General features: G+C 44.7%; 2 protein-coding genes across 3 annotated transcripts in view; both read right to left on the bottom strand.

Moving 5' to 3' along the window:
* Window positions 1–43,327, bottom strand: part of MARF1 (meiosis regulator and mRNA stability factor 1) — a 46,387-nt gene extending 3,060 nt beyond the window's left edge. Inside the window, exons 1-26 of one of the 2 annotated variants that reach the window (XM_087729015.1) lie at window positions 43,255–43,327; window positions 38,613–38,810; window positions 35,608–36,300; window positions 33,000–33,174; window positions 31,956–32,182; window positions 31,385–31,502; window positions 30,376–30,548; window positions 27,390–27,824; window positions 25,579–25,745; window positions 25,336–25,494; window positions 23,553–23,742; window positions 22,323–22,501; window positions 20,969–21,049; window positions 19,289–19,525; window positions 18,282–18,401; window positions 17,682–17,857; window positions 15,677–15,897; window positions 13,693–13,835; window positions 11,299–11,432; window positions 7,916–8,118; window positions 6,665–6,892; window positions 5,249–5,479; window positions 4,818–5,027; window positions 2,179–2,239; window positions 1,910–2,044; window positions 770–940 (exon numbers count right to left, since the gene is read on the bottom strand). In XM_087729015.1, coding sequence (XP_087585141.1) covers window positions 770–940; window positions 1,910–2,044; window positions 2,179–2,239; window positions 4,818–5,027; window positions 5,249–5,479; window positions 6,665–6,892; window positions 7,916–8,118; window positions 11,299–11,432; window positions 13,693–13,835; window positions 15,677–15,897; window positions 17,682–17,857; window positions 18,282–18,401; window positions 19,289–19,525; window positions 20,969–21,049; window positions 22,323–22,501; window positions 23,553–23,742; window positions 25,336–25,494; window positions 25,579–25,745; window positions 27,390–27,824; window positions 30,376–30,548; window positions 31,385–31,502; window positions 31,956–32,182; window positions 33,000–33,174; window positions 35,608–36,300; window positions 38,613–38,756 — 5,011 coding nt within the window. In that variant the 5' untranslated portion in view covers window positions 38,757–38,810; window positions 43,255–43,327. The remainder of the gene's footprint in view (window positions 1–769; window positions 941–1,909; window positions 2,045–2,178; window positions 2,240–4,817; window positions 5,028–5,248; window positions 5,480–6,664; window positions 6,893–7,915; window positions 8,119–11,298; window positions 11,433–13,692; window positions 13,836–15,676; window positions 15,898–17,681; window positions 17,858–18,281; window positions 18,402–19,288; window positions 19,526–20,968; window positions 21,050–22,322; window positions 22,502–23,552; window positions 23,743–25,335; window positions 25,495–25,578; window positions 25,746–27,389; window positions 27,825–30,375; window positions 30,549–31,384; window positions 31,503–31,955; window positions 32,183–32,999; window positions 33,175–35,607; window positions 36,301–38,612; window positions 38,811–43,254) is intronic. The other variant, XM_087729016.1, reaches the window with a different exon arrangement.
* Window positions 43,328–44,827: 1,500 nt separating this feature from the next.
* APOLTP (apolipoprotein lipid transfer particle homolog) lies at window positions 44,828–141,772 on the bottom strand. The gene is made up of 58 exons (XM_087729249.1): window positions 141,750–141,772; window positions 140,732–140,900; window positions 137,226–137,363; window positions 136,851–137,040; window positions 135,760–135,896; window positions 132,084–132,187; window positions 130,695–130,860; window positions 129,329–129,511; window positions 128,343–128,495; window positions 126,013–126,157; window positions 124,241–124,399; window positions 122,825–122,943; window positions 119,972–120,217; window positions 117,859–118,014; window positions 116,861–117,045; window positions 114,806–114,988; window positions 113,705–113,790; window positions 112,659–112,831; window positions 112,193–112,352; window positions 111,166–111,245; window positions 110,270–110,450; window positions 109,922–110,077; window positions 107,285–107,418; window positions 106,029–106,187; window positions 104,409–104,589; window positions 102,490–102,701; window positions 99,886–100,074; window positions 98,258–98,397; window positions 97,065–97,227; window positions 96,893–96,979; window positions 95,360–95,494; window positions 94,434–94,538; window positions 92,500–92,717; window positions 89,374–89,567; window positions 87,664–87,966; window positions 86,255–86,421; window positions 85,298–85,642; window positions 83,216–83,566; window positions 81,926–82,057; window positions 80,917–81,066; window positions 78,995–79,135; window positions 76,809–76,922; window positions 74,921–75,049; window positions 72,459–72,617; window positions 70,934–71,089; window positions 67,509–67,677; window positions 66,610–66,788; window positions 62,696–62,788; window positions 61,947–62,151; window positions 60,757–60,944; window positions 59,453–59,550; window positions 56,910–57,094; window positions 54,760–54,962; window positions 50,710–50,896; window positions 49,921–50,030; window positions 48,056–48,181; window positions 46,703–46,844; window positions 44,828–45,534 (listed from the first exon to the last, which is right to left on the bottom strand). The coding sequence occupies exons 1-58, from the start codon at window positions 141,770–141,772 to the stop codon at window positions 45,521–45,523; spliced, it is 9,255 nt and encodes a 3,084-aa protein (XP_087585375.1). The 3' UTR covers window positions 44,828–45,520.
* Between the last annotated feature and the right edge of the window lie 1,272 nt (window positions 141,773–143,044).

Raw genomic sequence — 143,044 nt, 5'->3', positions numbered from 1 at the left:
ACTTGCTGTTTGCTCCACCAGGCAAATTGTTGGGAGGCAGATTTCTTCTTCTTCTGCTAATCAGGCTGTTTGCTGCATGAAGGCAAGTCAATAACTATAAATGCCTATAGAATGTTCAAATTATTAGACTTATTTTTTAAAGACTGCTTTATTATTATTCTAGACAACTTAACAAAATGAAGAAGCTTTTTAAAAATAAATGCTTGATCAGAAGAGGCCCAGTGCTACTGTATTTTCTTTTAAATAACAGAGAATAAGTATATTTCCAGAAAGCCACATTAATTTTAATCTGTACAAGTATAGTCTGAAAATGTAGCACCACAATATAGCAATAGCAATAGCAGTAGACTTATATACCGCTTCATAGGGCTTTCAGCCCTCTCTAAGCGGTTTACAGAGAGTCAGCATATTGCCCCCAACAACAATCCGGGTCCTCATTTTACCCACCTCGGAAGGATGGAAGGCTGAGTCAACCCTGAGCCGGTGGGATTTGAACCGCTGAACTGCTGATCTAGCAGTAGCCTGCAGTGCTGCATTTAACCACTGCGCCACCTTGGCTCAGTGTAGATCTTCTGTACTGTTTGCTGTTTGGTGCAAGGAGGCAAATTGCTGGGAGGCAGAGGCAGATTTTCCCCCCTTGTTTTCCTCCCCAAAAGCTAGGTGCATCTTATACTTCGGCGCGTATTATACGCCAAAAAATACGGTAATGGTCAGGATTTCCGCTACTATTGAGTGGAGCCAGATTTTCAAAGGCAACGTTAACCTTTACCGGAAGGGATCGGTGAATGCTCTTCGAAATGGATGAGATCGGTTGATTCAAGGACCACTGGATCTGGTCTCAGCTGCGGGGAGGGAAGGCAGGAAGGGACCGGTTCGCATAAAAGATCCACGGGTGATGCGTTGGTGAGGCACAGCAGCTCCTCCTCGGTTTGACTAGAGACTGCAGAGAGGGTAGAAAATGAAGGCAACTCCTTAAGAAACTCACAGTGGCCTCAAGACTCAAAGACATTAAAGCAAGCTTGCAAATCCATGCTTATTCCTTGAGTAGGGTCTAGAAGTGAAGACATTCTGCTAGTAAGCGGGAGAACTGAGTTCAAGTTCTAGTCCCACCTTAGCCATGACAGCCAACTGGGTGACATTAGGCCAGTCCGTCCCCTCTCTCTCAGCCCAACCCACCTCACAGGGTTGTTGTTGTGGGGAAAATAGGAGAAGGAAGACACATTGGATATGTTTGCTACCTTGAGTTATTTGCAAAAAAAAAAAGGACGGGTCACAAATAAATAAAAAGAATGGGCTGGAAGATACAGATGGAAAAGGACATGTGAAACAAGCCATCATTCTGTCCATGCTCCAGGGCTGATCTATTTTTTATTCTTAGACTAGCCGCTAACCCAGCATTGCCCGGGTATTTATTTATAGGGGGGTAGAGGGAATAATTGGACCAAACATAATTTCTAATGTTGGATTTTCCCCCTTACCAGAGGGAGCCCCCTGGTGGAGGACTGTGAAGCTGTTACCATGGCCACTCCACTGCGCTATACAGTAGAAGCCATTTTACAGCAGTACGGTAGAAGCCATTTTAAGGCACAACAGGCTGTATCTTAACAGAACACACACCCCGAGGGGTTTTAGGGGCGTCTTACCCCCAGAGTGTTTTTTTTTTCTAGAGGGTAACTCATCTGTGTACCAAGTTTGGATGAAATTGTTTGAGACGTTCCAGAGTTATGCTGGACCAAATGCACACAACACACACACACACGCACACGCACACACCGATAGATAGCTAATAAGTATTACCTAATAATATTATATAATTTTATTATCTATTATCTTTTGGCTTACTTATTCAAGGCCACAAGTTTCAGCAATGCTAAGTAGAAACTAACAGCCAGTAAAATCAATCAATTACCAATGTTGGGTGCTTCCAGAATTAAATCTAAGGATTTGTCCATCCTTGCTGCCTTTGTGGATTGTCTGTCACCATCGGCAAGTTCATTTTCGTCATTTTCGTCAGCCAGGGGAAGACTGGGAGAACTAAAACGAGCTAATAGAAAGGAGGAGGTTAGCAAGGGTTCCCTTTGACAGACAATCATAGAGGGAAAGATATTTGGGCTATATTCCCTCCCTCCCTCCGCTCCAAAATGGAGAAAAGTTAACCCCCAAACGGGAATGACTTACTTTTCATGTCGTTCTTCAGAACCACAATCCTCTTATGGCCGTGGCCTTTTATCCATACTACCTAATCAAAGGCAAGAAAGACCACAGGTGAGATGGAAGTTAAGATGAACCCAGGTAGGTTTCTTGCTGCCTTGAAAGTCTCCTTATAGTCAGCATTCTTGCAATCTTCCCTCTTTCGTTAAGTGCACTCAAACTTTTGACAGGACGAGTCCCATGAAAACGTTGGAAAATTTGGCCAAATCACGATTTTGTATAGTTATAGACAGCAGTTGCTGCTGTGCCCCATTTAATACAGGCAAGTCCTTGATAGCAACAGAAATTCTGGGCTCAATTGTGGTCGTAAGTGAAGGACTGCCTGTACAATGTCAATTTCAGGGGTTCCAAATAGCATCCAAAATTAAATCAGAGTCCAAGGCAAAGTATTGCTCAAAGTTCCAATTTATTAAGAGAGCCATGTTGGCACATCTGGGAAAACCCGAATCTGACGGCTTCCTGGTTTTCCCCACCCAGTTGAAAGTCTTGCCCCCACACTCACATGGTCCAATCTCCCACTGCCATGGTGGCAGCTTCCAGCCATCCAGTTCCAGTGAGGTGTAGAGGTGCAAAGACAAAGGATGACCTAGGCTTTCTAGAAAGAATGTTGTTATGGCTACCTAGCATCTAACTCCATACAATCCCCGCTCCCATTTTCCCACAATAGAAAATGCGTAGTAGATAGAAGTGTGGCAGGCCAAAGATCTCAAAAGGAACTTGGCTGCAGGCCTGACAGTCAGGCCTTTTCCATTGGGCCTTCAGGCCTGCCACATTTGCTACTGGGGGGAAATGGGAGGGGGGAATTATATAGTGTGGGTGATATATAGTCTAAATAACGTTGCTTTCTCAGAGAGTCAAGGACATCTTGCCCTGCAGCTACGATGGTGTGACTGGAAGGCATCTCCAGTTTCGGATGGTGCCTGATTGGGCCATGGATGCACATGTGGGTGCTGGGCAGGGAGTTGAACTTTCACTTGGGTGGGGAAAAGCTGGAAGCTTTCAGATTTGGGTTGTGTGTCAGATTTGTTCCAGATGTGCCAATAGGGACAGCTCTAATAAAATGGAACTTTGAGAAACTTCAAGCATCAGAGGCTTTTCCCCCCCATTGGGGATGTTACTTGAAACCCTGACATACAGATCTGCAAATACATGAATACATAAAGTTATTCTTTTCAGGAAAACACAGATTTGTCATTCCACAAAGGATTTTAAACAAAAATCCGCCCTTGAAGCAATACAGCTGCCAAACCCCATGAGTTGCATTACTGAGAGCTTTAATCACAGATTTCTGAAGGGCCAGCTGTCTTCACTTTATCTACACTGTTCCCCCCAAAATAAGACCGGGTCTTATATTAATTTTTGCTCCAAAAGATGCATTATGGCTTATTTTCCAGTTAGGTTAACTGGGGCTTATTTTGGGGGTAGGGCTAGGGCTTATATTATGATCATCCTGGAAAAAATAATCATGCTAGGACTTATTTTCCAGTTGGGTCTTATTTGGGGGGAAACAGGGTATGGATTTTATAAGTAAGCTAAAGATATAAAAGGAACATTTTCAGTGAGAATGCCAAGCTTTTGGTTAACAGCATGATGGGCCTGATTATGATATCATAGGAAAGTAACTTCTTGTTTAACTTCTTACCATTTTGTGCTTAAGGGACAATAGGGCAGCCAGAGTGCATGAGTCCATCTGGTTAGGAGGACTACAGAAAACTACAATTTGATTGTCAGAATATTCATGAACTGGAATAGGACATAGCAACAGGTCAGCCATTGGGGACTGGCTGGAATAGGACATGGTAACAAAGTCAGCCAATGGATAGGCATGGCAACTGGGTCAGCCAATGGGAAGTATTTGGTGACTGAGAGTCATGCCAGGTGGCTCGGAGCCTGGGCGTGGCTTACCTATGTAACTCTGAGTCTGTGCAAGAATCTAGTCTGCTCTCTGAATTGGAACTGGAAATCTCAATCTCTCCTCTCTACCACATTGGAAGAATGTGCTGTTGATATTGTACATGTCAGGCCTTCAATTATATCCCTTTTAGGATCTTTGGCCTGTCACACTTTTTCTTATTTCATTATGCTGTTTCATTAGTGTAGTAGTTGGGAGGGGGGAATAGAAAGGAGTAGGATTGTGGAATGTATTGTTGTCATTCTTTTCTAGAAGACCAAGGTCATCTTTTGTCTCCGCACCTTTGCACCTGACCGGAAGCAGCTGGGTGGAGATGCCAGCGTGGAAGAAGACGATTGAACCATGTGATGGATTTGTGGATGTGGGGACAAGATCATGAACTTTTAACTGGGTGGAATCCCATGAAGTTCTTTAGAATTGGGATTCCACAGATGTGCTAAGATGTCTGATTTATTAAATTGGAACTTTAAGGATCAATTTGCCTTGGACTCTGATTTAATTCTACATGATACTTGGAACGCTGACAGTACATTTTATTCATGTGTTATTATGTATATAAAGAAGTTAATGAATCCTGCTGAATCAGTTATCTGCGTGTGCTTTCTGGATGTGATTTCTGAAACAAACGCTAACACTGGACTGTTAAGAATCCCGCACATTTTAAGAGAAGAGAGAAAAACCAGGAGCTACCAACCGATGGAATGGCGCCTAGAAGTTCCTCAAGGTTATTGTAGCCATAGGTATTGGGATGAAGGGCTTCCCCTGTGTATTTGCTGTAGGCTGTTGGGAACTCATGGAGGAAGATCTGTTGGTAGTGGTAGGTATGGAGCAGGAGTCTCACTTTCTTGGCAAAAATATACAGGTCTGTAAGCTTCACATATTCTGCACCACCGTCAATAAAAACCTGGAGGGAAAAACAAACAAACAAAAAAGACTTCCATGTGACTAGTCCTCTTGCTTTCACAAAGGAAGAAATATTCTTGAGTATGAACTACAGATAGTCCCCGGCTTACGAAAGTTGATTTAGCAACTGTTTGGAGTTACAACGGCACTGGAAAAAGTCAAAGGGACCCTTCACTCTTCACGGCCTGTGTGTATTATAAAGAGCCCAGCCGTCTTACTCACCTCGATAAAATAAGGCACGCTCATCAGAAGCTCGATAAAGGTCATGAAGCCATATTCACATGGGTTAAGGACAGTCCCCTGGACAACCTCGTAACGCCTCTTCAACTCCTTAACGGAAACCATGGTGACTTCATCCAGGGTCATGAGAAGCACCAGAAGATGGGAAGTGAGAGTCCGGAGGGATTTTTTATTGATCAGCTGAAGCTGTTTCCCAGATTCTGTATCGGCCACCTGGAGGAGTTGAAAGAGGAGTCGCCAACATTCAGCCTTCCACCCTATTGACCCACCCAAGTCCCATAACTGCCGGAGCTACAGCAGGTGGGAATTCTGGGAGGAAGTCCCCATCGTTCAGAATTCTAGAAGGAAGACTTCATGAGGTAGTTTTGAGTTGCTCAGCTTGGCGTTTCTGTCACGAGAACCCGTGACTGGCAGAGACGTGGTAACAAGGTCAGCCAATGAATAGGCATAGCAACTAAGTAAGCCAATGAGGGCTGTTTAAAAACTGAATTTGGAGACAACCAGGAGCCTGGGCGTGGCTTAATCCAACTGTTCTGCACTAAAACCTGCAAGTCTGTGCAGAGAAACGAAGCTAATCTAGTCTGCCTGCAACTCTGAACTGAAACAAAACTGTTCTCTCCTCTGTCTGTGAACCTTGTGCTGTTGGTATTGTATATTTACCTCATGTATTATATTATATACTAGCTGAATGCCCATGTTCCGCCTACTATGTGATTGGACTTGATAAATCAACACCTAATAACTTGAAAATAAATATGATTGGCCTCTCCCCTTCCCTTCCCTGTCAGGCTTGCCCCACTGATCCTCTCTTTTCCCCTTCTCTCCCTCAGGCTTGCCACACAGACGCCTCTCCTATTTTATCCCCTTCTCACTCAGTCTAACTCCTTAGCATCAGAGTATTTTTCAGGTGGGGAGGGAGAGTAGAATGTCTAAACTCCTAGCCCGCAGGCCGGATGGGTAATGTGCTGGCCACGCCCACGCGGCAGTTGGAACAGAGTTCTTTTCAGGTGGGGAGGGGAAGTAGAACGCCTAACTCCTTAGCATCAGAGCATGGTAATAATACTATAAGAAATAGTAATGATTTGATGGTCATTTCAAAACATCCTTTCTTAGCAAGCACCTAGAAGGCAAGAGGAACATACGTGCCAAATTTCAAGTTTGTAGGCTTTATGATTCTGGAGATTTTGCGATGATGCATGAGTGATATTTCACATTTATATATAGAGATAAAGAGACATTAATGAATCCTGCTGAATCAAGTTACCCGTGTGTGCTTTCTGGTTTTGATTTCTGCAACAAACTCTGACAGTTTCCATGTGGTTTGGATTGCTCAACCCCTCCCTCCCAAGACCCCTCCCCATGAGGCTGTTTTTCCTCACGTGGCACCTGAAAACCTACTTTGATGACGTGGCAAAGTTTCTGCATCAGAGCTGGAACGGAGCCAACATCGTAGTCTTGGAGACGCAACGGGTAGCCGAACGTTTTGGCGTATTCCGCCAGGACGTCTGCCATCAGGAGGCATTTCTCCTTCTGGGAACGGAGCAGCTTAACAAACTGGGCAGCTAAAGCTTTGACTTGTTCTGTCTCGGTTAGCGTCAGGATTTTCTCCTCGCCGCATTCTAGGACCTGGAGACGAATGACGGCTTGGGTTAATTGGGAGAGGACTGGAGAAGGCAGTGCTAGAATATTGAGAGCAACTGCAGGATCCAAAGCTCAGTAGCTTTTTCTTTCAAAAGCCACAAAAGACAAAGATAGCAGGTAAATGTCTCTCTTGGGTTAAGCTGGATTTCCAGTGAGCTCAGGGTCATACAGATATCCATACAGAACAAGCAGATTATAAAGAGTAACCTAGAACGTTATCGTTATGTATCGTTGTTGAACATGTTGACTACCCGTTGTTCTGACCGTGGCTTCCCAAGAGCATGGAGAAAACTCTTTGTGCTGACAAAACCCTCTTTTATTAATTGACTGTGAATTCTGCTCATTCACATCCAGCAAAGTCTTTCAAGGGAGGATTTACAGTCACAGACCTTCTCTGGCTTGGAGAGCTGCCAGGCCGATCTCTGCAGAACTTGGCAAGGAGTCTCTGAGATCACAAACCAATTAAGCAAACTAATTGTCTCCTGCAAACTCCACTCCCCTTTCGCTCCTCTTTTCTGTCCTCTGTGAGGGGCCATTCATCGTCCACCTGTGGCCTTGCACCCAAGTCGACCCCTGTTGCTTAGCTTTTCCCTTCGTCTGGCAACTCTGCGCATGCGCACACTGGGAACGGGCTCCAGCTGTTCTTCTGCCTCACTGATGTCTGACTCTGAAGGCAGCTGATAACTGTCAGACAGCTCTAGCCCCCTCTCTGCCTCCGACACAGAGCCCTCATCAGAGCCTTCCCCAGACTCCAGGACTGGCCCATCTTCCTCCCCAACCTCCAAACTGTCCAAATGTGCTGCCAGGTCCTCTGGCCGCTGGTGGGCCACAACATCTCTGCATTAAATTATCTAAACACCTTATTATCAAACATTCCATGTGTATTTCAATAATGTGAAATGCGGTTCTTTTGTAACTATGTAAGGATTCTAGGCTGATTCCCCTTTTTTCACTTCAACCCCCCCCTCCCCCCAGGATTTGCCATCCCTTCCTCTTACAATTGCCTACCTGTAAGACATCAGGTATGGCTTCAAAAAGTTCAAGTAGTTTGGTAAATCCGTAATGTGCCAGTTTGCACTGGCGCCCAAAATGATGGTGGTAGGACGGGATGAATTTGTTGAAAGGCATACGGAAGTAGGGCTGGTGGCGTAGCAGATCGATCACTTCTTTGCAGAACTGCTTCGTCCTTTCAATCTCTTCCTTGGTACGTTCTGACGATGGAAAAAGGAGCACGTTTAGCAACGTTTCTTAAAGTGTGGTCTGAGAACCCCTGTCCTTCCCCACCAGGCTGCTCTCGGGGCCAGTGTTAGGATTCAACATTTTTTTTACTAACGGTTTGTTAGGCGTGGTTGGTGGGCGTGGTGTGGCTTGGTGGGCGTGGCAGGAGAAGGATACTGCAAAATCCCCATCCTCTCCCCACTCCAGGGGAAGGATACTGTAAAATCCCCATTCCCTCCTCATTCCAGGGGAAGATTACTGCAAAATCCCCATTCCCTCCACACTCCAGGAGAAGGATACTGCAAAATCCCCATTCCCTCCCCACTCCAGGGAAAGGATACTGCAAAATCCCCATCCTCTCCCCACTCCAGGGGAAGGATACTGCAAAATCCCCATTCCCTCCCCACTCCAGGGGAAGGATACTGCAAAATCCCCATTCCCTCCCCACTCTAGGGGAAGGATACTGCAAAATCCCCATTCCCTCCCCACTCCAGGGGAAGGCTACTGCAAAATCCCCATTTCCTCCTGATCAGCTGGGACTGAGAAGGCAGAGAATATATGGGGACGGGGCCAGTGAGAGGTCGTATTTACCAGTTCTCTGAACTACTTGAAATTTCCGCTACTGGTTCTCCAGAACTGGTCAGAACCTGCTGAATCCCACCTCTGCTCGGGGTCCCGCAAAAATCAAATTTATTTATTTGTATTCCACTTTCATTAAGTTTTATAAATAACTCAAGGTGGTGAACATATGGAATACTCCGTCCTCCCCCCCACCCCAACCACTATGAGGTGGGTTAGGGGGGAGAAAGTGACCCAGCTGGCTTTCATGGCTAAGGTGAAACTAGAACTCACAATCTCCTGCTGACTGGCCCAAGGTCCCCCAGCTGGCTTTCATGATTAGAACTCACAATTTCCTAGTGATTGGCTCAAAGTTACCCAGCCTATGCTGGGACTAGAACTCACAATCCCCTGGTGATTGGCCGAAAATCACCCAGATGGCTTTTTTTCATGACTAAAGTGGCATTAAAACCCACAATCTCCTAGTGATTGGCTCAGTCACCCAGCCTGCTTTCATGCTATGGTGGATCTAGAACTCACAATGTTTGGTAATTGTCCAAAGTCAACCAGCCAGCTTTCGTGCCTGAGACAGGACTAAAACCCACTGCCATCTTCTTTCTAAGCCAACGCCTTAAACCGCTACAACCAACTGGCTCTCGCAATCAAAGTTATTTGCCAGATATTGAAGGTATTTTCAGAGATTTAAAGCGATGTCACTCTTCTCAGCATTATCTTTAATTTGCTAGAATATATTTCCATGCAAAATATTGCATTTACATCCTCATCTAAGGGGTTTAATATTGCTATTTTTACACGACCCAATAAATAAATTATTCTGCAACGGCGAAATTTTTAATTTTTTTAATACGACAAACGTCAATAAATATAACCCGTACAAACAAAATTTGCTCTTCTGGAGTCCTCCATAATTTTTAAAACTGGAAAGGGGATCCCGAAAAAAATAATAATTAAGGAACACTGATATAGAGGGACTATTTGGGGAATGAAGTCAGGATAAAGCCAGCTGTTTGGTTCTCTTATCACCAAGCCAATTGAAATCTGATCTATAAAAAGCTCTGACATCTACAGCGGTTTTCTGAATTTCCAGGATTATATTTCTTCCTTCTGCCTCTTTTGTTACATTTCAGGGGTTCATTCATTTCCCAGGCTTGGGATCCTGCCTTTCCTTTAGGAATTTAAAGAGAGAATCTTAACGCTGGCATCTGTCCAAATTCATTCTTCTGCAAGCATGATTTTCATTGACTCTCTTTGGAAAGATTTATGGAGCTAAAAAAAAATGGGTTGTAGGAGAGAATGTGGAGGTCACATGATTTCCCACAACTGAACTTATTCTCTCTAGTCTATTCCGAAGTCCATTAGGATGGAAATAGCTTCATCGTCTGACTAGCTACAGTCCTAGTCGATCGAGACAATAAATAAACTTCACCAATCAATAAAGTCTGCCTAGCAAAATGAGCAATCTTTTTTCTCCTGGTAACTTGGCTGGGGATTTACACATTTGTCTCCTGGATCTTCAGCACTCTTGAGAAAATAGCCCCTTCTCTGACAATTCATCACAATACAGGCAAGCCCTCGATAATGGAGCCCCAAACTTTCTATGGCTATGAGGGACCGTTGTTAAGTGAGTTTTGCCCCACCGTATGACCTTTCTTGTCACGGTTGTTCAGTGAATCACTGCGGTTGTTAAATTAGTAACTGTTCTGACCAAGGCTTCCCAAGAGTGTGAAGCAAACTCAAAAATCCCTTTTATTAATTGGCTGTGAATTCTGCTCATTCACATCCTGCAAAGTCTTTCAAGGGAGGATTTATGGTCACAGACCTTCTCTGGCTTGGAGAGCTGCCAGGACGATCTCTGCAGATCTTGGCAAGGAGTCTTAGAGAATCACGAAACAATGAAGTGAACTAATTGTCTCCTGCAAACTCCACTCCCCTTTCGCTCCTCTTTTCTGTCCTCTGGGAGGGGCCATTCATCGTCCACCTGTGGCCTTGCTCCCAAGTCGACCCCTGTTCCTTAGCTCTTCCCTTCGTCTGGCCACTCTGCGCATGTGCACACTGGGAACAGGCTCCAGCTGTTCGTCTGCCTACCTGATGTCTGACTCCGAAGGCAGCTGATAACTGTTGGATGGCCCTGGCCCCTTCTTTGCCTCTGACACAGAGCCCTCATCGGTGCCTTCCCCAGACTCCAGGACTGGCCCATCTTCCTCCCCAACCTCCTCACTGTCTGAATCTGCTGCCAGCTCTGCTGGCGGCGGGCGGGCCACAACAGTAACACAGCTGTGAACTGAAATCTGGCTTCCCCACTGACTTTGTCAGAAGGTCGCAAAACGGAATCCTATGACCCTGCGACTGTCATAAATATGGGTCTGGTGCCAAGTGGTTGAATTTTGATCACGTGGACCATGGGGATGCCGCAACCATCATAAGTGTGAAAAAAGTTTGTTAAGTCATTTTCTTCACTGCTGTTGTAACATTGAACAGTGACTAAACTCAATGTTGGGTTGAGAAGTGCCCCTATCCACCTTATTTGATAAGCAAGGTTGAGCGAGGCAAGACACAAGGATTTTTACTGACGTTTTCAACCAACGGCAACGTACCTTTCTTGGGGATACAAATGACCATTTCATTATCTTGCTGAGACAAAGAAATCGTCGTGTCGGGAATTTCGGATATTAGATCCACCAATTCACACACTCCGTATTCTGTGACGTCCCAATCTTTCGAGAAACACCTACGAGATTAATAATTCAGAAAAAAAAAAACACTTGGAAAATAATAATACTGCAATTAAGATCAGACTTGTGTAACAGGGATGTCCAAACTTGGGAACTTAAAAGCCTTGTGGATTTCAAACTCCCAGAATTCCCCACCCAGCATGGCTGGCTGTGGAATTCTGGGAATTGACGCCCACAAGTCTTGTATTTCTCTTATTTTCTGTCTTGGCTTCTGTTTTCTAGCCCCTTGTACATTTTATTCCACGCTTTATAGAATACAAATATATGGAGATATAAATAATGAATACTATTATTGAGGTGGCAGGCTGAACCAAGGTAGGCCTCAAACCTGAACCAAACTAGAGTTTTATGATATTAAGCTTTAACTGTTCATATATAGAAATTGCAAAGGTTTGCTTTTAGGACATGGTGCGGTTAGACACGGGTTAGACGCACATGAAATCTGCTGAAGCAAAGTATCTATTTTAATCTATCTGCTGGCTTGACTGTAAATCTGTTTGGTAGACATATATTGTCAGTTCCTCAAAATATGAGCTAGCTGACCCATGTATACTTCCTGTAACTTCCTGTAACTCAAGGGCAAATCTTGAGGGGTGTATCCAAAACTAGCAGATGGCTTTATCTGAAATCAATAAACTATATAAAGGATTTCCTCCCTGTCACTCATTGTTCAGGCCATTTATTCTTTGCTATGAACCTGTGCAAATAAACTATTCCTTCCCTGAAGAGCTGGCTTGCGTGTCCTGTTTTTTCTACAACATTATAAGTGTTAATATTATGTTTGTTATATTATAGGACAAGGTTATAGTGAGAGGAAGACAATGCAGAAGGGAGAATTGTAAAAGCTAAGAAGGAAAGCCGATAGAGAAAGCTGTAAAATTTACTGTATATTGTTATGTATGTTCTGTGTTTTGTTTTGTCTTATTGTGTTTTTTTGTCTTTGCTGTGTCTTTCCTATTGTTTTTAAAGATCAAAACATTTAATAAAAACTATATATATATATAAAAAAAGAAGCCCACAGGTCTTAAAGTTGCCAAGTTTGGACATCCCTGCTGTAAAAAAAACAACAAGCAAGCTCAAAACCGAAGCTTTCTATATGCCCATGGTAAGCCTCTGCTGGAAACAAACAAAAGAATAAAAGCAAAACATTTTTTGAGGTTGAATACCCAAGTACTGAGAAAAATATTTTTTGAACTCTTAACGATCGCTTCTCAAGCTATGTATTTACTGGAGTGCTATAAAGTATTTCTGTAAATCAGAGGTAGTCAACCTTTTTATACCTACCACCCACTTTTGTATCTCTGTTGGTAGTAAAATTTTCTAACCGCCCATCGGTTCCATAGTAATGGTGATTTATAAAGCAGGGAAGTAACTTTATTTTATAAAATTTATAAAGCAGAGTTACAGCAAACCCCTACCGCCCACCATGAAAGCTGGAACGCCCACTAGTGGGCGGTAGGGACCAGGTTGACTACCACTGCTGTAAATCTTCACTTTAGGATACCTGCAGTTTAGTGCCCACAGGTTAAAGCAGTGATGGCTAAACTTTTACGTCACCGCCTGCCGGAAACGGTAGGCAAAACCGTCCTGCCTGGACCGCGCACAGCCTTGCTGGTCTGGCCAGGAGCACCAAAACCTGGAAGAGCAGCGTTCCAGTGCGCGCACCCAAACTTTTAGTTTCCGGAACAGGTGGATCGCCTAACAAGAAGCTGGCCGTTGTGGATGTGTGCGATGGAAACCCAGAGGTTTGGGTGCCAGTATACACATGTGCGCTGGAACACTGCTTTGTTGGGTTTTGGCACTCCGATGTGGAAGAGGAATCAGAGAAGCTGCAGGATGGCTCCGCATGCCTCTTCTGGCACGTGTGCACCACCAGGGGGTTAAAGATTCCAGAATGACGGCAGTTTGATGGAAATAATAATTAAAAAAACTCGAGATATATTTAGGAAGAGACCCTTAGTCCCCACCACACTCCCCAAAAATTAGCCCGTTTCAGGTGTTCCATCTTTAGCAGCGGCCAAATTTTTAAAACTGTCTCATTTCAAGTCCTTCTATTCTGCAAAGGATTTTACTGCTGAATTTTTAGATGATTTTAATTCAGAGAGAAGTCGGGATCTCTCTTTCCATGAAAAAAAAATATAAGGCTCATTTTAAACCCCAAGCTGCTCAATTAAAAATAACAACAACAAAGAAGATATTTTTACATTTGCAGTTGGAAATGCAAAAAAGATACTCGCCACAGCCACGCAAACTTACCAGTGATAAGCATGTAAGAATTCTTTGACTACAACTCGCTTACTGGCCTGGGACTTCAGAAGCTTTAGCAAGTCTTGAGTGAATCGCTTCACTTGAGCCCTGTGTGTTAAGGTCAACAAACGCTTGGTTCCTATCCCGAGAATCTGAGAAGGGAAAAAAAAAGTTTATAGGGAGATCTACAGCAAAACCTGGCAGATTCGGACAGTGAGGAGGTTGGGGAGGAACCTGGGCCAGTCGTGGAGTCTGGGGAAGGCTCTGATGAGGGCTCTGTATCAGAGGCAAAGAAGGGGCCAGGGCCAGGGCCATCCAACAGTTATCAGCTGCCTTCGGAGCCGGAGATCAGTGGGGCAGAAGAACAGCTGGAGCCTGTTCCCCGTGTCCGCATGCACAGAGTTGCCAGGAGAAGGGAACAGCTAAGGAACAAGGGCTGACTCGTAAGGCACACGTGGTCGGTGAATGGCCTCTCCCATAGGATTAAAGAGGAGTGAAAGGGGGGGGGGAGTTTGCAGGAGATAATTAGCTCAATTCATTAGGATGAAGATCTCTTCCTGACTTCTTGCCAAGTATTGTCTGCTACAGAGTGGTGTTTGGAAGATATCGGCCTGGCAGCTCTCCAAGCCTGATAAGGTCTGTGGCTGTAAATTCACCCTTGAAAGACTGTTTGCCCGGACTTTGCTGGATGTGAATGAGAGGAATTCATATTCGCTTAATAAAAAGGGGTTTTGTCGGGACCAAGGTGGCGCAGTGGTTAAATGCAGCACTGCAGGCTACTGCTAGATCAGCAGGTCAGCGGTTCAAATCTCACCGGCTCAGGGTTGACTCAGCCTTCCATCCTTCCGAGGTGGGTAAAATGAGGACCCAGATTGTTGGGGGCAATATGCTGACTCTCTGTAAACCGCTTAGAGAGGCCTGAAAGGCCTATGAAGCGGTATATAAGTCTACTGCTATTGCTATTGCTTCGTGATTTGGTGAAGCCTAGGTCAGAACAGATATCTCTCTTTATTAGTGTGAAGATTGGGACCAAAATCTGATTTCAAACTCCACAGATCTGGACAAGACGAAGTCAATAGGATGTCAACCCTGAAGTGAGCCCGGCCGAAGCCATCTTGGGAGGTTTCAGGGTTGCCACACAGCAGTGGGAGGGGGGGGGAATAGTTAGATGGGGTTTTGTAGCCAAAACAATAAAGCTTTCCTGTGGGAACCAAGGTCATTCTCACAGGTGGCTGACCAGAGGAGGAGCTGGTAACTTAGCAACCAGCCAGCATCTGGATTGGACAGCGTGACCAGTGACTTGAGGGGAAGGGCAAAACTTTTACTTTGAATTAGGTGAAAGCTGCGGGAAACTGCAGTCAGCTTTCACCAATCGGTGCCAAAATAATGTATCCAATAAACTGTTCTTTGAGGAACTCGAGGGCCTCTGAGTTTGTTTTCTATGGGTGCATTGCTTGGAACGCTGACAATAGAAACGATAAAAAAAGTAAAGGTACCCCAGCTCATGCGTGCTAGTCGTTCCCGACTCTAGGGGGCGGTGCTCATTTCCATTTCAAAGCCGAAGAGCCAGGGCTGTCCGAAGACGTCTCCGTGGTCATGTGGTCGGCATGACTCAACGCCGAAGGCGCACAGAACGCTGTTATAGGTGGTTCCTATTTTTCTACTTGCATTTTTTACCTGCTTTCGAACTGCTAGGTTGGCAGAAGCTGGGACACGTCATGGGAGCTCACTCCGTTACGCGGCGCTAGGGATTCGAACCGCTGAACTGCCGACCTTTCTCATCGACAAGCTCAGCATCTTAGCCCCTGAGCCACTGCATCCCATAGGATCTATACAGACTCCCCAATTTATGACAATTCGGAGCAGGATTTCTGATGCAAACCAAGATGGTAAGCGAATTATAAGCCACCTAGAGTCACTTTTTCATCTTCACATGATATCAGGTCTTGTGGAGGTCAACATCTCTGGCAAGGAGCAGAACATCTGAACTCACCTGCAGGACGTGAGGCACCGATTCCAGGAGCTCTATTAACTTGGAATACCCATAATCGGACACGCGGCATTGCTTGGCAAAATGGTGGTGGTACATCGGGATGAACTTGCTGACGGATACAATACAGGAGGGCTGGTTTTTAAGGAGGTCAATCACTTCTCTACTGAACTGGATGAGTTGTGGGTTGCCCACGGGACTCTTTGAACGCAACAGCCAAGGCTCTAGAAGAGAGGAAAAAATACCATGAGCGCATGAGAAGGAAGCAAACATTGTCAGGCCTGCAATTATATTCCTTTTAGAATTTTGGCCTGCCACACTTTCTCTTATTTCAATATGCTGTTTCATTAGTATAGTTAATGGGAGGGGGGGGAATAGACAGGAGTAGGATTGTGGAATGTATTGTTGTCACTCTTTATTAGAAGACCAAGGTCATCTTTTGTCTCCGCACTTTTACACCTGACCGGAAGCAGCTGGATGCCAGCATGGAAGAAAAAGATTGGACCATGTGATGGATTGTGGGTGTGGGGAAAGATCATGAACTTTTAACTGGGTGGGATTCTGATGTAGTTTCCAGAATTGGCATTCCACAACAATGTGCTAAGATGTCTGACTTATTAAATTGGAACTTTAAGGATCGTTTTGCCTTGGACTCTGATTTAATTCTACATGATACTTGGAACGCTGACACATATAACGAATGGTTACTGGAACTGGGTATGTCTAGTTTAATAAAAAGAAGGACTAGGGGAGATATGATAGCAACCTTCCAATATTTGAGGGGCTGCCACAAAGAAGAGGGAGTCAAATTATTCTCCAAGGAAACTGAGGATAGGACACGAAGCAATGGGTGGAAACTAATCAAGGAGAAAAGCAACCTAGAACTAAGAAGGAATTTCCTGACAGTGAGAACAATTAATCGGTGGAATAGAAGTTGCCTCCAGAAGTTGTGAATGCCCCAACACTGGAAGTCTTTAAGAAGATGTTGGATAGCCATTTGTCTGAAACGGTATAGGGCTTCCTGCCTAGGAAGGAGGTAGGACTAGAAGACCTCCAAGGTCCCTTCCAACTCTGTTATTCTATTCAATTATAGTCAAGGAGCAGACATTGGAGGAAGTACCCCCTTTGTAAGACTAACTGTAGGAGGAGAGGCAGGGCCTGCGGGAGGCATCAAGAGAGGAATCAGCCTGGAGTCCTTATGTTTCCATAAGTGGTGAAATCCAGCCCCTTTTGAATTGTGCTAACTTTTATCTAGTGCCAGTTTAGTGATGACCATTAGTTATGACTAGATTGTTGAGTGTGGCCATGAGCAACAAATCATCTTCCTTGAAACTTCAGATGTGGTCCTGATTTTTCGTGCCTTTTTAAGACACTAATTCTGTTTACTGGAAATGAGAAAAGGAAAAAGAATCATGGGAGGGGCCATTCCACATGGGCCAGGTGGCGCAGTGGTTAAATGCAGCACTGCAGGCTACTTCAGCTGACTGCAGTTCTGCAGTTCAGCTGTTCAAATCTCACCGGCTCAGGGTTAACTCAGCCTTCCATCCTTCCGAGGTGGGTAAAATGAGGACCCGGATTGTTGTTGGGGGCAATATGCTGACTCTGTAAACCGCTTAGAGAGGGCTGAAAGCCCTATGAAGCGGTATATAAGTCTAACTGCTATTGCTATTGCTATTGCTACTCCCAAGTCGGCCCTTGTTCCTTAGCTCCTGGTAGCTCTGTGCATGCGCACATCGGGATCAGCCTTACTGACCTCCCACTCCAAAGGCAGCTGATAACAGTCGGGCGGCTCTGGCCCCCTCTCTGCCTCCGACACAGAGCCCTCATCAGAGCCTTCCCCAGACTCAAGGACTGGCCCAGGTTCCTCCCCAACCTCCTCACTGTCTGACTCTGCCGCCACAACAGGTGGGTTGTCTCCCGCTTCACAGGCTGTCTTTGCAAATTCAGACCATGGGGAGCAACATGATGGTCAAGTTTTAGGCAGCGACCAAGGAGTAAAATAAAATACCTGTGGTAGGAGGTGGCGGCTTATTGTGTATCCATTTTACAACTTTGATGCCATTTTGTGCCGTAGCAATATTAATGCCGGGAACGCAGGAGATAAGATGCTCCAGAGGGACGCCTCCATGGCCTTCTTCAACCATTTCTAGACTGTTAAATTCCGAAGCATAACAGTCTTGGAAGCTATAAAGAGAGAGAGAGAAAAAAGTGAACCTTAAGAAAATTAGCTCAGAATGGAGAACCGAAATATTTGATTGTAAATGTGCTAACAGCAGCTAGAATTGTATTTGCTAAAAATTGGAGAAACGAGAAAATACCAATACAGGAGGAAGTTATTCATAAAATAATGGAATGTGCTGAAATGAGTAAATTGACATTTGAAATTACGAGAACAAGAAGAGAAACCATTTTATAGGATATGGGATTTATTTTATTCGTGGTTAGATAAAAAAAATACCGAAATGAAAAGTTCATTGCTAAGTGTCCTTTTTCTGACACAGAATCAGCTCTGTTATGGAAGAGAGAAAGTCAGGTATGAATGGGAACAATTTTTAATATGCATTTTGCTGAAGCTTTGCGTATTCGAGCAACGAGTTTTTTTTTTTACCTGAGTAGTGGTACTGTCCCCTCGTGGGTCTGCAACAAGCTATGGACTTGAGGAGCAAACGCCTTCAGCGAATGAATCACAAAGGGGATTTTGTAGGAGTCGGGATCAAAGTCGTGTTCGCTTAAAAAAACAACACCAACCAACAAGCAAGTTAAGTTTTATAGGAAGCTGAGCAAAGAAAATGTGCCTATATAACCAGTGGTACTCAGCCAGTTCTGGTGAACCGGTAGTGGAAATTTTGAGTACTTCGGAGAACCGGTAAATACCACCTCTGGCTGGCCCCGCCCCCATCTATTCTCTGCCTCCCGAGTCCCAGCTGATTGGGAGGGAATGGAGATTTTGCAGTATCCTTCCCCTGGAGTGGGGAGGGAATTGGGATTTTGCAGGATCCTTCCCCTCAAGTGGGGAGGGAATGGAGATTTTACAGTATCCGTCCCCTGGAGTGGGGAGGGACTGGGGATTTTGCAGTATCCTTCTTCTGAGTGGGGAGGGAATGGAGATTTTGCAGCATCCTTCCCCTGGAGTGGGAAGGGAATGGGGATTTTACAGTATCCTTCTTCTGAGTGGGGAGGGAATGGAGATTTTGCAGCATCCTTCCCCTGAAGTGGGGAGGGAATGGAGATTTTACAGTATCCGTCCCCTGGAGTGGGGAGGGAATGGAGATTTTGCAGTATCCTTCCCCTTGAGTGGGGAGGGAATGGGGATTTTGCAGTATCCGTCCCCTGGAGTGGGGAGGGACTGGGGATTTTGCAGTATCCTTCCCCCAAGAGTGAGGAGGGAATGGGGATTTTGCAGTATCCTTCCCCTGGAGTGGGGAGGGAATGGGTGTTTTGCAGTATCCTTCCCCTATCACGCCCACCAAGCCACGCCTCGGCTACAGAATTGGTAGTAAAAAAAGAAAAGAATCCCACCACTCTTTATAACTATCTCCAATATAGCCCACAGGTTAAACGTTTGAGTCTGAATAAAGACTCCAGATTGCAGAGAAGGGGGGGGGGGGAATTTACCTGAATTCTTTATTCGCGCAATGCCGTTTGCAGACAGGCTCATGATACTCCAGTTCTTCGAAGATGACAGGGCTGCAGTTAGCAGAGGAGCCGTCGTGAGACTGGGAAGATCCCAACGGGCTCTGCCTCGCTTGGCTGCTGGGTAAGAGGCACACCAGGCGACTGTTGCCTTGATCGCGGATCGCTACGATGTCCGTTAACTTGTGCAAGTCCGACGCATTCAGCTTGTGTCCGAACCTAGAAACCCAGAAACAGAAACTGCTTAGTGGAGTGGAAAAAAATAAATAAAGAGCCAAAGAAGGTATTTGTAGCTATTACAGAGATCGCAGAATACAGGTACCCCCATTTCCCCAAAAATAAGACCTTCCCGGATAATAAGCCCAATCGGGCTTTTGAGTGCATGCGCTAAAATAAGCCCTCCCCTAAAATATTTAATCACATGCGCTGCTGGTCCCTACCATTTCTTGGGGGGAAAGTGGGGGGGACATGCAGCAGGCGCCCACATGCACCTATCATCCATGCGGAACAGCCTCGCGGAAGCCGCTCTCCGCGCCCCTTCTTTTAGTGGCGGCCATAAAAAGAGCAGCAGGCGCAGTAACGCTAGGGCTGGCAAGAGTGTGCCAGAAACAGAGACAGAACCTCCGGCCCTCTCTGGGTCAGCTGATCCATGGGCTGAGGTTAAAGGGCCTCCTGCACCGCAAAAATATTAAGACCTCCCCGAAAAGAAGGCCAAGCGCTTATTTGGGGGGGGGGGGATCAAAAGAAAATAAGACCCTGCCTTATTTTCGGGGAAACAAGGTAGTCCTCGACTTATGGCTAACAATGGAGCCCAAACATTTCTGTTAATTGAGATATTTGTTAAGTGAGCTTCGCCCAAATTTATGACTTTTCTTGCCATCAGTTAAGTGAATCACTGCAGTTGAGAAGTTAGTAACTCGGTTCTTAAATGAATCTGGCTTCCCCTTGGGACTTTGCTTGTCAGGAGGTCACAGAAGGGAAATCATGTGACCCCAGGACACAGCAACCATCATAAGTATGAGTCAGCTGCCAAGCAACAGAATTCTGATCACATAAGCGTGAAAAACGGTCATAAGTCACTTTTTTTAGTGCTGTTTTAGCTTTGAACATCCACTAAACGGATTGTAGTTAAGTGTCCGCGTTCCAAATATCCAAAATTAAATCAGAGTCCAAGGCAGAACTTTCCTCAAACTTCCAATTTATTAAGAGAGACATGTTGGCACATCTGTGGAAAACCCGAATCTGAAAACTTCCTGGGATTCCCACCCAGTTGAAAGTTCATGATCTTGCCCCCCACACCCACAAGTCCATCCCATGGTCCAATCTTCCACTGCCACGCTGGCATTTCCACCCATCTAGTTCCGGTCAGGTGCAGAGGTGCGGAGACAAAGGAGGACCTTAAGCTTCTAGAAAGGAATGTTTTATTTTGATAACAACACATTCTACTCCTTACTATTCCCCCTCCCAATTACCCCACTAATGAAACAGCATAGTAAAATAAGAAAGAGTGTGGCAGGCCAAAGATCCTAAAAGGAATATGACTGCAGGCCTGACAGTAAATTGAGGACTATCTGCAGCAGGGATTAAATTCTGGATCAAAATGACTGCAGTTTTGAGTTTCTCGGACTCAGCAGAGCATTGGGTGCCAAGTTTCCCACTTACTTTTTCTCGTAAATCTCAGTGAATTTGGAAAGCGGGAGGCAGCAGGCTGGGGCATCCTGAAGAATAGATATTGCTTCTGAACTGTAAAAAAAGACAACAGCACATTAAGGAAGAGCATTGGACATCATGGCATTCTTTCTTTCTTTGCAGAACTGGGAGACTGTTCTTGAAAGCACCTAGGGCCTTGATGGCAAACCTATGGCATGCATGCCAGAGGTGGCACTCAGAACCCCCTCTCTGTGGGCACGGGCACCATCGCCAGCTGCTCTTCTGGTCTCTGGCAAGCCAGCTGTTCTTCGTGCATGCCGGTGGAGCCCAGGAAACATGAAGACCAGCTGGCCGGTACGGACTTCTTTGGGTTCCTGCCCCACGCAAAGACCAGCCGGTCATCGGGTTTCTGGGGTTGTGGCACGTGATCCAATTTGGGCACTCGGTGCCGAAAAGATTTGCCATCAGTGAACTAGGCTGGTAAGTACCGTATTTTTTGGAGTATAAGACGCACCAAGGTTTTGAAGAGGCAAATTAAAAAAAAAAGTAGGTAGGCAGCGGAATAGAGAGATAGAGAAATACAGTAGGTAGGTAGAGAGAGTGAGTGTGTAGATACTTTGCTATGCACAGCACTTAATCAATGTAATTCTCAACAATCAGTTAAAGAGCTTTCCAAAAGGGGGGGAAAAAGGTTTTGCACTCTGCAAACCTCCCCGAAATGGCCCATTTTTCGCAAAAGGGATGAATAGTCTTGGGAGGGGGAGGGGCTTGCAGAGTGCTCTGGGGGGGGGGGCAAAAAACGAGCAAAAAACAGCCCATTTTTTTCAAAATCGGTCCTGTTTTTTGTCAAAACAATTGCATGCATAGCCTTATGGAGGCTTATAGAGTGCTTCTGGGGGCTAGGGCAAAAAATGGGACTTTGTTTGCTCATTTCTGCCCTCCCCAGCCCCCAGGAGCTCTCTGAAAGCCTCCATAAAGGTATGCACGGCCATTCTGGTGAAGGGGCGGGGCTTCAGGGGGCACCCAGATTTTCAGCCCCTTTTTGGGGGGAAAAAGGTGCGTCTTATACTCTGAAAAAAACGGTACCTTGTTTTCCCCAAAATAAGACCCCCCCGGATAATAAGCCCAATTGGGCTTTTGAGCCCATGCGCTAAAACAAGCCATCCCTGGAAAATAAACCCTCCCCGAAAATATTGCCACACAGCAGCAGCCATGAGGTGACCCCGCTCGCCGCCTCCTGCACCTGCACTCAAAAATAATAAGACCTCCCCGAAAATAAGACCAAGCGCTTATTTCGGGGGTCAAAAGAAAATCAGACCCCATCGAATATATGCTACAGATCATATTATAGGTGTTGTCATTTTACCTAATCATTGCCAGGCATTTGCTGGCAGCTCCAGTGGCTAAAGAGACCTGGATCCGCTTGTTACCAATTTTGTATTTGTGCAAGCTGTTGACCGCAGTGATGGCCTCTTGGAGGTTCTCCATCAGAACCACAGCCTTCAACTGATAGTCGGTGTGAGGACTAAGTTCTACATTCTTTACCTGATTTAAAAAAAAAAAAAGAGGCAAAAATTGTATCAAAACGTTGACTCAAGGTTGGACTTCGGCTTCCATCCTTCCAAGGTGGGTAAAATTAGGATCCAAAATAATTGGGGGCCACTCTATAAACTGCTTAGAGAGGACTGTAAAAGCACTGTAAAGCAATGTATAAATCTGCTATTTTCATTGGTATTGCCTTCCTTCCTTCCTCCCTCCCTCCAGAAATTAGAATGCAGTACTGCAGGTTACCAGCAATTCGATCTTGACCAGACCCAGATTGTTGGAGACAATAAGATGATTCTGTAAACAGCTTAGAGGGCGGTAAAAGCAGTATATAAGTCTAAGTGCTATTCCAGTGACTCAGCCTTCCATCCTTCTGAGGTGGGTAAAATGAGGATCCAAAATACTTGGGGGCAATAGGCTGACTCTGTAAACTGCTTATAGAGGACTGCAAAAGCACTGTAAAGTGGTATATAAATCTGCTATTTCCATTGGTATTGCCTTCCTTCCTTCCTCCACCCCTCCACAGAGATTAGAATGCAGTACTGCAGGCTATCAACAATTCGATCCTAACCAGACCCAGATTGTTGGGGACAATAAGCTGACTCTGTAAACTGCTTAGAGAGGGTTGTAAAAGCACTACAAAGCAGTATATAAGTCTAAGTGCTATTCTATTGACTCAGCCTTCCATCCTTCCGAGGTGGGTAAAATGAGGACCCAAAATTGTTGGGGGCAAGAGAGGCTGACTCTGTAAACCCCTTAGAGAGGGCTATAAAGCACCATGAAGCGGTATATAAGTCTAAGTGCTATTGCTAGTGCTAGAAGAAAGCAAAATTGTAAGCTAGTACGATCTTCAAAATGGAATCGCAGCAATTTGTACTGACTTGCTTATGGAACTACTAAAAACAAGTCACGTTTGGGCTTACAATTCTAAAACGCTAAAGCAATTGAAACAATTTAAAAGGCATTTGGATAATTAAAAACAAAAACAAAAACACCCACATCGCAAGTTGAGTATAAACAGCAGCCTTGATGACGGACAGGGATTGTTTACCTTGCCGTGTTTAGTGAAGGTATCCTGTAAAGTTTGTACCAGCTCTTTTCGGGAAAGCCGGTAATCCAGATTGCTAATCTGAATGTCTGCTCCATTTGCAAATGGATCTGGGCAGTCTGTATGGCTGGAAGGATTTGTGACGTTCAAAGTGAGCGGAGAAGACCTGTTCGAGATGTTTGGAGACACGCTCCTGGAGGCCGAGGGAAGGGAAGGAAAGGAAGAGAATTGAATTGAATTGAATTTTATTATTTGTATGCCGCCCTTCTCCGGGAGGACTCAGGGCGGCGAACAATTCAAAAAGGGAAAAGGGGAACATAAAACGACATACAGATAATTAAAATAAGCAAGAGCCACACAACCATACAAGTCGAGAGGGGAGGGAACTCATCACCCCCAGGTCTGCCAGCAAAACCAGGTTTTGACGGCTTTTTGGAAGGCCTGGAGAGAGGTGAGGGTCCGAATCCCTGCGGGGAGTTCGTTCTAGAGGGCCGGACCTGCCACAGAGAAGGCCCTCCCCCGGGTAGTAGCCAGATGGCATTGGCTAGTAGATGGAACCCGGAGGAGGCCAGCCCTGTGAGATCTAATGGGTCTGTGGGAGGTAATTGGCAGCAGGCGGTCTCTCAAGAATCTAGAATCATTCATTTTAAATATATTTCATGTATGTTGGGAGTAAGCCGAGATAGCTAAATTGACTGCTTTGATCAAAGAACAGGAAATGGGAACGCTTTTATTTCTACTTGGAAACCGCTTCTGGACTTTGTGCTTGAGGTGGGGAAGGTGGGGAAACAAACTTCAATTTTGAGTTTTAGCGATTTGATCGAAATACTGTAGCTAGTTTAAACTACAATGTCAAAGTAAAAAGTTGAGATTTGATGTTATATGGCTTATTCTACTGCACCATATATGTATGTGTTGTGGCCCAGCAGGAGCCATTAAAGCTGCCACCAGACTCCGACAGTGAGGGGCCCTATGAGTCGGCTCTGGAGGATGTGGAGGACCCTGGACAGGGTTCCCACTCCGAGCAGGGCGCAGAGAGGCTGGTTGGCCACCAGGAGGCGCCTGAGCCTTGGACCAGTGGGGAGGATACAAGGGAGTGTGAGCCTGAGGTCAGCAGTGAGTTGTTCCTAGATGCCCGGCACCGAAGAGCTAATAGGCGTCAGGAACAGTTGCGCAGTTACAGGAGGTAATTGCACTCAGCTGGTGGTCATTAGGCTCCTCTCCAGACTATAAAAAGACTGCTTCTGCACATGCCCCTCTTGCAGAAGTCAACGCAGGAATCAATGTTGGAGAACATTATGGTGAGCTTGGCAGGCTGGATTGCTACCACGGCTTATCTGTGCTGGATTGCTGCCCAAGCTTGTCTGTGCCGGTTTGCTGCCAAGAACCTGTCTGTCTGTTAATTAAATGGCGTAACTTATCTTTGGCTCGGAGTGTGTTGGTGTGGGGTGAAGTGAGTCAGAACATGTATGTATGTGTGTGTATATGTGTGTGTGTGTGTATGTATGTGTGTGTATGTATATGTGTGTTTCATATTTTTCCCCACCTCAAGCACAAAGTCCAGAAGTGGTTTCCAAGTAGAAATAAAAGTGTTCCCATTTCCTGTTCTTTGATCGAAGCAGTCGATTTAGCTATCTCTGCTAACTCCCACCAACATTTTCTGGCAAACAGAGTTTTGTCCCAGTGCACACTTGACTGAAAGCCAAACGTGGCTTTTCCTCTCTTTAAAAAAGAAAAAAAAAGAAAAAAAAAAGAAAGTTTGGCCTCATGACGCAATGATGCTTACCTTGAGGACCAACAACTCTGAGAGATCAGAATGGGACTGTGCTGTCTGGAGGCCGTCAGCAGGCTGAAAGCTGAAGGGAAGCTGACTTGAAAGGCGCTATCCTTCTCCTTCTTTTCCACCGGGGAACTGTTCATGCTTCTGGCTGCCATCGTCTCTTTCCTGGGCAAAGAAGAAAGGCTTGATTAAGGTGTCAGACTGACAGAGCCTTCGATAGAAATCTGCCTTGTAGGTTTCTCAACGTACTTGTTTTTATTGTGAGCAGGTTCTCCCGCTCCAGCCTTCCTGGTGGCCTGGGTGGATACGGAGCTTGCGGTGGTAGAACTGCTGTGCGATGAAGAAACTCCCTCTTTTAGCTGGTCTTGGCGGTGTTCAGAGCTTCTTCCCGTTTTGGATTCAAGGCGGCACAGTTCCTTGGGAAGGAAGGAAAGAAAGAAAGAAAGGAACAAAGAAAGGAGAAAGAAGGAAAGAAAGAAAAAGAAAGAGATAGAAGGAAGGAAGGAAAGAGAGAAAGGAGAAGGAAGGAAAGAAAGGATGAAAGAAAGGAAGGAAAGAAAGAGAAAGAAGGAAAGAAAGAGAAAGAAAAGGAAGGAAGGAAAGAAAGGAAGAAAGGAGAAGGAAAGAAAGAAAGAAAAGGAAGGAAAAGAGAGAAAGGAGAAGGAAGGAAAGAAAGAAAAAGAATGAGAAAGGAAGGAAAGAAACAGAAAGAAAGAAAAGGAAGGAAGGAAGGAAAGAAAGGAAGAAAGGAGAAGGAAAGAAAGAAAGAAAAGGAAGGAAAGAAAGGATGAAAGAAAGAAGGAAAGAAAGAAAAAGAAAGAAAAAGAAAGAAGGAAAGAAAGAAACAGAAAGAAAGTAAAGGAAGGAAGGAAAGGAAAAGAGAAAAGAGAAGGAAGGAAGGAAAGAAAAGGAAGGAAAGAAAGGATGAAAGGAAGAAAAACAGAAAGAGAAAGAAAAAGAAGGAAGGAAAGAAAGAGAGAAAGGAGAAGAAAGGAAGGAAGGAAAGAAAGAAAAGGAAGAAAGAGAAAGAAAGGAAAGAAACAAAAGAAAGAAAGAAAGAAAGAAAGGGCTACAAGTAAACCTCAACTTACAAGTGTTCATTTAGCCACTGTTCAAAGCTGCAACAACTCTGAAAAAAGTGACACATGATCCTTTTTCACACTCATGACCTTTCCAGCATCTCCATGATCATGCAATCAAAATTCGGACCTGGCATGTATGTATGGCAGTTGAAATATCCCGGGGTTATGTCATCACCCCCTGCGATCTTCTGACAACCGAAGTCCAATGGGGAAGACCGATTCAATGAAAAACCCAACTTAACAACTGCAGTTATTCATTTAATGTCCAGGGCAAGAAAAGTTGCAAAAAAAAAAAAAAAAAGGCCACTTAACCACTGTCTCGCTTAGTCACGGAAATTTGGAAGTCAATTGTGGTCATTAAAAAAGATCCTCCTATCGGCCAGGGGATTCAAAAGGCACAAGGTGTGTCTAAGCCAGGGGTCCTCAAACTACAGCCCGCGGGCCGGATACAGCCCACTGAAGCCTTTAACCCAGCCTGCATGGGACCATGAGGCTGCCATGCCCACATCACCCCACCTATTCACCTTCTGGAAGCCAAAAATGGGATGCGCAGATGCCTTGGGAGTCCCCGGCCTCCTTCCCCCCCCCCCGCTCCAGAGAGAGGGGGGAGGAAGGAGGAAGACACACACACAAACACACAGAAGTCCTTAACACACACACATCCCAACGCAGCCAAATCCCCCACCACCAGGAGCATCACAAATTAAAGTTTAAATTGTGTTTATTGTTTAATGGACTAAATTGGCTACGCCCACCCAGTCACACGACCACCTAGCCATGCCCACCCAGCCGGTCTGCCCACCCCCCCACAACAGTCCAAGGGACTGTGAATCGGCCTCCTGTTTAAAAAAGTTTGAGGACTCCTGCTCTAAGGAAATGTTTTCCTCGTTTGTGTCCAAAGGATACCTTAAAAACAAGGACGGCATGCTTTAGATTCCCCCCCCCCAAAAAAGAGGCATAAACCGGGAAGCACCCTACCTGTAAGCTTTTAACAGCGGTGTTTTTGGGAATGGACCCGTGTCCTTGAGGGCCTTTTGAGGCCACAGCCTTGGTGGTGGACGATGAATCGTTGGCCATTCTGCTCATCAGACACAACTTCGCGTTTCGGTTGACTTTCTTGGGAGACTTGGCCTTGTCGGCCACGGAAGAGCCTGAGTTTTTGGCTTCTGCCAGCTCTCGGTTTTTGGGGGTGAAAGACACGGTTATCCTGTTGCCAAAGACGTCCTCGTTCTCCATCCGCTTCTGGGCTCGCTCGGCGCTGTCTTGGCTGAGGAAACGGAGGATCGCGCCGCTGCCAGAGATGGTCAGGACTTTCCCGCCGCAATTGTCCGACAGACGCCGAAGCCTCAGGCAGACGCTTTTGCTATCTCGGTTGGTGGGCAGGTTGTAAACATATAACAGAGTATGACACGCCTGTTTCAGAGAATAATAATAATAATAATAATAATAATAATAATAATAATAACAACAACAACGACGTGTGTGCTTCTCAAGAGGCCAGGGCAAAAGCAACATAACTAAATGCTTTGAACATATATATATATAGGCTATTTTATATATATATATATATATATATATATATATATATATATATATATATATATATATATATATATATATATATATATAGGCTATATATATATATAGGCTATATATAGGCTATATATATATATATATATATATATGTTATATTTGTGCTGATAAATAAATAAATAAATAAAGGGAGACTAGTATAGATCTATTTCAAGCTATTTAGCTCTCATCAGCTAGCCATACCCTTGCTGGGAATCGAACCTGTGCCACATATATGTGTGTGTGTGTGTGTTGCATTTGTGCTGATAAATAAATAAAGGGAGACTAGTATAGATCTATTTCAAGCTATTTAGCTCTCATCAGCTAGCCATACACTTACTGGGAATCTGCCTTAGAGGCAATACAGCACAGGCTCGATTCCCAGTAAGGGTATGGCTAGCTGATGAGAGCTAAATAGCTTGAAATAGATCTATACTAGTCTCCCTTTATTTATTTATCAGCACAAATATAACAAATATAACAAAAAGGCAACAGTAAAAAAATATTGGGTTCTGTCTGGATGGTCTCTTGTGACGAGCCGAAGGACAGAGAACGGAAGTAGTGATCTTCCTCCCATATTTGGGCATACCGGGGTTTGTAAAATCTATATATATGTTATTGACTTAACAACCATAGCAAGGAAAGTTGTAAAAAGGGGCAAAACTTGCTTAACACATGTTTTGCTAAGCAACAGAAAATTTGGGCCTCAAGTATGGTCATAAGTCACCTGTATACTGCACAAATCAAAAAGAGGGCTGTGAAAATATTTACATCACGTCCTGGAGATAAAATTGTTTCAACTTCTACCTTCTGTGAGAAAATAACCCCACCCCTCTTCCTATACCTCTTTGATTCTATACCTGGCCTATGCTCCAATTGAGATACCTTGTAAGACATTATACTTCAGTGCTTTAACACTTGCAAACTAACGAAATATTTGTAATCCGTATTGTGTAAAACCTGTGGTTGCAAATAATCATTTTGAGCATGAAATGTCTGGAACATTAAGAAATAAGGGACTGAAAGTTGCAGATGGTAGGTTTCAGATGAGCACATTGAAAATGTGCCAACTACAGGATGGCCCTGGGAAATGAGGAACTAAAAGTAACAAGTGTTTGAGAGCTTCCAATGTACACAGGTGTATGTGGGGACTGCCTGTCAGTAAGACAGAACAAGGAAATAAGTTGTGAAATGTGTGCAGAAATGTATAAAAAGGATGTCTTGGGAAGAGTTCAGGCCCACTGGCCATAGCTAATCCTTGCTGGATTCAGCTATGTCAGTGGAGCTTATGGCAATAAGTTGTTAATGTAAGTAATGCTATGTTCTAAATTGCTTATGAAACAATAAACCTCTGATCTTAAAGCAAGATTTATTGCTTGTGATTTCCCTGTGTTTTTTTTATCAGGATATTTTTACAACACCTCAAAATGATGCTATAGGGCACGGCACACCAGAACCAAGCACAAAGACAGTTTTTCCCCGAATGCCATCACTCTGCTAAAGAACTAATTCCCACAATGCTCCAAATTGGTCATGAAACAATAAACCTCTGACCTTAAAGTAAGATTTATTGCTTGTGGTTTCCCTGTGTTTTTTTATCAGGATATTTCTACGACACTTCAAAATGAATCTATAGGGCACTGCACACCAGAACTAGGCACAAAGACAGTTTTTCCCTGCATGCCATCACTCTGCTAAACAAATAATTCCCTCAACGCCCCAAATTGCTCATGAAACAATAAACCTCTGATCTTAAAGTAAGATTTATTGCTTGTGGTTTCCCTGTTTTTTTTTATCAGGATATTTCTACGACATCTCAAAATGATTCTATAGGGCACTGCACACCAGAACTAGGAACAAGGACAGTTTTTTTTCCAGAATGCCATCACTCTGCTAAAGAACTAATTCCCTCACCACTGTCAAATTATTTACTAAGATTGTATTACTATTCTTCTTCTTATCCTTCCTAGTACCTCTCTCTTTCCTATCTCTTCCCACTTATGACTATAACCATGTTGCTTATATCTTTACGATTTTTATTGTTTTATTTGTTTCCTAATATGATTTGATAGCTTATTAGTAATCTATGACTATCTCTAAGTGCTGTATCTTATGATTCTTGATGAATGTATTTTATTCTCCTTATGTACACCGAGAGCCTTTGCACCAGAGACAAATTCCTTGTGTGTCCAATCACTCTTGGCCAATAAAGAATTCCATATGCCGAGGATCGCCTGTACTTGTTTATTCGCCTTTCCAACTTTTATTTTCACATTAACAACTGCAACCAATAGGTGAAGCAGGAGGGATCCGTGCGACGGGATTTAGCGAGAATGACTGTTCCACCCCGCGCGACGATGTTTCAAAACCTCACCATTGATCAGCCACTTACTGTTTTCTTCAAGGGTAATCTTGGAGGCAAATCTGAAATAAATTCTTCAAATCGGATGAGCTCGTGGGCGTGGTGCAAGAGGGCTTCCGACGCTTGGTTTTTATGAACCAGGATGATGTGGAAACCATGGCGGTGTCTCAAGTCGCTGAGTTCCAGTGCAAAGTTGACATCGGCTGGAAAAAAAACAAGAGAGAGCGCCCGAAGCAAAGTCAGTGACTTTGGGAGGTTTGGAGGCAGAGCAGAGCGTGATTCATAAGCATCTGTGAGGGCAACTTTGGATCGCAAAAAAACCTGCGCTCAAACCAGGCGTGAAATGCTACCGTTTCAGGCAAATTGGTAGTCAGCTGGGTGACAATTTATATTCAATAAAAATCACGCGCCACAGCTGTTCCCCCCCCCCCGTTCTACTTACCAAAGTCACCCAGCCAGCTTTCCTGTGTAAAGCGGGACTAGAACTCCCAGTCTCCTAGCGATTGGCCCAAAGTCACCCGGCCAGCCATCCTGCTTAAGGTGGGACTATAGCTCCCAGTCTCCTAGCAATTGGCCCAAAGTCACCCGGCCAGCCTTCCTGCTTAAGGTGGGACTAGAACTCCCAGTCTCCTAGCAATTGGCCCAAAGTCACCCGGCCAGCCTTCCTGCTTAAGGTGGGACTAGAACTCCCAGTCTCCTAGCAATTAGCCCAAAGTCACCCAGCCAGCCTTCCTGCTTAAGGCGGGACTAGAACTCCCAGTCTCCTAGCAATTGGCCCAAAGTCACCCGGCCAGCCTTCCTGCTTAAGGCGGGACTAGAACTCCCAGTCTCTTGGTAATTGGTCCAAAATCACTCGGCCGGATTTCAATTCTAAGGCAGGACTATAACTCACTGTCTCCTAGTTTCTAGCCTGGAGTTTTAACCAATAAACCAAACTGGCTGTCTTAACTGTTTAATTGCAAAGCTTCTGCATTTAGGACTTCGAAGGCAACTGAGCAGATTACGGATTTTGAATCTGTGCACGGATCAAAATACATACTTGAGACAAGCACTACAGTGGCTGGTGCAGCATGGGTATCGGCAAATCTCCTAAGGCTTTGCCGGAGTTTGTCGTCGGCAGCATTCTTGGCTGTGGCATTGATGTGCGCAACAGTCACCTTAAAAAAGGGGGGGGGGGAAAGAAAGGAAAATTACATTTCAAGACTACCGTATTTTTCAGTGTATAAGATGCTACTTTCCCTTACTTGAAAATGAAGGGGCGTCTTATACACAGGAGGACAAGAGAAGGGAAGGGATGGCTCAATCCTGTCCTCCAGCTCTGCCAGATGAGCCTCTACCTTATATGCAGCTCAATCATTCCTCTCTATTGTATTTGTTTCCTGTATCACATTGCCACCCCAGGTTTCATCTCTATTGTTCCTGCGATGCACTTCCTGTTCTTGTGCTTCTCTCTAATAAGATGGCTTCGGCACAGTGATGGCTTGTAGCGTGCTTACTTACTCGAAACATGAGGGCGTCCTATACATGGGGGCGTTTTATAGAGGGAGAAATAATGGTAAACACAGCAGGTCCAGAGTCGATGGATTCCCCCGAATCTTTTGAGCGCTCACCTGGCAATTGTTCAGCTCTTCAATAACTTCCTTGTTCTCCTTGCTGATGTCACACACGCAAATGAACTCGGCCTCTCGGTGGCCTTTAAAAAACTTTTCGCGGATGCGCTGGACCACCGTCACGGCGGAACGACCGGACGGGACTGAACAATTCTCGATATCCCAGAAGACCCCAATGGGAGGCAAGTTTTCCAGTAACTGGTTCGAGATCGCAATTTCTGGAGAGCCTGTGTTGTTCAGGGGCAGAAAGATCCAACGGCATCAATAACTGCACTTCTCCGATTAACTTGGTTCCCCAATCTTGGCAACTTTAAGGTAGACTTTCTTGTTTTTTTCTTGGAAGACGTTTTCGCTTCTCATCCAAGAAGCTTCTTTAGCTCTTGACTGGATGGTGGGAAATGGAAGGATTTATATTCCTTGTAGGCAGAGCTGGTCGTTTGCATTCTTTTTAGAGAGTCGTTGAGGCCACTTGGAGGTTTGCCTGTGTCCTCAGTAGTGCAAATGGGTGTGAAGCCTTCTTGTGTTCAACAGTGAAGGACACAGGGCAGAAAGCATCCTGCAGAAAGCACAGCTCCGCAGTGCCAAGGAGGCTCCTCACCCATTTTCATCACTCAGGTGACCCTGTGGACGCAGACAAACCTGCAGGTGGCCTCAACGATCCTCTAAAAGGATGCAAATTACCAGCTGTCTGCAAGGAATATAAATCCTTCCATCACCCACCATCCAGTTAAGAGCCAAAGAAGCTTCTTGGATGAGAAGCGAATTGCCTTCAAAGAAAAAACAAGGAAGTCCAATGGCCTCTTGAAAAAAAAAAAAACACCTTTGGCACAACCATCGCCTCAATGACCAAGAATCTCCATGGACATTGAAGGTGGGTGGACTTCAAGTCCCAGAATTCCCCAAGCTGGCTGAGGAATTCCGGGATTTGAAAGTCCACCCGTCTTAAAAATTGCCCAGATTTGGGGGGGGGGGGGGGGAAATATGGATTAACTGGAAAGCTAAAGCTACGGTAACTTTAAACGGATGAAGCCAAAGGATATTTACCATGTTTGGGAGTCAGCTGGCCAAAGCTACTGGCCAAGAGAAGGCTCTTCTCTTTCCTTGTTCCTTTGGTTCCACAGCCGTTGCACATTGGGAGAGAGAGGGGCGCCACCTGGGCGTTGGGAGGAGGAATATCCGGCCACATTTTAGCGGCTTCTACTAAATTTTCTTGGGACGACTGCGGAGGAAAAACATAGTATTGCCTTAGCACACAGCATACTGCATAGAAACCAACCTCGACCAGCTGTTCTATTCACTTCAGCCCCCACAGTGGTAAATAAAGCTTCCTCATTGGCCTACTCATTTAAATAAAGCTTCCTCATTGGCCTACTCATTTAAATAAAGCTTCCTTATTGGCCTACTGGTGAATAGCTATTTCCTGGACAGGTAAAGGAACTCCTCGATTTACAAACATACCATTTAGTGACTGAAGTCACAACAACACTGGAAAAAAAGTGACCTATGACAGTTTTTCATACAATCGTTGCCGCATATCAGTGGTGGGTTACAGGAGGTACTCCCCGGTACAGGCGTACCGGAGCCTTCCTGGAGCATCGGGTACCGTTCCGGTATGGTGCTCTGGAGGGCCCACCCGCCCGCCTGCGGTCCTTACCGGTCTTTAATCCCTTTGGCGCTTCTGCGCATGCACATGCAGCACCTGCGCGACGTTCCGGCGAGCAGCTGGAACGTCACGGAGGCTTGCGGAGGCATCGCTGGATAGTAAGATGTGGAGGACAACGGGCCCCACCAGTGCCGCAAACCCATGATCACTGTCAACTCGCAAAGCAATCATGGTGTCAACTCATAAAGTTGCCATGGTTTAGATCTGACTGCAATGGAGTATTGCCAAATGGAACTCCAAATAAATGACTGGTTTTCTTTTGAAACTTGGCTCCAGGCTCATGAATCAATTAGGGTACCTTTTGGAAACCTGACAGTCAGATCTAAAACTTCATTTGAATAATGGCTGAACTTTACCCCTTTTCCTTCCCTCAAGTCTGCGTCATAAATCACATTCTCCAACGAGCTGCACACATCCCAAGCCTGCTGTAGTAATCTGACGTCTGACTCTAGCCGAAGGAATGAGTGAAATGCACTCTCCCCCCTCCCCCTTTCCTCACCATGGCAACTTTATGAGTTGACAAATGGTTGGCTCTCGGGTTGCCATGGGCAGGAACGGGGTAGAACTGATGGAGCAGTTTAGCAGCCACGTTCAGAAGCACAAACCACGCATACCTTTCTCAAAGAGGGATTTCAGAGTACTGGAGTTGGCCTGAAAGGCGTGGTTTTTACAGCCCGGGAAAGTGCCTCGTTGGACAATGTGATTAATAACACACTCTGGGAGGAGGAGGGGAAACAGGGTCACAGTTGAACCATAAATCACACGAGGCAGAGTTGACCTCAAACAGGAACAGTGCAGACATGTTGCACCTAATAAATAACTGGATTTCTTTTGAAATCTGGCTCGAGGCTCATGAGTTTCCAGTTAATTAGGGCATCTGTGGGAACCCTTACAGTCAGGTGATCAAAATTCAGATGCATGTATTTATGACAGTCACAGTGTCCTGGAATCACCTGGCCCCCCTTTTGCGACCTTCTAACAAGCAAATGTCAATGGGGAAGACAGATTCACTTCGCAACCATTAATGGTAACTTAACTTAATTACTAACTTAATGACTGCGTCAATCTGGTTAACTACTGTGGCAAAACTCATTTGGCAACTGCTTAGCAACAGAAAATTTGTGCTCCATTGTGGCTGTAAGTTGAGGACTCTATCCATGGCAACCATTTTGAAAAATCCAAACAGTATATCTGGATGTGCTCAAACTGGGTGGCCCTCACACTGAATGGGACAACTTGCTATGGGACAATTTAACAATTCTATTTGCCGTATTTTTCCGCTCCATAAGACAGACTTTTTTGTCTCCCAAAAATGGCTGGAAATGTCTGTGCATCTTATGGAGCGAATATTGCTGAAGCCCTGCCCACCCACCGGCTCCCACTCGTCGGCCTCTGCACACCCTGTTTTTGGCCTCTCCGTGCATCTCATTTTTGGCCTCTGCACCCCGTTTTTGGCCTCTCTGTGCACCCCATTTTTGGCCTCTGCACACCCTGTTTTCGGACTCTGCGTGTCCTGCTTTTGGCCTCCAAAAACGGAGCGCGTGGAGGCAGAAAACGGGAGTGTGGCTTATGGTCAGGTACATCTTATAGTACGAAAAATATGGTTTTCGGGCTCCACGTGTCCCATTTTTGGCCTTCACGTGTCCCGTTTTTGGCCTCCGAAACCAGGAGTGCGTCTTATGATCGGGTGTATCTTACAGTACGAAAAATACGGTAATTATTTAAAACAAATAAAAGTATTCTTTTAATTTTTCCCATTCCCATTTCCTTCCGTCCCTCCTTTTGCATCCTTTCTTTAAGGATACTATGCCACCATTTCCTTGATGTTAGTGTAAAAATCCCGCAGTGAGGGGTTCTGGGGCGAGTTGGTCGTGGTTGAATTGACACAGTCCCCCCCTTCCCCCACAAGGCCAAAGCTCCTGAAGGCCCGCACAGAAACCGGTAAACCTTCCCAATATTACAGCGTAGGGTTAAACAGGGAGTACGAACCTTGCTGAGACACTCCGTGCAGTGGTGAGAGCCCTTCAAGCAAAGGGGAGGTGAAACCTTGAGGTGCAGCGAGTTGGTGCAAACGCAAGGCATGCGCTCTGGCTGGGCCAGGTGCTCCTCCGAGAGTCCCGCCGCCCCACTGAATTCAGAACAGGAAAAATAGCCCGGAGTCGTGCAGCCCGGATGGGGGGGAAACGGATGCAGTTTGTGCAGGTTACCGTGACAGGCTTGGAAGTGGAGTTTCCCGCAGCAGGAAAAGTGAGGGCACGGAGGGACAGGGTTTTCCCGGCACGTGCCGGCCATGTTGCTTCTCGCCGGGCCGTTCTTGAGCGAAATAGAAGAGGACGGGCAAGCCAACTCTGACCCTATCTGCCAGGTGATCGTCCCAGTGCCGGGGGCGTTTAAAACCGTCCCGGGGTGAATCAAGCCGCCGCCGCCGCTGTTGCTGCCACCACCGCCACCACCGATGTTGCCGCCGCCGCCACCAAAGTGCAACTGAGGGACCCGAGGGGAGGGATCAGAGCCATGAGAACAGCAGCTTACTTTAGGGTTGGGCGAGAGTTGGATTTGCTTTGGCTGGAGAGAGTGGACGTCGGGGAGGGGCACGGCTGCAAAGGGCTGCAGAGGAGGGTGGTGAGCTGGGGGGGCTTCCTTCAACTCTACAGGAGCTTTCTTGCTCTCCATGGACTTGTTCTGAGGAGAGAGAGAGAGGGAGAGAAGAGGGAAAGAGAAGAGGGAGTGAGAGAGAGGGAGGGATGGAGAGAGAGGAAGAGAGGGATGGAGAGAGAGGAAGAGAGAGAGAAGAGGGATGGAGAGAGAGGAAGAGAGAGAGAAGAGGGAGGGAGAGAGAGGAAGAGAGGGATGGAGAGAGAGGAAGAGAGAGAGAAGAGGGATGGAGAGAGAGGAAGAGAGATGGAGAGAAAGAGAGAAGAGGGAGAAGAGGGAGGAAGAGAGAGAGAGGAAGAGAGATGGAGAGAGAGAAAAGGAGGAGAGAGATAAGAGGGAGGGAGAGAGAGGGAAGAGGTTTGAGGTTTATTGTATTTATAGGCCGCCCTTCTCCCAAGGACTCAGGGCGGCGTACAACATAAAAGAAAACACATATTACAAAAATTAAAAGGGACATTAAATAAAGTATCCAAACAAACCCCAATTGATATTTACAATAAAATTTTAAAAATTCAATTAAAATTAACAACCAAATCAATCCTATATTTTATTCTTTTCAGGCCAGGCCGGCTTGCTGGAAAAGCCAACTTTTTAGGGCGCGTCGGAAGGACCAGAGGTCGGGGATTATGCGAAGTTCCGGGGGCAGCTCATTCCAGAGGGAAGGTGCTCCCACAGAGAAGGCTCTCCCCCTGGGGGTCACTAGCCGACACTGTCTGGCCGACGGCACCCTGAGGAGGCCAACTCTGTGGGATCGCACTGGACAGTGGGAGACTACTGGTGGCAGTGGGTGGTCTCGCAGGTACCCTGGGCCTAAGCCAGGAAGAGAGAAGAGTGACAAATGGAGACCAGATTAGGTCCCTGAAGATTTGCAAACAGACTGGAAAATTCCAAGCTCATTAGAAGTACAGGTAGTCCTAGACATATGATCAACTGTTTAGTGACTGTTTGAAGTTACGCCACCTGAAAAGGTACTTATGACCTGAATTCATAGTCCTGTGGTCATGTGATCGTATCACAAGGAGGCTTAGGTAGAGGCAGATAGTTCTCTCTCTGGGCACACTGAGGATGTAACTTTGCATTGGCGACAGGGATGGTATCTGGCCAGTAAACCCTCAGCTCCACTCAGTTGCCCGGGCTCCACCCCGCAAAGGGTTATGGAGTCGTTAAAAGAGGATGAACTGGACTTTCTGGTTTTTTTCTTTGAAGACGTTTTGCTTCTCATCCAAGAAGCTTCTTCCCAAACCTCTTCAAGGTCTATGGAGATTCTCAGTCAATCCAGATCATGGTTGCCCCAAAGATGCTTTTTCAAGAGGCAAATGGACTTTCTGGTAAGCCCAGCTGCCTCTTGAAAAAACACCTCCGGGACTACAGGTGGTAACGTCTATAATTGGTCAGGGAACTGGGGAGGAGGGGCTGGGAAGCAGGCCCAGGGTCCCTGATGGGAGGGATGGAAGGAGAGAGAGACAGAGGGGTGAACAGGGTGGATTTGCCCAAGTTTTATTCATGTGGGGGATGCTGCAAAGGCTTTTAACTTCAAAGCTGGGTCATAAGTAGCTTTTGGGGGCTGCATCGTTAAGCCTAGAAACTAATAAGAGCAGTCGTAAGCAGGGGACTAGTTGCATATCAATGTAGCATTTTACTTATCTTATTTTTCAGAATATAAGACACACCTTTCCCCCGCCTAAAAGAAGGTGAAAATTTGGGTGCATCTTATACACTGAATGTAGTCCCGCTCACCCACCAGCCCCCACCCTTTGACCTCTGCCTCCCAGTAATTTACCTCCTTGCAACAAACTGAGAAAATGGGGCTTGCAGAGGCGGCAATAGGCTATGGCAATCCCTGCAGCCTGAAACAGCTGATCATCGGCATCCTTAAACTGAAATTGAAAATGAAACTTGCTGTTTGCTGCAAGGAGGTAAGTCAATAACTATAAATGCCTATAGAATGTTCAAATTATTAGACTTATTTTTTAAAGACTGCTTTATTATTATTATTATTCTAGACAACTTAACAAAAGGAAGGAGCTTTTTTAAAATAAATGCTTTCTGAAGAGGCCCAGTGCCATTGTATCTTCTTTTAAATAGCAGAGAATAACTATACTTCCAGAAAGCACATCAATTTTAACAGCATCTGTACAAGTATAGTCCGAAATATAACACCACAAACAGTGTATATCTTCTGTACTGTTTACTGTTTGGTGCAAGGAGGCAAATTGCTGGGGGGGCAGAGGCAGATTATTCCCCCCTGTTTTCCTCCCCAAAAGCTAGGTGTGTCTTATATTTCGGAGCATCTTATACTCAGAAAAATATGGTAATGCACATCAAGGTCCACACTCTACCGTTGTTGCAGCAAGGGGGAAATTCTGTTCAGGAGTTGAAAAGCAATTAGAAAATTTCCAGAGCCAGGGCTTTGCATCGTTATCTTGTCGCTGAAGCCATCCGAGTGATTTAGGACAGACGTTGTGTGCTATATTTCCTTCCATTATATGTCCAAACAGAAGTCAGCATTCTCCTCTCCTTCCTTCCTTCCTTTCCAACTGCGAAAAACATTGTGCATTATTTCACAAGGTCAGATCACGTGCCGTCACACACAACCCACTTATTCAACATGCCTGATGCATTTATATCACCTTCTTGAGCTGCGGAGCAAGAAGGCAGAATAGAATTCTCAACAAAAACAAATATTGGTTTTCAAAAATCAGGCAGAAGTGCAGAACCTGCGATCTGCCAGATTTTACTCAATTACAAGTCCAAAGTCCTTTGCAAATTTTTAGATATACAGAGTTGGAAGGGACCTTGTAGGTCATCTAGTCCAACCCCCCGCCCAAGCAGGAGACCCAACATCATTTCCGACAGATGGCAGTCCAGTCTCTTCTTGAAAGCCTCCGGTGATGAAGCTCCCACAACTTCTGAAGGCAACTTCTGTTCCACGGATTGATTGTTCTCACTGTCCAAAAATCTCTCCTTATTTCCAGGTTGAATCTTTTCCTTGATCAGTTTCCATCCATTATTCCTTATCTGGTCTTCAGGGGCTTTGGAAAATAGCTTGACCCCCCTCCTCTCTGTGGCAGCCCCTCAAATTCAAGCAGAGCATGGTCATTGAAAATGAAGACTTTGGAGTGGCGCAGACTTTCTTACCCAATGGAGGATACTAGCCAGTCACGATGTGGAGTTAAGTCATGATGGCTGTGTGTTAGGTAAGCTCCCTGTTGGGAGAGCGAGTACGTTCAGCGAAGTGTTGTGAGAGTTGTGTTGGAGAACATACAAACCAGCTTACAGAGACACTGCAGTTTAAATAGGCTTCTATTTTCGTGGAAATAGAGGTATCAGAGTCCATCAAACAGTCTAAGTCATACACAGATAAGACAGTCAGTCATCAATGTCTTTCAGTTAAGGGATAATCCAAATAACATAGTCCAGTATCATATAATCGGCTCAGTACACAAAGTTTGCTAACAGTTGCAAAACTTCAGCCCAGCATCTAACAGAGAGCTAACAGTCATTCTGGCTCCCTCTTATGGCAGATTGAGGAAAACAGCAACCAATCACATTTTACAGTATGATTTAAAGAAACAGGTACAGCATTGCTATATGATTTATATATTGGCAATCCAACCGTGAGAATTATATTCCTAACAGCTGTGCTTTCATACTACTTATTAAAACTAGCTTGATTATAGAAACGTTCTCAAGGAACTTATTGCTGATGCCGTGAAGTAGCAATTAAAACAATTCAAGCCAATTAGGTATTATCTTAATACTTAATCCTGAAGACCTGTTGCAGAAATTTGTGTGTCACAAACAGGCCAAAAAGGCAGCCAGTTTCTATGACAGGTTTAAGGTGGAATAAAATCCCATGGTTGTTATTATACACGGCAAACAAAGCAATTGTTCTGTTGCTTTTAGAAACAGGAATCCTAGTGAATGTAAAGATGATGTTCTAAAGGCATAGACATATCAACAAGTAGCAAAACTGAATTTAGTACAGGTAGTCCTTGACTTACAACAATTCATTTAGTGACCGTTCGAAGTTACAGCGGCACTGGAGAAAAATGACTTATGCTATTTTTCACACGTGCGACTGTTGCAGCATCCTCGTGGTCACGTGACCAAAATTCAGCTGATTGAGAACTGACTCACATTGATGGCTGCTGCAGCCTCCAGGGAGGGTGATGGAATCCCCTCTTGCAACCTTTTGATAAGCAGAATCAATGGGGAAGCCAGATTCATTTAACAACTGTGTTACTAACTGTGTTAACAACTGCAGTAGTGATTCACTTTACTGCAATAAGAAAAGTCATAAGACGAAATTCACTTAACTGCCTCACTTAGCAACAAAAATTTTGGGCTGAATTGTGGTTCCACGTCGAGGACTCTCTGTATACGCAAGCTCCTTGGCAATTTGCAGTAACTTCCTAAACGTTTCTTGGACAATGATATCTTCTTGCTGTTGATTCAAATCTTTTGTCAAAAGCAATCAAGGTAGCAATAGGTTTCCACTGATTAACTTTTATTGTTTAAAAACAAACCTTGTTCAAGCCACTGATGCAAGCTACTTTGTGAGCACATTCAAAGGGCTCTCTTTTTAAACCCTGAAAATCAGAAACGGGTTAAACGTTTCTTAAAAAACACCATTTTCTGGCCTTTCTTCTGCATTCACACATGACAGGGCTCACTGTGCATAGTTAAAAGGTATTTCTCAGGTTAACCAGAAAACAATCATGCAATTTATTATTATCAGGCTTCTTGTGGTTCAGGATCTAACCACTACCTCTCCAAGGAGGTAAGGAGCCAAGGTGGCGCAGTGGTTAAATGCAGCACTGCAGGCTACTGCTAGATCAGCAGTTCAGCGGTTCAAATCTCACCAGCTCAGGGTTGACTCAGCCTTCCATCCTTCCGAGGTGGGTAAAATGAGGACCCAGATTGTTGGGGGCAATATGCTGACTCTCTGTAAACCGCTTAGAGAGGCCTGAAAGGCCTATGAAGCGGTATATAAGTCTACTGCTATTGCTATTGCTCTCAACTTTCAGATTGACATTGTTTTTAAAATGTTTTATTTTGGGGCTTGTGAAACATCCAGAGATGAGAAGCTCCGTAAACGGCTTAAATACATATCATATTTAAACATTTATGCTACGTTTCCATTGGATGTCTATAAGCCGCCTAGAGATGGATGGCATACAATTGAATTAATGATAATAATTAGTAATAGTAAATAATAACATCTTGTGGGACTCTCGAATGCAAACAGGCCTCTGACCTAAAACATGCCTGACATCTCTATTGTGGAAAAATAAAAAAAAACTCATTCATTGATATTGCAATACCAGGCGATACATGAATTGAATAGAAACAACTAGTGAAAAAACCAAACAAAACAACATGATCTGCAAATTAAAGTTGAGTGATTGTGGAGGAAGAAATCAACAGATGAACCAATAGTAATAGGAACCCTTGCAGCAATCCCAAAAGAGTTGCTAGACACATGGAAATGTTGAAACTTATCAGACTTTGCAAAAAAAAAAACACCTGACTCGGAACTTCCTATATATTCAGGCGTTACCTTAACAGTTCTTAGGTTCTTGGTTAAGACTTGAACTGTTAAGTTTTTACCAAGTGAATTGAATTGAAGATTAAACCTTATATAGTAATGATGATGATAATGAGGACAATGATAATGAGTGACAATGATAATGATGATGATAATAATGATGATGATAATGGATGACAATGATAATAATAAGTTTCATGTTTAATGAATAAAAGAGATAATAATAGGTTACTTGGATAATTGGTTGATACCTAGGATGCTGGCAGCCACCTGTATCAACCATCAGTCAATATTTGTGATACATTTTTAAATGTTCAGTTGACTTGAGTTTCATGTAGTAGTAGTAGTAGTAGTAGTAGTAGTAGTAGTAGTAATATCATCGAAACTACATGGCTATGGATGAAATATGTGATAGTGATACCCATTGACATCGGGCACTTGGTACCATGTCCAACAATTATGCAAAACACATCAAGAAATTGCAGCTTCCTGCAATAAAACCAGCAGAACTGAAAAAACATCGTACATTTTAAGGTCATTGGTTGATACCTAGGACGCTGGAAGCAACCCATATCAGCCGTTAGGACCAGTCAATGGTATTTGCGATGCATTTTTGAATGCTCAGTTGACTGTTTCATGTTTAATGGATAAACAATAATAATAACAACAACAACAATTTTAAGAAGGTACGTGGTTGATACCTAGGACGCTGGAAGCAACCCATATCAGCTGTTAGCACCAGTCAATGGTATTTGTGGTGCATTTTTGAATGTTCAATTGACTGAGTTTCATGTTTAATGACTAAAAGAAATAATAATAATAATAATAATAATAATAATAATAATAATACTAATAATACTTTTAAGAAGATACCTGGTGGATACCTAGGACGCTGGCAGCAACCCTTATCAACCATTAGCATCAATCAATGGTATTTGCGACACAAATGTCATTTGACTGAGTTTCATGCTTAATGAACAAAGTATAACAACAACAATAGAATACACCTGCAGTACTCTTCATTCCCCCCTCCAAGGTTACCTTTAGGGAGGCCGAGACAGAAACGCTTGCAAGTCCCTGACAGTGACGCCCATAGAGCCATAGCTGGGACCCGCCTAAGGAGCCCTTCTTTACCCAGCCCGAGGCTTCCTCAGCCACAGCCGGCCAAGGGAGGCAGGCAGGCAGGGGAGGAGAGCGGAGGCGTCCCCAGAGCGAACTCCACCACTTCTGTGGAGGAAGCCCCCGCTGCATTCGCGGGCCGCCTCCCCGGGCCGTGGCGACCCCCCCCCCCACTTACCCCCATAGGCCCCAGTGGGGCTCAGCTCACCCCCCCCCCTTCCATACATCCCCCCCCCCTGGCCCGGCCGGCTGCTGCAACCCCGGCGACTCGGCCCGCGCGGCGTGAAGGCGCGCAAAAAGCCGCCACTCACCGTCCCTCCGTCGCATCCCAGCGCCCTCCGCCGCCGCCTCTTCTTTGTTTTGCTTCCGCTTCCGCCTCCCCGAGCGCCGCTTCCGGCCGCTCGAGGGGAGGAGGGGCGGAAAGAGCGCTGTCGTAAAAACGTCGCGAAAGCCTTCCCCCCCCCCATCCCGCGCGCCCCGTCTAGCCTCTGCCTTCTCGTTGGTCCTGGGAGGTCGTTCTGTTCTTCCCCCATCCCTCCATTGCTTTGGCTTAAAGAGGCGAGGCTGCGTCTCTACTCTTGGGTGGTTTGGGGCTCCAGGTCCCAGTGTTCCCAGCCAATATGGGGATGGGGGCGTGGGGGGAAGAGGGGGGGTTGAACTCGTAAAGACCACCCTGGATGAGTTTCTGAGCAATGATATAACATGCCCAGCCATTACATTTCTTCCTCAAACTTTATTATTATTATTATATACTTTATTCATTAAACATGAAACTCAGCCAGCTGAACATTCAAAAATGCATTAGAAATACAAGTGACTGGTGCTAATGGTTGATATGGTTTGCTGCCAGCATCCTATGTATCAACCAAGGACCTTCTTAAAATATAAGATGTTCCAAGAAGCACAGGTTTTTTTGCAGTTCTGCTGGTGTTATTGCAGGAAGCTGCAATTTGTTGATGTATCTTGTAAAATTCTTGGACATGGTACCAAGTGTCTCGATGACAATGGGTATCACTGTTACATACTTCATCCATAATCGGGTAGTTTATATATATATATATATATATATATAGATGATAGATAGATAGATAGATAGATAGATAGATAGATAGATAGATAGATAGATATAGATATAGATATAGATATATAGATACATAGATAGATAGATAGATGATAGATAGATAGATAGATAGATAGATAGATGATAGATAGATAGATAGATAGATGATAGATAGAGATAGATAGATAGATATAGATATAGATAGATATAGATATTGCATTTGTGCTGATAAATAAATAAAGGGAGACTAGTATAGATCTATTTCAACCTATTTAGCTCTCATCAGCTAGCCATACCCTTACTGGGAATCGAACCTGGGCTGTATTAGGCTGTATAACCTGTATTAGCCCAGGTTCGATTCCCAGTAAGGGTATGGCTAGCTGATGAGAGCTAAACAGCTTGAAATAGATCTATACTAGTCTCCCTTTATTTATTTATCAGCACAAATGCAACACAAATGTAACAAAGGCAACAGTAAAAATAATGGCTTTCTGTCGTGATGGTCTCTTGTGATGAGCCCATAGAGAAAGGAAGCAGTATGCTTCCTCCCATATTTGGGCATACCAGGGGTTGTGACACAATACATATACATACAGTCATACATACATACATACACACATACATGTCAGAGGAAACATGGTTTCCTTTTTATATTATTAAAAATTCTATCCTTTTATTCTACATTGTTTCTCTCATCATCGTTTTAGCAATTGTGTATTCACTGCAGGATGAAGAACTTCTTGCATGTTTGCAACCTACGGGGTCCTATATTATAATATTAAAACGAGCAAACGCATACATAAGCAATAAAACAACTGCAACCATTTCACATTTTAATTCTGTTTTTTATTTAACTATTTCGGTTTTGGTTCTAAAATCCTACAGCGAGATTCCCCCCGCCCCCAAGCGTATCTTTGTCTGTGTATGTTCTATGTTTGTGTGTGTGTGGTGGGAGGGGAGATGTTAAAAGTTTCCAGAAGAGGGGGCTTTTGTATCATCTGAAAATGGGGACTTCCCGAAGAACAAGCTGTTGTACAGAACTCAGAGCAGAAATTTTGATTCCAGATGCCGACGTCCTTCCAATTCAACGTGAATTATCTCAGATGTGGTTGAACATGATTAAATGAATAAATGAACATTTGGTCATTAGGCGCAGCAGGGGAAAATAATTCCAGTACAAGTATTCTCTAAAAATTATTCTAAACAGAGGACTATAAGGAGATCTATTTTAACAATCTGCAATTCTTTCCCGAGAACACTTGGCCAGAGCTGTATATCGCAAACACGAGGAGAAGCAGTTTGAGGACTTCATCCAGATGGTCGCACAGTTGGTGGCTACCGCAACAGGCAAAACTAATCTTAACGGCTCCTCCAGTCTTTTCATTAAACCAATAATGGGACAAATTTTGTAAGATGAAGCTTATGATCTTGTTGAGTTTGGGCTGGTGGGGAATTTAAGTAGGAGGACCCTCCCTCTGCTGCAAGGATAGCTTCTAGCAACCATCTGCTCCTCAGTCTCACTCTGCCGTCTCTAAAATGAAATAAAATGGGCATTTGGTTATTATTCATTTTATTTCTGTAGCCGCCCATCTCACTTTTAGGTGACTCTAGGCAGTTTTCAGTACAGAGAGCCCCCAACTTAGCTCCACAACTGTGACTAGAATTTCCATCGTTAAGGAAGGCAGTTGTTAAGTGAATCGTGCATGATTTTATGACCATTTTTGGCTGGGTGATTAAGCAAATCTGGGTTTCCCCATTGACTTTGCTTTTTGGAAGTCAGCTGTAAATGGTGATCACATGAGCCTATGACATTCTTGTGGCCAGCTAGTGAACTGTCAGCAGAGCCAGACAGTGAGGAGGTCGGGGAGGAACATGGGCCAGTCTTGGAGGTTGGGGAAGGATCGGACGAGGGCTCTGCATCAGAGGCAGAGACGGGGCTGAGGCTGTCTGGCAGTGATCAGGTGCCTACGGAGCTAGACAGCAGTGAGGCAGAGGAACAGCTAGAGCCTGTTCCCAGTGTGCGCATGCGCAGAGCTGCCAGAAGAAAAGAACAACTCAAAAATCAGGGTAGACTTGGGGGTAAAGTCACAGGTGGAAGGTGATTGGCCCCTCCTATAGGAAACAAAAGAGGAGCGAAAGGGGAGGGGACTTTTGCAGAGACAATTTGTTCGTTCGGTCGTTAGATTTATTTCAGGAGTGCGAAGTTCTGTCCGTGAATCTCAGAGACTCTGTGCCCGGTCTTTCCTTGCACAACGCTTCATTTGGGAAAATATTTACATGGCAGCTTTCCAAGATAGATAAGGTTTGTGGTCATAAATACTCCTTTGCCAGGCCTTTGCTGAATGTGAAGGAGAGGCATTCACATTCTTTTAATAAATGGGGTTTTGTTGGGACCAGGACTCTGCCTCGTGCTTTTTGGGGAAGCCTAGCTCAGAACAGACACTGCAATTGTTGTAAAGAGATGTGGGTTGCAAATTGCCCATATTTGGCCATGGGGATACTGCAACCGTCAGAAGTGATTGTAAGTCACTATTTTCAGGGTCAAAGTAACTTCAAACAGTTGCTCCACAAACAGTTGTAAACTTGCAATGACTGTAATGTGTCAGATATTTGAGTGGGGAGGTATGACAGTTCTAAATCAACAGCTTTAAAATCCCTAATTTATTTAGCGGTGTGTTGGGGAGTGTGGGATATCTTACCACACTGAAGGGGCATCTCTATCGGGACGAAATTCCGGTTGCACAGATGCCTGAAGGCTGCAGCTAAGTTACAAGCGGCTTTCACGCTTTGTAGTTCACACAGATCACTTTTGCACCAGTGATAGAACGGTTCAGGATTCACCTTTTTTTCAGAAAAGGAAGAGAAAAAACATCCAGACCTTTATTGGGTAAATGTAGCATTCCCCTTTCATCTGGCTCGAGTGAAGAACATCTGTTTGAATGAGCTTGTAAAACACAGATCAAGCAGAAATGATAAAAAAGTACAAGTATTTTTTTAAGCAGGAAAAGAATGATGGAGGGAGGAGGGAGGGAGGGAGAGGGAGGGAGAAAGGAAAGAAAGAAAAAAGAAAGAAAGGAGGGAAGGAGGAATGCGTGACCCGTCAAAAGCGCGGAGGACAAAATCGCGCTCGACGAAAGCGCGCATGTGACGTCATCACAGCGCGACGAAAAAAATTAAAAATTGAAATAAAATTAAAATTAAAGCAAGCCGATTCACATAAAGGTAAGGGTTAGGTTTAGGGTTAGGTTTAGGGTTAGGTTAAGGGTTAGGGTTAGGTTTAGAGCGTTAGCGTTAGGTTTAGCGTTAGGTTAAGGGTTAGCGTTAGGTTTAGCGTTACGTTAACGGTTATGTTTAGGGTTAGATTTAGGGTTAGGTTAAGGGTTAGGTTTAGGGTTAGGTTTGGGGGGATTAGGGTAAGGTTTTAGCTTTATTTTTACATTTTTCGATCACAGCGCGATGTTTTCGTCGCGCTGTGATGACGTCAAATGCGCGCTTTCGTCGACCGCGATTTTGTCCTCCGCGATTTTGTGGTGGAACCGGAGGAATGAAGGAAAGAAAAAAGGAAAAAGAGAGAAAGAAAAAGAGAAAGAAAAAGAGAGAAAGAAAAAGAAAGGAAAGAAAGAAAGAAAGGAGGGAGGGAAGGAGAATGAAAGAAAGAAAGAAAAGGAAAAAAGAGAGAAAGAAAAAGAGAGAAAGAAAAAAGAAAAAGAAAGGAAAGAAAAAAAGGGAGGAAGAAAAGAAAAAGAAAGAAAAAGAAAGAAGGGAAAGAAAGAAAGAAAGAAAGAAAGGAAAGAAAGAAAGAAAGAAAGAAAAGTCATGGATGCAAAATACAGAAAAGAACTTTTAAAACAATAGCTTCCCTTTTTTTTACAGCAGTTATAATCATAACTATAAATGTACCTTTTACTCTGAGGTTACAACATATAATCATTGAGCAGGAAGGGACATTGGAGGTCTCCTAATCCAACCCCCTGCCAATGGCATAATCTATTTTTTCTTATCATCCAATCCCTAAATCACTATACAGTACATCATTAGCATTATATTCTTACCACTCCAAAACAATTCCCGAAAGGTGAAGCGGAATCTTGGAAAAACGTCTGGCAGATTTCAGCGCTCTGCACATTGACGCAAGTTTTGTCATCTCTCTTGACTTCACTGCAATGGCCGTTCTCCACCTTGGTGGAGAAAATCAAACACACCAGGGTCAGTATAAACAATTCAGAGCTCGTGTTGCCTAGCTTATGCCCGCCTTGAAGGACAAGGTTATGTTGCAGAAAATGACAGGCTTTAGACTTCTCAGGATACAGGAAAAGTTTATTTGGCAGCCAGGTTCAGAAAGCTAGCCCATGGCTTAGCATTGCAAGTTCTGAACAACCTTCATTATCAAAGCACGCATTCTTATACATTCTCAAAGGCAGCGTAACACGGAAACACTTAACTCATTTCTTAGTGGTTACTTTGAGGAGAAAGCCTTATAAGGAGATGGGGTCTTACTTCTCCTTTTGTTATGGAGTACGTGTCATTAACAAACTTTAATTGAACCTTGGACTTTTGACATAGGTTTTGACATAGGGACGTTGGCTTAGAATATCTTGTGGTTAGTGAATGGTGACACTTCCTTTAAGCAACATCTAACTGTCCCTGTTATTCTATCTCTTCATTTTTTAATTTTTAATCCATATTTTATTCTACTTTAGTTATTTACCCAGAAGGAATGGCTATCCATTCCTTCAGTAAATATCCCATCTCTAAAGAGACCAGCCATTTCATTCATCGTGGCACGACAAAACCGCGCTCGACTAAAGCGCGCCCGATTAAACCGCGTCACTGACGTCATCAACAGGGCGACAACAGCGAGTGTGGAGAAAGAAGGGCGCTTTAAATAGCGCTTTGAAAGCAAGCCAATTCACGTTAAGGTAAGGGTTAGGTTTAGGGTTAGGTTTAGGGTTAGGTTTAGGGTTAGGTTAAGGGTTAGGGTTAGGTTTAGGGTTAGGTTAAGGGTTAGGGTTAGGTTTAGGGTTAGGTTAAGGGTTAGGTTTAGGTTTAGGGTTAGGGTTAGGGTTAGGTTAAGGGTTAGGTTTAGGGTTAGGTTTAGGGTTAGGTTTAGGATTAGGTTTAGGGGGGTTAGGGTTAGGGGTTAATTTTAGGTTTAGCGTTTACAGCGTGCTTCTGTCTCCGCGCTGTTGTCGCCCTGTGATGACGTCAGCTACGCGGTTTCGTCGAGCGCGGTTTTGTGGTGGAACCTTCATTCATATCTTATGAGTTTCATCTTCAGCACTTCTAGAGAGGAAGAAAGCTTGGCATTCATTTTGTTGCTACTTTCAACTCTTTCTTGACTAATTCTTCTGCTTATGACCGCAATCGAGCCCCAAATTATCTGTGATCAGGTGGCCAGCATGGCTATATGCCAAAGGCGCATGGAACACTGTTGACTTCTCACCAAAGTGGTACCTATTCATCTACTTGCATGCTTTCGAACGGATAGGTGGGCAGGAGCGGGAGCAAATGACGGGAACTCACCACATCATGCGGTGCATGGTTCTCGAACCCAGGGTTTCCAGCTGACAAGCTAGAATCTTTAACCATTGAGCCATTGCAGCCCTATCTTATTGCTTCTTTTCTTTTAGGCTGCTAAGGTAATGGTAAATCCGAAGAGCCAGTGCTGTCTGAAGACGTCTCCACGGTCATGTGGCTGGCATAACTAAATGCCAAAGGTGCACAGAACCTTTCCAAACCTTCCCTGATTTTTTCTACTTGCATTTTTACATGCTTTCGAACTGCTAAGTTACGCGGCACTAGGGATTCGAACCGCCGAACTGCCGACCTTCTGATCAACAAGCTCAGCATCTTCGCCCCTGACCCACCGCGTCCCTCGTTTAGGCTACTAGTGTTCAGTATTTCCACTACCAAATACCTGCCATGCTTGTATGAATTCTGACAAGCTCTTTGCCAGGGAGTGGTCAGGAAGCATCCATTCGTTGCCAGCTTCATTATCGTTGGTACCAAAAAGACCAGCAGACACACCTAGAAAAAACAGGGGGGGAAATGGAATCCCTGCAGATTATAACGGCAGCTTTGGCAGAATCAGAGAATGTCCCGTAACTGCTATATTATTCTAATGTTCCAAGAAGGCATTTAAGAACACTCATTCATTCTTAAAGAGAATGCTTTGGTCACCACGATATAAAAAAAAAGATGCTGAGACTCTAGAAAGAGTGCAGAGAAGAGCAACAAAGAGGATTAGGGGACTGGAGGCTAAAACATATGAAGAACGGTTGCAGGAATTGGGTATGTCTACTTTAATGAAAAGAAGGACTAGGGGAGACATGATAGCAGTCTTCCAATATCTCAGGGGTTGCCACAAAGAAGAGGGAGTCAAGCTATTCTCCAAAGTACCCGAGGGCAGGACAAGAAGCAATGGGTGGAAGCTAATCAAGGAGAGAAGCAACTTAGAACTAAGGAGAAATTTCCTGACTGTGAGAACAATGAATCAGTGGAACAGCTTGCCTCCAGAAGTTGTAAATGCTCCAACACTGGACATTTTCAAGTAGATATTGGATATCCATTTGTCTGAAGTGGTGTAGGGTTTCCTGCCTAAGCAGGGGGTTGGACTAGAAGACCTCCAAGGTCCCTTCCAACTGTGTTTATTCTATTCTATTCTATTCTATTCTATTCTATTCATATCTGAATGCTTCCTACAAACCATGATGCCATCCATCCAAGGTAAAAGTGCAGAAATCGTAACGCAGGTCACAAAAAACCAAGGCTCCATCAGCTGCGGTCATTTCAACATGGTTTGTGTCCAACTGGATGATGGTACCATTTCCTTGGAGAGGGACGTCAAAACTTCCGCAGTCCTTCAACAGCGAAGTGTTGTATTCCTTGTAGATCTGTTTGAAAACATTTTTTTAAAAAAATCCAGCTTGGGGTGGTGGTGGAGGAATCCCCCCCTCCTGAGGAATGAAATATTTTGAGGAATATTTAAAAAGGCAGGATAAAATATTTCCCCCTAAAAGAGAAATAAAAAAAATCTTAAGGGAGACAGAAACTCAGAGCCCCACATTCCTGCCCCCAAGAAGATCCTGAGCTGGGGCAGCTTTTAGACATGCAGATTTGGTAATCCATTCAAGACAGGATATTCCAAAACTTCCTGCAGTAAAGTCTGAATCAAGGCAAATTAGCCCTCACTCAAGATCCAGTACAGGAAAAAGCCATTAAGCGCCATTCATTAAATCACTCTCCAAACTTCAACCAAACTTAGCTCAGACAAAGACCTAGGATTTGTACTTTGCCTATAGAGCCAGGGATGACCCCTACATAACCCCTACAACAGCCAAAAGAATCACATGTTCTTGCACAGGAACAGGAAGCTCAAGTGCAAAGCCCAAGAGAAGGTTTAAAAAAAACTCCCACTCTCAACTCCATGGAGTCAGCTGCACCCAGAACTACAAGCATGTGGTTCTGCTTCATCATTAAACCATCTTTCCAATCAGCCCTCATGTTTCCAGTGTCTTTCTACCAGCTTGGAACTGAACCAGATGGATATTTCTTCCAACAAGGAGATTGCTTACAAGGTTCCACCACAAAACCGCGGTAGACTAAATCGTGCTCGACGAAAGCGCGTACGTGACATCATCACAGCGCGACGAAAACAGCACGCTGTGAGCGGTAAACTTAAAATTAACGCGTAAATCTAAACCTAACCCCCCAAACCACACCTAAACCTAACCCTAAGCTTAACCCTTAACCTAACCCTAACCCTAACCCTATACCTAACCCTTAACCTAACGCTAAACCTAACGCTAACCCTTAACCTAACCCTAACCCTAACCCTAACGCTTAACGTAACCCTAACCCTAACCCTAACCCTAACCCTAACCCTTACCTTTATGTGAATCGGCTTGCTTTAAAAGCGCTTTTTAAAGCGCCCTTTTTTCTCCGCGGTCGTATTTGTCACGCTGCTGCTGATGTCAGGTACGCGCTTTAATCGGGCGCGCTTTAGTGGACCGCGGTTTTGTCGTGCCACGGCTTACAAGAGGCTCAACACAAGCCAGTGGAAATATAGGGATGGTTTAGGTTACTTTTAAATCTGAGCTGAGTATGTAGACTGAGTCTCTTTCCCAACCTAAACTGAACCCAAGCTAGGGTTGATCTAGGTGATCCAATCTAGATCCAACCTAGAGCTAAAGAAAAATTGGGAGGACAATTAATCAGTGGAATGGCTTGCCTCCTGAAGGGTTTCATCACTGGAGGTTTTCAAGAAGAGATTGGACAGCCATTTGTCTAGAATCGTATCAGGTTTCCTGCTCAAATGGGGTTGGACTAGATGACTCCCAAGGTCCCTTCCAACCCTATTGCTCTGTGAGAATCAAGAAATATAGCCTATTAATCTATCAGATTCAATAAGCCCTATGAATAATGGAAGGCCTCAGAAGAATAGCAATAGCAGTTAGACTTATATACCGCTTCATAGGGCTTTCAGCCCTCTCTAAGCGGTTTACAGAGTCAGCATATTGCCCCCAACAACAATCTGGCTCCTCATTTTACCCACCTCGGAAGGATGGAAGGCTGAGTCAACCCTGAGCCGGTGAGGTTTGAACAGCCGAACTGCAGCTAACAGTCAGCTGAAGTGGCTGCAGTACTGCACTCTAACCACTGCGCCACCTCGGCTCTGAAGAAAGAGCTATGAACCCAAGTTTTCAGCTAGGATGGATGATTTCAAAATTTACCAGAAATGTTTGTAATCCCGCTGAACCGTTGCTAACTGTGAAATATGTTGTTTTGCAAAATAGGCACTTGTATGGATTCGTGTAAAACAGGAAGAAAGAAACTGTTGGAAATGAGGAATTGAATGTCATGTACACAGGTGTTCACAGAAAGTGACAGTTAGTGAAGTTGTGAAGCATGTAATGTGGTTAGAAGAATAGCATAAAACATAGGGTCCAAGATCAATTTGGAGCGCTTTGATTTATAACAGTCCTTGTATGACTTGCTATTTCTCACTGACCCACTGCAATTGTTTGTTCATGCAGTGTATCACTGCTGTTATATCGTTTATATCTATTCCTTTCTAATGTTCCAAATTATTAGAAATAATAAACCTCTGATCTTAAAGTAAGAATTATTACTTGTGTTGTTGCCTTTGTTTCCTAATGGGATTTTCTTATGACAGTTCTATCTTCTCTCTTCTTATGAACCCAAATTCTTGGCTTAGTGCCTTGGGATTTGTGTTATGTTATTATCCAAAATAGAGAAGGACGGATGGTTGACTTGATATACATATCGAACATTAACACAATTGAACGAGTCCAGAGATATTTCACGAGAATAGTCCTGCGCTCCACTGCTCGTAAGAGGATACCTTATGCCACGAGGCTTGAAATTTTGCGTGACCCGACAAATGCACGAACGACAAAACTGCGGCGCTAAAACCGCGATGTCAAAAGCGCGCCGACAACAGCGCGCCGACAAAAGTGTGCCGACAGAAGCGCGATTTAAGTTAAGGTAAGATTTAGGGTTAGGTTTAGGGTTAGGTTTAGGGTTAGATTTAGGGTTTGGTTTAGGGTTATGGTTATAGCGCGCTCCTGTCGGTGCGCTGTTGTTGGCGCGCTTCAGCGCTCATTCGTTGGAGCAGTCTTGTCGGCGCAGTTTTGTCACCGCGGTTTAGTCAGGCGCGCTTTTGTCGTTCGCGCATTTGTGGTAGAACTGAAATTTTGGGCTTGGACAACTTCGAACTACACTGTCTACGGTCTGACCTAAGTGTAGTACATAAAATTATCTACTACAATGTTCTACCTGTCAATGACTTCTTCAGCTTCAATCCCAACAACACACAAGCACACAGTAGATACAAACTCAAGGTTAACCGCTCCAAACTCAATTGAAGAAAACATGACTTCAGCAACAGAGTGGTCAACGCCTGGAATGCTCTACCTGAATCAGTGGTTTCTTCCCCAAATCCCCATAACTTTAACCTTAGATTGTCTACTGTCAACTTCACCCATTCCTAAGAGGGGGGCGTGCATAAACGCACCAATGTGCCTACTGTTCTTGTCCTAACAACTCCATTTATTCATATCCGTTTCATGTATTCATAATCTTCACACGTATGTACAGTACTTATATCTAATGCCTTGTATATGCTTGACAAACAAAGAATAAGTAAATAGATAAATAAAACATCACTGGGTTGGAAATATCAAAAAATAGTTTAAAAAAAAGCTTAGATGCGCCATTGATTAACTTGAGCATCTCCATCCATTCACTGTCAGGCCCGCAATTATATTCCTTTTAGAATTTTGGCCTCCCACACTTTCTCTTATTTCATTATGCTGTTTCATTAGTATAGTTGATGGGAGGGGGGAATAGAAAGGAGTAGGATTGTGGAATGTGTTGTTGTCATTCTTTTCTAGAAGACCAAGGTCATCTTTTGTCTCCTCACTTTTACACCTGACCGGAAGCAGCTGGGTGGAGACGCCAGCATGGAAGAAGAAGATTGGACCATGTGATGGATTTGTGGGTGTGGGGACAAGATCATGAACTTTTAATTGGGTGGAATCCCAGGAAGTTCTTTAGAATTGGGATTCCACAGATGTGCTAAGATGTTTGATTTATTAAATTGGAACTTTAAGGATCGTTTTGCCTTGGACTCTGATTTAATTCTACATGATACTTGGAACGCTGGCATCCATTTTGCTTTTGCTTGGACTGATAACAGCTAAAACTTTAAATCAAGTTCCATTTTTTTTTTTACCTTCTGTTCGGGATAAATGACAACAGCTCTTCTCTTCATGTTGAGGTAGAGAGACGTGTCCGCACTACTGCTCTGGTTTAGGATGACAGTAAAGGCATTCTGGGAAAAATCTTTGGCCAGCAGCAAACTGCAGTTGGAGGTCAAGCTGTACATTTTCCCATCAAATGTCCATAGGTGCTTGGTGCCCATCAACAAGGCTTGATCTGGGTGGAATCCAAACAGAACATCACGCAGTTACTGCAGGGGGCGGGGTCCAATCTTGGCCACTTTAAGACCCGTGGACTGATTTCAGCTCCCAGAATTCCCCAGGCAACATGGCTGTTTTCTCAGAAAAAGATCAGGCTTTGGGCCATCCCGATTAAACCCTAATATTATTCTGGAATGTGGCATTGAAATCGGATTCTACCCTCCCTAACAGTCTTTCAGACAAGTCTTCATTGTCTAGAAGCCATCTAGATCCCTCCTCCTTCACTTACAGAATGGAAGTGTTTATAATTTAGAACAAGGGTGTCCAATCTTGGCTATTTTAAGACCCGTGAACTTCAACTCCCGGAATTGAGGTTGATAGGGGTTGAAGCAGTGGTGGGTTTCAAATTTTTTTAGAACCTCTTCTGTAGGTGTGGCCTGCTTTGTGGGAGTGAATTGCTGGCCACGTGACTGGGTGGGAGTGGCTTGCCAACCATGTGAGTGAGTGGGAGTGGCTTGGCAGTCATATGACTGGGTGGGTGTGGCCAACTTGTAAAATGTGGTGAAACTCACTTAACAACGCTCTTACTTAGCAACCAAAATGTTGGCTCAGAAACTCTGGCATTGAAGAGTGCAAGTCGTAAAGCTGTCAAGTTTCAAGACCCTCGCACCCCCAACCCTTTGGAAAAAAAAACCCAGGGGTGTTTTCACACTTGACAGCTTTAAGACTTTAAGGTTCAGATAGGACTCTTAGAGGCGGGCGGGGTGATTGGTGAGCCAGCCAATCAGTGAGCGGTGGGTGGGGCAAGCGTGGTGTTGATGGGTGGGGGGAGGAGTTGGAACCGGTTCTAAACGGCACGCTAGATTTATGGAACCTCTTCTATAGAAGAGGTTAGAACTGGCAGGAACCCAACCCTGGGTAGGCCTTAAAGTTGGACACCCAATTTTAGGTCCAAGGTTGGACACCACTAAGTTGCTTATTGGTCCTGTAGTGCCCCTTGTGGTGAGGAAGACCTCTTCAGTGGGGAGGGGGAAGCACACAACCACCATTCAGGGGTGGGATTGAAATTTTTAAGCAACTGGTGCTCTGCCCAGTTGGTGGGTGGGTGTGGCCTTCTCAGCTTCCTGCACTAGATGGGGGGGGGATTTTCACCCTCCCCAAGCTCCTTTGAGGCTTTCTATGAGCCCATTTTTCACCCTCCCAGAGCCTCCGTGTGCGCCTTGCACTTACCCGGCATCCAAAACGGGCTGTGTGAAGACTCCTGGGAGGAGAGGGGTAGGGTGGATGGGGCCAGTCCTTCAAACTACTGGTTCGGCAAACCAGATGCAAAATTAGCATCCGATTTGCCCCGAACCAATCTAAACCGGCTGAATCCCGCCCCTGACCATGTTACAAACAAACCAGAGGTGGGATTCAAATAATTTAACAACCGGTTCTCTGCCCTAATGACCAGCTAGGCAGGCGGGGCTCAGTGGTCATGTGACTGGGTGGGCGTGGCCAACTCAACGTCACTCAGGTCGATGGGGGCTTCACCTTAGCTGTGACAATATAATAAGGGTTAACTGGAGAGGCAGTTTCTGTAAGCAGGGCAATAAAGATTATGCTAGAAACAACACCAGAATCTTTCCTTCCTGCCTTCCTTACAGGATTAGCCCTAGAAAGTGGGGGGGAAAACAAAAGATTTCTTCCAACAACCGGTTCTCCCAACTGCTTAGAAAGTTAACAACTGGCAGTGGTGGGATTCAAATAATTGAACAACTGGTTCTCTGCCCTAATGATTTCTTCCAACGATCAGTTCACCAAACTGCTCAGAAAGTTAACAACCGGTTCTCCCAAAGTGGTGCGAACTGGCTGAATCCCGCCACTGAAACAGACAAACGAACACCAGATCCATCCTCCATCCCCTTTCAAGAGCTGCAAAAGAAGCAGAGGGATCAAAACGAACCTGATCTGGAGCACTTACGTTCGAAAGGGCTCTCCATGATGGCTCGCTTGAATTTGTAATATTCCGCAGCCGGATTGATGTGATAGAGGCCTCGAAGGGGCTTCATGACTTTCTCTTCAATGATGCGGTTTGTAAGGTTGATCAGGTCTAGCGTGGCCTCTCCTTGGGGTAGGGCAGGCCAACTCAATGCCACGGAACAGTTCCTGCAAGGAACCCACATGGGTGACTTGAAGCAACTTTGGAAATGCATCCATAAATCTCAACGGCCTGCAGAACCCGTGATAGGCAGTCCTTGATTTACAACCACATCTGAGCCCATGATTCTGTTGCTAAGTGAGACAGTTGTTAAGTGAGTTCGGCTCCACTTTACGACCTTTCTTGCCGCAGTTGTTAAGTGAATCACCGCCGTGGTTAAATTACTAGCACGGTTGTAAAGTGAATCCAGCTGTTCTGACCCGGGCTTCCTTAACAAGCATGGATCTTGGTCCTGGAAAAACCTCTTTAATTCCTTTCATTCACAGTCAGCAAGGCTTAGAAAACAGTCTTTCAGAGGAATATTTAGCAACACGAACCTTATCTCGCTTGGTGAGCTGCCAGATAACTAGTTTCCAAATGCAGGGCAAGGCAAAACTTGGCACAGAGTCTCTTATAGTCACAAACAGAACTTTCCACTCTTGAAAGAATTGTTTCCTCCAAAAACCCACTCCCTGTTCGCTCCTCTTTTGTTTCCTATGGGAGGGGCCAATCACCTCCAAGGTGTGGCTTTACTCCCAAGTCGACCTGCTTTCTTAGTTGTTCTGGTCTTCTGGCAACTCCGTATATGCGCACACTGGGAACAGGCTCCAGCTGTTCCTCTGCCTCACTGCTGTCTAGCTGCCTCTCTGCCTCTGACACAGAGCCCTCGTCTGAGCTATCCTCAGCCCCTAGGACTGGCCCATGTTCCTCCCCAACCTCCTCACTGTCTGATTCTGCTGCTCTGCTGGCTGACGCCGGACCACCCATGATCCTGGGACACTGTGAAGCCGTCATAAATGTGAGCCGAGCTCCCAAATTCTAATTGCACGATCGTGCATCCATAAAACTCGAGGGCCTGCAGAACTCATTATAGTGGCCCCCAACCTAGAACCTCAATTGAGCCCATAATTCTGTTGCTAAGCAAGACAGTTGTTAAGTGAAATTTTGCCCCATTTTACGCCCTTTCTTGCTGCAGTTGTTAAGTGAATCACTGCAGTGGTTAAATTAGCAACACAGTTTTAAAGGGAATCCGGCTTCCCCATTGATTTTGCTTGTCAGGTCACCAAAGATGATGAATTAGAATTAGAACAACAGTGTGGTCAGGGACCTTGGAGGTCTTCTAGTCCAACCCCCTGTTTAGGCAGAAAGCCCTATATCGTTCCAGACAAATGGCTATCCAACATCTTCTTAAAAACATCCAGTGTTGGAGCATTCATAACTTCTGGAGGCAAGTAGTTCAACTGATTAATTGTTCTAATTGTCAGGAAATTCTTCCTTAGTTCTAAGTTGCTTCTCTCCTTGATTTGTTTCCACCCATTGCTTCTTGTTCTGCCCTCAGCTGCCTTGGAGAATAGTTTGACTCCCTCTTCTTCGTAGCAGCCCCTGAGATATTGGAAGACAGCTATCATGTCTCCCCTGGTCCTTCTTTCCATTCAACTAGACATACCCAGTTCCTGCAACCATTCTTTGTTTTAGCATCCAGTCCAGTGGTGGGTTTCAATTTTTTTTAGAACCTCCTCTGTAGGTGTGGCCTGCTTTGTGGGAGTGGCTTGCCAGCCATGTGACCATGTGGGAGAGGCTTGCCAGCCATGTGACTGGATGGGCATGGCCAACTTGTAAAATGTGGTGAAACTCACTTAACAACCCTCTTGCTTAGCAACCAAAATGCTGGCTCAGAAACTCTGGCATTTGAAGCACGCAAGTTTTAAAGCTGTCAAGTTACAAGACTCTTGCACCCCTAACACTTTAGAAAAATAAACCTCAGGGGTGTTCAAACATGACAGCTTTAAGACTTGTGGACTTCAACTCCCAGAATTCCTCCTCCAGTCATGTTGGCTCAAGAACTCTGGCATTGAAGTGTGCAAGTCTTAAAGCTGTCAAGTTACAAGACTCTTGCACCCCTAACCCTTTAGGAAAAAAACCCCAGTGGTGTTCAAACTTGACAGCTTTAAGACCTGTGGACTTCAACTCCCAGAATTCCTCCTCTCGCTCTTCATCTTGATGATGTTCGGACGGACAGGGGGAGGGAGCTGGAACCAGTTCTAAATGGCACTGTAGATTTGTGGAACCTCTTCTCTAGAAGAGGTTAGAACTGGCAGGAACCCACCCCTGATCCAGTCCCCTAATCATCTTTGTTGATTGATGACCTGACCCATCATAAATAAGTTGATTGTAAGTTGAGGACTACCTGTAGAAGCCTGTTAGAGTAGAGAGAAGGTGGTCTTCGACATACAACCACAGTTGGGACACAACTGGAGGAGGAACAAAGTGGAGATAGCTATGTAACAAAAAGTCATAGAAGAGATTTTGTCTACCGTGTGTGCTACCTGGATGAAAATCTGTACAGATTCGATATAGATTTTTGGAGTCTGCTCGACAGTCGGGATAATTTGGCTTCTGCCCAGTTTAGCATCTGTTGTGTTGCCTGTTATCATGATAAAATAATAATCAGCTTTAGGTTTTATTATTAAAACAGAATTAAGCATTTAAATGCCAAATGAACATATATTTATTTACACGTTATATTTTAAATTCAGTGCTGTTGTGCAACTCTCTGAGGTTTACAAGTAAAACAGCCATCAGGAATCTGATTTCATTTTTATTTGTGGAAAGCCATCTATAACAGGAAGTGGGAGATTTTACTCACAAGATCCCGCCAAGCACATGGAAGTATGTGCCCTTGGTGCTCTCTTTGAGAGGATCAAGGCAACAAAGAGGATGGTGCAGTGGTTAGAGTGCAGCTTCAGCTGACTGCTAGCTGCAGTTGGGCCGTTCAAATCTCATTGGCTCAAGATTGACTCATCCTTCCAAGGTGGGTAAAATGGGGACCCAGATTGTTGGGGGCAAGAGGCTGGCTCTTTAAATCACTTAGAGAGGGATGTGAAGCACTGTGAAGTGGCATAAAGTCTAAGTGCTATTGCTACCTATCATCCATCCATCCTTCCATCCTTCCATCCTTCCATCCATCCATCCATCCATCTATCCATCCATCCATCCATCTCTCTATCTCTCTGCCTCTATCTCTTTATCTCTATCTCTATGAGCCATGATGGTGCAGTGGTGAGAATGCAGTATTGCGGCTAACTCTGCCAGCAGTTCGATTCTCTCCGGCTCAAGGTTGACTCAGCCTTCCATCCTTCTGAGATGGGTAAAATGAGGACCCAGATTGTTGGGGGCAAGAGGCTGACTCTTCAAATCACTTAGAGAGGGATGTGAAGCACTGTGAAGTGGCATAAAGTCTAAGTGGTATTATTACCTATCATCCATCCATCCCTCCCTCCCTCCCTCCCTCCCTCCCTCCCTCCCTCCCTCTCTCTCATCTCCATCTCCATCTCCATCTCTATCTGTATGAGCCATGATGGCGCAGTGGTGAGAATGCAGTATTGCAGCTAACTCTGCCAGCAGTTTGATTCTCACCAGCTCAAGGTTTACCCATCTTTCTGAGATGGGTAAAATGAGGACCCAGATTGTTGGGGGGGGGGCAAATAGGCTGACTTTGTAAACCGCTTAGAGAGGGCTATCAAAGTTCTGTGAAGTGGTATATAAGTCTAAGTGCTCTTGCTATTGCCATCCAGGAAGTCTGTTAAGAAAAGTCCTATAAGGAACTATGTACAAGAGAAAGAATACCAACCATATCAAAGCCAGTTTTCAGAAATCTCAATGCAACCTGGATGGGCTTCATCAGACATGCGTCTTTCACAATTGTGGGCACCAGTGCCTGAAGATTCTTCAAATACGCATCGGTCTTCTGTTGCCAAACTTCATCCAAAGGTTTCGAAGTCACATCATAGTAAGCATCTTTTAGGGTGGTTAGTGGCTCTTGAGTAAGATGTTTTAAAAGCATAGTAAGAACAAAAATATTAAAAGGGTCTGTCATGAACATCTTCCATAAAGCCCTAACATCTTGAAAGCAGTTTTATTAGGCCAGTGCCCCCCAACCCTTGGAACACCAGGGACCAGTTTCATGGAGAGTGTTTCCCCCCCCCCGCCGTGGACCAGAGGGTGTGTGTGTGATTTTGTGTGCTACCTGTGTGCTACGTGAATGGGGCTTTGCTTGTTTGTGTGCCCGTCCACCGACTGCAGCGGTGGGTTTCAAAAATTGTTCGAACCTACTCTGTGGGTGTGGCCTCCTTTGTGGGAGTGGCTTGCCACCCATGTGACCGGATGGGAGTGGCTTGCCACCCATGTGACCGGATATGAAGATGCCGATGACTTGTCAGAACCATCTTAAATGACCTCACACACAGCACTGGCATGCATAAGAATATGATGTAAACTTGTTTTTTAAGAGGCATCTTTGGTTTGCGTTAAAACAACTTCAACGCACGCAATGTTCTGATTGCACCACAAACACAGTAGTCATCCTCACCTTTCACAGAGGCACTGAGTTTTATAAATAGGAGCATGATAGTGTAGAATAATCATATCCAAGGACCAGTGGTGGGTTTCAAAAAAAATTTGGAACCTCTTCTGTAGGTGTGGCCTGCTTTCCGGGTCCACTGGTGGAACCTCTTCTAACCGGTTCGGTAGATTTGACGAACCGGTTTTACCGAATAGGTGCGAACTGGTAGGAACCCACCTCTGTTGTGAGTTCTAGTCTCACCTTAGGGATCAAGCTGGCTCCGTGACTTTGGACCTCTTTCTCGATTCAATTCAACTCATGAGGTTTATCCATGAGTATCAAGTAGTGAGGAAAGTAAACTCGTGTTATTTTCCTGATTAGGGCTCAAGCGTCTTCTATTTGATCACTACCTTCTTCCTGTCCCTCAAGGCTATTCCCTCTATATTTGACATCTTTCTTTTGCCCCCAGCCGTGCTTACTTTGCAGCTCCAGCTGGACTTGTTGTAGGATGCTTTGAAGCTTCCCCAGGTACATGGGGAGGTGATCCCGTAGGAGTCGCTTAAATCCACTCTGCTCCCACATCTGGGCAGCATTGCTCGTCCCACCCTGGAGGACTCTTGCCATCTCTTGGGAGGCTTCTAAAAACCAGCCGACAGCATCGTATAGAAATCCAATGTGCTGGATCTATAGTACAAACCATATTGAGAGAGAGAGAGAGAGAGAGAGGGAGGGAGGGAGGGAGGGAGGGAGAGAGAGAGAGAGAGAGAGAGAGAGAGAGAGAGAGAGAGAGAGAGAGAGAATGAGTTTTTGTTTGGAAACAAGCTTATCTCTTTGAACAAAAGATTACACTCCAGAGTTTGGTGCTTAAAAATGAGATTCATATTCTCTCCCTCTCTCCCAGTATTTGTAGATACCACCTGGAGTCTCAAGTCTGGATCTTGAGCCACATGAAAACTGTGAATGAGTTCTTCTGAATATCCTCCAAGTGCATTCCTCCCTCTCCCCCCTCTCTCTCCCTCCCTCTCTCCTCTTCTCTCTCCCTCCCTTCCTTTCTCCCCTCTTCTTCCTCTCTCCTCTCCTTTCCTCCCTCTCCCTCCCTCTCTTCTCCTCTCACTCTTCTCTCTCCCCCACGCTCCCCCTCCCCCTCCCTTTCTCCTCTCCTCTCCCTCCCTCCTTCCCTCCCTCTCTCTCTCTCACACACACAGAGTCCCTGTACCTACTATCTTACCGATTTTCTGAAATCCTGAATATGTTCCTCCATTTGTTTTATTTTTTCCACCAGTCTGCGCTGGAGATCCGATGCAATCTCACCCAGTTTTGACTGTAAGAATCGGAAAGACTCTTAGGGTAGCATAGAAAGTTAGCACCCACCCATCTCCTAGGGGAATGAAACATACTAGGAAATATTAAAAAGGCAGAATATTATATTTCCCTGGATGGGAAAAGGAGAAACGTGTTTTTGAAGACAAAGAGCAGCTCCCTGCCCCCAGCAGATATTTGGTGTCCATTGAGCAGGGCTGGGCCAGCCTATCTACAAGACAATTAGCCCTTCAGCTTTAGGGTGATGGGATTAAGACATGACCCTGCAGGACATAATAGGATTATCTATCTGCAGAGCTCACCACATGGCACAACTAAGCCCCTTCATTACATCACCCAGCAAGGTTCAACCAAATTTGATTCAGACAAGCATGACTCCATGTGGGAGTCTGCAACCAATAGGATACATGCCCTTGCCACAGAAACAGGAAGCTCAAGGGCAAAGCCCAAGAGAGGCTATAAATAACTCTCACGCTCCACTCCATGTGGGCAGCTGCCCAGGACCCCAAACCCATGTGGTCCTGCCCATCAATGACTGTAACTTTGTTGTATCCTTACGATTTATATTGATATTGGTTGTTTCCTGATTGCTTATTTATACCCTATCACCCCTATGACTCTCATTAAGTGTTACACCTTATGGTTCTTGACAAATGTATCTTGTCTTTTTATGTACACTGAGAGCATCTGCACCAAAGACAAATTCCTTGTGTGTCCAATCACACTTAGCCTATAAAGAATTGGCTGGGGGTTGGACTAGAAGACCTCCAAGGACTCTTCCAAATCTGTTATTCTGCTAGGCCACGTTCTTGATTTGAGATTTTACAGAAATCTTGCAATATTCTATTCTATTCTATTCTATTCTATTCTATTCTATTCTATTCTATTCTATTCTATTCTATTCTATTCTATTCTATTCTATTCTATTCTATTCTATTCTATTCTATTCTATTCTATTCTATTCTATTCTATTCTATCCCATCCCATCCCATCCCATCCCACCCCATCCCACCCCATCCCATCCCATCCCATTCATTCTATTCCATTCCATTTTCTTCTATTCTGTTCTATTCTATTCTATCCTATTCTATTCTATTCCATTTTTCCCCTATCCTATCCTATCCTATCCTATCCCATCCATCCCATCCCATCCTATTCTATTCCATTCAATTCCATTCCATGTTTCCCCTATCCTATCCTATCCTATCCTATCCCATCCCATCCCATCCCATCCCATCCCATCCCATCCCATCCCATCCCATCCCATCCCATCCCATCCCATCCCATCCCATCCCATCCCATCCCATCCATTCTATTCCATTCCATTTTCTTCTATTCTGTTCTATTCTATTCTATCCTATCCCATCCCATCCCATTCATTCTATTCCATTCCATTTTCTTCTATTCTATTCTATTCTATTCCATTCCATTTTCCCCCTATCCTATCCTATCCTATCCTATCCTATCCTATCCTATCCTATCCTATCCTATCCTATCCTATCCTATCCCATCCATCCCATCCCATCCCATCCCATCCCATCCCATCCCATGCCATCCCATCCCATCCCATCCCATCCTATTCTATTCTACTCTATTCTATTCTATTTTATTCCATTCAATTCCATTCCATTTTCCCCTATCCTATCCTATCCCATCCCATCCCATCCCATCCCATCCCACTCCACTCCACTCCACTCCACTCCACTCCACTCCATTCCATTCCATTCTATAAACCATCTTTCCAATCAGCCTCCATGTTTCCAGTGTCTCTCCCCACTTGGAACTGAACCCAGATGGATATTTCTTCCAACAGTAGTTAATATTGTTTATTAGCTGAAGAGGCAGAGCAGAACGGATATCTCTGGAGTCAAATTGAGGCAACAGGTTGATCTGATTTGGAATAAACATTGATCAGGACATTTCAATGACAATAAATATCACGGCAGTTAATGGTCGTTCCGGTGCTAAGGCTAAAAACTGATACAGTTGGACACCAAGAAAGAAAGAAGATAAATGTCTTAAAATTATGGATTTGTCATCCCATGGACTGCAAGAAGAAATAATTGATCAGTCCTGGACAAATAAAGGTTGACTTGTGAGGAGAAGACTGGTAAGCAGGCATTGATATATTTTGAGCATGCAATCCAGATGGATTAAAAAAAAAATAACTATTCTTGTCAAGGTTGAAAGAACTGGAAGAAGGAGAAGACACTGAATAAAATTAAGGAGATATCTGGAACGTTCATCAAAAGATTATGTTTGAATGTTTGAATGTTTATTTTATTTATATGCCACCCTTTCCCCCCGAAGGGGACTCAGGGCGGCTCACAACTCAAACCAGGGAAGGGGGATACAAACAAAAATTAAAAACGACATAAAAACAATACATAATTTAAAACACACAACAGTCATACCATTCGAGACGGGGGCAACGGTTCTTTAGCCCCAGGCCTGTCGGAACAGCCAGGTTTTAAGGGCTTTGCGGAAGGCCTGGAGGGTGGTGAGGGTTCGAATCTCCATGGGGAGTTCGTTCCAGAGGGTCGGAGCAACCACAGAGAAGGCTCTCCTCCGGGTAGTCGCCAGTCGACACTGGCCGGCGGATGGAATTCGGAGGAGGCCTAATCTGTGGGATCTAATCGGTCTAGCGGAGGTAATTGGCAGCAGGCGGTCGCTCAAGTACCCAGGTCCAATACCATGAAGGGCTTTATAAGTGACGACTAGCGCCTTGAAGCGTATCCGGAGACCAATAGGCAGCCAGTGCAGCTCGCGGAGGATAGGTGTTATGTGGGTGAACCGAGGTGCACCCACGATCGCTCGCGCGGCTGCATTCTGGACAAGCTGGAGTCGCCGAATGCTCTTCAAGGGCTGCCCCATGTAGAGCACGTTGCAGTAGTCCAGTATGAGTTACAGTGCAGTATGAGTTACAACTAAAGATTGATCAATCAAAGTGGCAAGAAGAGTTGGACATACCGTAGAGTCCCTTAGAGTCAGACCAGGGACGTGCAGTCAGGGGAGGCAGGGGAGGCGGGGCCTCGCCAGTGCCATGAGGAAAAGAAAAGAATTTTTAAAATAATTATAAAGGCTAAGGTAGTTGCTGCCAGACTCCAGAGTCACAGTGACTCTGAGTCTGCTTAGTGCTAACTCTAGGGGGAGGTGAGAGAACTATGGGCCTCCTTTGCATAAGGAATTTTTCGCCTTTTAACCCTTGCTCAGAGTTAAGCAAGGGTTAAAAGGCAAAAAATTCCTTATGCAAAGGAGGCACGTGATTCTCCCGCCTCCTGATCTGGGAGCAGCCAATCATGCCTTGCCTAAGTAAGTTGCTATTTTATTTAATATTTTACATTTTCATCATGGCAGGCGGACAAGAGGAGAGTTGAAATCCACAGCTGGAAAAGGTATGTGGATTGGATGGAGGGAGGGGGGGATTCAAAATTATTGTAATTTAATTGTGGGGTCAGAGGAGGCGGGGGAGGGGGGCAAGGCAGCAGCAGGGATGTTCTCGCCGCTGTGTCCAACAGGCCAGGTCTCTCGCATTTATGTCCGCCATAACTGTCAGACTCAACTTAATTGCAGCTAACTACCATAATTAAAGATTAATTTGCTTGAGAGAGGCCTTCACTCTAGGGTTTTTCTTAAATCTGGGCTCCAGCACTATTACAGCGTTGGCCCAAATGTTAACCAGGTCAGTTTACCAACCTAGTACTGTAGATGCATCTCTACAACATCTTACTTTTAAAACTATGCTTGTTTACTGGTTTGCTATTTATGGATTTGAATGAGAGAGAGAAAGACCCATTCCTTGACTGCTAAATGGCATCCCACCTCAGTCTTCGTGATGAGATCCCAACAGCCGTGGGCCTTCAGAGTCAGGCTTTGGTTAGAGGCTTCTATGGTGAGATGTCCCATTTCCTCATATCTGTTTACGACCAGGCGGGCGTTGAGTGCAGCATGCTTTCGACCCTTCAGGCAAGCGGCAAATTCTAGTGCGTCCTCAGAATTTCCTGAAAGGAAAGAATGGAAGGCAGGAAGGTAGAAAGAAAAAGGAAGGAAGGAAGGAAGGAAGGAGATAGATGAAGGGTGGCAGGAAGGAAAGGGAAAGGAAGGAAGGAAGGAAGGAAGGAAGGAGATAGACACATCGAGGCAAGAAGGAAAAGGCAAGAGGAAGGAAGGAGATAAATACAGGGAGGTAGGAAGGAGAAGGCAAGAAAGAAAGAAAGAAAAAAGAAAGGAAGAAAGGAAGGAAGGAAAAAAGGAAGGAAGGAAAGATATAGATGAAGGGGACAGGAAGGAAAAGGCAAGAAAGAAAGAAAGAAACAAAGAAAGGAAGGAAGGAAGGAAAGAGATAGATGAAGGGGACAGGAAGGAAAAGGCAAGAAAGAAAGAAACAAAGAAAGGAAGGAAGGAAGGAAGGAGATAGATGAAGGTAGGCAGGAAGGAGAAGGCAAGAAAAAAAGGAAGGAAGGAAGAAAGGAAGGAGATAGTCACATGGAGGCAGGAAGGAAAAGGCAAGTGGAAGGAAGGAAGGAAAAAAAGAAGGAAGAAAGGAGATAAACGCAGGGAGGCAGGAAGGAGAAGGCAAGAAAGGAAGGAAGTAAAAAAGGAAGGAAGGAAAGAAAGAAAGAAAGAAGGAAGGAAGGAAGGAAGGAAATTTTTTATAGTAACTCCTTCCAGAAGAGACCAATTTTGAAAATCCAGGAATAGAATAGATTCCTGCAATCTACCTTTCAAGTATCCCATGTAATACCGAAGACACTCTTTTCCTCTGATGGCTGCTATTTTCACTTTCTCATCTGGATGATCCATCTTTCCCTCGACAAGGACTTGGCTTTGATCAGCTGAAGAGATCACACAGGCCTTCACATCCATCCAAGTCGCCTCAGGTCCTTTCAGCTGGGTGAGGGAGACGAATCACAAGTATAGACACAAAAGAGTTATGAAACATGCATTTCAGAGGTCATATTCAGCCAGTTGTGACCGGTTCTGGAGAACAGGTAGTGGAAATTTTGAGTAGTTCGGAGAACCGGCAAATAGGCTGGCCCCGCCCCGGCTACCTCCCAGCCTCCAAGCTGATCTTCTTTTGTTGCCCTGAGCAGGAGAATGGAGCTGGAAAGCAGGTTAGTGGGGCGGGGAGGGAATGGGGATTTGCAGTATCCTTCCCCTGCCACGCCCACAAAGCAGTGGTGAAATTCAAATTTGTTTACTATCAGTTCTGTGGGTGTGGCTTGGTGGATGTGGCAGGGGAAGGATACTGCAAAATCTCCATTCCCTCCCCACTCAGAAGAAGGATACTATAAAATCTCCATTCCCTCCGCACTCCAGGGGAAGGATACTGCAAAATCCCCATTCCCTCCCCACTCAAGAAGAAGGATACTGTAAAGTCTCCATTCCTTCCCCACTCCAGAAGAAGGATATTGTAAAATCTCCATTCCTTCCCCACTCCAGGGAAAGGATACTGCAAAATCCGTATTCCCTCCCCACTCCAGAAGAAGGATACTGTAAAATCTCCATTCCCTCCCCACTCCAGAGGAAGGATACTGCAAAATCTCCATTCCCTCCGCACTCCAGAAGAAGGATACTGTAAAATCTCCATTCCTTCCCCACTCCAGGGAAAGGATACTGCAAAATCCCTATTCCCTCCCCACTCCAGAAGAAGGATACTGTAAAATCTCCATTCCCTCCCCACTCCAGGGGAAGGATACTGCAAAATCTCCATTCCCTCCGCACTCCAGAAGAAGGATACTGTAAAATCTCCATTCCCTCCCCACTCCAGGGGAAGGATACTGCAAAATCCCCATTCCCTCCCCACTCCAGAAGAAGGATACTGTAAAATCTCCATTCCTTCCCCACTTGAGGGAAAGGATACTGCAAAATCCCCATTCCCTCCCCACTCCAGAGGAAGGATACTGCAAAATCCCCATTCCCTCCCCACTCCAGAGGAAGAATACTGCAAAATTCCCATTCCCACCCCACTCTGGGGCCAGCCAGAGGTGGCATTTGCCGGTTCTCTGAACTACTCAAAATGTCCACTGCTGGTTCTCCAGAACCTGTCAGAACCTGCTGAATTTCACCCCTGCCACAAAGCCATGCCCACAAAGCCATGTCACGGCCACAAAGCCCACGCCCACAGACTGGCAGTTAAAAATTTTTGAATCCTACCACTGATGCCTTTCATTTCAAGTTCCAGAACGTCTCCCCACTTCTCTTCTTTCTCAGAAGCTTCAGGAGAAGTTGAGGAACATGACTTGGGAAGAAAGCATGGTGGACATCTTGAGTGACCATTCCTGCTTTCAGGATCCACATTGGTTTTACAAAAAACGAGAGCCGGCGATGGATGTCATCGCAAGAGTACTGTTGGCTGCAATGGATGGTAGATTCTCCTCTTGATGTACGCATGTAAATATCTTGATCATCAGATGGCAGTATATACTCACTAGCAAGTTGAAAATAAGAACGGTGGCGGGCAATTTAGGTATGGTCAAAATATGTTTCTGGCAGCTATAGCCAAGTTCCTGATAGTTGCATTTCTCTTGGGAAGAGGGTCTTGTGCAGTGAAAAAGACTGCAAAAGTTGTCAAGTTGTCAACGTCAAGGAACAAAGTCAAGTTGTCCCGTGGCTTTGGAAGAAGATGCATTCATATATCTTCTCTTCCCCAAAACGGAAGGGACCTCCTATCACAACCTCATTCTGCTACCGTGTTTCCCCAAAAATACGACAGGGTCTTATTTTCTTTTTACTTACAAAATATGGCTTGTGCTTTATTATGGAGGGAGGGTTTATTGTTTTGGGGTTGCTGGGCGACTGCTCTCTTGCGAGCGGGATCCCAAAGACCCGGGCCCAAAGTTGTGGGCCAGCTGCCTGCAGAGCGTAGAACCATAGAGCATGCGCCCAGAGCAGCCACTGCCGAAAGACTCGGATTGGAAGCCGCAGAAAAAGCCAGGCTGGGATGGCGGTGGCGGAGGAGGTGCCCTGGCTCCGTAATGAGAGCTGGGGCCATGCATCGTGAGGCTGGGAGGTGGGTGAGCGAGAGCGGAACAGCCGCTCCCGCAACCCCCCTCTCCAGCCGTGCAGAGCGTCATTCACTGGCATTTGGAAGGCGCCAAGTCGTGGGAGCCGGTGAACAGGCGCTCACGTGGCTTGGCGATACCCCTAGGTCAGTGAATGGCTGCAAAGGGGTTTGCTGGGTGGCTGCTCATGAGGGTGGTCGCTTCATGGCTGTTGTGTTGCACTGCTGCAACAGCACAACACAGCCATTCACCCATGAGGCTGTGCCCAGCTCGCAAGAGAGCAGCCACCTGGCAACCCCCCTCTTCAGCTGGGCACAGCGCTGCTCACCAACCTAGCGGTATTCCGAAGGCGCCAAGCAATGCGATCACCTTTGCCTCCCCCCAGGTTCCCGCGGCTTGGCACCTTCAGGATACTGCTAGGTTGGTGAGTGGCGCTCTGCCTGGCGGGAGTTGGGGGGGTTGTCCAGGGGGCTTATTTGCTGGGGCAGGGGGGGCTTATAGCTGTATTATGAGGATCTGTTGTATTTTGGGGGAAACACGGTGCATTCCTGCTAAGTTTCCCTGCTACAGGGAAGTCCTCAACTTACAACCGACCCAACATGTCTGTTGCTCAGTGAGTTTTGCCCCACTTTTGCGGCCTTACAGTGACAGTTGGATCCGGAACCCACCACTGGATGGGAGGCACATGCACAGTGGAGCTGGGCTGGGGGGGGGGGCGGCTGCAGAGGTGGGTTCCTACCAGTTCGCACCTATTCGGTAGAACCGGTTCGTCAAATCTACCGAACCGGTTAGAAGAGGTTCCACCAGTGGACCCGGAAAGCAGGCCACACCTACAGAAGAGGTTCCAAAAATTTTCTAAACCCACCACTGGGTGGCTGGCATGGCCACAGAGAAGGCTTTGCGTGCCATCTGTGACATGCGTGCCATTGGTTCGCCATCACGGCTCTAGTCACTTTCTGGGACCATCCAAGATAGGAAAACAGCATTGCTGTTTTTTTTTTTATGAGTTCAAAATAGAAGAAGAAGAAGAAGGAGAAGGAGAAGGAGGAGGAGGAGGAGGAGGAGGAGAAGAAGAAGAAGAAGAAGAAGAAGAAGAAGAAGAAAGATGCAGTGTTTCCCCTTGTCAGTTATCACCAGCTCACGGAAAATTCCGCCGAATAGTTCCTCCTTTCCGGCATGCTGTTGTTCCGTAAAGCCACCGCAATCGTCCCTTCGTTGTCTCCAAGGCGGATTTTCCCTTCAGATCGTAAGAGGGTGTCCCTCTGGTTTAGCTGGAGTTTGCCAGAAAGAGCCGTTTCCTAGAGGAGGGGAAGCAAATCGGGACAGCGACGGTCAGTTTTCAGAAAAAATAATGGACAACGAGAAAACTGTAGGTGGGAACCCAGAATACATTGCTAATCAAGGGGTATATTTGTAGCTCAGAGTTGAAATGAGGGGTCCTTGGTGCTCTCTGAGCTTGGTTGTTTTCTTGCAGACCTTTCATTACCCAACTAGGTAACATCATCAATGCTAGAAGGGATTGGGGTTTCTGGAGAGGAGGAGGAGGAGGAGGAGGAGGAGGAGGAGGAGGGGAAGAGGAAGTGAAAGAGGAAGAGGAAGGAGAAGGAGGAGGAGGAGAAGGAGAAGGAGAAGGAGAAGGAGAAGGAGAAGGAGAAGGAGAAGGAGAAGGAGAAGAAGAAGAAGAAGAAGAAGAAGAAGAAGAAGAAGAAGAAGAAGAAGAAGAATGACTGTGGGGTCCTTGGTGCTCTCTGAGCTTGGTTGTTTTCTTGCAGACCTTTCATTACCCAACTAGGTAACATCATCAGTGCTAGAAGGGATTGGGGTTTCTGGAGAGGAGGAGCAGGAGGAGGAGGGGAGGAGGAAGCGAAAGAAGAAGAGGAAGAGAAAGAAGAAGGAGGAGGAGGAGGAAGAGGAGGAGGAGGAAGAGGACTGTGACATCCTTGGTGCTCTCTGAGCTTGATTGTTTTCTCTTTTTTTCATGTTTTATTTATTTTATTTATATTGCTTTCCATTTCCACCGAACAGTGTGGGATCTGAGTTTTAGACAATCCAAACCCACATATTTGTTATAATATTCATCACAATACTATTAATAATAGTATTGTAATATATGTCATACTATACTATATGTAATATAATTATATGTAACTATATATTACAATAGTGCATAACATCATCAAATTCTCTCCACATTCATTTCCTCTTTTTCATATCTCCTTTTTTTCTAACTTCTGTTTCTATTGTCTAACTATTGATAAAATACATCCCACATCAGAAAGTGTTCAGTTTCTTCTTTATCCTTAATCATAAGTGTTAATCTATCCCTTTCTGCACATTCTAATATTTTCTTAATGACACTCGCATCTGATGGTATTTCATTATTTTTCCACTGTTGCGCAAATACAATCCTAGCTGCAGTTAATATATGTAACACCAGATAAACCATCTTTTTGTCGTATTTTTCTGGTAGAATGCCCAACAAATGCCTAGCTTGATTGTTTTCTTCCAGACGTTTCATTACCAAACTAGGTAACTTCATCAGTGTTGGTAGGGGAATAGGAATACTAGTAATGAGGCATCTCCAAGAAAGTTTAGAGAAAAAATCCCACACATTCAGAAGTTACTAAAATAGTTTCTGTTTGAGACCCTTCCAAATCATCCCCTCACATTTGGGAGGTCACACATCCAGAGTCTCATGCTGTAATCCAGCCAGGCTGCATAATCCGTTTCAACTTCTCCCAGAATACGCTGATGGGGACATGAGTTCAAGATATTTTTCAAGGTAGCTTCCACCAGCATTTTATCCCGATGCAGCACTCGATTTTTCTGCATTAAGGGAAAAGGAGGAGACAGAAATATAATTGTGACACAGACTGAGAAAACAAAAAGGACCTACATTGTTATGTGTGTTTCTTTCTTTCCAGAAATATTAAATACAATAATTAAAATTATTGGAACGGCGGCCCGGAATCACATCGTAGCACAATTCACATACAGTGTGAACACATTAGTTCTGTTTCATCTCGTTATTGTTCCCCTGTCCTTTAAAATTCAAAGCATTGAACCTGGAAAATGTGTGTGTCTTTCTTCATTGTACTCAACTACAATAACTTAGTTAATTTGAGCAAGATTTCCCTGGAAGGGTCCCAAAGACACACAATGAACTCCATGTTGGAAGGGGAACTTAATTGAATTAATTATCACAGAGGAATGTTGGGGAGAGAGATAATCTCTCCTGGCACGTTTATGAAAACATTGTAATCCAATCATAATTTCACGTAATAAAAAGCCTAACGATTAGGCTGCCCCTGTATTGGGTGAATCAGGTGCCTTTTCTTGTGTTGGCAAGTTGGACGCTACAGGTTCCATGCTATGCATTGATTCCACAAATCTCCACAATTCAGCACAACACTGGGTGAAAAACACACCCAGAGGACAGCTGATTCAGTGGTGGGTTCCTGCCAGTTCTAAGCTCTTCTATAGAAGAGGCTCCACAAATCTACAGTACCGTTTAGAACCGGTTCCAGCTCCCTCCCCCCGTCCATCCGCACATCAACAAGATGAAGAGCGAGAGGAGGAATTCTGGGAGTTGAAGTCCACAAGTCTTAAAGCTGTCAAGTTTGAACACTCCTGGTTTTTTTTTAAAGGGTTAGGGGTGCGAGGGTCTTGTAACTCGACAGCTTTAAGACTTGCACACTTCAATGCCAGTTCCTGAGTCAACATGACTGGAGGAGGAATTCTGGGAGTTGAAGTCCACAAGTCTTAAAGCTATCAAGTTTGAACACCCCTGGGTTTGTTTGTTTTTCTAAAGGGTTAGGGGTGCAAGGGTCTTGTAACTTGAAAGTTTTAAGACTTGCGTGCTTCAAATGCCAGAGTTTCTGAGCCAACATTTTGGTTGCTAAGCAAGAGCATTGTTAAGTGAGTTTCACCACATTTTACAAGTTGGCCACGCCCACCCAGTCACATGGCCAGCAAGCCACTCCCACCTGGCCACATGGCCAGCAAGCCACTCCCATAAAGCAGGCCATACCTACAGAAGAGGTTCTAAAAAATGTTGAAACCCACCACTGAGCTGATGAAATTCCGTGAGGTGTTGACATTTCGTGAGAGGTTATTGACTCTTGTGAGATTTGTGCAGATTTAGAACAATTCACCTGTGGAACTGCTTGCCACCAGAAACTGTGCATGCTCCAACTCTGGAGGTTTTTAAGAAGAGATTGGACAGCCATTTGTCTGAAATGGTATAGGGTTTCCTGCCTGAGCCAGGGGTGGGACTAGAAGACCTCCAAGGTCTCTTCCAAATCTGTTATTCTGTTAATCCATGTTCTTGATTTGAGATTTTACAGAAATCTTGCACTATTGTTAGGGGTATTTCCGTTGAGAGACAGAAAGTAGTGCAGCGGAATGTACGTACAGCCAGAGGGAAAGAATGTTGCTAGTAGAAACACACGGATAGAGTATCAAACACTGCTAGTAAAAACAAGTAGCTTTACTACTGATAATTGCTTCACAAGCAGTGATAGTAGATAGTAGATATTAGTCCAAACACAATTCAAAGAACAAACAATAGCTTACAGTTGCAGTTCACATTTCAGTCATCAAGTCATCAAGCATAGGACAGGCAGAAAGAGAAAGTGAGCTCTCTTCACTCTTTCTTATAGTAAAGTTAATTACAGTTGTTAAGTACATCCACTAATTTAAAGCAACAACGACTATTTGTTATTGTATATAGATATATATTGCCTACCCAACACTAGGAGTATACTCCCAACAACTATTCTATTCTATTCTATTCTATTCTATTCTATTCTATTCTATTCTATTCTATTCCATTCCATTCCAGGAACAATTATGCAATTACAGGAGGTACATCCAGGAATAACTCACTACTGGCCTCCGGCTCACCCTCCCTTGTCTCCTCACTGGTCCAAGGCTCAGGTGCCTCCTGGTGGCCAACCAGCCTCTCTGCACTCTGCTCGGAGTCGGAACCCTGTCCAGGGTCCTCCACATCCTCCAGAGAATCGACTCAGAGGGCTCCTCGCTGTACTTTGCGTTCTCAAAAGTGCAAAATCCTGCCCTCAACAGGCAGGGAGACTGAAAGTTTGGTGACTAAACCAGCTTTCCGTTACCTCGTAGGTCAGATGTTGTACGATAGTCTTGTTGTCCCATGTCAGATCCAGGTGCTGATTCAACATAGCTGCCGTCTGCTTAAGGGATCCACAGGCCCGAAGACTTGCAATGGTTAGGATGTTTCTAAGCTGCCAAAAAAAAGAAAAAAAGATGTAAAACATTATTTACTTGGAGAATGGCAGTTTCAGAGGTTGGAGGCCACCCCTTGGATCACTGGCCCCCGGAGAAAAATTGAACCAATTTTTTTGGCATGAAGGAATTCAATTTCTCTCTCTCTCTCTCTCTCTCTCTCTCTCTCTCTCTCTCTCTCTCTCTCTCTCTCTCTCTCTCTCTCTCTCTCCCTCCCTCCCTCCCTCCCTCCCTCCCTCCCTCCCTCCCCCTCTCCCTCCCTCTCTCCCTCCCTCTCTCTTTTCTAGGAAATGTTTTATTATTTTTCAATTGCAAAAATAACCATTCCATCTTTCCTTATGCGGTGTGTCGTCTGGGTACAAGCATCTCTGTGCGACATTGTTCCTCTTTTGCCACATCTTTCACATTCAAATTAACATGATTTCCCTAAGTTTAGTATTATAATATATTGAGCATTTAAATGTTACCAAACTCTCCATATCTTCTAGTAATAATATCATATCAACATTAAACATTGTTATTCTCATCGTACACATATTAACAGTTTCCATCTTATTTATATCTCTATCCAAGTGTATTGTCTACTTATTTTGTAACTTTCTTCATTTCCATACTCCTTTTTTATTCTCCAACCATTGGTAAAAGGAATTCTATTTCTCAAGAGTTCGCCTTCTACTTTCCTGGAATTCCAGGAGAAGAGGACCATTCCTGAGGTTCACCGTAAAGTGAAACCAGTTTAAGTTCCTTCTCCATCCTGATGACACACTCTTTGAATGATGTCCTCCAAAATTAAACATTTCAATTAATCCAACTCAACGATGTGAGCCATGGTGGCACAGTGGTTAGAATGCAATATTGCAGGCTGATTCTGCCCACTGCCAGGAGTTTGATCCTGACCGGCTCAAGGTTGACTCAACCTTCCATCCTTCCGAGATGGGTAAAATGAGGATCCAGATTGTTGGTGGCAAGAGGCTGACTCTGTAAACCACTTAGAGAGTGTGTTCTGACCGAGGCTTCCCAAGAGCATGAAGCAAACTCCTTGTCCCGACAAAAAACCCTTTTATTAATTTGCTGTGAATTCTGCCCAATCACATCCAGCAAAGTCTTTCGAGGGAGGATTTACAGTCACAGACCTTCTCTGGCTTGGAGAGCTGCCAGGCCAATCTCTGCAAAACTTGGCAAGGAGTCTCGGAGAGTCTTGAACCAATTAAGTGAACGAATTGTCTCCTGCAAACTCCACTCCCCTTTCGCTCCTCTTTTATTTCCTCTGGGAGGAGCCATTCATCATCCACCTGTGGCCTTACTCCCAAGTCGACCTCTGTTTTTTAGCTGTTTCCTTCGTCTGGCAACTCTGCACATGCGCACACTGGGAACAGGCTCCAGCTGTTCTTCTGCCTCACTGATGTCTGACTCTGAAGGCAGCTGATAACTGGCATACAGCTCTTCAACACAGAGCCCTCATCAGAGCCTTCCCCAGACTCCAGGACTGGCCCATGTTCCTCCCCAACCTCCTCACTGTCCGAATCTGCTGCCAGCTCTGCTGGCAGGCCACAACAGAATGCTGTAAAGCAGTATTAAGTGGTATATAAGTGTTATTGCTAGTGCTATCAAACTCAAAGATGTACTTAATGCCACATCTGGTTTGGTTCCAAAAACCATGTTACTTTTCCCCACTTTTTTTGTGTCTCTAGTGAAACTGGATCGTTTGCTCACTGCCCAACCCTGAAATCCTTTCTTGCTGAAAGAAAACATCCATACCTGTCCAGAAGAAGTTGTGATACAAGCATCCCAGCACGTGTTCCTCACCCTGGACTTGTCTCCAAAAGTGAAGTTCATCCAGGCTGGCTGGCCGTGGTTCCAAGCGAGTTGCATCTACAACTCAGAAGAGAAATTTATCCTGAAAGCTCAAGGTGACAACAGTATCTCCACCATTAGTGTTAGGTAAGCTCCCCATTGGGAGAGCGAGTGCGTTCAGAGAAGCGTTGTGAGAGTTGTGTTGGAGAACACACAAACCAGCATACAGAGACTTTTACATCCGTGGAAATAGAGGTATCAGAGTCCATCAAACAGTCCAAGTCATACACGGATAATTTAGTCAGTCATCAACGTCTTTCAGTTAAGGGATAATCCAAATAACATAGTCTAGTATCATATAATCAGTTCAGAACTCAAAGTCTGCTAGCAGTTGCAAAACTTACAATAGCTCACGGCACTTTCTAACAGCCAGCTTCCAAAAAACAGTCAGATCAGATCAGCCCAGCATCTAACGAATAGAGAGCTAACAGTCATTCTGGCTCCCTCTTATGGCCGATTGAGGAAACAGCAACCAATCACATTTTACAGTATGATTTTAAAAAACAAGTACAATATTTTTATATTGCCAACCCAACCATTAGATTATATTCCTAACAATTAGGCTGCAAGAGACGGATGCTCAAAAGTCATCTGAGACAAACTTCATAACATGTGCAGACTTCAACTTTGACCTCTCTGGTCCCAACTCAAAGTCAACCATGACATTGTGTTGGTTGTTTAGCAATGGATATCAGGGAACGTTGTTTCCTGGCACAGGTGGTCCTCGGCTTACGAGCACAATGGATCCCAAAATTTCTGTTGTTAAGTGAGACACGTATTAAGTGGCTTTTGCCCCATTTTGCAACCTTTCCTGCCTCAGTTGTTGTGCGCTGTGGCCGGCCAGTGGCCAGGGGAACTGGTGGCAGATTCGGACAGTGAGGAGGTTGGGGAGGAAGATGGGCCAGTCCTGGAGTGTTGGGAAGGCTCTGATGGGGCTCTGGGTCGGAGGCAGAGAGGGGGCCAGAGCTGTATACCAGTTATCAGCTGCCTTCGGAGTCGGAGATCAGTGGAGCAGAAGAACAGCTGGAGCCTGTTCCCAGTGTGTACATGCGCAGCCGCCAGACGAAGGGAGCAGCTAAAGGACAGAGGTTGACTTGGGAGTGAGGCCAACTGTGAAAAACGGTCATAAGTCACTTTTTTCAGTGCCGCTATAACTTTGAACAGTTGTAAGTCGAGGACTTCGTGCACTGTTTGAGAAAGGCCAACAGCTCCCATTACTGCATTTCTCAAACTGACCATGTTTTGAAGCATTTTCACCATTATTTACAGAGCATTAACTGCGTTATAACACTGCAAGTTGGATCATGTCCGTGTTGCTGAAAAAGGGATGCAGTTATGCATTACCCTTGCACAGCAATTTTAGAGACTTGGGGTTATGGTGCCCATCAGGCCCTCTCCAGCATCCTCAATAGAAAGGACTATGGGAGACAGGATCCAAAACATCTGGAGAGGACTCAGATACCTTTCTCCGTGCTCCCTGGTCTTTTAACTGGAGCTACAGAATGTGGCTATGCAATGGATGGCTATGAAGGTTAGACCATAAGGAAGGCTGAGCGCCAAAGAATGGAGGGCTTTGAACTCTGGTGCTGGAGAAGATTCCTGCGAGTCCCTTGGACTGCAAGGTGATCCAATCGATCAGTCCTAGAGGAGATCAACCCTGGCTGCTCTTTAGAAGGCCAGATCCTGAAGAGGAATCTCAAAGACTTTGGCCACCTAAGGAGAAGGAAGGACTCCGTGGAGAAGAGTCTCATGGTGAGAAAGATGGAGGGCTAAAAAAGAAGGGGATGACAGAGAATGAGGTGACTGGATGGAGTCACTGAAGCAGTCGGTGTGAGCTTCAATGGACTCCAGAGGATGGTAGAGGACAGGAAGGCCTGGAGGAAGTTCTCCATGGGGTTGCGATGGGTCAAATATGACTTTGCAATTAACAAAAACAACAAATTCCTTTCCAGGCCAGATAATTCTCTGGTCAAATTTAAGTGGATCAGGCTTTATAATATCTCAGGACTGGTTGAACTTCATAGGATACATTTGTTTTTGGACAAATGAATGCACTGTAGAACCCTTGGGAGATCATTCTCTTCAATTACCTGTTGTGCATACGCTCCTTTGCGGCTCTGGGTCAGGGAGCTGACCTCCACGTGTTTCATCGCGAAGTTAAAAGGCTGTGCGACAGTGGCAGAATAAGCAACCCGTGCTCTCCCACGCTTCAGCGAAGAAGACACCAAAACCTGTTGTTATCAGCAGAAAGAGACGTCATAAAATGGAGTAATGTAACCTTTGTTTTTGGCAAACAGACTGGGAAAGGATTTTGTACTTTTCATGCAGGTTTGGATAACAACAGCTGGATTTTTACCAGAAATGTAAGTGTGGGAGAAGAGGGTTACCCAGGAGATCAGGTTTTATTTTAGACTAGCCGATAACCCGGAGTTGCCCGGGTATTTATTTATAGGGGGGGAAACGTCCGGACCAAACGTAATTTCTAATGTTGGATTTTCCCCCTTACCAGAGGGAGCCCCCTGGTGGAGTACTGTGGAGCCGTTACCATAGCAACTCCACTGTGCTGTACAGTAGAAGCCATTTTATGGCAGTACAGTAGAAGCCATTTGAAGGCACAACAGGCTGTATCTTAACAGAACACAAAACACAAGGGGTATTAGGGTTGTCTTATCCCCACAGTATTTTTTTCCCAGAGAGTAAGTCATCTGTGTACCAAGTTTGCTTGAAATTGTTGAAGGCATTCCAGAGTTATGCTGGAACACACACACGCATGCACACACGCAACAGAGGTGGTATTCAGCAGGTTCTGACCAGTTCTGGAGAACCGGTAGCAAAAATTTTGAATAGCTCGGAGAACCGGTAAATGCCACCTCCGACTGGCCCCCCCATCTATTCTCTGCCTTCAGAGTCCCAGCTGATTGGGGGTGGTGGTGAATGGGGATTTTGCAGTATCCTTCCTCTGCCACGCCCACTGGACTCCCTCTTCTTTGTGGCAACCCTTGAGATATTGGAACACAGGACTATGGATGATACGATAGGAGTGTTCCAATATTTGAGAGGCTGCCACGAAGAAGAGGGAGCCAACCTGTTTCCCAAAGCACCCGAGGGCAGGACAAGAAGCAATGGGTGGAAACTAACCAAGGAGAGAAGCAACCTAGAACTAAGCAGAAATTTCCTGGCAGTGAGAACAATTAACCAGTGGAACCGCTTGCCTTCAGAGGTTGTGGGTGATCCATCAGTGGAGGTCTTTAGGAAGGAACTGGGCAGCCCTTTGGTTGAAATGATACAGGTCTCCTGCATGAGCAGGGGGTTGGATTAGAAGACCTCCAAGGTCCCTTCCAACTCTATTAATCTGTGTTTCTATGTTTAGTTCTTTGGAAAATGTTACCTTTACGTATGTTTTTTTCTAACCCTTGGGGTTGACCTGTGAGGGAGGCTGCCGAGTCATGCAAACTGAAACCTACATCAAAGAAAGTGCAATTAATAAAATAATAGCAGAGTTGGAAGGGAACTTGGAGGTCTCTAGTCCAACCCCCTGCCTAGGCAGGAAACCCTATACCATTCCAGACAAATGGCTATCCAACATCTTCTTAAAAACTTCCAGTGTTGGAGCATTCACAACTTCTGGAGGCAAGTTGTTCCACTGATTAATTGTTCTAACTCTCAGGAAGTTTCTCTTTAGTTCTAAGTTGCTTCTCTCTTTGATTAGTTTCCACCCATTGCTTCTTGTCCTGCCCTCAGGTGCTTTGGAGAATAGCTTGACTCCCTCTTCTTTGTGGCAGCCCCTGAGATATTGGAAGACTGCTATCAGGTCACCCCTAGTCCTTCTTTTTATCAGACTAGACATACCCAATTCCTGCAACCGTTCTTCATATGTTTTAGCCTCTAGTCCCCTAATCCTCTTCGTTGCTCTTCTCTGCACTCTTTCTAGAGTCTTCATATCTTTTCTACGTCGTGGAGACCAAAACTGAATACAGTATTCCAAGTGTGGCCTTACCAAGGCATTATTTACCTGCTGGCTGTCCACCTTGAACTGAAGCAGCCTTTCACAAAAGGCACTGCTTTTTTCTGAAATTAAATCCACTTCTGTCCTTGCAGGAATGCCAGAGTTCATGGCCCCTTTGATACGTTGGTCCAGGAGTGCGTGGAATTCTCGTCTCGTCTGCAGGAAAAATGATAAAAAGAAAATCAAGTGTGCCAGTGAACACAATCTACAGGAAGCCCTGCAGTTGATTTAGTGACCATTTGAAGTTACAATGGCAGGGAAGAAAGTGACTTGTGACTTTATTTTGCACACCCTTATAACTTCAAACCAGAGGTGGGTTCCTACCAGTTCGCACCTATTCGGTAGAACCGGTTCGTCAAATCTGCCGAACCGGTTAGAAGAGGTTCCACCAGTGGACCTGGAAAGCAGGCCACACCTACAGAAGAGGTTCCAAAATTTTTTGAAACCCACCACTGACACACACACACACACACACTCTCACACACAGAGAGAAAGAGAAAGAAAGGAAAAAAGAAATAAATAAAAAAAGAAAAAAGAAAGAAAGTGAGAGATGAAAGAAAAAAAGGAAAAAGGGACAGAGAGACAAAAGGATGGAGAGAGAGAGAGAGAGAGAGAGAGAGAGAGAGAGAGAGAGAGAGAGAGAGAGAGAGAGAGAGAGAGAGAGAACACATGGCCGGTAAGCCACTCTCATCAGGTCACATGGTTGGCAAGCCACTCCCACAAAGGAGGCCACACCCACAGAGTAGGTTCAAAAAATCTATGAAACCCACCACTGCTTTGCAGGTATGCTCGGTAGCAGGCTCTGCCCACCTGACATCATCATGCCTGTTTTTGACGGAAGGTCCTGTGCATGCGTAGAAGGTGCGCATGCGTGGAAGGTGGCTCGTGCGCTCACATTTGCGAACTGGTAGCAGAGGTAAGTAGATTTCACCCCTGAAGCAACCCTAACCAGGTTAAACAGCAGCCTTACACCCCACGTTCAAAGGTCATTCATTGTGGTCAAGCAGTTACTTACAGCCGTGCCTTTTAAAAGGAGGAAAGCAGAGACGGTGTTTTCGCCCACAGCAAGCACCACTTGAGAATCAAGGTTGATCTTATCCTTTAAAAGGTGCCCTGATCCATTCATTTTTGTTGGGATTCCAAGACCCTGAAATGAAAACGAAATGCTCAACCCGGCAGCACCTACGGATGGCTATTATTTAACATTAGCTAAATGTGCTCTCACAAATGGAAGGCAAATATACATACATGGCCCAGGATAAAACCAGAGGTTTTGTCTTTTGAGCTTTCGGACTCGTGCTGGAGCCCATCTTCAGGGAACTAAGGCTACTAAGATTGTTGAACGAGCAGGGACAAAAACAGCCGGGGAAATGATTGAAGCCTGGGAAACAGGCCCCTCTCGTCAGTCAACAGAAGTGCTGATTTACCAGCAGCCTATCAAGTACTTAGAAGGTGAGGGCTGGGCAGCACAAGCAAACGATAGCTAATGACTTAAGAGGCAGCCACAACCAACACCCAAATCAACATCTAAAAAGCCACTTACAACAGGCACTATAAATACCACACACAGAACAGCACACACTCTGCTAGAGAGAAGTTCCCTGAAGATGGGCTCCAGCATGAGCCCGAAGGGTCAGAACGTTTGACACCAAGTCCTTTCCAGAGGTGGGTTCCTACCAGTTTGCATCAGTTTGGTAGAACCGGTTCGTCAAATCTACCAAGCCGGTTAGAAGAGGTTCCACCAGTGGACCCGGAAAGCAGGCCACACCTACAGAAGAGGTTCCAAAAATTTTTGAAACCCACCACTGGTCCTTGGATATGATTATTCTACACTATCATGCTCCTATTTATAAAGCTCAGTGCCTCTGTGAAAGGTAAGGATGACTACTGCGTTTGTGGTGCAATCAGAACATTGCGTGTGTTGAAGTTGTTTTAACGCAAACCAAAGATGCCTTTTAAAAAACAAGTTTACATCATATTCTTATGCATGCCAGGGCTCTGTGTGAGGTCATTTAAGGTGGTTCTGACAAATGTCGTCGGCATCTTCATATCTGGTCACATGGGCGGCAAGCCACTCCCATCCGGTCACATGGGCAGCATGCCACTCCCACAAAGGAGGCCACACCCACAGAGTAGGTTCGAACAATTTTTGAAACCCACCACTGGTCCTTTCCCATAATGCAGTGTCTGCCCCACTTGATAGACCAGGATGGTTAGAGTTGTGATTGCCCTTTTTGCCTGGACAACACCTGTGTCTCTCTGCCAAGGTCACCTTCCTTGCTCTGTACACTGGCCAAGATTATACCTGTATCATGTTGCAAGAGTTCTCCATCACCGCTTGCCACCGGGATCGGTTTCCTGCATCCATCTCCAAGTTGGCTTGAAGTTGGCAGAGGCCAGATTTCAGTTCGAAGCTGAGGGCACGCTTGATTCGTTTCCCACAATGGACAATCAGCTTATTTTCATTGGGGATCCTGTTGAAGAATGAAAGCCCGTGTCTCAGCTCCACTTCTAAAATAAACTTTGGCTGGCTCTTGGCGCTTACTGAAAAGGAGGCCCCTTGGTCTTCCAGTTGGAGGCTGTTGAAGAATTCCAGCTGACCATCGTCCTTCAGAAGGGATCCATTTAATTGTGCATGATTTGGGAAGCCGCGATCCTACCATGATGAGACACAAAACATAAACTTGTTTGAAGGCAATCCATTTCTAATCTTTGTCCTGGATGAGATAGTATACAGAATAACAGACTTGGAAGGGACTTTGGAGGTCTTCTAATCCAACCCCCTGCTCAAGCAGGAGACCTGTATCATTTCACCCAAATGGCTGTCCGGTTCCTTCCTAAAGACCTCCACTGATGGATCCCACACAACTTCTGAAGGCAAGCCATTCCACTGGTTAATTGTTATCACTGCCAGGAAATCTCTGCTTAGTTCTAGGTTGCTTCTCTCCTTGATTAGTTTCCACCCATTGCTTCTTGTTATACCCTCAGGTGCTTTGGAAAACAGGGTGATACCCTCTTCTTTGGGGCAGCCCCTCAAATATTGGAGCACTCTTATCATATGATCCTTCTTTTCAATAGACTAAAGGTTAAGGTTAAGGTTCCCCTTGCACATATGTGCTAATTGTTCCCGACTCTTGGGGGCAGTGCTCATCTCCGTTTCAAAGCCGAAGAGCCAGCGCTGTCCAAAGACGTCTCTGGGGTCATGTGGCTGGCATGACTGAATGCCAAAGGCGCATGGAACACTGTTACCTTCCCACCAAAGGTGGTGCCTATTTTTCTACTTGCATTTTTTTTTACATGCTTTCAAACTACTAAGTTGGCAGAAGCTGGGACAAGTAATGGAAGTTCACTCCGTTACGCAGTGCTAGGGATTCGAACCGCTGAACTGCCGACTTTTCGATCGACAAGCTCAGTGTCTTACCCACTGAGCCACTGCATCCTTGTAGTAGACTAAACATACCCAATTCCTTGGCCATCACTGCATCCTCAAGTCATAATTAAACCCCACCCTCAAATTTCTCATAGACCTCAGCCAAGCAGTCATGCTGAGACCTGACAACTGATAGCTGGGAATTCTGGAATCTGTGATTCCAGCACATCTACAACATACAAAGCTAGGAAAGATTGATTTCAAGAATTACCGTATTTTTCAGAGTATAAGCGCACCTTTCCCCCCCTAAAAGAGGGTGAACTTAGGTGCGTCTTATACACTGAATGTAGCCCCACCCACCCACTGGCCCCCACCCTTTGCCCTCTGCTTCCCAGCACTTTACCTCCTTGCAGCAAACAGGGAAAATGGGACTTTCAGGGGCGGCAATAGGCTATGGCCATCCCTGCAGCCTGAAACAGCTGATGATCAGGAGAAATTGAAAGTGAAACTTGCTGTTTACTCTAGGAGGCAGATTGCTGGGAGGCAGAGACAGATTTTTTTTTCTTGTGCTAATCAGGCTGTTTGCTGCAAGGAGGTAAGTCAATAACTATAAATGCCTTTAGAATGTTCAAATTATTAGACTTATTTTTTAAAGACTGCTTTATTATTGTTCTAGACAACTTAACGAAATGAAGAAGCTTTTTAAAATAAATGCTTGATCTGAAGAGGCCTAGTGCTCTTGTATCTTCTTTCAAATAGCACAGGATAACGTATACTTCCAGAAAGCCACATCAATTTTAACAGCATCTGTACAAGTATATCTGAAATGTAACAACCACAAACTGTTTGCTGTTTGCTGCAAGGAGGCAAATTGCTGGGATTATAATTTATAAATCAATACACAATTTATAACCTCAGATTTGCTACTTATATTGCTTTACACGGACTGTGTGAGACCCCCTCTCATCTACCCTCTTGAGTTTGAGAAACTCTTAGAAAACACTCTTGCATAATCACCTCCAAAGAGTCAGATTTGTTCAGAAAAATCACCCTCCATTCAGCAGCTGTCCCTCCAGCCTCAGCACTCAGTGCCCCATGGCCCATCCACTGGCCATTTCCCAGGGTGATTTCTAGAAGGACGCTGTGTGGGTCCCCTCCTGTGATGGCCATTTTCACCCTATTCTCTTGGGCGAGGCCCAGAGACGTAAGATAAGGCCAAGCATGACTGAAGCCAATTTCCAGGTTGCATGCTGTGTGGTTACACAGCGGAGCAAAACTGCTATTCGAAAAGATTTCCCTTATTACACTGGGCCCCGAGTTGTTGGCCACATCTGGTCCATGGAGCAATGTTCTTAGTGATGCCTACAAGAGAAAAGAAAGAATCAAAATGTCACCTTAGCTTTTTTTGGGGTCTAAACAAATAGACAAATTGTGTAAGCGAGCCAGTCAGTCTATTATCTACCTCTGAGCCTAAAGTTAGTGAGACTATTTTCATGGTCGGTAACCCTTTCATAGTATGGCTGTGAAAGTTGGACAATAAGGAAGGCTGAGCGCCAAAGAATGGAGGCCTTTGAACGATGGTGCTGGAGAAGACTCCTGCGAGTCCCTTGGACTGCAAGGCCATCCAACCGGTCAGTCCTAGAGGAAGTCAACCCTGACTGCTCTTTAGAAGGCCAGATCCTGAAGAGGAAACTCAAAGACTTTGGCCACCTGATGAGAAGGAAGAAAGACTCCCTGGAGAAGAGCCTCATGCTTGGAAAGATGGAGGACAAAAGAAGAAGGGGACGACAGAGAAGGAGGTGGCTGGATGGAGTCACCGAAGCAGTCAGCATGAGCTTAAATGGACTCCAGAGGATGGTAGAGGACCGGACCATGGCCCATGAGGTTGTGATGGGTCGGACATGACTTCGCAACTAACAACAACAAAACCCTCCATATTTATCATTGCCCAAATTGGGAGAAAAACTCTTGTACCTCTAAAGATTGATTTGCCAACTGGGTTTGAAGGGCTTCTGGATGCAACTTCTCAACTCCAAATATGACACTAATCTTCTGGTTGCCCCCTTGAAGATCCACAGTTAGTCTCTGGTAAGTACTGTTGTGACCATACATGGCCTTGGTGCTAGTTTCCTTGGGAAGTCCTAGAGAAGACAATGGAGAAGGAGACAGTTGAGTGGAGAGTTCAGCTTCCTGGCATGAAGGTTTTTCTGAACCAACCAACAAAAAGTCAAGGGTCCTTGTGGATAAGACAAAGTCCAATCCTTAAAATGTTCTGACCCAGCTCCCCAAACACAACAAACCCTCTGAAGTAAACTCAAAAGATTCATTTATTAGGAGCGCCACCAGGCTAACAAGTCCATCCATCCTAGAGATGAATAGTTGTCTGCCACATCTATTCATCTCCACCCACTGTCTTTTATCTCCAGAACTAGGATGGGGCCTTGCTAACAGTGGTGGCTCTTCCTTCCCAAGGACCAGCCCATAGATTTCCACTGCTCTCCTCTCCTCTGCCTTCTGTGCATCAGGCACAGGGCCCTGCTGTTCCCCCTCTTCCTAATCAGCCACCTCCAGGCCTGGGGGCTGTTGACTGTCCATCTGAGGGCTGACTGACAGCCCAGGCTCCACCTCCCCCCTCCTCTCTCTGATAGCTCCATTCCCTCTTTCCCCCTCGGAGCTCTTGAAGCTGATCCTGACTTCCATGCCGCCTCCTCTTCCTCTTCCTCTTCCTCTTCCTCTTCCTCCTCCTCCTCCTCCTCCTCCTCCTCCTCCTCCTCCTCCTCCTCCTCCTCCTCCTCCTCCTCCTCCTCCTCCTCTGATTTGGCTGTTGGAAGGACCGTCGGTTAACAGGCCACAACACAATGATGGATTAATCTTTAAATTCTAATGTAAAGGTAAAGGTTCTCCTCACACATATGTGCTAGTTGTTCCCGACTCTTGGGGGCGGTGCTCATCTCCGTTTCAAAGCCAAAGAGGCAGCGCTGGCCGAAAACATCTCCGTGGTCATGTGGCTGGCAAATGCCCAAGGTGCACGGAACACCGCTACCTTCCCACCAAAGGTGGTTCCTATTTTTCTACTTGCATTTTTTACGTGCTTTCGAACTGCTAGGATGGCAGAAGCTGGGACAAGTAACAGGAGCTCACTCCGTTACACGGCCCTAGGGATTTGAACCGTCGAACTGCCAACATTTCTGATCGACAAGCTCAGCATCTTAGCCACTGAGCCACCATATCCCCTTAAATTCTAGGTAGTGTGAATGTATTTATTGATTTATTTTAGGAAATTTATATTGCCGCCTATTCGCACATGGCAACTCAAGGCGGCTTTCAAGTGACTTTCCCAATGATTCTGAAACAAAGAGGCAAACCGTTCAAACGTTCGTTACCTATTGCATGGAAGTTGCTGATGTTGTGTGTGAAGGTGGCTGTGAATCCGACCTCACTCTGAAGGAAAATGTTTGCCAGGTCAACACAGGGAGCTCTCACACCTTTCAGAACACGGGCTTCATCCCTTTGGATGCTTCGTTTCAAACCCAGGGAGGCTTTCAGTTTCCCCTGAGCTGAGAAGATATCACCACCATCCTGGGTTATGGCCACCATCATGCTATAGACGCTTTCATTCCCACATAGATATTTGCTCCGGGCATGAATTGAAAAAACAGATTGGTTCACTGCAACGACGACAAGGCCTGTTAGACAGAAGTAAGAAAATCAGGGTTGAATCGGGAGGGCCTAAACCAAGGTTAGAGGCCTGCCAAATTGGCCAGAGAAATCATAACTCTTTGCAGATAGTCCTTGGATTAACAACCATTCATTTAGCAAACATATGAAGAATGGTTGCTGGAATTGGGTATGTCTAGTTTAATGAAAAGAAGGATAGGGTGTGTGTGTGTGAGACATGATAGCAGTGTTCCAATATCTCAGGGGCTGCCACAAAGAAGAGGGACTCAAGCTATTCTCCAAAGCACCTGAAGGTAGAACAAGAAGCAATGGGTGGAAACTAATCAAGGAGAGAAGCAACTTAGAACTGAGGAGAAATTTCCTGTCAGTGAGGACAATGAATCAGTGGAACAACTTGCACACTGGTGCACTTATGCATGCCCCCTTCCAATATCTCAGGAGTTGCCACAAAGAAGAGGGAGTCAATCTATTCTCCAAAGCACCCGAGGGCAGGACAAGAAGCAATGGGTGGAAACTAATCAAGGAGAGAAGCAACTTAGAACTAAGGAGAAATTTTCTGTCAGTGAGGACAATGAATCAGTGGAACAACTTGCACACTGGTGCACTTATGCATGCCCCCTTCCAATATCTCAGGAGTTGCCACAAAGAAGAGGGAGTCAATCTATTCTCCAAAGCACCCGAGGGCAGGACAAGAAGCAATGGGTGGAAACTAATCAAGGAGAGAAGCAACTTAGAACTAAGGAGAAATTTCCTGTCAGTGAGAACAATTAATCAGTGGAACAACTTTGCCTCCAGAAGTTATGAATACTCCAACATTGGAAGTTTTAAAGAAGAGTTTGGACAACTATTTGTCTGAAGTGGTGTAGGATTTCCTACTTGAGCAGGGGATTGGACTAGAAGACTTCCAAACTGTTATTCTATTCTATTCTATTCCATTCCATTCTATTCCATTCCATTCCATTCCTTATTCCATTCCATTCCTTATTCCATTCCATTCCTTATTCCATTCCATTCCTTATTCCATTCCTTATTCCATTCCTTATTCTACTCTACTCTACTCTACTCTACTCTACTCTACTCTACTCTACTCTACTCTACTCATTCCAAATCACAACCACACTGAAAAAAGTGACCTACAATTGGTCCTTGCACTTACACCTGTAACGGCATCCCCATGGTCAGGTAATCAAAATTCGGGCACTTGGCAAGGGGCATATATTTAGGATGGTTGCAGCATTCCCAGGGTCATGGGGCCATACCACTTACAACATGATTACAGCAAGGATTCACCACAGAAAATTGCCAACATTTGTTTCCTGCAAAGCAACAGAAGCTGAAAATCCCAGATCTACCTGGCAGCATTATCTACCTGGTACCGAATGATCGGATTATGCCAACCGACAGAGATGCTGTACCTTCATTCATATTGTTTCGATGCTTCAGGGAGCTATTCAGGGAAAGAGCTTGAGGTATGATGAGCCGTACGCTTTCAAGGTTGTGCCACACATGGCCATGGAGGTTCACCACACGGGCTTTCTGCTCCTTGGATCCTGAAATGCCCACCTGGAAGGAATGCTGATTCAATTTTACTGATGATGTCAACTGCAGTCTGTTGTAAGAAAGAAATTAGTGAAAAACCAACATTAACAGTATTCTAAAAAGGCTACACAAGCAGCCAGTCCAACTTTTCAGTAAAAGAGCTTTCTATAATGTTTGCAATTTTGCAGAACTGCAGAAAAATCAACAGGTATCATGAGACCAAGACATGCAAAAATGTCTCAGCAGTTGAAAACCACTTGGCCAATTATTTCTGGTTCCCGAAGCTCAATAGGGTCAAGCTACTACTTCAATGGAAGGCCACCAGAAACAACATAGCTGTAGGCTATGCTTGAAGTCAACAAGCAACTAAGAAGGAGGCACTGGAAGAAAATCCATGGATTGTGTCCATGAAATCAGCAAAAGTTGAACTGAAAGTAAAGGAGACCTGATCTTAACTTTCAATGTATCCTTCTTAAGTCTGCTTATTGTCATTTAAAAAAGGCCAATTTAAGACCCACACAATCCTGATATTTCATCCATTCTTGGTATTTCCTTCTCCAATACAATAACATAGATTTCTGTGGTTGATGATGATTGTTTTCTACTTCTTTTGTCGTTTTAGTATAAAGGTAAAGGTTCCCCTCGCATGAATGTGTTAGTTGTTTCTGACTCTAGGGGGCGGTGCCCATTTACACTTCAAAGCCAAAGAGTCAGCGCTGTTCGAAGACATCTCTGTTGTCATGTGGCCAGCATGACTAAACGCCAAAGGCACACAGAATGCTGTTATCAAAGGTGCTTCCTATTTTTCTACTTGCTTTTCTACGTGCTTTCGTACTGCTAGGTTTGGTTTGGTTTGGTTTATTGGGATTTATATGCCGCCCTTTTCCCTGAGGGGACTCAGGGCGGCTTACAACCACAGGGGAGGGGAAGTGCAAGGTAAAAAACAAAACACTTTGTGAACAAAAGAAAAATAATAAAACGCAACTTTCATTCAGCAATCAAACACTCGGGCGGGGTAATTGGAAGCCTATCCCCAGGCCTGCTGGGAGAGCCAGATCTTGAGGGCTGCGCGGAAGGTCTGGATCGTGGTGAGGGTGCGGATCTCCATGGGGAGCTCGTTCCATAGGGTCGGGGCAGCAACAGAAAAGGCTCTCCTCCGTGTGGTCGCCAGTCGACATTGACTGGCAGATGGGATTCGGAGGAGGCCCAGTCTGTGCGATCTAATTGGTCGATTTAGGGAGGTAATCGGCAGAAGGCGGTCTCTCAAGTACCCAGATCCACTACCATGGAGTGCTTTAAAGATGGTCATCAGTATCCTGAAGCGCACCCGGAGACCAACAGGTAGCCAGTGCAGCTCGCGGAGGACAGGTGTAACGTGGGCGAACCGAGGTGCGCCCACAATCACTCGCGCGGCTGCATTTTGGACTAGCTGTAGTCGCCGGATGCACTTCAGGGGCAACCCCATGTAGAGCCCATTGCAGTATTCCAGTCTAGAGATCACAAGGGCTCGAGTGACTGTTGTGAGAGCCCCCCGATCTAGGTAGGGCCGCAACTGGCGGACCAGGCGAACCTGGGCAAATGCCCCCCTGGTCACAGCTGACAACTGGTGGTCAAAAGACAGCTGTGGATCCAGGAGGACTCCTAAGTTGCGGACCCTATCTGAGGGGTATAAAATTTGACCCCCCAGCCTAAGCGTTGGTGTATTAGCCAAATTATTGGGGGGGAAACACAACAGCCACTCGGTCTTATCCGGGTTGAGCACCAGTTTGTTAGCACTCATCCAGTTCTTAACGGCCTCCAGACCCTGGTTCATCACGTCCACCGCTTCATTGAGTTGGCACGGGGCGGACAGATACAATTGCGTATCGTCCGCATATTGATGGTATTTTATCCCGTGCCTCCGAATGATCTCGCCCAGCGGTTTCATGTATATGTTAAATAGTAGGGGGGATAAGACCGAACCCTGAGGTACTCCACATGTTAGGGGCCTCAGGGACGATCTCTGCCCCCCGACTAACACCGACTGTGACCTGTCCGAGAGGTAGGAGGAGAACCACCGCAGGACAGTGCCTCCCACTCCCACCTCCCGCAGTCGTCGCAGAAGGATACCATGGTCGATGGTATCGAAAGGTTGGCAGAAGCTGGGACAAGGAATGGGAGCTCACTCCATGATGTGGCGCTAAGGATTCAAACCGCGGAACCATCGACCTTTCTGATTGACAAGCTCAGCTTCTGATTGACACGCTTTAGTATACTGGACATTAAATAAACATAAGGAGGTAGTACTCTAGTCCTGCCCACCTACACAACTTTACAAAGCCATTTGGCTAAGAGAAATGTCTCAAACCACACGAATTGGTGAAATAACTGCAAAGCGATTTGCACCATGCAGAAACAAGCAATCCTAGTTGTCATTTCAACAAGTCAAACTGTTCTGGACAAGATGTTGAAGATCATCTTTGGATTATACCAGAGGTGGGTTCCTACCAGTTTGCACCTATTCGGTAGAACCGGTTCGTCAAATCTACCGAATCGGTTAGAAGAGGTTCCACCAGTGGACCCGGAAAGCAGGCCACACCTACAGAGGAGGTTCCAAAATTTTTTGAAACCCACCATTGGTCCTTGGATATGATTATTCTACACTATCATGCTCCTATTTATAAAACTCAGTGCCTCTGTGAAAGGTAAGGATGACTACTGCGTTTGTGGTGCAATCAGAACATTGCGTGTGTTGAAGTTGTTTTAACGCAAACCAAAGATGCCTTTTAAAAAACAAGTTTACATCCTATTCTTATGCATGCCAGTGCTGTGTGTGAGGTAATTTAAGGTGTTTCTGACAAGTGTCGTCGGCATCTTCATATCCGGTCACATGGGTGGCAAGCCACTCCCATCCGGTCACATGGGTGGCAAGCCACTCCCACAAAGAAGGCCACACCCACAGAGTAGGTTCGAACAATTTTTGAAACCCACCACTGGATTATACCTATCCACACTTTATTTACCTTGATGGTGTCTCCTTACTCAGGAACTGCAGCTCCACATATTTAAACGGATCTAGAATGTCCTGCTTTAGGGCAGCACTCACACGAAAAGCTCGGGTGTTTCTTTTCACCGCATTGTCAAAATTGGCCTCCAGGAACATTAGATTCCGTGTACCGGTGTGGAGGTCAAATGACCCATTGAGACCATTTTGACCGTGACAATTTAGGCTGGCCTGGGCCTAAAGCATCAGAAAAAAACAGAGTCAAAAGACCACACTAACATCCTTGGTTGGCCCACAATCCAAAATCAATGAACCCCAGATGTCAAAAGATTCAGATTCAGATTTAGTTTATTTGTATGCCGCCCTTCTCCGGGAGGGACTCAGGGCGGCGAACAACTCAGAAGGGAAAGGGGACACAGACATAATACACATAATTAAAATACACAAGAGTCATACAGCCATACAAGTCGAGAGGGGAGGGGAACTCATCAACCCCAGGCCTGCCGGCACAGCCAGGTTTTGACGGCTTTCCGGAAGGCCTGGAGAGAGGTGAGGGTCCGAATCTCCGTGGGGAGTTCATTCCAAAGGGCCGGAACTGCTACAGAAAAGGCCCTCCCCCGGGTGGTAGCCAGATGGCATTGGCTGGTAGACAGAACCCGGAGGAGGCCGACCCTGTGCGATCTAACGGGTCTATGGGAGGTAATTGGCAGCAGGCGGTCTCTCAAGTACCCAGGTCCAATACCATGAAGGGCTTTATAAGTTACGACTAGCACTTTGAAGCGTACCGGAGACCGATCGGTAGCCAGTGCAGCTCGCGGAGGATAGGTGTAACGTGGGTGTACCGAGGTGCACCCACAATTGCTCGCGCGGCTGTATTCTGGACGAGTTGAAGTCTCCGAATACTCTTCAAAGGCTGCCCCATGTAGAGCGCATTGCAGTAAAAGAAGAAGGAGGAGAACGGGAGGAGAAAGTATATAAAGATGCTACCCTCAAATGATGGGTGCATTTTGCAAATCACAAATCCTGCCAATAGAAGATAATATTTGTAGCTCAGGTTGAATTGTGGGATCCTTGGTGCTCACTGAGCTTGATAGTTTTCTTGAAGATGTTTCATGATCAAACAAGGTAGCATCTATAAAGATGCTATCAAGGAGTGGGGTTTGCGGAGAGGAGGAAGAGGAGGAAAAGGAGGCAGAGGAGGAGGACTGTTAGGTCCTTGGTGCTGACTGAGCTTGGTAGTTTTCTTGAAAATGTTTCATTATCAAACTAGGGAACATCATCAGTGCTATAAAGGGGTAAGGTTTGTGGAGAGGAGGAGGAGGAGGAGGAGAAAGAAGACTGTGAGGTCCTTGATACTATCTGAGCTTGGTTGTTTTCTTGAAGATATTTCATTACCCAACTAAGTAACATAAAGGAGGATGGAGGAGGAGGAGGAGGAGGAGGAGGAGGAGGAAGAGGAGGAGGAGGAGGAGGAGGAGGAGGAGGAGGAGGAGGAGAAAGAAGACTGTGAGGTCCTTGATACTATCTGAGCTTGGTAGTTTTCTTGAAAATGTTTCATTATCAAACTAGGTAATATCATCAGGGCTATCAAGGAGTAAGGTTTGTGAAGAGGAGGAGGAGGAGGAGGAAGAGGAGGAGGAGGAGGAGGAGGAGGAGGAGGAGGAAGAGGAGGAGGAGGAGGAGGAGGAGGAGGAGGATTTTGAGGTCCTTGATACTATCTGAGCTTGGTTGTTTTCTTGAAGATATTTCATTACCCAACTAGGTAACATCATCAGTGCTAGGTCATCAGATAACTAGCAACAATGAGCACAAGGTCACCAGCTTGAATTTCGTTTTGACTGTTGGGCTGGTTTGGTGTTTTGGTTCAGTGCATTGATAGAACCAGGGAAGAAAAATGCAGAAGAGTCAACACAATTGATTACAGATGACCGTGGAGAATATATTTTCCAGTACCTGAATAGTTTGTGGAAAATGTGACCAATTCTGTTGAAGAAATTGAGGGTAGAGTTCAAATCCAGAGTCTGGTCCATTAAGCCAAGTGTTGAACTGTTGGATTACCTTTTTTTAAAAAAAAGGAGTTAAGAGAAGCTTAATTGTGGTTATGACACAGATCAGCTATTCCCAAACCCACTGAAGATATTGGATTCCTAAACCTAGTTTGGCATTTATTTTCCTTGATTCTGACTTATTTTCAAACCTGGCTTCTGTTTTTTTCCCCCTTTGGGATTGATTCAGTCCTAAATTGTTAATCTATATATATATATAAAAGAAAATACCACTCACTCATCATGAACTGTAAATCCTACAAACTTGAAATTTGGCACATAAGTTGCTCTTGGCTTCTAGATGCTTGCTAAGAAAGAATTTTTCAAAATGACCATTCCACCATAGTATTTTTTTATACAGTATTATATTAACACGCTCTGATGCTAAGGAGTTAGACGTTCTACTTCCCCTTCCCACCTGAAAAGAACGCTGTTCCAACTGCCAGTTGCCTTATATTAACACGTTCTGATGCTAAGGAGTTACATACGCTACATTAATCTTCAAGCTTTAACTGTCCAATCCCTTCGCTAGACCGGGAGTGGGCGTGGCCAGCATGTGACTCATCATCTAGCCTGTGGGCTGGGAGTTTAGACATTCTACTCCCCCTCCCCACCTGAAAAGGACTCTGTTCCAACTGCCAGTTGCCGCATATTAACATGCTCTGATGCTAAGGAGATACGTATGCTACATTAATCTTCAAGCTTTAAGTGTCAATGTATCAAGCCTGATCGTAGCTACTCATTAATTTTCAAGCTTTAAGCGTCAATTTATCAAGCCCAATCACATAGTTTTGTAGCGAAGCACAGGTAACCAGATAGTATGGAGATATGTACCTGGAGTGAATGGGTAATATCCAGCTGTATCAGATGGCGGGATTGGCCCATGCTAGATTTATTTTGGTATTTTCCCAGGAAGCTTAGTAATTCTTTGTGACTGATTTTCAGTTTCACTTCCAGCTCTTGATTAGCCTGTAGAGTTTATAATTTCATGGTTTTAGACTGCTGGGTCAACAAAGAAATTCCTAAATTTGGGATCTCAGAGACTTTGCAGAACTCAGGTATTACGATTGGTGTCATGATAAGAAAAACTTGGTGCTAAGAACAACATGGGTCTAGGACTGAGCCCTATTGAGCCCAAGCTCATGGTCTTCTGGTTTGTTAGAATATTCATGATTGGGAGAGACATGGTAACAAGGTTCAGCCAATGAATAGGCATAGCAACTAAGTCAGCCAATGGGAGCTTAAACAGATCTGAGTCTGTGCTGAGAATCAAAACTGAAACTATTCTGTCTGCCCTGAACTCTGAAATGAAACTAACTGTTCTCTCCTGCTTATGTTCTGCTTGTAACTTCTACCACATTGAAATTGGTAGAACTGTACATTGGTATGGTACATTTATCCATCTGTTATTATGTATATAAAGAAGCAAATGAATCCAGCTGAATCAGGTATCTGCGTGTGCTTTCGGGATTTGATTTTTCGGCAACAAACTCTGACATGGTTGGCTTCGGAGCTCCTAGAAAAACCCTACAGCTCCTTGACCACATGCTCACTAGCATTGCTCATTCACTTACCATTCCTGACTATGGAAAAAAGGGCAGAGAACTTGAAGAGCCTTCTTGTAGACCTACAACTGGCAGCATCCCTCTCTTTGAGGTCTGCTTTTGGGTCTGCTGGTTGGTGTTATTGGGGATTTGAATTCGGCAACCCCTGCTGGGTCCCAGAGGGAGAAAACAATCCAAAACCCAGGGATGACACTGTGAGGAAGGCCATTTGCCCCAGATCCCTCTAGAACCTGAATTATTATTATGGATAAGAAAACACAAGCTAGGGACCTTCATTAGAAGAACTCCAAAAGGCACAGAGTTCACAATTTGGAGTTCATTTGGCCAATATTTCTCTAGAATCTGAACTAGAATTGTGAGTAAGAAAATACAAGCTTGGGACCATCTCTAGAAGGACTCCAATAGACACACAGTCCATAATTTGGAGTTCATTTGGCCAATATTTCTCTAGATTCTGAACTAGAATTGTGAGTAAGAAAATACAAGCTTGGGACCATCTCTAGAAGGACTCTGATAGACACACAGTCCATAATTTGGAGATCATTTGGCCAAGATTCTTCTAGAACCTGAACTATTGCAGTGGGTAAGGAAACACAAGCTGGGGATCTTCATTAGAAGAACTCCAACAGGCACACAGTCCACAATTGGGAGTTCATTTGGCTAAGGTTCTTCTAGAATCTGAACTAGAATTGTGGGTAAGAAAACACAAACTTGGGACCATCTCTAGAAGGACTCCAACAGGCACCGAGCTCATAATTTACATTTGGCAAAATTGTTCCCTTCTTTTTTGCCTCCAACTTACCTGGGTGAGATTTCTCATCATGATGCACATTTCCGTATTTTGAGGGAAAATGCCACGGTTATACGGATGAGTCAATCTTGCGCATATCTAGAGATGTAAGGAAGTTCTTGAGAATGGCAGGAATGACTCTTCATGCTCCCCCCCCCCATTTCTGTCCATGCTCATCACTTACATATGGATGTTTAGCCGGATAGCCCAAGGTGAGCGTTAGAATGGAGACTTCCCGCTCGTCAATCACCAGTCTGGTTTCCAAAGAGTAGTGCTTCTCCTTCTTGTTCACCGTGAATGTTTCCTGGAGAAGAAGACTTTGTGGAATGGGGAGACTTAGTGGATGCCTAGGATGCAAAGGAAGAGAAGCAATGGTCTCGGTTGAGATAGGGGCTGCTGACGGGGGTCTCCTCAAGAGATGGAGAAGAATATCTACAGACCCCTCATATCCTAGCCATAAATTGTTTCAGCTTCTACCCTCAAAATGACGCTGTAGGGCACTGCACACTAGAACAACTAGACACAAGGAAAGTTTCCCCCCCGAATGCCATCACTCTGCTTAACAACTAATTCCCACAACACTGTCAAATAATTTACTAAGAACGTATTACTATTATTCTTCTCTTCCTTCCTATTACCTATCTCTTCCCCCTTATGACTATAAGCTTGTTGCTTGTATTTCTACGATATATATTGTTTGATTTTTTTCCTAGTATGATTTGATTGCTTATTTAGTAAGCTAAATAACCTATCACTGTGTTGCACCTTATGATTTTTGATGAATGTATTTTTTTTCTTTTATGTACACTGAGAACATCTGCACCAAAGACAAATTCCTTGTGTGTCCAATCACACTTGGCCAATAAAGAATTCTGTTCTGTTCTGTTCTATTCTATTCTATTCTATTCCAATTTCAATTCCATTTCCATTTCCATTTCCAATTCCATTTCCAATTTCAATTCCATTTCCAATTCCATTTCCAATTTCAATTCCATTTCCAATTCCATTTCCAATTTCAATTCCATTTCCATTTCCAATTGCAATTCCATTTCCAATTCTATTCTATTCTATTCTATTCTATTCTATTCTATTCTATTCTATTCTATTCTATTCTTCCATTCCATTCCATTCCACTCCATTCTATTCTATTCTATTAAACCAGGACCTTTTGATCTGAATTAAGCAATAATTCAAACTTCTTGGCAAGGTTTTTTCAGAAATGTTAGGCCATTGCTTCCTTCTTAGAGCTGAGAGAAAGTGTCTGGCTCGAAGAAGGAATCAGAACCCATCTTCTGATCCTTTAACGGCCATCTAACTGGCTCACTCAGGTAACCTAACCCTGCTGCAAATTCTAATGTGAGAAGAGAACCAAAGTACCTGAACAGGAGAGTCCCACGTTTCTGATAAAGCATTTTTTCTTTCTTCACTTCTTCTAGCTGTGCCCCGAACCGTAGGACCAGGGGTGGGTTTTTGTGGTCCATCCACACAACGGATGTAGAAATGTTTGATTTCCTAGGCTGAAAACAGGAAGCCATTACTATGCTATCTAAGAGAAAAAGAGTCATCATTACACAATGAAAAGCGAATGATACTAATTCCAGGGGTGGGTTACTGCCGGTTCGTGTTGCTTGCACATGCGCAGTTGCCTGTAAATTGTTCTGTGCCTGCGCAGAACATTATAAAATGACTAAAAAACATGTCGGTAGCTGAATAGGCGACTGGGGAGCCGGTTCGGGGGCGTGGCCAGCCTGGCGTCCCTATCGGTTTGGCAACCCAGTCGCAATTTGTGAACCGGTAGCAACCCACCTCTGACTAATTCATTGACCCCAAAGCTGAAAGGCTAAGTAGGGGTTTCCAAACTTGGCAACTTTGAGACTTCTGGACTTCAACTCCCAGAATTCCCCAGTCAGCGTGTGTCCCTTCGTAGTTCCCATCAGTCCTGTTCTTTATTTTATTCGATTGATTGATTGATTTCATGAAGCATGCATTAGATAACAGATATAAATATAAACATGAATATGGATACATGAAATGGACACAAATAAAACGGAACATTAGGACAGGGATGGTAGGAACATTGGTGCGCTTATGCACAGCCCTTAAGAACCTCTTAGGAATGGGGTGAGATCAACAGTAGACAGTCTAAGATTAAAGTTTTGTGGGGTTTGGGGAAGAAACCATAGAGTCAGGTAGAGCATTCCAGGCGTTGACCCCTCTGTTGCTGAAGTCGTATTTTCTGCAATCGAGTTTGGAGCGGTTAACCTTGAGTTTGTATCTATTGTGTGCTCATGTATTATTGTGCTTGAAGCTGAAGTACTCATTGACAGGTAGGCACATTGTAGCAGATAATTTTATGCTTAGGTCAAACCGTAGACAGCATAGTTCTAAGTTGTCCAAGCCCAAAATTTCAAGTCTGGTGGCATAAGGGATTCTGTTGTGAGCAGAGGAGCCGAGGACTCTCTTTGTGAAATATTTCTGGACTCGCTTCATTCATTTCATTTCATTTCATTTGTCTTGTATGCCGCCCACTCCCGGAGGACTCCGGGCGGCTCACAACAGACAAGGGAAAGGGGATAAATAGACAAGACAACACTTTAAAAAAAAGGCGCAACATTCACAATTTCCGTGGGGCTGGGTGTTTCACAAGCCCTCCGGCCTGCTGGAGCAGCCAGGACTTGGTGGCTTTGCGGAAGGCCAGGAGGGTAGTAAGGGTCCGGATCTCCACGGGGAGGTCATTCCAGAGGGCTGGGGCTGCAACAGAGAAGGCTCTCCCCTGGGGAGTTGCCAGCCGACATTGGCTGGCAGATGGAATCTGGAGGAGACCTAACCTGTGAGATCTTATCGGTCTGAGGGAGGTAATCGGCAGGAGGCGGTCTCTCACTTGATTGTATTAATGTCCAATATGCAATGGGGGTTCCAGACAGATGAGCTGTATTTGAGAATTGGTCTCAAATACATGTTTCGTATGTTTCTCTGACCCCCCCCACCCCCAAATATCATCTTACCACTTCCAAATGGCAATAAGATGCCGTCAGATTAAATTCTTTCTTTGCAGAGGTCAGTCGAACACGAAGAGATTTGGCGTGCTCATTGTTTTCCAGGAGAACTTCACACTTTATCAGTTGGCTCCACAATGACATTATTTCAGTCTGGCTGTGCAGGAATCCTTTCATGGCACGATTGATTGTGGATGCCTAATAAGCCAAAAAAAAATGTATGTTCAATTTCTGTCATTTTTGGGGCAAAGAAGATAATTCTAGAAGCGATGCTTTGCCTTCAGGGGTGGGTTCCTGCCAGTTCTAACCTTTTCTATAGAAGAGGTTCCACAAATCTACCGTGCCATTTAGAACCGGTTCCACCTCCCTCCACCCACCTGTCCGCACATCATCAAGATGAAGAGTGAGAGGAGGAATTCTGGGAGTTGAAGTCCACAAGTCTTAAAGCTGTCAAGTTTGAACACCCCTGGGTTTTTTTCTAAAGGGTTAGAGGTGCAAGGGTCTTGTAGCTTGACAGCTTTAAGACTTGCACACGTCAATGCCAGAGTTTCTGAGCCAACATTTTGGTTGCTAAACAAGAGCTTTGTTAAGTGAGTGCCACCACATTTTACAAGTTGGCCATGCCCACCCAGTCACATGACCACCAAGCCACTCCCACTCAGTCACATGGCTGGCAAGCCATTCCCCCCCCTGGTCACATGGCCAGCAAGCCACTCCTTCAAAGCAGGCCACACCTACAGAAGAGGTTCCAAATTTTTTTGAAACCCACCACTGTTTGCCTTGTTACCAAAGGTGGGATTCAGCCAATTCGCACCACTTCGGGAGAACCGGTTGTTAACTTTCTGTTGGGTGAACTGGTTGTTGGAAGAAATCATTAGGGCAAAGAACCAGTTGTTCAATTATTTGAATCCCTACACTGCTTGTTACACATTGTCTCCCTAGTATTGAACCCCAACACGTCAGTTAAGAATAACTTCATGCAGTTGAGCTTGTTAAACTAGTAACTTAATTTGCCCACTTTCTCAGTTCGGCAATAGAGTGTGAAACCTTTGTGTAATGGATCCTCATTTATTGGACTCTCCATGTAACAGGCTAAATTTCTGCCTGGTTGCCCTCCAGAAATTTCAGACAAGTCCATTTAATCTGAAGTAGTCCGCAACTTGAATGGGTGAAATTATCTTGAGAACGATAGAAGAGAGAAGAGAGGGAGTTATATTTTAGTAGACTGGAGAGATTATTCCTGGGTTTTTGGAGGAATGGATTCATAGCCAGGGGTGGGCTGCTACAGGTTCGCCCGGATTCAGGAGAACCCGTAGCTAACATTATAGTTCAATTTGGATAACCTCCAAGTCCCACTCCTGGCTCCCACCCAGGGGTGGGTTTCCAACCGGATCGGTTGGAACGAGGCCGGCGGCGTCCTCACGCACGCACGCACGCGGCGCGCGCACGCACACAGTGCACGCATGCGGCGCGCGCGCACGCACACAGCGCACGCATGCGTATTAGCGTCTGCGCGATGCTCCAGCTGCTCCTGGAGGATCGCGCAGGCGTTCTGCGCATGCGTGGAAAGCGCGAAATTCAAAAAAACCGGGTAAGGAGCGGGCGCGGGTGTGCAGGCGTGCGCGGGCGCGGGGGGGGGCTTCGCCATTCCCGGAAGTTACTTACTTCCGGGTTCGGCGACCAACCGGATCGCAGGGACCGGTGCGAACCGGTTGAAACCCAGCCCTGCTCCCACCCCACCCTTCCCCTCCCAGGAGTCTTCACATGGCCTGTTTTGGATGCAAGTGACTGCAGGGCCCGTGTGGAGACTCGGGGAGGGTGAAACAGAGGTCTACTGGAAGTTCGGGAAGGCCAGAAATGGGCCTGTTTCCAGCCTCCAGAGGGCCTCCGGAGCCTGGGGAGGCCGTTTTCACCCTCCCGGAGACTCAATGAAAGCCTCTGGAGCCCGGACAGGGCAAAAACATCCCTCCCACCATGATGCAGGAGGCCGGCTAGGCCATGCCCACCATGGCCACGTTCACCCAGCAACCAGGCAGACAACCCCTTGCTAAAATTTTCGAAGCCCACCCCTGAGGAGAGCCGACCTTCATGAACTGTCTGCTACTAGACGATCCCCAACTCAGTTCTCAAAGTTTGTTCCTCTATCCTTCCTTCTTGGTACTAAAAGTAACTAAAGGAAACCCATATGAATCTGGCTTCTAGGAGGAGAAATGGCAACTGCAGCAGAATGAAGAAACATTGAGTAGATAGGCTCTTCCAAATCCCTCTCTGGACTAGGAGAGAACTTGAGATCAACCCCAAATGCTCCAGACAGCTGTTCCTTGCAAGGAGACTACAATATAGCCGTCTTCAGTAGCTTTAGAGCTCTGGGAGAGGAAGGAGTAACCATCTTGTTCAAACTGCGACTGGCATCTTTGATATGACGCTAAGTTCAAATACTTCCTTTCTAATCATTTATGGAAATGGCTCGTTAACTGCTTTGCAATTAAAACATTTCACCCAATAGTTTTATATTCAGAATATTGTCACAGCGGCTACTCGGCAATGCTCCAGTCTACAATTGCAATGGAAAGAGAGGGAATCAACCAAGGCAGCCAAGAGGAAGGAACTAACTCTCAGATAGGTAGTGGTCGATGTGCGGATCTCAATTCTGCCTTCCTTCTGCGTGTCATCGTCTTTACAATAGAGCTCCACGGTTAAACCCTTGACAACAAACGCTTTACTGGCGGTTAATTCAACAGCGGTGAAGAAAGCCGAACGCTGGAATTGGTGGAACTTGTGGGTGGCATACAGATACAGCCAGGGTGTATCCATGTTGAATGTACCTATAAGGAAGAGAAAACTTTGTTTCTGAAAGCTGCTCTTTAGGTTTATTTATTTTCCAATAATTCCCATTGGTTCTTTATATGCACCATTTAACTTTTCCCATGCACAATCTTTCATGTTCCTGTGAGAATAAGAACTGTCCATCATCTATCTATCTATCTATCTATCTATCTATCTATCTATCTATCTATCATCTATCTATCGATCATTCTCTCTCTGCATCCATCGATCGATCAATCAATCGCTCCATCAATCATTCTATCTCTGTATCCATCCGTCCGTCCATCCATCCATCCATCCATCCATCCATCCATACATCCATCCATACATCCAACCAACCAACTACCATAAGTAACTAACTAACTAACTAACTAACTAACTAACTAACTAACTAACTAACTAAACTAACATCTATCTATCTATCTATCTATCTATCTATCTATCTATCTATCTATCTATCTATCTATCATCTATCTATCTATCTATCTATCTATCTATCTATCTATCTATCATCTATCTATCTATCTATCTATCTATCTATCATCTATCTATCTATCTATCTATCTATCTATCTATCTATCTATCTATCATCTATCTATCTATCTATCTATCTATCTATCTATCTATCTATCTATCTATCATCTTGCATCCATGCATACATCCAACCAACCACCATAACTAACTAACTAACTAACTAACTAACTAACTAACTAACTAACTAACTAACTAACTAAACTAACATCTATCTATCTATCTATCTATCTATCATCTATCTATCTATCTATCTATCTATCTATCTATCTATCTATCTATCTATCTATCTATGTATCTATCATCTTGCATCCATGCATACATCCAACCAACCACCATAACTAACTAACTAACTAACTAACTAACTAACTAACTAACTAACTAACTAACTAAACTAACATCTATCTATCTATCTATCTATCTATCTATCTATCTATCTATCTATCATCTATCTATCTATCTATCTATCTATCTATCTATCTATCTATCTATCATCTATCTATCTATCATCTATCTATCTATCTATCTATCTATCTATCTATCTATCTATCTATCTATCTATCTATCTATCTATCTATCTATCTATCTATCATCTTGCATCCATGCATACATCCAACCAACCAACCAACTACCATAACTAACTAACTAACTAACTAACTAACTAACTAACTAACTAACTAACTAACATCATCTATCTATCTATCTATCTATCTATCTATCTATCTATCTATCTATCTATCTATCTATCTATCATCTATCATCTATCATCTATCTATCTATCTATCTATCTATCTATCTATCTATCTATCTATCTATCTATCTATCTATCATCTATCTATCTATCTATCTATCTATCTATCTATCTATCTATCTATCTATCTATCTATCTATCTATCTATCTATCATTCTCTCTCTGTATCCATCCATCCATCCATCCATCTTATTCACTTCCTATAGCCGTCCATCTCAAATACGTGTTTTTCTAAAGTTTTTCTTGCTTTGATTCTCGAATGTATGTTTGTAAAGCAAAACTACATAAACACAAACAATTAAGATATTTTTTTCCTTGATCGATCTCTGAGACTAGTCCTTTATTCCACACACCCCGCACCCCCAGTAAAATATCATCACCATCAGGATGAGACTTTCAGGCCATGCAGGTGAGGGAATCTTACCTTCCCACTTCTTCAGCAAACGGCCCGAAACATTTTTCCACTGCAGATCGGCTATGAAAAGGATGCGGTTGTTATAATTCACCTTGAAACTGGTGCTGCTTTGTAGAGAAGGGTGGGAAGTACTGGAATGCTGCAGCCGGGTCCTGTAATCCAGATTTTTTTCAGGGACTTGGATCACAAACTAGATGGAAAAATGGGTTGTGCCCATGTTATAGGAAAAGAAAGTCTTGGATGCAAAGCAACAGCAGTTAACAGGTAGCTCTTGACTTACGATTAAAATCAGATCAAGGAGATCCACCTTCATGAACTGTCTGCTACAAAAGGGCTAGAAGATTCCCCAACTCCGTTCTCAAGGTTTGTTACTCTATCCTTCCTTCTTGGTACTAAAAGTAACTAAAGGAAATCCATACGAATCTGGCTTCTAGGAGGAGAAATGGCGACTGCAGCAGAACGAAGAAACATCGAGTAGACAGGCTCTTCCAAATTCCTCTCTGGACTAGGAGAGGACTTGAGATCAACCCCAAATGCTCCAGACAGCTGTTCCTTGCAAGGAGACTACAATATTGCTGTCTTCAGTAGGTTCAGAGCTCTGGGAGAGGAAGGAATAACCATCTTGCTCAAACTGCGACTGGCATCTTTGACGTGGCACTAAGTTCAAATACTTCCTTTCTAATCAGCAGAAGCAAAATTTCCATTGCTAAGTAAGGTGAGTCACGCCTGAGTTTACAAGCATCTTTGCCACAGTTAGGTAGCAAAGCACTTCGGCTGTTAAATGAATCATGTGGTTGTTAAGTGAATTCAGCTTACCCCGTGGACTTTTGAGTATGAACAAGAATATCAGTATCTGTACCCCTTTCACTTGGAAAGCAGTTTGGGATAGCAGAAAGAGTTGCAATAAACTTATGACACTAATGCCTGCAATCTATATGGTGTGTGTGTGTGTGTGTGTGTGTGTGTGTGTGTGTGTTCCTGCATAACTCTGGAACGCCTCGAGCAATTTCAACCAAACTTGGTACACAGATGTCTTACCTCTCTGGAAACAAATACTGTGGGAGTAAGACACCCCTAGCATCCCTTGGGGTGTTTGTTCTGCTAACATACAGCCTGTTGTGCCTTAAAATGGCTTCTACTGTACTGCCGTAAAATGGCTTCTACTGTACAGCACAGCAGAGTCCCCATGGTAATGGCTTCACAGTACTCCACAAGGGGGGGGGTCCCTCTGGTGAGGGGGGAAATCCAACATTAGAAATTACGTTTGGTCCGGATATTCCCCCCCCCCCTCCTATAAATAAATACCCAGGCAACGGTGGGTTATCGGCTATAAAACATACAATGAAGCAATACTATCTTCTTGTCAAATGCAGTAGAGATGATTTGGAGGATTGCTTGGTTGGAGAATGCGATTTATGACACACCCTGGGGAGAGGGGGGGGGGGAAACAGGGTCATACTTGGGCCATAAATGACCTGGGGTCAGAGCTGGCTTCACTTGGGTACATGCCAACATGTTGCTCCTAATAAATAACTGGATTTCTCCTGAAGCTTGGCTCGAGGCTCATGGTTTAATTAAGGCATCTGTTGGAAACCTGACACACGACACGCCCAGTCCTGCTATGCCTACCTCCATGAAGTAGCTCCTCAGAGTGGCCTGCGAATGATTTTTGAACGTCTGGCTGATGATCACCTTCCTCATATTGTTGACTTCATCCCAGTGTTTCCCGTAGTTAGCCTCCAAGCGGGAGTGAAGCTGGGTTGCAGTGTCTTCATGGTACAAAGAGACCTGGAGAAAGGTTACAGGTTGAGCATTTAGCATCTTCCCTCGTAACAACTGCTCTTCCAAGAAGAATCTTGGAGGACATCCCTGGATGACGGAGTTTGTGCCAGGTCCTAGTCCTCCGTTGTAGAGAATAACGAAGATGACCTAGATCGAGATAGGCAAGATCTCCATGCTACCAAAGCAACGAAGAATAAAGCAAATCTGAGGTCCACAAAATACGAGGAGGATGCTCAGGCAGACACCCCCTCAACTCGCATAGGTATCCGGAGGGGAGGAGTATAGCACAGTCACGCTTGCAAGAAAGAGTCTGTTGTTGCAACCACTCGCAATAAAAGTAGTTTCCGCCTTCCTCTGGAATTAATTTCCTGGTCTGATCTACCTACCTACCTACCACTGAGCCACAGTGGCATAGTGGTTAGAGTGCAGCCTACTTCTGCTGATCACTGGCCTCCAGCAGTTTGGCAGGTCGAATCTCACCAGGCTCAAGGTTGACTCCGCCTTCCATCCTTCCGAGGTCATAAAATGAGGACCCGGATTGTTGGGGGCAATATAGTGACACTGTAAACCACTTAAGAGGGCTGTGAAGTGGAATATTAGTCTGTGCTATCGCTGTTGTTCTTCCCTTTCTCCTTCCTTCCTTCCTTCCTTCCTTCCTTCCTTCCTTCCTTCCTTCCTTCCTTCCTTCCCCCCTTCCTGGGCCGTAAAGCACTATGAAGCAGTATATAAGTCTAAGTGCTATTGCTGTTGTTCTTCCCTTTCTCCTTCCTTCCTTCCTTCCTTCCTTCCTTCCTTCCTTCCTTCCTTCCTTCCTTCCTTCCTTCCTTCCTTCCTTCCTTCTTTCCTTAAGTCTAAGTGCTATTGCTATAAGGTCTGACACTCATCCAGGTAGTTTCTCAGCAGGAGTCATTCCATTGCTTCGTCCCACCATTGTCTGTCTTCATGCTCAACTTCCATCCAAACCCCTTCACACCCAATCAGAATAGAGCTGGAAGGGACCTTGGAGGCCTTCTAGTCCAACCCCCCGGCTCAAGCAGGAGTCCCTAGACCATTTCAGATGGTCAGTATGTTTTGCACCTTTTGGGAACAATGCATCTCTTTACCTTGTGATTGTAAGTTAGACTCTGAGTACAATGAAATTTGTGCTCTAGATCCAATCTGTAAACCTCTGGCCAGCTGTTCTCCTGTTTTAACTTCTGGGCCATGTTGCATTCGTGCTGAAGCTTCTTGGCATCTCCTTCTCCAGGAAACCATGCATGTAGGAAGAGACGAAGATTTACATTTCAAACTGGGATGATCTTTTTTGGACAGCCTTCTGTCTTTCCGGATCTGGCCTTAGCCCGAGCTTTAGATCAGTTCCCAACATCTCTAATGATCATGGAACCTGATCCCATTAGATCAGTGTTTCTCAACCTTGGCAACTTGAAGATGTCTGGACTTCAACTCCCAGAATTCCCCAGCCAGCGAATGCTGGCTGGGGAATTCTGGGAGTTGAAGTCCAGACATCTTCAAGTTGCCAAGGTTGAGAAACACTGCATTAGATCTCCACCTTTTGTGCTATTGAACTAATATTCTACTCAAATGGAACGGAGTAGCCTGATCAAGTTTTCCATAAATCCTTTTAAGCATGCAGTATATAGATTTTTTTTCCATTTTTTCTTAAGAAAGTACATTAAGCGGGCCAATCACCTGACCTGACTTGGCTCACAACCATTTAATGCTGTTGTCAATGAATCACTGCAGTTGTGAATCAAATTATAGGATCCTTAAGTCAACTACATGGTCATTAAGTGAATCCATTCTTTGGGATAGTTTTTTTTTTTAAAAAATGCCACCTATAGAGATGAGAAGTGATGTTTGTGTGTTTGTGTGTGTGTGTGTGTGTATGTGTGTGCATATATATTTGGGCATATTTGGGCATACCGGAGGCTGTAAAAATCTAATAGATACTTTTCACCCTGGCTTGGCTGATAACGGATAAGAGCCTGTGGCCTAATGGCTAAGATGTCTGCCTAGTATGTAATATAGCCCAGGTTCAAATCCCAGTAAGGGTATGGCTAGCTGATGAGAGCTAAATAGCTTGAAATAGATCTAGGCAGGGGAGGCACAGCCTCACCACTGTCAATCATGAAAAGGAAAAAAAATGTAAACAGGAAAAGGCGAGTGCTGAGGTTAGGCTAGCTAGCTGCTGCCTCACCTGAATGACTGCCTGTTTAAAAAAGCCTCTAAAAAGCGCCCTCTACTATGAGGCAGGAGAACTGCATGCCATATCTAGTCTGACTTTTTAGGCGCTCGAGCAGAGTAAAGCGAGGGTTAAAAGCCTAAAAAATCCTGAAGTAGTTGAGGCACGCAGTTCTCCTGCCTCATAGTAGAGGGCGCATTTTTTTAGAGGCTTCAACTCTGTCATTCTGTTTAAAGCTGCAGCATCGCGCTCACTCTTCCTCCTCTCTTTCTCCGTTTCTGATGCCCCCCACCCACGCTCCCTCTTTTCCTTCAAATTTCCTTTTTTTCTTTAATAAATGCAATGCTCAGGCATTCTCTCCTCTCCCGCAACACCCCACCGACGAAAGCACTTTCTTTCACCTGCCTGTGCTCGTGGCAGAGCTCAGGCAGGTGAAAGGAAGTGCTTTAGGCTCAGGTGGGCGAAAGAAAGGGCTTCACTGACTAAAGCACTTTATTTCACCCGCCTGACCCTAAAGCACTTTCTTTCGCCTGCCTGCGCTCTGCCGCGGGCGAAAGAAAGTGCTTTAGTCAGTGGGGTGTCGGGGGAGAGAAGAGAGTGTTCAGAAATCAGTGCCTCACCAGCCATAAACCTCACTGCACGTCACTGATATATATATATATATATATATATATATATATATATATATATATATATATATATATATATATATGTGTGTGTGTGTGTGTGTGTGTGTGTGTGTGTGTGTGTGTGTGTGTGTGTGTGTGTGTGTGTGTGTGTGTTTGTGTGTGTATGTATGTATGTATGTATGTATGTATGTATGTATATATCACTCATCACGAAATCTCCAGAACTGTAAAACCTACAAACTTGAAATTTGGCACATATGTTCCTCTTGGCTTCTAGGTGCTCGTTAAGAAAGGATTTTTCAAAATGACCACCAGATCATGAGTGTTTCTTATACAATATTATATTAACATGCTCTGATGATAAGGAGTTAGACATTCTACTTCACCTCCCCACCTGAAAGGAACTCTGTTCCAACTGCCAGTTGCCTTATATTAACACGCTCTGATGCTACCCTTGGGCATGGCTGGCATATGACTCTTCTGGCCCAGAGGCTTGGAGTTTAGATATTCTACTCCCCCACCCCACCTGTAAAGAACTCTGTTCCAACTGCCAGTCGCCTTATATTAACACACTCTGATGCTAAGGAGCTAGACATTCTACTCCACCTCCCCACCTGTAAAGAACTCTGTTTCAACTGCCAGTTGTCTTATATTAACATGCTTTGATGCTACCCTTGGGCATGGCTGGCATATGACTCTTCTGGCCTGGGGGCTTGGAGTTTAGACATTCTACTCCCCCACCCCACCTGTAAAGAACTCTGTTCCAACTGCCAGTTGCCTTATATTAACACACTTTGATGCTAAGGAGTTACACATTCTACATTAATTTTCAAGTTTTAACTGTCAATGTATCATGCCCGATTGTAACTACTCATTAATTTTGAAGCTTTAAGTGTCAATTTATCAAACCCAATCACATAGTTTCATACCAAACAATCCATATTTAATTCTCAGGATGTTGGACCAGACTTGTCCTCGTTTTTGCAGAAGAAAAATGACGTGAGATCCAAAAACGCCGGGAATGTGGGTTTCTGCTTCCAGGGAATAATGCCTTAGCTCATTATCTGCCTTTTTCTCGAAACACACTAAGAAACAAACACAAAGGCAATCAAGATCAGAAATGCATTAAGCCGGAACAGGAATACAAGTAGTTTTCGAGTTACAACCGTTCGTTTGGTCAAAATCGGACACTCTAAAGACTTCGTAAAGGCAAGGAAAAGGCTTTAGGTCTGTCTCCAGTTTTATCCAGGTTGTCTCTGGGGCTACAGTGTCCTTACCTGCAAAGGACGCAGCATCCTTCAGCAGGTTAATCAAGGATACTGAAAATGCCACTTTCTGGCTGGCCAGTCTTGTGAGGTTTCCTGTAAGGACAACAGGACTGCCATGTCTTAGCAATTTGGCCTCCAGACGGATTGCATATCTCTGCTCTCCTGCCACGGATGGCAAATCGGTCCTGCCCTGCAAAAAATTAGACGTATCTCATTGATTTTGGTAATTAAAATATCTGGTCAGAGACCCACAAGAGGCACTTTCTCAATTGAAGATACACTAGCTGGTGTTGTGGCCTGCCAGTGGCCAGTGGAGCTGGCAACAGATTTGGACAGTGAGGAGGTTGAGGAGGAACCTGGGCCAGTCCTGGAGTCTGGGGAAGGCTCTGATGAGGGCTCTGTGTTGGAGGCAGAGAGGGGGCCAGGGCCGTATGCCAATTATCAGCTGCTTTCAGAGTCAGACATCAGTGAGGCAGAGGAACAGCTGGAGCCTGTTCCCAGTGTGCGCATGCGCAGAGTTGCCAGACGAAGGGAAGAGCTAAAGAACAGGGGTCGACTTGGGAGTAAGGCCAGAGGTGGACGATGAATGGCCCCTCCCAGAGGAAATAAAAGAGGAGTGAAAGGGGAGTGGAGTTTTCAGGAGACAATTTGTTCGCTTAATTGGTTCGTGATTCTCCGAGGCTCCTTGCCCAGCTCTGCAGATATCAGCCTGGCAGCTCTCCAAGCCAGAGAAGGTCTGTGACTGTAAATCCTCCCTTGAAAGACTTTGCTTAGTGTGAATGAGCAGAATTCACAGCAAATTAATAAAAAGGTTTTTTGTCAGGACAAGGAGTTTGCTTCATGCTCTCGGGAAGCCTTGGTCAGAACAGCTGGGTCTTTGGTTCCAGACCAGGTGAGACACCTACCTTGATGTAGTAAATGGTGTTATCATTGACGATCAGTTCCAAATGCCCAACGCGAGAGTATTTTGAGATTTCAATTTTGCCTGGTAAAGGCAGAAAAAAGAATAAGTTAATTCCCACTTGTGTTTTCCCATGGATAGATAGCTTAATGCAAATGGAAGGCAACTTTAAGACAGGTGGACTTCAACTCCCAGAATTCCTCAGCCAGCTCACAAGATCTTCTCACAAAAGATCTCTTTCCTAACTCCTTCTTATTTTTCCTCCAGTGACCCAAGATAGGGATCAAGGTTTGTTATTTTTTAAATAAATAACTGTGAATTGCCCAGTCTTTGGTCAATCTTCCAAAGGTCCTTCCAGAAGACCTTACAAGCGGACTTCTCTCTTTTCCCATTTACAGTGCTAGGAGACTTTGGATCTAAAATGACTTCTTTGCCATGGAGCAGTGTTGATCAGATAATTCAAGAGTTTTAAATCTCATGTTTTCAAATTTTGCAGGAGATGATGATGTTAAGGGGAAGAAGGGAAAGAAGGGGATGAAAAGGAAGAAGCAGGAGAAGAAAGAGAAGAACAACAGGAAGAAGAGGAGGAGGAGGAGGAGAAGAAGAGGAGAGGAGAAGAAGAAGGAGAAGAAGAGGAAGAAGAAGAGAAGAGGAGAAGGAGGAGAAGGAGAAGAGGAGGAGGAGGAGAAGAAGTGGAGGAAGAAGAAGAGGAGAAGGGGAGGAGAAGAAGAAGAAGAGGAGGAGGAGAAGAAGAGAAGAGGAGGAGAAGAAGAAGAAAGAGAAGAAGAGGAAGAAGAAGAGAAGAGGAGAAGGAGGAGAAGGAGAAGAGGAGGAGGAGGAGGAGAAGAGGAGGAAGAAGGAGAACAAGAATAAGAATAAGAAGACGAAGACCAAGAAGAAGAGACCTAAACAAATATGCTACATGGTGTTGAAAAACAAATTTGGGAAACTCTACTGTTATAAGCTTTGCATATGGTGATGACTTAGAGCCCCCAAAGAATGGACACCTAGAAGCTCTAATTGGTCCTCACCATTCAGTAGCATTTTTGCCTTCGGCTCGATGAATTCAATTCTGATTTTTTTCTGAGGGATGTTCCAGTGGAAGTCAAAAGCCACATTTCTCTTCAGCTCCGATTCTGGACTCCCCATAAAGAAATGGAGCCCGGCTTCATTTGGGATCCAAGAACCTTTCTGGAGAAGAAGAAAGATACGTCGTAAGACCAGTAATACCAAAATGAAGTCTAAATAATCGATAATGGCAATAAGGTACACATTCGTGTTGGTTTGATGAGAAGAAAATGGATATAAACAGTAAAGGATCTTCTGTTAACCAATATTAACTATAACAACTAATAACGGAATTATAATGATAAGGGATACATATTTATATCTATCTATACTCTCTCTCTCTCTCTCTCTCTCATGTGTACTTTACATGTTTGTTAATAAAAATCTTTTAAAAATAATAATTAAATAAATAAATAAATAAAACCAGACCTGAGCCACGTAATTGTATGCTGCTTTTATTAAATACTGCTGTAGGTTTCTGTCCTGCTTCCTTAGCGTAATGGCGAGTTTGACGGGTCCAGGGAATGGAAGAAGGAAAGGCCCAGTCTTGTCATCAGGGAGAAAAACCTCTGAGCAGAGCTGCCAGCCAAACATCCTCGAGGCTGCCGTTAAAACCGAAAAGGGAGAAAACAATTTTTTTTTAAAAAGTGAAGGACATTCTTTGGTGTCCTTCATCCAGGAAAATATTCTTAGCATCTATCAGCCACACCTTGCTCTAAGAGGGAAATGCATTGTGTGAAACGCCTTCTGATGAACCCGTTTCTTTCAGATTGCGTGGAGTTTCTACCTGCAGCATTGTTGTGGGCTGCCAGGGGCCAGCGGAGCTGGCAGCAGAGTCGGACAGTGAGGAGGTTGGGGAGGAACCTGGGCCAGTCCTGGAGTCTGGGGAAGGCTCTGATGAGGGCTCTGTGTCGGAGGCAGAGAGGGGGCCAGGGACATCTGACAGTTATCAGCTGCCTTCAGAGTCAGACATCAGTGAGGCAGAGGAACAGCTGGAGCCTGTTCCCAGTGTGCGCATGCGCAGAGTGGCCAGACGAAGGGAACAGCTAAAGGACAGGGGTCAACTTGGGAGTAAGGCCGCAAATGGACGATGAATGGCTCTCCCAGAGGAAATAAAAGAGGAGCGAAAGGGGACTGGAGTTTGCAGGAGACAATTAGTTCGCTTAATTGGCTCGTGACTCTCCGAGACTCCTTGCCAGGTTTTGCAGATATCGGCCTGGCAGCTCTCCAAGCCAGATAAGGTCTGTGACTGTAAATCCTCCCTCGAAAGACTTTGCTGGAGGTGAATGAGCAGAATTCACAGTTAATTAATAAAAGGGGTTTTTGTCGGGACAAGGAGTTTGCTTCATGCTCTCGGAAAGCCTCGGTCAGAACAGAGAACATGGTTTAAAAGGATCTGCCTTGAAGCACTTCTGATTTTTCTGCAAAATGCAACCCCGGAAGGTGATGGATGCAAAATTTACTAGTTAGTTTACCTTCCTCACTGGTGCACAGTTCAGTTTGGCCCAGGAAACGGTCATTGGTTTTCGTTTTCTCCCTTGCAGTAATGTAGAGCTTAGAGCTATGAAAGAGGGAGAGAATCGGGAATTCTTATAATGCAGCTCACTGAATACTTTTGACAGACAGGAATCACAACAACCGTTTTGTGGGATTAATTGATAAATACTTATCCTACATAAATTGCAAAGGGTCTCACTAGACTTGATCATCACTTCAGCTTCTGTTGATGCCGTTCATTTTATCAGTGCCTGGATCAGTGGTGGGATTCAAAATTTTTTACTACTGGTTCTGTGGGTGTGGCTTGGTGGGTGTGGCGTGGCAGGAGTGGCAGGGGAAGGATACTGTAAAATCTCCATTCCCTCCCCACTCCAGGGGAAGGATACTGCAAAATCTCAATTCCCTCTTCACTCCTGGGGAAAGGATACTGGAAAATCTCCATTCCCTCCCCACTCCTGGGGGAAGGATACTGGAAAATCTCCATTCCCTCCCCACTCCTGGGGGAAGGATACTGGAAAATCTCCATTCCCACCCCACTCCTGGGGGAAGGATGCTGTAAAATCTCCATTCCCTCCCCACTCCTGGGGGAAGGATACTGCAAAAACTCCCTTCTCTTCCTGCTCCTGGGGGAAGGATGCCGTAAAATCTCCATTCCCCGCTACTCCTGAGGGAAGGATGCTACAAAATCTCCACCCCCCCCCCACTCCTGGGGGAAGGATACTGCAAAAACTTCATTCTCTCCCCATTAACCTGCTTTCCAGCTTCATTCTCCTGTGCAGGGCAACAAAAGAAGACCCAGCCAATCAACTGGGACTCAGGAGGCAGCGAATAGATCAGGGGCGGGGCCAGCCAGAGGTGGTATTTGCCAGTTCTCCAAAGTACTCAAAAATTCTGCTACTAGTTTGTCAGAACTGGCTGAATACCACCTCTGGCCTGGATCGATTACTGGAAAGCTGAATATTTTATTTTAACCACAACTCCCATCACCGCAAAACCGCCTGCGTTGGCTTGGGGGATGAACTGAGGTTCCAGAAACATTTGACCAGCCCTCGGTTCTGTGTATTTTGTGTCTGTTTTACCTGAAATGAACAATTTCCATAAGGTCTTCAGGAGTGTTCCAAACAAATTTAAATTCCTTCCCTTTTTTCACCTGGATTCCACCGTCAAGGTTGGCTGAGGATCTCAAGACCGTTGACCACTTCAAGCCAGCATCCCCCAGAACTCCTACAATTCCCATCTGGGCAGAAATCTGTAGGGAAACGCTGGCAAAATATATAGAGAAGAAGAGATTTCATTGTAAGAGTTCGATATAGAGTTTCAATGTCTTTTTCTAAAAAAATGTTTTCACATGGCTCATGGAGTCTCAGGTCTTTGAGAGACTTTCTCTTTCAACCCTTCTACAGGTAGTCCTCAACTTATGATCACAACTGAGCCCACATTTTCTGTTGCTAAGTGAGAAAGTTGTTAAGTATTGCCCCATTATACAACATTTCTTCTCACAGTTGTTAAGAGAATGACTGCAGTTGTTAAGTTAGTAGACAGTTGTTGAGTGACTCTGGTTGTTGTGACCCACCAGTAGACAGAACAGCTGGCAGCAGATTCAGACAATGAGGAGGTTGGGGAGGAAGATGGGCCAGTCCTGGAGTCTGGGGAAGACTCTGATGAGGGCTCTGTGTCGGAGGCAGAGAGGGGGCCAGGGCTGTCTGACAGTTATCAGCTGCCTTCAGAGTCAGACATCAGTGAGGCAGAAGAACAGCTGGAGCCTGTTCCCAGTGTGCACATGTGGAGAGTTGCCAGAGGAAGGGAACAGCTAAAGAACAGGGGTCGACTTGGGAGTAAGGCCACAGGTGGACGATGAATGGCCCCTCCCATAGGGAATAAAGAGGATTGAAAGAGGAGTGGGCTTTTGCAGGAGACAATTAGTTCATCAGTGTGAAGATTTGTTTATCTGAGAGACTGCTTGCCAAGTAGAATAGAATAGAATAGAATAGAATAGAATAGAATAGAATAGAATAGAACAGAACAGAACAGAACCCTTTATTGGCCAAGTGTGATTGGATACACAAGGAATTTGTCTTTGGTGCAGATGTTCTCAGTGTACATAAAAAGACAAGATACATTCATCAAGAATCATAAGGTGCAACATTTAATGATAGTCATAGGGTACAAATAAGCAATCAGGAAACAATATCAATGTAAATCACAAGGATACAAGCAACAAAGTTTATAGTATTTCCTTGTACCATGTTGCACCTGGAAGCTGTCAACCTGGCAACTCTCCAAGGACTGATAAGGTCTGTGTTTGCAATTCACCCTTGAAAGACTGTTTGCTGGGACTTTGCTGGATGTGAATGTTAAAAATTCACTTTAGCCAAATAAAAAGAGGGTGTTTTTTTTCGGGACAAGGAGTCTGTTTCGTGATTTGGTGAAGCCTAGGTTAGAGCACTGGCTACCCCATGGACTTTGCTTGTCGGGAGGTTGCAAAGGGGAAACACATAGCCCCCGGATGCTACCACTATCATAAATGTGAGTCAGTTGCCAAGCATCTGAATTTCGATTATGTGACCACAGGGATGTGCAACAGTTGAAAGTGTGTGACAAATGAACCTGTCACTTTTTTTCAGTGCTGTTGCAACTTCAAATGGTAACTAAGTGAAGGGTTGTAGGGAGAAGACTGAGGAGGAGGAGAAGAAGAAGAGAAGAGGAGGAGAAGGAGGAGAAGGGAAAGAAGAAGAGGAGAAGAGGAGGAGGAGAAGGAGGAGAAGGAAAAGAAGAAGAGGAGAAGAAGAGGAGAAGAAGGAGAAGGAAAAGAAGAAGAGGAGGAGAAGGAAAAGAAGAAGAGAAGAGGAGGAGGAGAAGGAGAAGAGGGAAAAGAAGAAGAGGAAGAAAAGGAGAAGAAGGAAAAGAAGAAGAGGAGGAGAAGAGGAGGAGAAGGGAAAGAAGAAGAGAAGAGGTGGAGAAGGAAAAGAAGAAGAGAAGAAGAGGAGGAGAAGGAGGAGAAGGAAAAGAAGAAGAGGAGAAGAAGAGGTGGAGAAGTAGAAAAGGAGATTAGAGGAGGTATCGTGTTGGAAACCGTGCAAAGAAGGAAGAAAACTAGTATCTGGAAAGAGAACGCAGCTCTGGAAGTTCGCTACCTTGGCTTGAGATAGCCGTCGATGATAAAATGGTTGTGTTTCTTGAAGTTTGTGTCTCCTCTGGCCGTCAGATTGACAGCTCCTGAAGCATTAAATCCCAGGCAGACAGGAAACCCCGAGATGGTTGGAAATAACACTTCTTCGGTTGCTAGGCTCCATCTTTTCTTCCACTGGACTTCTTGGCCCTGTTGGGAAGTGAGTAGAAATGACGATAAGTCAACTAGCCTGTGGGAGGGGCTCATGAATTGGCACAAAGCCAGGGGCGGGCTGCTATGGGTTCACCCTGGTTCAGGAGAACCTGTAGCTAACGTTATGGCCGATTCAGAGAACCTCCAAATCCGAACCTCTGGCTGGCCACCCCCACCCCACTCCGCTCATCCCATCCTGCCCCATCCTGCCCCACCATTCCCACCCTGTCCTGCCCCTTCCACCCTATGCCTGCTCCTCCCATCCCTCCCAGCCCCTCCCACCCCTCCCAGGAGTCTCCGTTTTGGATACAAGATAAGTGCAGGGCCCACACGGAAGCTCGGGGTGGGGGTGGGGGAAACGGGCCTCTCGGAAGCTCCTTAAGGCTGGAAATGGGCCTGTTTCTGGCCTCTGGGGGGGGGCTTCTGGAGCCCGGAGTGGAAGTTTTCTCTCTCCCAGATGCTTGAGGAAAGCCTCCGGAGCCTGGGGAAGGTGAAAACAGGAGCCCCGCTGTGATGCAGGAGGCTGACTAAGCCACACACCCACCATGGCCATGCCCACCAAGCAACCAGGCAGAGAACCTGTTGCTGAAATCTTTGTGCCCCCAGCACAAAGCAATAAAACACCAATTTTTAACATGACCTGGAATTATTTTCTCTACTAAAGTCAGGTGCGGATGCTGGAAGTGGGGGAGCAGAGGGAAAAGAACCTTCTCAAGAAGTTTGATGGTTGTCCTACTGAGCTTTTCTAACTGTGTCAGAGGCCCGGAGATCTCCCTTTAGAAACGATTGCCCTGGTCGCAGTGCTCTTACCTTCAAAACTTTCATTGTTAGCTCTGCCAGGTTCAAAGAGTAATGCTTGGCTTGGCTTCTGAGATCGCCACAGTCAAGAATCATCAGCTCATTTCCAAAGATTTTGAGACTAACTTTGCATTTGGGCTTCTTCTTTTTCCCCATTTTTTTGGTGAACTGAAGCATAAGCAGAAAGAGAGAGATAGAGAGAGATAGAGATAGAGAGAGGGAGGGAGGGAGAGAGAGAGAGGGGGGAGGTGTGGGGGTGGGGTGGGGTGTGGTGACCACATCCAACTTAGTTGCAAAACAAAAACCTGAAACAAAGTTCAACAAAGTTTGAAGCCAGCAGGGGTTTCAAACTAAGACTATGGGTCATCAAGAGCCAGCCAGCGTGACCCGTCAAAACCGCGGTCCACTAAAGCGCTCCCGATTAAAGCGCGTACCTGATGTCATCAGCAGCGCGACAAATACGACCATGGAAAAAAAAGGGCACTTTAAAAAGCGCTTTTAAAGCAAGCCGATTCACATAAAGGTAAGGGTTAGGTTTAGGGTTAGGGTTAGGTTTAGGGTTACGTTAAGCGTTAGGGTGAGGTTTAGGGTTAGGTTAAGGGTTAGCGTTAGGTTTAGCGTTAGGTTAAGGGTTAGGTATAGGGTTAGGTTTAGGGTTAGGTTAAGGGTTAGGCTTAGGGTTAGGTTTAGGGTTAGGTTTGGGGGGTTAGGTTTAGATTTACCCTTTAATTTTAAGTTTACCGCTCACAGCGTGCTGTTTTCGTCGCGCTGTGATGACGTCACGTATGCGCTTTCGTCGAGCGCGCTTTAGTCTACCGCGGTTTTGTGGTGGAACCGCCAGCCAGAGGCAGCTATTAGAGAGCTGGTAACTCATTGTTATCAAGGCTCGGTGGAGACATGATAGCAATCTTCCAATACTTGAAGGGGTGCCTTAAGAACAAGGGCACTGATTTATTCTCTGTAGCACCTGAGAGCAGGACAAGCAATGGGTGGAAACTTACCAGAAGGAGACCCAAACTGGAATTAAGGAGGAATTTCCTGACAGTGAGAACAATTAATTAATGGAACAGCTTGCCTCCGGGAGTTGTGGATGCTCCATCACTGGAGACTCTCAAGGAAAAATTGAGAAATGGTATAAGAACTTCTGCCTTGGGCTAGACGGTTGGACTAGAAGACCTCCAAGATCCCTTCCAGCCTTACGATTGGTTAAAACTCTCCAGGAATGTGAACAGAGGACTTTCTTCACTCCGCCACATCAAATCCATCCATGGAAGATGCCAGGAATTGAACCAGTGAGCTTCTACATGAAAATTGTGTGTTTTCTGAAAAGATGTGGGCCTTCTATGAAAAAGTATTAAATCAAAACCATGCTGGATCAAACCAAAGATGGACAGTTGAATTAGATCTCTTTTTGTGGGTTTTCCAACTTCAGAGCTACAGAATTAGAAGAAAGTCGTCCTACCTATTAGTAGTCCTGTCTGACATCTTCTCAATTTTTTCCTGCTCTCCTTTGATGTGAAATAACCTAATCTAGGTGCTACTCAGACATGGGAACCATAGGTTGGATTCACTTACCTTCCCTACTGGTTTACAAATGTGAGCGTGCTCATCTGTGCAAGCGTACCGCCTTCTGCGGATGCACAGTGCTCGTGCATTATGTCGGGGCAGGTGGTCGGAGCCTCCTGCAGCCGCCACTACCGGTTCGCCCGAACCAGAGAGAACCGGCTGAATACCACCTCTGATGGGAACTCTCCCAAGACAATTTGGTGAGGGGAGCCAAATGTCAACTCATAAAGTTGCATACTGTCGGCTAGAGTCGGATCTCAGATTACTACAGCAGGCTTGGGAGGGGTGCACCACATTGGCGAATGTGATTTATGACACAGACTGAGGGGAGGGAAGGAACGGGTAAAGTTCAGCTATAATTCAAGTGGGGCTTAGATCTGACAGCAATACAGTATTGCCAAAATGATGCTCCTAATAAATGACTGGTTTTCTTTTGAAACTTGGCTCGAGGCTCATGAATCAATTAGGGCATCTCTCAGAAACCCGACACAATCCTTGTGCAGATATAAGCGCTCCTAGATAGAACAAGTGAATACCCACGGATGACACATTAACGTACCTTTTTCACGAAGTCATTAATCTTATGGTATTGTCCAGGTGGACAATTCCTTTCTGTTCTCAGTCCAGTTTTATTTCCTTTAGGTAGGTGACTTTTCAAATTGAATTGCTTGGACAATGGCTTATTTTGAGGAATCTTGTTCACCATCTGCATGGGAGATTCTGTCTTAACACGCCTTCCTTTGGTGTCTTGAAAGTTAAAAAATGTTCTGACAATATCTTCCATATTCTCCAATCTGACTCCAACCTTTTAAAAAAAATGGTTGTATGATATTTAGAAGGCCACAATCTCAGACATTCTGCTGCCTCAACTAAAGAACCATGTTGGCTTCCTTCATTAAAAGAACCTTAAATGCTTGGTAGACCAATTATCTGTTTGCTTCCTTCCATATTTTGCCATTGAGGTTCTACAACCTCTCCTAGCTGACCCTATCAAATGAGAAAGACCATCAATGAAAGGGTTTATTCAAGAGTGATGTGACATTGGTTGAATGCTTTTCATTTAGAACTTTAAAGGAGGATCTTAGAGCTGAGGTATCACAGTGGTTAGAGTGCAGTACTGCAGGCTACTTCAGCTGACTGCTAGCTGCAGTTCGGCAGTTCAAATCTTACTGGCTCAAGGTTGAGCCTCCCATCCTTCCGAGGTGGGTAAAATGGGGACCCAGATTGTTAGGGGCAAGAGGCTGGTTCTGTAAACCACTTAGGAAAAGGTGAAGGTAAAAGTTTCCCTCGCACTTATGTGCTAGTTGTTCCCGACTCTAGGGGGCGGTGCTCATCTCCATTTCAAAGCCAAAGAGCCAGCACTGTCCAAAGACATCTCTGTGGCTTGATTAAATGCTGTTACCCTCCCACCAAAGGTGGTTCCTATTTTTCTACTTGCATTTTTACATGCCTTCGAACTGCTAGGTTGGCAGAAGCTGGGACATGTCACGGGAGCTCACTCCGTTACGCGGCATTAGGGATTCGAACTGCCGAAGTGCTGACCTTTCTGATCAACAAGCTCAGCATCTTAGTCTCTGAGTGTCCCTTCTAAACTGCTTAGAGAGGGCCATAAAAACACTGCGAAGCAGTATATAAGTCTAAGTGCTATTGCTATCTTTTTAATTTCTTTTATTTTAGGAAACTTTTACAATGATTGAAGAACAATTGCAATAGTTTTTATAGTTATTCTGATTTTATGCTTCATGTTTATTTTTTATCATCAGTACACAAATTACTATAATTGGTACTCATTTGTTTTTGGGTGCTATGATAATCACTTTATATTGGCTAGTATGATATTTTATGTGAAAGTGTTGACTGATAATTGTTCAGGAGACAGCTGCATAAATAAACACTTGCTATACGCCCATTATCGACAAGAAGAGCTCTCTCTTAACAGAAGAGCTGTTAAAAATAAATTAAGTAAAGTTCTGCCTTATGTATTTATCTTCAGAGATAAATCAGTGCTAGTGGGAAGAGCTAGTTTAACTTCTCTTTTACCCCCAATTAGTTTGCTGAAATTCTTGCAAACTATCAGTACATCTTGTTGAGGAAAATTCTGCTATGAGTCTAGCCTAGGGAAAATAATTACTCTTGCCCTGAATTCATGGACTTTATTTATTTATGAACATTTACCGTATTTTTCAAAGTATAAGATGCACTTTCCCCCTCCCTAAAAGAGGATGAAAATTTGGGTGCGTCTTATACACCAAATGTAGCCCGCCCACCTGCCCCCACCATTTGGCCTCTGCCTCCCAGCAATTTACATCCTTGCAGCAAACAGCTTGTTTCAGTTTCAGCTTCAGCACAGCCTGATTAGCACAAGTAGCTGATTGTCATTTGGATCAGCCTCCCAACCATCAGCTGTTTCAGGCTGCAGGGATTGCCATTGCCTATTGCCACCTCCGTACGCCCCATTTTCAGCCTCCGCACACCCTGTTTTCTGCCCATTCTGATCCCCACAGTCGGAATGGTCAGAAGCCAAAAACAGAGCATGCAGAAGCTGAAAATGGCATACGGAGGCCGAAAATAGGGCGTGCGGAGGCAGCTGAAACAGCTGATTGTGGGGAGGGCCGACAATCAGCTGTTTGCGCTAATCAGGCTGTGCTGAAACGGAAACTGAAATGGGCTGTTTGCTGTTTGCTGCAAGGAGGCAAATTGCTGGGAGGCAGACAGATTTTTTTTCTTGTTTTCCTCCCCAAAAGGTAGGTGTGCCTTATACTTTGGAGTGTCTTATACTCTTAGAAATACGGTGTATGGCTGCTCACTTACACTCAGTGACTCTGGGTGGCTTACAATATATTTTCAATACATCCATATGTAGTCAGTAAACTAATTTTCCAGCTTTTGGAAAATGACCACAATAAAAATGCAAAACAGATTCAAACTGAAATGGTGAATTCTAATTCCGCATATGTAACATAGAACTGGTTGATGGAAGCTTGCTTCAACGTTGAAAATAAGGCAGATTTTTTTTACTCTCTTTGATGAAAGGAAGGTAGCTACGATTGTGGAGGACAAAGCTCTTCATGTCGTTGGGTAAGAGTCAACTGACTGCTATTGATTCCTGCTATTGGTTCCCGCCAAAGGGTGAGGCAGTGGGTGAGTGGGCGGGGCTACATTTGTTGTATAAAATGCACCCAAATTTTCACCCACTTTTAGGGAGGGGGAAAGTGCATCTTATACTTCGAAAAATACAGTAAACGTTATCTAGAGGGACATCAGATTCTAGTCATGGTTGGATCAATGGCCTGACTTGGGATAAAGAAGTTTCTTCTGTTCCTAAGAATACAAATCTGGATTCCTGCATGGGTCATATTTATTTACAGCATTATGCCTAATAGTTGATTCGTGTGTCTTTCAGGTCACTTGCCTCTAAAAGGTTGATAGCCCGTCCCAGCAGATGGATTGTGAAATTGGTCAGGATCAAACGTGGGATAAAAGAGGCAGGAGAGAAGATGACCTGGGCCTCGGCATTTCCACTGGCCATCGCTGGAATTGAATGGAATCCCGAAACACACCAGTTAGAAGAAAAGCTTATCTTATCGAAGTGCCGAACCGTGTATATAACAGATATACTTCAAAATAAGACCCAACCCGAAAATAAATGATGATTTTTTTTCAGGATGCACATAATATAAGCCCTACCTCCCCATATAAGATCTAGTTAAGATCATCAGCCAGACGGGCAGCATTTAGTACTCTATTTCCCTGAAAAGAAGATCTAACTGGAAAAATAAGCCCTAATGGATCTTTTGGAGCAAAAATTAATATAAGACACGTGTCAACTGGGGAAGCTTTCCCGACCTGCTCTCGAGTTGCCATAGGCAGGGGGATGAGGGGATTGAGCCTTGCAGCTGCATCAAGGAATTTGCACCTCAGTCAAAACAAGGCACATCTTAGCTGGCCAAAGTCAAGGCCATCTCCACAGAAACCAGTAACGGCCGGAGGGAATGACTTCTACGACCCGCGAAATTGATTCGTTGGGGAATGCGACTGATGACACATCTTGGGAGTGGGGAAGGGGAAACAGGGTCAGAGGCAAGGTGTGAACTGAGTGAGGTCAGAGCTGGCTTCACTAGGTTCGTGCCGATATGGCGCTCCTAATAAACAACTTGATTTTTCTTGAAATCTGGCTTGATGCTCCTGCTTTTATTAAGGCAACAGTCGGATCCCCGACAACACAGTCTTATTTTTGGGGAAACACGGTATGTATCTTCCCTTTATGTCTTGATCAGTGCAAGACACATTCTGGATCAGGATCTCGTGGCAGCGGAACAGAAACACAATTAATGTCATTAGTTTCTGGGCAAGATTTGTTTATCTTGTACATATTTCAACCTTTATTTTAGATTTTACGCTGTGCAGTGCAGCCTATTTTAATTGCGATGCTTCTGACACATATAAACAAACAAACAGACTGTGCATTGTGATGATACAGATTCACATTTCGGATATGTGAGGAAGTCATTAAGGGACTGTATACGCTACACCGGTAGAAAAACACCTGTGTTTTCAAAGGCTCTAAACATTCAGAAATAACATTCAGATTCTGCAGATTCGATGCCACATCTTTTATAAAGTAAAAAAAAAAAGCTCAACAGATCATTTCAGATGTCTGAAGAAATGATTCAAGGCAGCATTCAAACAGCCAATTATTGATCATCGTATATTGCCCAAGGTTTAAGAGTTAATGCATAAAAACTCAAGAGCTTAATCTGATATTTGCTCGTTCATTCATTTATTCATGCATTCTTCCTAAAGCATGGTGCTTCATGCATTTAGCTACCTGAGTGGAAGGTAACATCTGTGTAGGAAGAAAATTTCCACGTTTCCCAATCAAATTCCTTGAGAAGGATATCTTCAGGAAGAGCGTTCCTAAGATGCTGTTTTAGCGGGTCTTCTGTTCTTAAGAGCTCAGAAAGATGACTCCAGACAAAAGAGCCCACTCAAAAAATGTACACACACACACAAACAACAACAAAAAACACAATTCAATTGTTGGGAAAATAGGAGCTAAACCCCGATGTGGAATACACCAAAATTCCCCTGATGTCATTGTTTTATTTATTTTTTTGTCTGTAAATGTGTTTTTATTTTTCCATTTTCATTTCGTACAGTCACATATATACTGTGCATAACCGGGGCCATATAACATTAAACAATAAACACAGCCATTCCTCTTGTCAACAATACCCCCCAAAATACAAACCCAATGTACCACTTCGACCCTCCATACACCCTTTCTTTCGCCCCCCTCCAACTTTCCTTCTTCCCTCCAACATTCCCCTCTACCCTACTTCCCCTCCCCCTCTATCACTCCTCTCTCCCAGTACACTCCCTCCCTTCCTTCTCACCCTCCCTCCCGTCCTCTCTCCCACCCTCTCTACCCCTCTTTCTTCTAACCCTCTACTCCTCCCTTCGGTGTATTTCTACTATCTATTAATATATTCAGCTTGTCCTATTTTTACAGTGAAATTAAAGATTCCCCTGACTTCAGAGATGCTGAATGACTACGGTTACTTTCATCTTGCAAAAATGTAAAATGTTATGGCCAGATTCTTACATCGGAATAATCCATCCTGTACTTTGATTGTCTGAGGTTGAATATGTGGGGCAAACTCAGGCAGTGCTCTTCACTGATCATCGTGTGAGGCTTTCTGTACTAAGTAAACCCAGCAAATGGAAGATTATTCAATCAACTGTTTAATCAAGCTGAGGTTTAACAAAAAACAGGCCAATAACCTACCCACAGATGTTTTGTGCATTATAGTTCTAAGCATGCCTTTCTAGAAGTAGAGTCCCATTGAGTTCAGTGGCACTTTCCCCCAATTAAATATGGATATGTTTGCAGCTTAAATGATGCAATCATGTATTTATTCATAAACTGGCTGATAGCATGGCATTGCCCAGGTATTAATTTATAGGGGGAAAAAGTCTGGACCAAACGTAATTCCTAATGTTAGATTTTCCCCCTTACCAGAGGGAGCCCCCTTGTGGGGTACTGAGAAGCCGTTACCATGGCAACTCCACTGCACTCTACAATAGAATTCATTTTAGGGCAGTACAGTAGAATCCATTTTATGGCACAACAGGATGTATCTTAACAGAATACACACCCTGAGGGGTGTTAGGGGTGTCTTACCACCACAGTATTGTGTCCAGAGAGTAAGTCATCTGTGTACTAAGTTTGGTTGAAATTGTTCAAGACGTTCCAGAGTTACACTGGAACATACACACATATAGATAGATAGATAGATAGATAGATAGATAGATAGATAGATAGATAGATAGATAGATAGATAGAAGATAGATGATAGATGATAGATAGATAGAAGATAGATAGATAGATAGATGATAGATAGATAGATAGATGATAGATAGATGATAGATGATAGATAGATAGATAGATAGATAGATAGATAGATAGATAGATAGATAGATAGATAGATAGATAGATGTCCCTTACAATTCAGTGAAGCTTGTACCAAATTCTTGCACTTAGGATGATAGCCACTTCTTCCAGAGGTGGGGAATATCTAGGGAAAGACCTTCTCTTACCTTGGCTGGATCTCTCTTCCTGCAAAGTCCATGTAATGTGATTAAATAAATCTTTGCTAGGACATTTCATAGCCATAAGATACGAAGCAATTCTGATCTCAACATTCTCATCGTAGGTTTGAAACAGACGGAGCAATTCAGCACGCTAACATGAAAGAATATAGGGTAAAGAAACAGTTTATTAAATGTTCCATTAATATCTCATTTCAATTTCCCAAGAACCTTTTTTCCCCTAAAATTGTTCCCTATTTTATTTCCCTATTAACAATAGATTAGCCTTAGTACAAGATTTTGCTAAGGCTTGATAGTCAAATGTAAACAGTTCTTATTTTCTGCAGAAGAAACCAATTACTGGATGTTGGTCAAGGAGTCATTGTGAATAGGGCATTTCGTTCAACATGTCATTAAAGCATGCAGGTTATGCTAACTATTGTCTGAAAAATCGATCATGCCTTTGTAAGAGATTTTTTTTGCGGGGAGGGGAGAATCCTAGGTTTTAAAGTATGGCCTGCAAATTTAAAATTTCAAGTTAAATGTTTAAAGTAAAGTAAGGAAATGATGATAAGATGGTAAGATAAGGTAAAGTAAGTTAAGCAGTGGTGGGATTCAGCCGGTTCGCACCCATTCGGGAGAACCGGTTGTCAACTGTCTAAGCAGTCGGGAGAACCTGTTGTTGGAAGAAATCTCATTTTGTTTTTTTCCACTTTACAGGGTTAATCCTGTAAGGAAGGCAGGAAGGAAACATTCTGGTGTTGTTTCTAGCCTCATCTTTATTGCCCTGCTTACAGAAACTGCCTCTCCGGTTAACCCTTATGACATTGTCACAGCTAAGGTGAAGTGCCCATCGACCGGAGTGATGTTGAGTTGGCCACGCCCACATAGTCACATGACCACTGAGCCACGCCTACCCAGCTGGTCATTAGGGCAGAGAACAGATTGTTAAATTATTTGAATCCCACCTCTAAAGGTAAGGTAATATAAGAGAGAAGAAATGATAAGGGACAATAGGAGTAGACTAGAGTAGAGTAGAATAGGAATAGGAATAGGAATAGAATCAGAATAGGAATAAGAAGGAATTGGAATAGGAATAGAATAGGAATAGAAGGGGAGGGAAGGGAAGGGAATGAAATAGGAATAGGAATAGAATGGGAATAGAATAGGAATAGAATAGGAATAGAATAGGAATAGAATAGGAATAGAATAGGAATAGAATAGGAATAGGAATAGGAATAGAATGGGAATAGAATAGGAATAGAATAGGAATAGAATAGGAATAGGAATAGGAATAGAATGGGAATAGAATAGGAATAGAATAGGAATAGGAATAGGAATAGAATGGGAATAGAATAGGAATAGAATAGGAATAGAATAGGAATAGAATAGGAATAGAATAGGAATAGGAATAGGAATAGAATGGGAATAGAATAGGAATAGAATAGGAATAGAAGGGGAGGGAAGGGAAGGGAAGGGAATGAAATAGGAATAGGAATAGAATGGAATAGAATAGGAATAGAATAGGAATAGAATAGGAATAGAATAGGAATAGAATAGGAATAGAATAGGAATAGAATAGGAATAGGAATAGAATCAGAATAGGAATAGGAATCGGAATTGGAATTGGAATAGAATAGGAATAGGAATAGAATCAGAATAGGAATAGGAATCGGAATTGGAATCGGAATAGAATAGGAATAGAAGGGAAGGGAATGAAATAGGAATAGGAATAGAATAAGAATCAGAATAGAATCGGAATCGGAATAGAAATAGAATAGAAAGAGAAGGAAGGGAATGAAATAGGAATAGGAATAGGAATAGGAATAGAATCAGAATAGGAATAGGAATAGGAATAGGAATAGGAATCGGAATCGGAATCGGAATCGGAATCGGAATAGGAATAGAATAGGAATAGAATAGGAATAGAAGGGAAGGGAATGAAATAGGAATAGGAATAGAATCAGAATAGGAATAGAATTGGAATCGGAATAGGAATAGAATAGAAATAGAAGGGAAGGGAAGGGAATGAAATAGGAATAGGAATAGGAATAGGAATAGGAATAGGAATAGGAATAGGAATAGGAATAGGAATAGAATCAGAATAGGAATAGAATTGGAATCGGAATAGAATCAGAATAGAAATAGAATCGGAATTGGAATAGAATAGGAATAGGAATAGGAATAGGAATAGGAATAGGAATAGGAATAGGGTAAAGTAGAATAGAATAGAATAGAATAGAATAGAATTTCTTTATTGGCCAAGTGTGATAGGACACACAAGGAATTTGTTTTTGGTGCAGATGCTCTCAGTGTACAATCAATTCTACATCACCTACGTTGGCTGTACAGGGGATGCGCCGGAAAGCTTCAATGGCTGCCAGCCGGATTTCAGCAGGGTTGGTTTTCAGCACTGCACAGGAACTCAAAAGTGTTGTCAAAGACGTTGCTGCCAGCCCTGCATTTCCAATCGCATGTAAGATCAATTCCATCTGGGAAGCCAAAGTAAAGTTGAGTGAGACATCCCGCAAACAAATCTGGAAGGACAACAGCCCTCAGAACAAAAGAAGACCTGTTTTTCTACATCTTGAACCAAACAGAAAGTTCGCTTGAAACTCAACATTAAGAAAACTAAGGTCGTGGCATCCGGCCCTCCCAATTCCTGGCAAATAGATGGGGAAGAAATGGAGGTAGTGACAGATTTTATTTTCCTGGGCTCCAACATCACCGCAGATGGGGACTGCAGCCAAGAAATTAAAAGAGGCTTGCTCCTGGGGAGGAAAGCTATAGCAATTTAGACAGCATCCTAAAAAGCAGAGACATCACCCTGCCAACAAAAGTGTGTATAGTCAAGGCTGTGGTTTTCCCAGTTGCAATGTGTGGCTGTGAAAGTTGGACCATAAGGAAGGCTGAGCGCCAAAGAATGGAGGCCTTTGAACTCTGGTGCTGGAGAAGACTCCTGCGATTCCCTTGGACAGCAAGGCGATCCAACCGGTCAGTCCTAGAGGAGATCAACCCAGACTGCTCTTGAGAAGGCCAGATCCTGAAGAGGAAACTCAAAGGCTTTGGCCACCTAAGGAGAAGGAAGAAGGACTCCCTGGAGAAGAGCCTCATGCTGGGAACGATGGAGGGCAAAAGAAGAAGGGGACGACAGAGAAGGAGGTGGCTGGATGGAGTCACCAAAACAGTCGGTGTGAGCTTAAATGGACTCCAGAGGATGGTAGAGGACAGGAAGGCCTGGAGGAATGGGGTCAATGGGGTCGCAATGGGTTGGACACGACTTCGCAACTAACAACAACAACAACAACCAAACAGAAGACTCTACCTGAGCAGTTCCCTCTGATCTGGACCCAGCACATTTCCTTCCTAAGCGTCTTCCCAGCATTTTCATAATCCTCAGTACTGCTGGTACTTGGTCACAATTGGTTCTTGTGGAGCAGAAGTTATGCAGCAAAGATGTTAACCCTAAGAAAGCTATTTGCCGTTCTTTGGGTAACTCCAGCAGAGGCTGAACCAGAGAGATAGGAAAATAAATCCATTATATAATATAATTGGGGTTGGGTGGGCGAAATCAAGTTAGATTAAGATAGACCCGGAGACTCTCAAGAGAGAATCTGGAGAGCATGGCAGAAGATCAAGCACTGGGTTGTATACAGGGGTGAAATCAGCTTACCTTTGCTACTGGTTCGCAAATGTGGGCTCGCGCATGCACAGAATGTAAAATACAGGACTCTCAAATTGAATCTCTCTTTATATATTTATTTTTCAAATGTATACCTGCACCAGTGGTGGGTTACAAATGGGTATGCTCCAGTACGGGCGTACCGGTGCTTGCTGGGAGAACCATCCACCCATCCAATCAACCATCCACCCATCCACCCATCCAACCAACCATCCAACCATCCAACCAACCATCCAACCATCCACCCATCCACCCATCCAAACAACCAACCAACCAACCAACCATCCACCCATCCAACCACCCATCCACCCATCCAACCAACCATCCACCCATCCACCCATCCAACCAACCAACCATCCAACCATCCAACCATCCAACCATCCACCCTTCCAACCAACCACCCATCCACCCATCCACCCATCCATCCATCCATCCATCCATCCATCCATCCATCCATCCATCCATCCACCCATCCATCCACCCAACCATCCACCCATCCAACCAACCATCCACCCATCCAACCAACCATCCATCCACCCATCCACCCATCCAAACAACCAACCAACCAACCATCCAACCATCCACCCAACCAACCATCCAACCATCCAACCATCCACCCTTCCAACCAACCAACCATCCACCCACCCACCCACCCATCCATCCATCCATCCATCCATCCATCCATCCACCCATCCACCCATCCATCCACCCAACCATTCACCCATCCAACCAACCATCCACCCATCCACCCACCCATCCAACCAACCAACCAACCAACCATCCAATCATCCACCCAGCCAACCATCCAACCATCCAACCATCCAACCAACTTTATTGTGGACTGAGATGGTCATCTGGTTCATACAACAACCTGTGATTTTCCTGATGATTCTGGTTTACTCATTTTGGTTTCTAAACTTTGGGTTTTTTCTAGATTAGCTTCTTCTATGAATACAGTTGTTACATCTATACAAGCAGCCACAATCAAGCCATCCGTCATCTTGCTTACAGCTAAAGCATCAATCATGCCTGCAGTGGGCTCTGGGATGAAGGCGAGGGACCTCAGGAAACGCCCAATGTGGTCTTCTTCTACTTCTTGCAAAACGATCAGTTTTTTCATCAGGAGAACACAGGGTTCAGTTGCACAAAAGGGAAGAGCATCCAACAGAGGCCTCCTGAAAGAAATAGTATAGTATGGGAGCATCTCTGCAGGCGAGTGAACCTCAGCAAGGGGCGGATGTAAGATCCCCGCTGCAACGCTTTAGGTAAGATAAACCGTCTGATAGTTTGAGGCCAGGGGGATGGGGAATGCGGGTGGAGGCCCAGGGAAAGGCTGGAGCCAGGGAAAGGCGCATTGCCCCATCCAGCCAAGGCGGGCAACGGGCAGGCGGCAGCTCCGGGGCAAGGCTGGGGCTGGGGAATGGTGCATTCCCCCTGCCCCTGGGCCCCAACCCGAGGCGAAGGGCGAGCAGGCAGCATGCTTAGCTTTGGTAAGCAGAGCAGGCAAGATTAGCTGGATGATCTAGATCGTGTGGTGAAGGGAAGATAATATATAGGACCGGGGTGGGAGGGGCTAGCCAGTGGTCGATTTTACCAGTTCTCTGAACTGTGCAAAATCATAACAACCAGTTTGGCCAAACCGGCTGAATCAAACCCTTGCCCTAAGTGTAAACACCCATCCATGTGGAGCAGAGCGTGAGAGCTTGGGGTTGACTTTGATAAATTTTAAGGTTTAAGGTTTAAGGTTTTATTTAATTTGTATGCCGCCCTATTCCCGAGAGACTCAGGGCGGCTAACAATCTGGAGGGGAGGGGGATACAAAATAAAAATAAAAAGACAGACAATTTAAAATAGAGCAACAGTCGTAACCTCGGATGGGGCTGAAAAATTCAGCCCCAGGCCTGCCGGAACAGCCAGGTCTTAGTTGCTTTGCGGAAGGCCGGAAGGCGGATCTCAACGGGGAGATCGTTCCAGAGGGCCGGAGCAGCCACAGAGAAGGCCCTCCCCCGGGGAGTTGCCAGTCGACATTGGCTGGCAGATGGAATTCGGAGGAGGCCTAGTCTGTGGGATCTAATAGGTCTTTGGGAGGTCCTCATTAAATAGCAATAGCAATAGCAATAGCAGTTCGACTTATATACCGCTTCATAGGGCTTTCAGCCCTCTCTAAGCGGTTTACAGAGTCAGCATATCGCCCCCACAGTCTGGGTCCTCATTTTACCCACCTCGGAAGGATGGAAGGCTGAGTCAACCTTGAGCCGGTGAGATTAGAACCGCTGAACTGCAGCTAGCAGTCAGCTGAAGTGGCCTGCAGTACTGCACTCTAACCACTGCGCCACCTCGGCTCATGTTCCACGTTGCCTTCTGAGCTACTCCTGGGCCCATTTTTTAGCCGCTTTACCAGTTATCTTGACATTTGGAAGAAGGACTCTGCCACAGGTCCATCAAGGCATCAGGGGAGACCTTTCGAAGTGCAAACACCAAATTCAGGAATGGATCTGTAGGCTGGGGAAAGAAACAGGACCTGGATGAGTGTTTATACATTTGAAGATCATTTGTCTGGGAAATGTCTCCCAGTATCAAATGGGATGAAATACAAAACATCACAACCCTGTGTTGGGAAGGATGTATTCTCACGTGGCACGACAAAACCGCGCTCGTCAAAATAGCGGTGATAAAATCGTGTCGCTAAAGCTGCAACGTCATCACTGCGCGTCATCACCGCTGCGACAACAGCGCGGCAACAGAAGGGCGCTTTAAAACAGCGCCGCGGCAGAAAGCCGATTTCAATTAAGGTAAGGGTTAGGATTAGGTTTAGGGGTTTGTTTTAGGGTTTGTTTTAGGGTTTGTTTTAGGGTTAGGTTTAGGGTTAGGGTTAGGGTTAGGGTTAGGGTTAGGTTTAGGGTTAGGTTTAGGGTTAGGTTTAGGGTTAGGTTTAGGGTTAGGTTTAGGGTTAGGGTTAGGGTTAGGGTTAGGTTTAGGTTTAGGTTTAGGGTTAGGGTTAGGTTTAGGGTTAGGTTTAGGGTTAGGTTTAGGGTTAGGTTTAGGGTTAGGTTTAGGGTTAGGTTTAGGGTTAGGTTTAGGGTTAGGTTTAGGGTTAGGTTTAGGGTTAGGGTTAGGGTTAGGTTTAGGTTTAGGGTTAGGGTTAGGTTTAGGGTTAGGGTTAGGGTTAGGGTTAGGTTTAGGGTTAGGTTTAGGGTTAGGTTTAGCATTAGGTTTAGCGTTAGGTTTAGGGTACTGAGTGCTTGGAAATGCACGGATTTGCCCTCCATGATTATGTCATCGTGGTAGGGTCGCGCTTTTCCTTAGCGCTTCGAACGGCGCGAATTAGTCTTCGCGCTTATGTCTCCGTGGATAAGGGTTTCGCGGATTTGTGGTGGAACCGTATTCCCAAGGGACTGGGGAAACTGCCCAGAAGAAAAATGAAGTCTTCAAAGCGGACAATTTCTGGTAACTCCATCTCATTAGAGTTTCCTTGTTGACTGTGATGGTATGTGAGAAAGACCTTGAGAGAAGGAGCAAAGAAATGCTGTCGAAAACCTGTAAAAATGCAAGTGTTCAAACTGGGATGCATGTGCGCTGGAGTGCCAGGTTTCTGGCACATGCATGTGTACCCCCAGCAGTTCTTCACATGCGCTGGAGCATCAGGAACTCGAAGACCAGCTGGCTGGTGTGCGCATGCCTGTTTTTTGGCTGGTTTTAATCGTTTTTCAGAGTTTTCAGATTGTTTTGGGGGGCATTTTTCAGCTGTTTTGGGGGCATTCGGGATCGTTTTTGGTCTGAAAATGGCCTGAAAATGGGTTGAAAAATGGCCTGTTTGGGGGGCATTTATGGCCATCTTTGGCCGTTTTTAGGCCATTTTCCGGTGTGCCAGTGCCAGGGGTGGGTTTCAGGCGGTTCGCCACGGTCCCCGCGAACCGGTTGGTCAGCGAACCCGGAAGTAAGTAACTTCCGGGAATGCCGAAGGATCCACCCGCCCGCGTTTCTTACCCGGTTTTGACAAGTTCTGCGCTTCCACACATGCGCAGAACGCATACAGCGCTTGCGCGATCCTCCAGGAGCAGCTGGAGCATCGCACAGGCGCTAGTACGCATGCGTGCACTGCGCGCGTGCACGAGGACGCTGCCGGCCCCGTTCCAACCGAACCGGTTGGAACGGGGCGAGAAACCCACCCCTGGCCAGTGCCCACAAAGACCAGTGTGCTGGAAACCAGAAGAGCAGCTGGCGACGGTGCACATGCCCACAGAGTGGGCTCTGTGTGCCACCTCTGATATATAATGAGTCCATTAAAAGGCTACTTAAGAGGGCATCAAAGAATAAATAAATAGCCTTATGGATTCTTGTCTTTAAGCTGTGCATCACTGCTGCTTTTCTAAGCATCAGCAATTAAAAAGAAGAAGAACTGAACCCAAAATCTTGTCCCTTTTGAGGGGAATCTAACCCAGAGGGAGTTCCCCTCCCCCAAGCCAACTCTTTCTTTCTCTCCTATCTCCCTTTCTATAGCTTCCTCTTTCTCTCTGTCTGCCTCCGAGGCTTTTGCTCAATTCACAGCCCATTATGGCATCGGCATTGACATTCCATCCGATGCTACAATGGGTGGGCCACAACTCTATAGAGCTTCCCCTGTGAGTGACAAGGATTTCCTCCTCCGTTTTCAATGGGGAACGAGAGAGATTCCTCCCGAGCTTCTTTCACTCTTGTTTCCCTTGCCTGAATGGCAATGCATAATCTTGCCCCCTTTGAAAGCCAAAATAATAATAATAATAATAGCAGGGGACAAGGGAGACTATGCTTGGCTAGTAAAGACGGAGTTTCCAAGGCAATATTGTGGACAATTCCCACAAGCCTCTTCCTAAACAAGAGGATTCCCCCCCCCCAATAGGATGCAGATTTGGAGATAAGGAGAGTAAGTTAGAGCAGAGAATATAACACAGATGCTATGAGTACAAGATTTGGTCAATCCAGGACTTAGGGAAAATATAGCTAGTCCTCATCTTACCAGAGTTTGCTTAATGGCCGTTGTAAGTTACAAGAGCACTGAAAAAAGCAACGTACAGATGTTTTTGTAAGCTGTTGACATGGTTAATTAACAGTTCCTTTCCCATAGGTGGCATTTGCCGGTTCTCCAAACTACTCAAAATTTCTGCTACTGGTTCTCTGAACTATTCAAAATTTCTGCTACCAGTTCTCCAAACTACTCAAAATTTCAGCTACCGGTTCTCTGACCTACTCAAAATTTCTGCTACCGGTTCTCTGAACTACTCAAAATTTCTGCTACTGATTCTCCGAACTACTCAAAATTTCTGCTACTGGTTCTCTGAACTACTCAAAATTTCTGCTACCGGTTCTCTGAACTACTCAAAATGTCTGCTACTGGTGCTCCAAACTACTCAAAATTTCTGCTACCGGTTCTCTGAACTATTCAAAATTTCTGCTACCAGTTCTCCGAACTACTCAAAATTTCAGCTACCGGTTCTCCGACCTACTCAAAATTTCTGCTACCGGTTCTCTGAACTATTCAAAATTTCTGCTACCGGTTCTCTGAACTATTCAAAATTTCTGCTACCAGTTCTCCAAACCACTCAAAATTTCTGCTGCCGGTTCTCTGAACTACTCAAAATGTCTGCTACTGGTGCTCCGACCTACTCAAAATTTCTGCTACCAGTTCTCTGAACTATTCAAAATTTCTGCTACCAGTTCTCCGAACTACTCAAAATTTCAGCTACCGGTTCTCCGACCTACTCAAAATTTCTGCTACCGGTTCTCTGAACTATTCAAAATTTCTGCTACCGGTTCTCTGAACTATTCAAAATTTCTGCTACCGGTTCTCCAAACCACTCAAAATTTCTGCTGTCGGTTCTCTGGACTACTCAAAATTTCTGCTGCCGGTTCTCTGGACTACTCAAAATTTCTGCTACCGGTTCTCTAAACTACTAAAAATTTCTGCTACTGGTTCTTCAGAACCTGTCAGAATCTGCTGGATTTCACTTCTGGATGGAGTGCAATCTTGAAGGTGTGACAGGTACTCTAGAGTCGGGGTGCTCTGTGTGGCCAATCGTGATAATTCAATAAGCTACCTCGGGATCCATGGTAGGTTTCACGCAGAGCTTCTGAAGAGCTTTAGCTACTTCTTTCATTTCCTCCTCTTTGGACAGTGGTGCCATTTTCTCTTTTTCATACAGCAGGCTGCTTTCATAGCTGTCACTAGTGGGTACTAGAGAAATGAAAACAGCATTATATGACAGATATAGGAAATGCACAGAAAGCATCATTCAACAATGTTTGAATTGTTCCCTAATATGGAACCGTAAGTTCCATTCTTCTTCCTTGGTGAATGGAAGTGTTAAGGTTCCAAGTAATATGTCCCCAGAATGAAAAATCCACAGTTTCCGTATTTTATCAAAGTCTCTTTATTAGAAACATATTGTTCTGACCTAGGCGTCACCAAATCACGAAGCAGACTCCTTGTCCCAACCAAACCCCTTTTTATTAAGCTCATGTGAATTCCTCTCATTCACATCCAGCAAAGTCCTGGCAAACAATCTTTCAAGGGTGAATTTGCAGCCACAGACCTTATCAAGCTTGGAGAGCTGCCAGGATGATATCTTCCCAAACACAACGCTGTCCGAGAAAATACTTGGCAAGGAGTCTTTGAGAGTCATGAACAAATCTTCACACTAATTCAGCAAACTAATTGTCTCCTGCAAACTCCACTCCCCTTTGGCTCCTCTTTATTCCCTATGGGAGGGGCCATTCACCATCCACCTGTGCCTTTACTCCCAAGTCGGCCAGCTGTTCCTTAGCTGTACTCTTCTCCTGGCAGCTCTGCACAGGGGCATATCAGGAACAGGCTCCAGCTGTTCTTCTGCTCCACTGATCTCCAACTCTGAAGGCAGCTGATAACTGGTATACAGCCCTGGCCCCTTCTCTGCCTCTGACACAGAGCCCTCATCAGAGCCTTCCCCAGACTCCAGGACTGGCCCATCTTCCTCCCCAACCTCCTCACTGTCCGAATCTGCCAGCTCCCACTGCTGGCCCACAACAGAGAGTTGCGGGGTCCAGGATGATGTGATCCCCTTTTGTAACCTTCTGACAAGCAAAGTCAACCGGTAGGCCAGATTTACTTATCATTCCATTGATTTGTTCTTCCTTGGAGACATCAACCAACCTTTTTCCTGGGTTATATCATGAGCTTCAGTTCGGAAGAGCTTGAAATCTGTCCGAGTTTGCATCTTTACTCCACTGCCCTTCCTCGCAGGAGATGTAACAAGGTGGGACTCCATACATTTGATTTCTGCAAGGATGCCTTTCTCCTCAAATCTCTGGACACATTCAAGTTTGGAAGACAGAAGCTGCTCCTGGGAGTGAAGCAGATACACAGTGGATCAGTTGTGAGGATCTAATCAAAGCCATTTTAGACGTAATGAAACAGGGCCCGGTTATTTTTCATTCCGTGATGCTATTTCCAACTGGTATCGCAGTTGCTAAAAACCACCCCAAATCAGGACACAATTAAAGCGGGGGGGGGGGGATTACAAGTTACCGATGCATTGGGAAGAGCCACAGATTTCAGAGAAGTAAATCCAGAAAAACGGTGAGAACACAAGTTGAAATCTTTCATCTTCAGAAGGACCGAACCTTTCGTTTGGTACTGAGTGGGGCATTTCCCTGAAATATCCACCTGAAGTCACAATAGGTAAGATAAGAATACAAAGCATGAAGTGACAACCTTAATTAGTAAAAAATAACTTGGATATAAATTGTAATTTGGGATTTAGGGAAAAGACCTATAAATCTTATTAATAAATTCTTGTTTAGAGCTTGCTGTAAAGGTATAATCTCTTTTGGGCCTGAGGAGAGGAGAGGTGATACAAATAGTAAATATTTTTAGTTAACTACAATAATAACAAGGAAATGTTAATGGATAATGTTTAATGATATATACGTGTGTGTTGTACCAGTAAAAGCAAATTGGACATAAGCTTTAATTTGTGAGTTGAGGGGAAAAAAGGGGAGGGAATGCTTAGATATCCTACTAACTGACTTTGTTTTAGAATATGTTATAAAGGTGTGAAGTCATGGGAGGTTTATTGAGATTGCGAATGTATAGCAATAGCAGTTAGACTTATATACCGCTACATAGATATTTCAGCCCTCTCTAAGCGGTTTACAGAGTCAGCATATTGCCCCCAACAATCCGGGTCCTCATTTTACCCACCCCAGAAGGATGGAAGGCTGAGTCAATCCTGAGCTGGTGAGATTTGAACAGCTGAACTGCAGAACTGCAATCAGCTGAAGTAGCCTGCAGTGCTGCACTCTAACCACTGCGCCACCTCGGCTCTCCACCTATGCCAGTAGGTGGTTGTGTCTTTTAATACAAATAATTTTAGATAAAAGCATGTTTAAATAACTGTAACCAAATGAGAATTGTGGTACAGTGATAGTAAAATACACAAATTTTAAAATCTACAACTCAGTTTGAATGAAGTATATGTAATGATCGTGGAAGAAAAGCACGAAATGTATTTGTAACCAATTGACACGCTTTCTACAAGATGTAACGAAAGTTGATTCTTTTTTTTTTAATGTTTTTGTTTAATTAAAACAATAAAAAAATTTAAAAAAAGAATACAAAGCATCGAAGATGAGGTAATAAGAAAGAACTTAGAATGCTTGGAGATGGAAAAATTAACTAAGGGAATTCAAGATTAGATTAGATTAGATTTAGTTTATTTGTATGCCGCCCTTCTCCGGGAGGGACTCAGGGCGGCGAACAACTCGAAAGGGGAAAAGGGGATACAAACACAATACACATAATTAAAATACACAAGAGTCATACAGCCATACAAGTCGAGAGGGGAGGGGAACTCATCAACCCCAGGCCTGCCGGCACAGCCAGGTTTTGACAGCTTTCCGGAAGGCCTGGAGAGAGGTGAGGGTCTGAATCTCCGCGGGGAGTTCATTCCAAAGAGCCGGAGCTGCAACAGAGAAGGCCCTCCCCCGGGTCGTAGCCAGATGGCATTGGCTGGTAGACGGAACCCGGAGGAGGTCTGCCCTGTGTGATCTAATGGGTCTTTGGGAGGTAATTGGCAGCAGGCGGTCTCTCAAGTACCCAGGTCCAATACCATGAAGGGCTTTATAAGGAAAAGAGGAAACAGAAAATTATTTAGTTTGGGAAAGAATAGTACAAACGGTTAGATGATAGAAATAGAAAATAAGAAATTGGGAAATGTAAAACGTAGTGTAGAAAAATAAGGATATAGCGATTAAGAGGGTAGGGAAAATAATTTAAGATATATAAACGTAAGAAAAATATGTACAATATAACAAAGGGAATATGATAGTCTGAAACAAATGACTAAACACAAACAATTAAGCAAAGGAGTAAAAAAACAAGGTGGCCATAAATGTCAAATTAGAATGTATAGAAGGGGAAATAATAACTGTAAAGACATACTGATAGGTATTTATTGTGAGAAGGAACGCTCAGTTTTGGTGTTATTTGTAAGTTACGTGTATGTTTTTGTTGATGTGTTTGAGTGCTTAAATTAAAATTTTTTTAAAAAAGAATACAAAACATTGAATAGTCCCTGTAAGGGACCTTGGAGGTCTCTCATTTTACTCCAATTTTTGTCTCATCTATTGTATTCTCCACTTGCTACATATACAGATAGTCCTTGACTTATACCAATACAATACAATACAGTAGCAGAGTTGGAAGGGACCTTGGAGGTCTTCTAGTCCAAACCCCTGCCTAGGCAGGAAACCCTATACCGTTTCAGACGAATGGCTATCCAACATTTTCTTAAAGACTTCCAGTGTTGGGGCATTCACAACTTCTGGAGGCAGGTTGTTCCACTGATTAATTGTTCAACTGTCAGGAAATTCCTCCCTAGTTCTAAGTTGCTTCTCTCCTTGATGAGTTTCCACCCATTGCTTCTTGTCCTACCCTCAGGTGCCTTGGAGAATAGTTTGACTCCCTCTTCTTTGGGGCAACCCCTGAGATATTGGAAGACTGCTATCATGTCTCCCCTAGTCCTTCCTTCTATTAAACTAGACATACCCAGTTCCTGCAACCATAATTCATATGTTTTAGCCTCCAGTCCCCTAATCATCTTTGTTGCTCTTCTCTGCACTCTTTCTAGAGTCTCCACATCTTTTCTACATCATGGTGACTTCTAGGTCTTCTAGTCCAGCCCCTTGATCAAGCAGAAGCCCCTGTACCACTTCAGACAAATGACTGTCCAGTATTGTAAGGGAAACAAAGTCAGGATTACTGTCCTTAGTTACCCAAAATATAATTCTAACCCATAGCTCAACAGAAATAAAGGAGGTAGGTGAGAAAGGGCACTAAAACGGTAGGGTGGGAATGAGACACTTCTGGGCCATGGACCTCATCCAGTTTGTCAGGATGACTAATCTGAGTTATCTTTCACTGTCCTGGCTATCTCCCATCAGACCTATCAATGTGCCACACTTACTGACATTGTCATTGGGTTGTTGCATTGGTTTGTTTACTTGGTGCCCTCCCCTTTCTAATTTTTTTTAGAAGCTGATATATAAACAGTGACAACAATGGGACATAGGCAGTGGTGGGATTCAAATAACTTAACAACCGGTCCTCTGCCCTAATGACCAGCTGGGTAGGCATGGCTCGGTGGTCATGTGACTGGGTGGGCATGGCCAGCTCAACATCATTCACGTTGATGGGCGCTTCGCCTTAGCTGCTACAATGTCATAAGGGTTAACTGGAGAGGCAGTTTCTGTAAGCAGAGCAATAAAGATTAGGCTAGAAACAACACCAGAATGTTTCCTTCCTGCCTGCCTTCCTTACAGGATTAGACTTGTAAAGTGGGGAGGGGGAAAAAGGAGATTTCTTCCAACAACTAGTTCTCCGAACTGCTTAGAAAGTTAACAACTGGTTCTCCCGAATAGGTGCGGACCAGCTGAATCCCATTCCTGGACATAGGACTATGGGGGGTTACCAAGCTTGCAATACATAGCCTTATGAATGGGCTAATCTCAACGTTGTGTTTTAAAGAGCTTCACCTCTTCCACACTGTTGTTGGCAGCGGCTCCCAATGACGAGGTCTGGAGACCGCTCAGGATACCCCGTTTGATGTTTAGGGCCCATGTTGACTCATTCTTCTGGGGAAAGATCTTCAGAACTTTCCCATCGTGAAAACAAAACCACAGTGGGTATCGCTCCAAAATTTCCCTAGAAGACAATGAGATTTTTTTTTTAAAAAAATGGTAAGCTAAGGAAATGTAACACATTATGTGGAGACCTAACTCCCCGCGGCGAAGTCCACAATGCTGGTGAAGGAAAGAGAAGAAGAGGATGACCAACATGTCAGCATTCGTTGCAGAAATCACATCCAGAGAACACACACAGATAACTGATTCAGCAGGATGCGTTAACTTCTTTATATACATAATAACACATGAATAAAATGTACAGTACCAACAGCAGGTTCTTCCAACGTGGTAGAGAGGAGAGATTGAGATTTCCAGTTCCAATTCAGAGACAGACTAGATTAGTTCTCTTGCACAGACTCAGAGTTACATAGGTAAGCCATGCCCAGGCTCTGAGCCATCTGGCATGGCTCTCAGTCACCAAATAATTCCCATTGGCTGACCCAGTTGCTATGCCTATTCATTGGCTGACCTTGTTACCACGTCCTGCCAGTTCATGAATATTCTGACACAACCGCACAGGGATGGACTCCGTTACAGTGTGCCATTGGAAGACCTGAAGGACCAGGTGGGAGACAGATGGTTAAGGAGAAAAATTATCTATATGGCCTTTAAGAGTTGACATCAATTTGCATATAATCAATCAATCAATCAATCAATGCAAAGATATAATTCTCTGCAAAAGGCTGAAATACTGGGAAAGATGGGGGAAAAAGAATAGGTCAACCAGTAACAAGATGGGTAGACTTAGTTATAGTAGTGATGGGAGCACCATGGGAAGGCTGGAATCCTAAAGTAGCATTTGACTTAGTAGCTTTTTATCTATCTTGCTCAAAGGTTGTTTTTTTGTGTGGACCTAGAGCTGTTTTACCTTAAACTGTCATTTTCATTCATCAATTTCACCTCGGATTCAAAGATGCTTTTGATCTGTACTCCATGCAACTAGGGACAAAAAAAAGATGTCAACACAATATAATTCTCAAAACTGCTGAAGATGGATGGATGGATGGATGGATAGATTAATGGATGGATGGATGGATAGATTAATGGATGGATGGATGGTTGGATCAATGGATGGATGATAGGTAGACAGATGACAAATGACCTAGGATGAATGAATGGATGGAAGAGAGGGAAGAGGGAGAGAACCTAGGATGAAGGAATGGGTGGATAGGTGGGTGGGTGGCTAGATAGACAAATAGACAGACAGACGGAAGCACAGGAATATGAGGAAAAGAGAGCAATTTCTGAATGAAACTTGAATCCAAAGAAGATCTGCACTTGTTATATGATGATTTTAGAGTTTTTAATACACACATACCCCTGCCCTGCCCCATTTATTTTATTTCCAGGGAGGAAAACGAAAGCTCCCTCAAATGGTTCAATCCACTTGAATGTCCTACTCACTTTTAAAATTCGATGACAATTTGCCAATACTTCGACCACAACTTTACTTTCTAGGGTGATGCCACTTCTCTGGTAGGCCCTTCCTTGAAGGAACGTAGTGGTAGATGTTGAGTAGCTATAGCTGAACCTGGATCCCACGGGAACTGTTGGTGTGCTAAAATCTGTGAAAATGAAGAAAGGTTCTGAGGCAGTGTCTTGATGATGCCCAGTTGTTTAAAGCAGCTTTGGACGAAATCATTTAGGTGGATGTAATAAATTAGTCCATATGTTGGAATTCACTGTTGGAATGCATTTCTATGCAACAACTACAGTAGTATCCAGCCAGTAGTTGGCAGTGTTCACAAGTTTGGATCTATGGTATATACCCCATGATCTTTTGTTCTAATTAGAGTTTCCTGTTTCCTGTTACAGAAAATAAGTTAAGCAGCAAAGCACATGGTGACTGTACTCTTTGCTCTCTAGTGATATATATGTATGTATGTATGTATGTATGTATGTATGTATGTATGTATGTTCTGTCCCCCCTTCTCTGCTTGTTAACAGACGGCAGGCAGACAAACTTAAAAGGAACTTTCTTTATCAGTTCTCGGCTCAGACTGGCTTCGAGCCCAAAAATAACATAAATACAGTCTCTAATGAGATAACAGAATATAAAACAAATCTCTCTTACGGCAATGCACTTCTCCAAGTGTCTCTACGAATCAGGGTTACAGAAGTCAAATCACTTTTCCAAGTGTATATCAAAGAAACCACGATCAA

The sequence above is a fragment of the Thamnophis sirtalis genome, unplaced genomic scaffold, assembly GCF_051295495.1.
Source record: "Thamnophis sirtalis isolate CommonGarterSnake01/CBP01778 unplaced genomic scaffold, rThaSir2_p1.2 scaffold_14, whole genome shotgun sequence".
Classification (NCBI taxonomy): domain Eukaryota; kingdom Metazoa; phylum Chordata; class Lepidosauria; order Squamata; family Natricidae; genus Thamnophis; species Thamnophis sirtalis.
The sequence above is the reverse complement of the archived record's forward strand: the minus strand, read 5'-3'. Positions and strand labels throughout refer to the sequence as shown.

Bases quoted from the DNA above. Each gene is read 5' to 3' on its own strand.
- APOLTP (XM_087729249.1), bottom strand. From the start codon at position 141,772: ATGAATGAAAATGACAGTTTAAG. The intron at 117,046-117,858 runs GTAAGAGCACTG...ACTTCCCAACAG, and splicing joins TAACAATGAAAGTTTTGAAG to GGCCAAGAAGTCCAGTGGAA. The intron at 104,590-106,028 runs GTAGGCATAGCA...TTTTCCATCTAG, and splicing joins TGAGGAGCTACTTCATGGAG to TTTGTGATCCAAGTCCCTGA.